Consider the following 121,896-nt stretch of genomic DNA (forward strand, 5'->3'; position numbering starts at 1 on the left):
AGTAGTCACGTGGGCTGCACGTGGGGGTCTGTTTCTACCTTCAGCTTGCCCCCTCCTTAAAATATGCCATTCTGTTCTGTGAGAATACCAGACAGGGCCCGCAGTGACTATTGTCATGTTGTCAGATCCAGAGCATGGGCTGCCCTTGTGTGTTGCCTGCTATAACTTAAATGTACTTTGGAGCCCGGGACTGGAACATGGGTTTCCCATCTCCCCGGGAGAGCCCTAACCACTGAGCTAGAGGCAGAGTCTCTCTGGCCCCAGGTATAGTTAAGTATTTATACACATGGAACAGCATCGGGGGGGGGGGTAGGTAGGGGATTGAGCACAGCCACCGGATTGAGACCCCAAAGCAATTAATGGGGGGGAAGAATGCCTAGTTTGTGAATCCCACAGAGGCGTAGAGGTGAGCGAGGCGCTGCATTGCTGGGCAGTGCCAGGATGTAGGTGGCTGTGCACACACCCAGCAGCTGAAATGTAGGTGCCTTGGGAACTTTAATGGCAGAAATGTAGGTGTTCCCAGGGCTAGGTGGCAGCTGAGCGGGGATTTTGCAAATGCCTGGGCTGCTTAAAGGTTGGACATAGGTACCTAAATATCTTTGTGAATGTAGCCCATGGTGTGATTATTAGAGGGGTGTTTGGGGCTCTTCAGTCTTCATAAAAACAATACTTTAGAAAAACTTATCCAAAGACAAACGCCAGCGCTGTTTGCAGCTACCACTTGGTGGCCAGGGGCGGCTCCAGGCACCAGCGCAGCAAGCATGTGCCTGGGGCAGCAAGCCACGGGGGGCGGCCTGCCGGTCGCAGTGAGGGCGGCCATCAGGCTGCCTTCAGCGGCATGCCTGAGGGAGGTCCACCGGTCCCGCGGCTTCGGCAGTAATTTGGTGGCAGGGACGCTGAAGGTGCGGCACCGGCGGACCTCCCGCAGGCATGCCGCCAAAAGCCGCCTGACTGCCGTGCTTGGGCCAGCAATAACCATAGAGCCGCCCCTGTTGGTGGCGAAGCCTCAAAGGGGGTGGCGGGAGAGACACGTTGATTCTTGGGCAGCAGACATCCCGACCTTGGTTCCTTCGTCTTCCCCCACCCTCAGAGCATCATCCTCCAACCAGGCTGTCTTGCTTCTGGCACTTGGTGCAGTCAATAGCTTCTGTTTGTTTATAGTGTCCCTGCATTGGCCTGGTATTCAGCACAGAGGTGTCTAGGATAAAAGTCTGTTTCTTTTAGGGCTGGCTGAGAGCCGTTTCCTGTACGCACTTGTATTGTTCATATGCAGGGGAATTAAGACAATGAACAGACTGAGTGGTCCTTATTAGCTCTCAAGTTTAGTTGTAAATGACTTATGGCTATGTCTACACTTGCAGGAAAAGGGGTGTTCTAGCCCAGGTTAAACTAGTAATGGCGTCAGACTTTTAACTTGAGTTAGCAGCTCGAGTTAAAGCCTAACGGCATTGAATGGGAGCTGCTAACCCGACAAACGCCAAGTTACTGTGTCTTCATTGCTATTTTAGCTCAGGTTAGCTAACCCGAGGTAACACCCTTTTCTTGCGGTGCAGACACGCTCAGTGGTGGGACTTCTAATGGGCCCCAATGATTGGAAGTTGTAGTTTTTGGCTTCCTGAACCCATATAGGTCAAGTAGGCCAGTCTTGTGGTTAAAACCCTGGGTTGAGGTCAGGCAGTCTAGATTCAATTCCCTGCTCTGCCCCAAACTCCCTGGGGGACCTTGAACAAGTCCCTGAATCTCTGGGCTTAAGGCCAAGGTTACACTAGAAATGTATGTTCGTCGGGCTGTGACTTTCCCTAGCATGGGATCTGCGAGTGGAGATGCAGCTTATATCACCACAAGAGTGTTTTTACCAGTAGAGCTTGTTTCATTGGCCGCATTGCTATAAGCCGTACCGGCAAAAGCACCCTATTACCCGGGATAAGCTGCATCTCCACTGTAATGGTATTAGCTACTCCGGCAAACCTTCTCTAGGCTTAAATTCCCCCTCTGTAAAATGGGGATAATGACCGTTCTCTGCCTCCCAGGGTGTTGGGAAGATAAATCCATAAACAGGCTGCGCGCTGCCCGAGTCACAGCACCCTGCGCCGCGAGTGTTTTCCACCTCCCATGGACGAGTTTCCAGAAGGCTGCGACGATCTAACCACAAAGGAATCAGGTCCCTGCTCTTCAACCTTCCAATCACTGATTGAAAACAACGAGGATGCTGCCTCTTCTATACATGTGCGGCTCTTTATCCTTGTTTGGTTGCTGCAGTGACTTGGCTTTCCAGCTAAATCGTTAAGGGGGGAAAAAGCCAACCTCTTCCAGGATAGCCAGGAAACAAACCCAGAAGAATCTCCCATCCCCCATCTCAAGCTAGGCACAGACCCTCCTCCTTCCTAATGGTTGGTTGGTCTTTCGACCTGTCTGTCTAAGTTTTAGGCACTGTTCACCCCACTCTCTGGGTGCTGCTTTCCAGGCGCTGGTGCTGCTCAGACTTGCTTTTGTGGGTCACACCTTGCTCTGTACTGAGCAGCGGCTTCCTGGAATCTTCCTACTCACCTCTGGCTCCCTACGGGCTTCGTTCCCCCCCCCCGCCCCCCAAGCCCTGCCTGTCATGTGACACAGCTTACCTCCCCAGGTGGAGAAAGTGAACAAAGAGCTTCGCAGGTGGGCCTGGACCCATCTCCCCTTAAAGGGACAGTCAGTCTGTGATAGGAGGGGAGCAGGCAACAAGCAAAGGCAAATAAAATTAGAGAGAAAGGCCCAGGTCCTTAAAGGTGTTTAGGCGCCTAACTCCCATTGGGGATCTGGGCCGAAGTTTTTCCCGGCAAGGACCCTGTCTTACAATCTGTTTTTACAGTGCTCCCACCCTGATGGGGGTTTCTGGGAGCCATCCCAATTCGAATAATTCTCTCTGACAATACCGGATCCTTTGACCCAGCCACTTCAATAGAAAATGCACCTGTTGAAGAAAGCCAGACAGTCTCTGCATTAAAGGTGACCCAGCCAAACAAACAAACAAACAAAAAAGGTTTGTGCCTTTTTTTAATGCTCCGTGAGGGTTAAGGCAGCCTGACTTCTATTTATTTATGTCAAGGAAAAATAAGTTTCTACCCGTCCCTCCCGACCCCCTTAAAAATTCAGTTTTTTGGTGGAAGACCAGAGAACGGGTAGGGTTAGGACATCAGCCGTGCTAAGGATACATAACCTGATTAACTGAGAGAGGAAATGATTCCCCCCCCCCCGCCCGACTTCTAAAAACTCTGCTTTTTGCTGTTAACAGAAAACACTTGGAAGAAACAACCTTTTTAAGTATGCACACCCCCAACCGCTGTTATTAATATTGCAGGAGAGCTTAAGGCTAGACTAAGGAGGTTAGACTAAATGACCCCTTCCAACCCGATGATTCTAAGAACCCCAATCAAGGGTTTGAATTCCCATTGTGCTAAGGGTTGTACAGATAAATAAGAAAGGAGACAGGCTGGGCCCCAGAGAGCTGCCAATCTATAGTTCATGCACACATCATGGTGCAAGGACTGGAGAAAATGCCTCACAATGAGAGACTTAAAGAGCTCGAGCTGATTGAGAGGTGGCTTAAATATGGTCTATCCGTACTTTAATGGGAGGAAGACCTTGGGTTCTAAAGGGCTCTTAAGTCTGGTGGAGGAAGGCAGAACAAAACCCGGTGGCTGGGAGCTGAAGCCAGACAAATTCAGGGTTGAAATTGGACACAAACATTTACCACTGAGGGAGGGTAACCACTGGAACAAACTCCCAAGAGAAGTGGTGGATTTTCCATCTCTTGAGCGTTTCAGATCAAGACTGGATGCATGTCTGGAAGATGCATTTGCCCAACACAGGTTGCTGAGCTCAATACAGGGATAAGTGGGCAAATTTAGTGGCCTGCACAGTACAGGAGGTCAGACTAGAAGATCTAATGATCCCTGAAACTCTATGACTAGAGCACCTGGATTCAGGGCTGGAGAACAAGGGAACAATCAAGACAACAGATCTTAGCAACCCCATGAAGTGCTGAAAAACCTCCTAGGCTGCGTGGTCACTAGAAATGGATTGCGTTAGTCTGCTAGGATTGTGTAAGTCTGCTAGACTGAAGAGACCGTGATCAAATATATGTTCCCCATGTAGGTGCTGATAGATTAGGATCAAGTCTTCTCTTTGTTTAGCTAAGTAGATTGAGGTCTTTCAGTCTATCACTGCTAGGCAGGTTTTCTAACCCCAGTGACTCTTCTCTGACCCCTCTCCGATTTATCAACATCCTTCTCGAACGGTGGGCACCAGAACCGGACGCAGGAGTCCAGCAGCGGTCGCACCAGTGCCAAATACAGTACTTGAGATTCCCTCTGCTCCTACTCGAGATTCCCCTGTTTATGGATCCAAGGATTGCCAGTCCCACCCGCTGCCCTGGATACGTACTCGGGTGCTCACCTGAGCTGCCTGGGCCACACTGCTGGTTTTAGGTGCTAGCTTGACCAGAGCTAGTGCATCTCTGTTCACCTGAGCTAAGAATTATACCTCCCAGCTGCAGTGTAGACATGGGCACCGACTTTCCAAAGAGCCGGGGAGTGCTCGACCCCTGGCTCTGTGCCAGGCCCCGCCCCTGCTCCACCCCTTCCCTAATGCCCTGCCTCTTCCTGCCCCTCTCCACTCCTGCCCCGCCTCTTCCCTCCCAGTTCCACCTCCTCCCCTGAGCGCGTGGTGTCCTCGCTCGTCTCCCCACCCCCAGTTTCCTGCATACCGCGAAACAGCTGATCACGGTGGGTGGGAGCCATGGGGAGGGAGGGGGAGGCACTGATCTGCGGGGCCTGCCAGTGGGCGGGAGGTGCTGGGAGGGTGTGGGGGGAGCTGATAGAGGGTTGCCACATTTTTTCCCTGTGGGTGCTCCAGCCCCGGAGCACCTACAGAGTCGGTGCCTATGAGTGTAGATGTACCTTATAAGGCTTGTTTTGCACTCCTTTAATCATAGTCCTAGCTCTCCTCTGGGTCCATTCCAATTCTGATTAGACTTTGGTGGCCTTTTTGTTTGCAAAATCCACAATCAGGGCCTGACGCAGGTAATGTACATGTAGCTCTGTGTGTTTAAAGAAATCCCCCGCCCCTCCGGAAGAAACGTTTCCCTGAAGCTTTTCAAACTTTCCTCGCCTGCTCTGGAATGAATCCTGAGCCGTCTCTCCGGTCTCCAGGGGAATTATGTAATTATGCGGGTGTTTTTCAGACGCGTGTTCCGTGCCCGGCAAAATGAAACTGTGCGGGTCTGTCGTGTTATGTAATTAGGATGCCCGTTATCTATATTAAGGATCTACATGAACAGGCACGACACAATTACACAGTGCACACTCGGCAGGAAGGTTTGCAGACCCCGCTGTCTCACTGGAAGGCCTGGGGCTGGAACCATGACTCCCTCCCGGTTTTTCAACCCAAGCAGGATTCTAAGTCCTGGCTCCAGGGCTGACTCTGAATAAGCAGCTAATCTAAGCTGATAACCAGCATGGGGACTTTTTTTCCTTTTGTAAGTGGGTACCTGGGTGTGAAAGCTCTGATGTTGTGCATTTCTCTGTCCCCTTTCATCCAAGAATTCCCAGGCCCTGGCCTCTAGTCTCCCCTACAACCTCCTCAGCAGGTTGAACCAGTACTCAAAGCAGCAGAGCATAGGTGCCAACTTCGTGATTGCTCCGGGGCTGAAGCGCCCATGGAAAAGAAATCGTGGGTGCTCAGCACCCATCAGCCACCCACCGATCAGCTGTTCGGCAGTGGGTGGGGAGTGCTGGGGGGAGGAGGCGGGACGGGGACGGGAAGAGGTGGAGCGAGGGTGGGGCCTTCGTGGAAGGGGCGGAGTGGGGGTGGGACACTGACCCAGAAAGAAGAAAGTCGGTGCCTGTGCACCAGAGTCTTAGCTATATTAGGACACCTAGCGGGAGCATTGGTGGGAACCATAGGTGCCAACTCTGTGGGACTGGCAGCCAGCTCCCCGCCAGTGCCTCCAGTCCACTGGTGGCCCCGCTGATCAAATCCTCCCCCTTCCTCCCAGCGCTTCCCGCCCACCACAATCAGCTGTTTCACGGCGTGCAGGAGGCACTGGGAGGGAGGGGGAGGAGTGGGGATGGGGTGCGCTCAGGGGAGGGAGGGGAAGAGGTAGGGAGGGGCCAAAGCGTGGGCAGGAAGAAGCGGGGCGGGGGTGGAGGAAGAGCCCTCAGAAGAGCTATAAAAGTTATCTTCCCGGCAACGGTGCCTAGCAGTTAGGGCCCGGGGCTAGAAGTTGGGAACTGTGGGTTTGAATGCCCTGCCACCAGTCCAGTGCGTGGCCTTCCCATCTTGGTGCCACACATTTCTATCTTTAAAATGGGGATAACACCTCGTAACTCAGAAAACAAACTGTGTGGTGGCACAGGGCCCCCAGCGACGGGGGGGCCCCCAAAATGCAGGACAAATATCTGACAACCTGCCCCCGAGTCCTGGCCGGCAGCGCAGCAGGGCTCAGGCAGGCAGGCTGCCTGCATGCCGTGGCCGGTAGCCCCACGCCGCTCCCGGAAGTGGCCGGCTGCTGGCACGTCTCTGCATGCCCCTGGCCCGGGGGGGGGAGACAGCTCTGCGGAGGCGGCTCTGTGCGCTGCCGCCACCCGGAGCGCCGACTCTGCTGCTCTCATTGGCCGGGAACTGCAGCCAATGGGAGCTGCGGGGGCGGCAGCCACACATGGAGACCCCTTGCTTCCCCCCCCCACCTAGGAGCTGCTGCCGGAGGGGTGTGTATGCCAGTTGCTTTGGGAGCTGCGCCACCCGAGGTAAGCGCCATCTCCTTGCCCCCCTCCCACACCCCAACTCCCTGCCCCAGCTCAGAGCCCACACCCAGCACCCAAACTTCCTTCCAGAGCCCACTCCCCGCACCCCCTCCCACACCCCCTGCCCCAGCCCAGAGCCCACACCCAGCACCCAAACTTCCTGCCAGAGCCCACTCCCCGCACCCTCTCCCACACCCCCTGCCCCAGCCCAGAGCCCACACCCAGCACCCAAACTTCCTTCCAGAGCCCACTCCCCTCACCCCCTCCCACACCCCCTGCTCCAACCCAGAGCCCACACCCAGCACCCAAACTTCCTTCCAGAGCCCACTCCCCTCACCCCCTCCCACACCCCCTGCCCCAACCCAGAGCCCACACCCAGCACCCAAACTTCCTGCCAGAGCCCACTCCCCTCACCCCCTCCCACACCCCCTGCCCCAACCCAGAGCCCACACCCAGCACCCAAACTTCCTGCCAGAGCCCACTCCCCTCACCCCCTCCCACACCCCCTGCCCCAACCCAGAGCCCACACCCAGCACCCAAACTTCCTGCCAGAGCCCACTCCCCTCACCCCCTCCCACACCCCCTGCCCCAGCCCAGAGCCCACACCCAGCACCCAAACTTCCTGCCAGAATCCGCTCCCCGCACCCCATCCTACCCCTCAACCCCCCGCCCCAATCAAGGTACCTCACTTTATTTTCATTTACTTCCCATTACTTATAATACAGGAGGAGGATGAAGAAAAAAAGAATGAAAAACAGGGGATGAGAGAATGTTCTTTTTCTTGGCTGGGTCCCGAGGGGGGCCCCCGAAAATGAAGCTGCGCACAGGGTCCCACTAACTCAAAATATACCACTATCTTCACTGCTATAACATGGCTTGAAATTCTCCGATGAAAGATCAAGTGTGATTACTACCTAGTATACCAGCTCCCTGCACGGGTGAGAGTCACAGCTCCACTTTTAGCATTCGCTCCGGAAACCTTTTGTTTGTAGCTTAAATAATTATTACTCCTAATATACACAAACAAGTGTTAGGACATTGTAGCTTTTTCCGGGGCCAGTTGTTTAAAGAAACCAGCTCTAGGAATGGCTTTTTCCTCTCAACTAGAATGTCTTCCACCTTGAGGGTCAGGCACTGAATAGCCGCTTGGCCCTTTTCTCCCATCAGTCTCTGCTTCCTCAACCACGCCCTCCTCCCAGATGAATGGACAAGACCTAATCTACAAAAGGCAGTGCTGTGTCGCAGGACGCATTTCTGTAAACTTGGCCATTTCTGCCGCATCTTCTTCCTGCTCATCTGGACCAGGGCTGGTGGATCTAACTCCCATTATAAATGAGGCAAATATCACGTTTATTTTCCTTTAACTAGAACGATAGAGACTTTTCCTTTCACTTTGCTCTCTGTAACCCACTCAAGTCTCCCAAACCTGAGGTCTAGCAACTTTTCTTCTCCCAGCCTGGAGAAATCATTAAGGCCCACAAAGGAGTTAGAGGTCTAAATACCTTAGAATATAAGAGTTGCCATATCATGATCCATCTTGCCCAGTTTCTTGTCTCTGACAGTGGACTGTACCAGAGTTTCAGGGGGAGTGTACAGAATGGTAATTATGGAGTGATCCACCCGTCTTCCCCTCCTGGCTTCTTGGCAGTCAGAGCTTTAGGGTCACCTTGAGCATGAAGTTGCATCCCTGACCATCTTGGCTAATAGCCACTGATGGACCTGTCCTCCATGAACTTATCCAGTTCTTTTTTTTAACACAGTTGTACTTTTGGCCAACCCAACATCCATTGGCAACGAGTTCAACAGGTTAGTTGTCCGTTATGAAAAAGTACGTCCTCTTGTTTGAATTAAACATGCTGCCTGTTCATTTCTTTGGATGACCCCTAGGTTTGGTGTTGTGGAAAAGGGTAAATATCACTTCCCTATCCACTTTCGCCACACTACGCATGATTTTATAGACCTCGATCATATCCCCCCTTAGTCGTCTCTTTTCAAAGCTGATCAGCCCTTTTTAGTCTCTCCTCATATGACCTTTGAAGATCTGGGCCCAGAGGTCCATCCAAGGGAACAACCTAAAGGCAGCATAACCTATTGGATAGGGTGATGGACCAGGAATCAAAAGTCATGTACTTTACCTCTGTTTCTTCTACCCTTTGTCTGTCTTATCTGTTTAGATCATAAGTTCTTTGAGACAGGGACTGTCTCTCACTATGGTTTGATCTACATATAGATTTTGTCCCAGTATAACTATGAGAAGAATGGAAGACGTGTTGTGATCGGCGCAATCTATACGCGGCTCGATCAAGGTGAAGGTGATAACTATGTCTATTAAGGATGTGATTTTTTTTTTTTTAAACCTTGTTGTTACGGGTTGGGCATAAGCAGCGCCATTCATTCAGGGTGAATGTAAAATGCCTGAAATACTAGTAGTCTCCAACCCAAACACAGGCATGTGTCTCCGCCCAAAACAAAAGGCAAATCCACGGCTGTCTAGAAATGTGGGTGGCTTGATATTGTTTGGTCTCCCGAGCCCCCGTCTGGTGCTCTCTTCAGTAGGCCACACTGCCTCCCTACGCCCTTCCTCTGGGGTTCTGCTCTCACTAATGTAAAACCACACACCTTCCCTGAGAGATGAGTCCGTCCTCATGTGAGCTGGGGAGGAGGTTCCCTCACCTGACAAGACTTGAAAGGGAAGGGAGAATAAGGTGTAGGGCCAGATGCAAAGGCTTAAGGGGTCTGCAGCAGGCTATTACAACCCATAGTGCTAGGGCAGGGGGTCATGACCCCTCAGAGGGTCGCGAGGTTATTATGGGCGGGGGTGTCGTGAGCTGTCAGCCCCCGCCCTTCGGAGCTGGCTGGCTGGAGAGCAGGGGCTGCTGGCTGGGCACCCAGCTCTGAAGTCAGCACTGCCCCCAGCAGCACAGCGCAGAAGTAAGGGTGGCGTGATATGGGGATGGCGTCACTTTTTTCGGGGGGTTGTCACAGTCTGACATATTTTCAAAGGGGGGCGCAGCAAAAAAAGTTTGAGACGCCCTGGAAGTTGTATTCTTTGTGTAGCACGGACTAGGGCGGTGCTGAACCATGGGCATATGGCGTTTGCTGCTGTGGCTTTGCAGTGAGATAGTAATAACTCCCTTCTGTGCCTTGAAGTGCAGTTAACGCTGCTGCTGACCATTCGGAGCCTGAGGAGATTTGCTGGAACTCCCAGCTGGATGGAGACCCTTTGGGAGCAAAGGGGCAGGGGAGCATTTAACAGCATCACACAAAGAGGGTCAGAATTAAGAAAGCCAAGGGCTCTTTCTGTGGTGGACTCAAGGAGTCTCAAGTACCCTTGGTCTATTATGGAAGAAGCTTGGGTTTGGTCCAATTTGTAGAGCCCTGAGCAGATACAAAATTTGTGTCTGCATCCGATCCATGATCTGCAAAAATGGTCCACAGATATCCGCAGGGCCCTACCAATTTGTATAGTTTACGTACAGAACGGTTGGTCGATGCGTTATCACAGGCCATTCAGATGCACAATTTCTCTACCAAATAATGCCCGGCTGGAGGGCTGTAGAAATAGAGAGGAAACTTTCCAGCTTGCTAGGGCTGGCATAAGACCGTCCTTATTCTCTGCAGACCTGAATCCTTCTAGGAGACATTCAGCACAGGGCAGAATCACCTTACTCTCTGCAAGGGGAGACTCTCTCCCCGAAGCTCATTTGCTTTGCAAAGCGAGGGACCGCACATCAGGGCACGGCTAGCTTTTCTGCACTGGTCTGTGTTAATTCCTCCCTTCTTCTGTCGGGGAGGTGCCTGCATCACCCTGTGGTCAGCAGAAATGCCAGAGGAGCAGGGAGAGGAGGATGCTATAAGGCAAAAGTGTGTATAGAGATTTCATAGGGGCAAGGGAGGTGCACAGAGATGTGTGTGGGGGGGGGGCAGAATTGCATAGGGTTATACATTGGATTCACATAAGTTTTTGTTTATTGTATAAGGATTGAATAGAGAACCAGGGGAGCGGTGTGGGGACTGTGTGGGAGAATGGGGAGGTTGTTTAGGACATGCACAGGCTTGGGGGGGGGGCTAGATGGGGGAGCGAGAGGCTCATATGAGGGAGGGAGTGCCTGGCGTGGCTCCAGGGAGTGATGGGAAGGGGTGGCGAATGGAGGCTTGTACCAAGTGTGCACAAGGTGGGATGGGATGTGCTCACAAGGCAGGGGAAATGCATGGTATGAGGGAGGGTAGGCATAGTTTCTCAAGCTGTGGGGCATGTATGGGGTTGGATGGGGTATAGGGGATGTGAACAGGATGCGGCCTGGGCATGGAGGTCTTTGCACAGACTTGCCACCTCTGAGATACAAAAGACTGGGGCATCCAGGATGAGCCTGACCCCATACAGCTGGCTGTGCGCAATGAGCACCCCAGCTACCTCGAAGAAGAGACCATCCTGGGAAAACCTGGACAAGTGGTGAACCTAGATGTGGGGGGAGTTGCCTGAGCTGGGGGTGCATGTGGTTGGATAGGGGCATGCTGGTTATGAATAGGATGTGTACTAGGAATGGGCTGTGCACAGAGTTCGTGGGGTTTGCAGAGGCTGGGGGTCTGGGATTGTATGGGCTGTGCACAAATGGGTGGCGGTACGCATGGGGCATGCACAGGAATGTAAAGTTGGATGAGGCACAGGTGGGTGGTATGAGGTGGGCACTGGGGTGTGAGGTGGGATGGGGGGTTGCATGGGGCATGCACGGAGGAGGAGGGTTGGATGGGGCATACATGGGTTTATAGGGGGCTTTGGGCAGGTCTGCAGAGTGAAGAGAAAGGAGGTTGTGTGGAGCGTGCCCAGGGATGTGGGGCCGAATCAATATGTGGCAGGGTTGCATGGGGTATGAGCGTTGCATGGGAGTTACATGTGGGGTATGCATGGGGAAGGAGAGCGGGTTGCTTGGAGATATGCATGGGAATGTGGCAATGGATGGAGTGAGGGGATTTCCATGGGGTGCAGGGGATAAGTGTAGGGCATACACAAGGGAAAGGGGAGGTATGGGAGTTGAATGGGGTGTGCCTAGGGCATGGTTTGTGCACAGGGAAGGGGAGGGGGCTGGTGTAGGGTTGGATAGTTTGCATGGGGGGCTAAGTGTGGGGCTTGCACAAGGAGAAGGGGAGGGGTGGAGTTGAGTTGCATGGGGTGTGCCTGGGTATGGGGGCATTCATGGGGTGGGGGGGTGCACAAAGGGTGTGGGGCTGGATGGGGCATGAGGTGGGCTTGGGGCATGGGAGTAAGTGTGGGCTGTGCAAAAGGGAAAGGGGAGGGACAGGAGTTGCATGGAGTGTGCATGGGGGGGTGGGGAGCATGTGTGGGGTGTGCATGGTGGTGGGGGAAGAGGGCACAGAGCATGGGGTATGTGTGGAGGGTGCATGAGAATGGGCATAGACATGGGATGTGGGGGGCATGCCTGGGGTGTGCACAGGGGTGAAGGGTAGTGGGGCTATATGTGGGGGTGTGCACAGGGGTGGAGGGTAGCCGTGGTGCATGAGGACATACGTGGAGGTGTGCACTGGGGTGGAGGTAGGCATGGGGCACATGTATAGGGTGTGTATGAGGGTGGGGAACATAAGAACGGCCACACTGGGTCAGACCAATAGTCCATCTAGCCCAGTATCGTATCTTCCAACAGTAGCCAATGGCAGGTGCTTCAGAGGGAATGAACAGAATAGGGTAATTATTGAATGATCCATCTCGTTACCCAGTGCTTGGGGGGGTCATGCCTGGGGCTGGAGGAGTGTGCGTGGCGGGAGTTTCTGGCAGTCAGAGGTTTAGGAACACCCTGAGCATGGGATTGTGTCCCTGTCCATCTTGGCTGATAGCCATCGATGGACCTATGCTCCAGGAACTTATCTTATTATTTTTTTAAAACCAATTACACTTTTGGCCTTTACAGCATCCCCTGGCAATGAGTTCCCCAGGTTTGCAGTGCATTGAGTGAAGCACTTCCTTTTGTTTGTTTTAAACCTGCTACCTGTTAATTTCACTGGGTGATTCCCCTGGTTTGTGTATTACATGAAGGAGTAAATAACCCTTCCCTAGTCACTTTCTCTCACCAGTCATGATTTTAGAGATCTGTCAAATCTCCCCTTAGTCGTCTCTTTTCTAAGTTGAACAGTCCCAGGCTTGTCAATCTCGTCTCATATGGAAGCTGTTCCATACCCCCCTAGTAATTTGTGTTGTCCTCTGCAGCTTTTTGAATTCTAATATATCTTTTTTGAGAGGGGGCTACCAGAACTGCACGCAGTAGCCATGCCGTGGGCGTACCATGGCTTTATACCGTGGCATTATGCTATTTTCTGTTTCATAATCTAGCCCTTTCCTAATGGTTCCTAACATCCTGTTAATTTTTTTGACTGCGGATGCACAGTGAGGCGAGGTTTTCAAGAGGACTGTCCGCGGTGACTCCAAGATCTCTTTCTTGAGTGGTTACAGCTAATTCAGACCCCATCGTTGTGTACGTAGAGCTGGAATGATGTTTTCTGTGGGGTTAGGGTGACCAGATAGCAAATGTGAAAAATCGGGGCGGGGGTGCGGGGAAATAGGAGCCTATATAAGAAAAAGACCCAAAATCGGGACAGTCCCTATAAAATCGGGACATCTGGTCACCCTAGGGTGGGGTGTGTGGGGTTGGGAGGCATGCCTGGGTGTGGGCAGACGTGGAGTGGGGGGGAGCCCATGGGGGTGTGCTGGGGGGTTGGGGCCAGGGTGGAGGTGGGGGAATGGGTGGGAGCCATGGGCTGTGGGGGATAGGCGGCGGTTGTGGGGGGTGGTCACGCCTGGGGGTGTGCGGGGGGGGGTCACGCCTGGGGCTGGAGGAGTGTGCGTGGGGGGGGGTCACGCCTGGGGGTGTGCGTGTGGGGGGGTTGCCCCTGGGGCTGGAGGAGTGTGCGTGGGGGGGTCACGCCTGGGGGTGTGCGTGGGGGGGGTCACCCCTGGGGCTGGAGGAGTGTGCGTGGGGGGGTCATGCCTGGGGCTGGAGGAGTGTGCGTGGGGGGGTCACGCCTGGGTGTGTGCGTGGGGGGGTCACCCCTGGGGCTGGAGGAGTGTGCGTGGGGGGGGTCACGCCTGGGGGTGTGCGTGGGGGGGGTCACCCCTGGGGCTGGAGGAGTGTGCGTGGGGGGGGTCACGCCTGGGGCTGGAGGAGTGTGCGTGGGGGGGTCACGCCTGGGGGTGTGCGTGGGGGGGTCACCTGTGGGGCTGGAGGAGTGTGCGTGGGGGGGGTCACGCCTGGGGGTGTGCGTGGGGGGGTCGCCCCTGGGGCTGGAGGAGTGTGCGTGGGGGGGGGTCACGCCTGGGGGTGTGCGTGGGGGGGGTCACCCGTGGGGCTGGAGGAGTGTGCGTGGGGGGGTCACGGCTGGGGCTGGAGGAGTGTGCGTGGGGGGGGTCACGCCTGGGGGTGTGCGTGTGTGGGGGGTCACGCCTGGGGCTGGAGGAGTGTGCATGGGGGGGTCACGCCTGGGGGTGTGCGTGGGGGGGGTCACGCCTGGGGCTGGAGGAGTGTGCGTGGGGGGGTCACGCCTGGGGGTGTGCGTGGGGGGGGTCACGCCTGGGGCTGGAGGAGTGTGCGTGGGGGGGGTCACGGCTGGGGCTGGAGGAGTGTGCGTGGGGGGGGTCACGCCTGGGGGTGTGCGTGTGGGGGGGGTCACGGCTGGGGCTGGAGGAGTGTGCATGGGGGGGTCACGCCTGGGGGTGTGCGTGGGGGGGGTCACGCCTGGGGCTGGAGGAGTGTGCGTGGGGGGGTCACGCCTGGGGGTGTGCGTGGGGGGGGTCACGCCTGGGGCTGGAGGAGTGTGCGTGGGGGGGTCACGCCTGGGGGTGTGCGTGGGGGGGGGGTCACGCCTGGGGCTGGAGGAGTGTGCGTGGGGGGGTCACGCCTGGGGGTGTGCGTGGGGGGGGTCACGCCTGGGGCTGGAGGAGTGTGCGTGGGGGGGTCACGCCTGGGGGTGTGCGTGGGGGGGGTCACGCCTGGGGCTGGAGGAGTGTGCGTGGGGGGGGTCATGCCTGGGGCTGGAGGAGTGTGCGTGGGGGGGTCACGCCTGGGTGTGTGCGTGGGGGGGTCACCCCTGGGGCTGGAGGAGTGTGCGTGGGGGGGGTCACGCCTGGGGGTGTGCGTGTGGGGGGGGTCACGCCTGGGGCTGGAGGAGTGTGCGTGGGGGGGTCACGCCTGGGTGTGTGCGTGGGGGGGTCACCCCTGGGGCTGGAGGAGTGTGCGTGGGGGGGTCACGCCTGGGGGTGTGCGTGGGGGGGGTCACGCCTGGGGCTGGAGGAGGGGTGTGGCCGCGCGTGGTGCAGCCAGCTCAGACCCGGCGGCCCCGCCCCCCCTGCCCGCGCGCGCCCCCCCCCCCCGCTCCCTCGGGTCGCGCGCACGCCGACGCGCGCTCTCCCGCCCCGCGCTGCCGGAGCCCGCGGCCCCGCCCCCTGCTGCCCCCGCGCGCGCGCGCGTTCGCTCGCTCGCTCGCTCCCGCGGCCCTCGGCGGCGGAGTCTGAGGGGAGGAGGAAGGAGTCGCGGCAGCCGCCGCCATTACAGGCCGAGCCCGCCCCGCGAGGGACTCGCCCCCCCCCGCCCCGCCCCGCACCAGCCGCCGCCGCCCGGGGAGAAACATGGCGCCGCCGCCGCCTCCCCCCCGTGCCGGAGTCCCGGGCCGGACCCGCCGCCGCCAGGGTAGGTATCGCCCCCCCCCCCCGCCGGCCCCTCCCCCTGCGCCGCCGGGAACAATGGGGCCGGGCCCCACCCCCTGCCGCGGCCTGAGGGGGGAGCCCCCCCCCGCCCGGCACGTGGGGAGCGACCCCCCCTTTCCTGGCATGTGGGGGGAGGGGAAGAGTGGGGAGCGACCCCTTCTCCCTGCCTAGGGGAGGGGGGCGGAGGACGGGAAGAGTGACCCGCCCCCCTTTGCAGCCCCTGGTCCCTGGGGCCTGAGTGGGGGGGGGTTGGAGCATGACTATCCCCCTCTCTCAGGCCCCGGGACTTGGGGGGTGTTTCTCCCCCACTCCTCTGGCATGGGGGCAGCTGGGCGGTGAGTTGCCTGCTTTGCCCCTCCACCTGGATGCCTTGTGGGGGGGGGGGGTGAGGGTGAGGAACAGCCTCCTTCAGCCCCTGCCCACCTGCTTACATAGTGGGGCAATAGGCCCTTTTTTTCTGACCCCGGGACCAGGTACCAGGAGGCAGCCTCCTATCCCTTATTGTGGCCCTCGGGGCGGGGAAATGGGGGAGCCACCTAGTGCCAGGGAACATGGGTCCTCTCACTTCCTTCTAGGTGGCTGTTGCGTCAGTCCCCACCCTTCTGCCAAGGGTTTTCTCCCATTCTTTTTCTTCTGTGTCAAGGGATAGCCCCCCTCCCTCGTGCCAGGGGGAGAATGAGGAAGTATCTGGTTGCTGCCAGGGAATGCTGTTCACTGTTCCTGGGATTTTCTCCTAACACCCTTTACCTCACTCCTCCCATGTCCTAGGGTGGTCTGCTCCACCCTCAGTGCCAGGAGATTTCAAGATATGTCCCCCTCCTTAGTCCTCAGGTACAGTGCTGCAGATTTTAGGCCTCGCCCTCTCTATCCTCTTTGCTTTGTGCTTTCTAGGGGAGGGGTCCAGAGTAAATGTACCCACTCTCTTTCTATTATAAATTCTCTGAGCTGGAGAGGTGGAGAAGAGAAGACCTCTTGTCCCCACAAAAAGAGATGTGGTTTTCCTCTCTTGGTTCCCAGTATCCCCATGCAGATAGAGAACTCTGATTTCCCAGTCGCTGTAATCTCTGGATTTTGTTACTGGTACTGTAGAGACTCCTCTCTGGTTTGCCATCTTTCCCCCCCCCCCCGTTAATGTCTCTCTCTTCACGAGTTCGCTGGAGAGCTTGGCCACCTCCGAGCTTCACCTCACAAAATAAATTCTGTGGTGGGTTAGCATATGCAGTTGAATGACAAATGATGGGCACCAGTTTATCATACCTTCTGTTCTACTAGCCACTGCCCACCATCCTATAGAACAATGGGTCTATCCAGTCCGAGGGCAAAATTTGAGGATCAGGGTGTCCCAGTTGTTTCAGGGAGCTTGTAGCATGCACAGTTAATTGGGATGCATCAGGCACTGTCTGGTAAAGTGGGGCAGTTGTCCCAAAGGGATTGGAAACTGCAGCTTTAAATGATTCTCTACATTAAAATAGAATAAATTTGCTTTCTTGGAGGGTCATCTCTCTTTACCTGTCCATTCAGTGCAGACATATATATCCATTTTAGCATATCCTTGGGGGGTATCAAGCTGCATATGTTTGTAATAACCCTTCCCATAATCAGTTACTAAGGTCCAGTCTTCCTCACATTGAAGTCAACTGGAAACTTATCGACTTCTGTGACAGCAGGATTGGACCACAGCTCTGAGGGAGCAGTTGTGTGAAGGGCTAGCAAGATTACACTGATCAACTTTGTTTTATTGTCGCTTACTTAGATTAGAAATCAAATCCTGTGTGTGTGTGTATGTATGTATCACTGATACACAGTCACCGAGTAAAAACATTCGTATGTGATGTAAATCAAAATAACTTCAGAGATCAGTAGGACAGTCATGAGTTTTTAATTGTAAATGGTGTTGAGGAACATTTAGCAAAGCCTGTGAGACAGAAAACACAGTTTCTTTTAGCCAGTTAATTATAATCAGGAAGATAGATAATATGATCTGCAGTTTCTAAAAGGCCCTTTGGTTTCATTTGCCCTACAGGGCAGAATTGTGCACCATTTTTGTCCCAGGAATTCAGGTTTATTCTCTTAAAGTGTGACTCTGTGAGGTCTGAAAATATTGCCAAGTGTGGCAGTAAATATTTTCTTAGCATGGTGAACTAAAGGTTTGGACCTAGGTTTTTTTTTACCACCATTCACATTCTTACTGGAAGAAAGAAATATTTGTGTATGTTCTTGTGCTTGGTTTACATAATAGAATGAGCAGACAGATTTACTAGGAGCTGATGTTTTTCCCTACTTGCTTGAGCTGATAACTGATTTTGTAAAGACTGTGGGATGAGCAGCTTTCCATGCTGTGAGCTGACATTGAAGGAGGGAATTCAAAGCAAAAGATATATTTATATCTGCTTTTGTTCATGTATTGATGGCTTCAAGAATCTGTGATGGTAACATTTTCTGTGATAGTTACGTGTGCCCGTTGGTGTAAGGAGGTGTGTTTTCTGCATAGATTCTGCATTTCTCATCACTGGAACCCCTTTAGTAGAGGTAAAGCTGGGTTAGTGAGGACATTCTTATCCAAGGAGTAGGTGATGAGGGTGTTCCTAACCATTATTTCTGTGAAAGGAGCTGGGAATTACCTGACCTCTTTGAAAGGAAGCAATGGCCATGTTGATACACCTCTACCTCGATATAACGCTGTGTTCGGGAGCCAAAAAATCTTACCGTGTTATAGGTGAAATCGCGTTATATTGAACTTGTTTTGATCTGCCGGAGTGCTCAGTCCCACCCCTCCGGAGCGCAGCTTTACTGCATTATATCCAAATTTGTGTTATATCGGGTCGCGTTATAATTTCTGGTTTTCCTGACTTGTAAAGCTGTTTGTTCAGTGTCACATTCTGATATAAAGTTACTTTTATTTTTTCCAGTCTAGCTTGGACCTCACTTTGTAACACCCAAAGTGCTCAAGTCCCAAAGGAGGTGTTGGATAATGAAGAGGGTGGCAGTTAATGTGCAATACTGAATGTAAAGTTCTTGTTTTTAATCGGCATTTTGGTTGCCCAGTTCTTGTTTGCATTGAACAGGTGAAATAAAGCACAAACATGCCCTGTTTCATTTTTTTGCGGTTATTCAAATGGAAATTAATTCATATTTTGGGGGGGAATCGACACTGTTTTTTGCCTTTGTAATTAAGACTACACATTTTTAAAGAAGACTTAACTTTTCATGCTGAGTCATTGTTGACCCAGTTATCCAATAGCAAAGATCTGAATGAATGGCTTGAATTACTGCAGTTTGTTTCTATATCAATATTTCTGAAAGTGCAGAGCCCTCCCTACTTTTTAATGATTATATTCATAATGTTCATTCTGGAGTTTTGCAGGGTTATTATGGAAGAGATCCTTTAGTTTTCCCTTATTCTTCTGTAAATTTAACAGCTTTCTGTTGATTATGGAGGGTGGTGGGATTATTGTCAACATTAAAGTATTCTCTTGAGCTGTGTCTTAACTGAATTATTGCTTAAAATATTGTGCTCTTCCCATTCTGTTTTCTCCACATACTACCTTTTGTTAAATTTGGATTCCTTTTCTCTAAATTATCAAGAAATGTTAAAACTACAACTGGCCCTGCTTACCCTAGGATTTTAAAATGTGTTATCTATCACATTTTGAAAACATAGCTTTTTCCTCGTGTATGTCTGGCCTTGGAGACTGCATTTGTAGTGTTGGGTGCACTCCCTTGTAGGAGCTTGTAGTATTCGTTTTTTTCTCAGTGGAAAGGGCAGTGTCTATCCAGGGGGGAAGGCATGGGGAGCTGAGTACAAGGGGAGATAATTTTTGGTAGCCAGAAGACAACACATTGGACTTCTGGTTATCTGAGCACCAACTGGAACTGCATTTTGAATACATGGCCTCTATCCCAAAACACAAGTTGCCATATTGATGCAATCTCTATCTGGACTCTTCTGCAAAGTGACTATAGTGTATTCAGCAAGCATCAGGTCTCTGTGCAACGAAGAAGAGAATGGATGTCCCGTCATGTGCTTATACCCTGTATTCTAAAAGGCCTAAATGTTTTCCTGCTACAGTTGGTGGCTTGTTTACATATAAATTTTCTGAACAGACTGTAGTAATTTTTTAAATTTAAGACCTTCCAAAATCTTTTTCTTTAGATAAGCAGTAAACCTCTCTAAACAATTGACAGTGTTCCTTTAAATATGAAGGATTATTTCTCCCTTTGGGAAAGCTGCAGTCATTTTACAGCATCAGATTTACAGAGATACGCTGTACAATCCACAACATACACCATATCCTGTGTTATGTACTTTGAAAATTAGCCTAACTGATGTATAAATTGACCATGACCAAAAGCAGTAAGTTTCTTTGTTGCATATTAAAGCAGCATGTTGGAATTGTATTGATTTTTAAATATAGTTGCAATGAACCTCTGAGGAAACCTTTAAAATCCCAGTTTTTCCTTCTCTGTGGAAGGTCAATGAGGTGCAGTTTCATAATCTATTGGCACCTCTGCATGTACTGACACACGGCAGCTGTGTGAGTGAGTGATCACACTTCACAGGAATATAACAAGAGAAAAATCACCACCATTAATTGCCATAGGCAATTAAAAAGACCTTTTTTGGTAATAAATTGTTTACAAAGGAGAGTGGATAATATGTTACATATGAGATTATTAGACTTCTGACAATGATTCCTAAATCTGGATTTTTAGACAAATAGGGGCTTTTATATCTAAATAGTGATTTTATGGGGGATAGGATACCTAAATGGACTAGTGATAATTGGCATTTTAATCTGGTCAGATAGAGCTTGGAGTGGATGCTTGCTTATTTTGTAGGTGGACTGCTGGCTGATGCCGCTATTGTGATGTAATTTTTAATGGCCTGGATTCATTGATTTATTTCTTTAGCCTGCTGACTGATGTGAGATTCAAGCACTGATTAGTCAGTAAAAGAATGCAAATGAACCCATTTGATAAATGTAAAAAAAAAAAAAATCTTCTGTGAGGACTAGCTGTGGGCCTGTGAAATTGGCATTTGCCCAGTAAACGGTCATTGAATACAAATGCTTGGAAGATGGTGGGTTTAGCTCCAGTGGCCAGTGAATTTGAGGGCTGCGAGACTGAGGTTAGTGTCTTTGTCTTGTTTATGCCAAGATCAGTTTGCAGTGTGACATGGTGATGTTTACCTTTTTCATATATAATAGTTTGGAATTTTATACAACACTGTCATCTGGGTTCTAGTTTAAGGTCTTGCTTCTAGTGGCATATGATACTGGAATGAGGAAAGTGTTGTAATAAATATGCTTACAGAACAGTATACATTATAACTTATGCTTTGATTCTTGTGTTTCTGTTTTTCTCTGTCCTGTTTTTTTTTTTTTTTTTTAATTATTTTCTCCTGATCTGGATTATCCAAATTTTTGGTTGTTTCAGTTTTTTGGGTCCATTGGAAGTTGTTGAAAATAAACTAAAATCTGATTTATTATTATTATTGCCTACCACAATCCTAAGTGCTTGTTATCAAATATGATGGTGCACATGTAGTGTCCTTGGTTATGCTATCACAGTTGCTTTTTTTTATTCCCTGAGGTGCAGTGTGGCAATATGTGCCTATGGATTTGCGAGCAAGTTTAAGACCATTATCCTATCAAATGGCTTTACTCTCTGATATTTTGGTGAAGTACTCTTTTTAACCATTGGGGTCATCCATGTTCTTGATGAAACCATGATGATTCTTCATTTCCCCTTCTTTTATTGCTGCTGTCTCTTGGCCCTGCATCTCAGCTTCCATCTTTCTGCAGATGGCTGGGCAGGACTCTCTCTCTCTCTCCCCCAACCCCCCCCATCCATCAGTGCTGCTCAATTGGCTGAAGGGGTCACAGTTTAGCAATGCTTTGCATATTCCTTTCTCTCCCTTCCCAGGGGCAGTCTGCTGCCTCTGAAGTGCTTCCAGTGTTTGTCTCTCACATAGCAGTGCAAAGCTGTTTTATTAGGTCTTTGAGCCAGCCTTACTTATTTCTGACCATTACTTGTTGCTTTTTTGCTGCTATCCTCCTATACATGATGACAAATTTTCCAAGTGTTTTCTTAGGGCTGGTCTACACTGGGGGGCGGGGTGGATCGATCTAAGATACGCAACTTCAGCTACGTGAATAGTGTAGCTGAAGTCGAAGTCTCTAAGATTGAATTACCTGGGGTCCACACGGCGCGCGATCGACGGCCGCAGCTCTCCCGTTGACTGCGCTACCGCCGCTCACTCTGGTGGAGTTCCGTTGTTGATGGTGAGCGCGTTCGTTGCATTTTAACGAGATGCGATATATCGATGCCGGATAAATCGATTGCCACCCGCCGATACGGCGGGTAGGGAAGACGTACCCTTGGAGTTTTTTTATATCCTTTTGAATCCTCATCTGATTAAGATGAAATTTTAATATCAATTTTGTCTATCGAATATTGAGTACATTGGCATTTGTTCATGGTAGTTGTAATGTGCCCTAATTTTAGTTATTTGTTAAAGGGTGTGGAGAAATGTGGTGACAGGAGATTGGAAGGAGTAAGACGGACTAATGGAGTAATGGAACGGTTCGCTGAAGATCCAACACCCTGGAATATTGCTCTTGATGCTGCTAGATCTAGTTTTTATTCTCATTTTACTGCTTTTTTTTGGGGTGGGGGGTGGGGGGTAGTGTTACATTTCTATTTGCAAAGAAAAGCCCTGCCTTCACATTCCTCTATAGTGGTTGGCTCTGATTGCAGTCTGACATTTCACTCTTGATTATTAGAGAATTTTTCTCTTTCCCAGTGAATGTATTTGATGGGCACCATGCATTCAGTAACTTGTCCCTTGGATCCCTGCTCTGTTGGATCCCTGCTCTGTTAAACTCGTTAAAGATTTTCACATTTAATTGGTACCTGGTACTCGTATTCTTCTTCTTTTTATCTTGCCTTTCAAAAGGTTGTTATACTTTTAAAGAAATTTTCCTTGCTGTCTTGGATTTCTAATTTTAGGACAGTGTCACCCAGGCTTTTCTTAGCTAATCAGTCACTGGTCCATTTATCTGAATGCCTTTGATGTCCAGTGTGATTTTAGAGCGGGCCTGTGGTAGTGAAGCTGCCTTGGTCCACAGAGTTAATGCTCTGACATGGCTGTGGTTTCAGGGTAGGCTGTAGTAATGAAGCTGCGTTCCTCCTCTCTGCTAATGCTCTTACATGCACCGATAACAGGGCTGTATCTATCATTTCTTTTGGATATTTCAGAAGCCTTTGATATGCTGCTTTGACCGTGACACCATGTCAGCTTGCCTTGAATCCTGTGTGCTGGTTACTGGGGACGCATCACTATGGTTCTAATAGATAGGGGATAACAGGCAGTCTGGTAGGAGAGTGAGATGAAGCTACTGCAGCCCTCATCATCTTGTTAAAAATAACAGACTGTTGTTTGAATTAAACAGTATATCGGGGGACAGGGGAAACTTATAAACTATGCATCTACCCAAGTATCAGGAAAACCAATAAGTTGACTACCAAAAGTTGCTGCTTGGCAGGAGATACTAGACTTTTGAGCTATAAACCTGGGATCTATTCTGCCTTATAATGTTATTTCTAACAATATTTTCAATATATTCAGCTTTTAATTGTCCTCTTACAGATAACTGATGAGGCCTTCTGCATTCTCTTTCACTTTATTTCTATGTGTTATTCTGTAACCCTTGCCTGTATTTCAGTTTACATGTTGCTGTGTGTTTAATTCAAACTTTTGGTTCCAATAATACTATGCCTGTTTTTCTGTTGTCGGCAGACATGCATAGAAATGTGAAAATTGCTCATTTCCAGTAGAGTGGTCGTGCTGTTTCAAGGTCTTGCCATTAGTTCTGGAAATACCTCTTCCTATTGAGTTTGTAGACAGTTTCATTTTGGAGTCTTGATCTCTTACAAGATTCCTGTCTTCAGTTAACCTCCTTCCCACTTTGTATCTGAGTGTACCTTTGTCTTGGAAGCAGAGCTAGAATATATTGTCCTCTGTCGAAGCTGTGACCCCGACACATGTATTGGTGTATCTTTCATTATTGATTATCAGGTCTAAAATTTGGAATGATACAGTTGTGTCCCACATATGTCAGGATGTATATTTGAACTAAAATAGCTTATTTTAGGACTTGCTTTGCTCTGCTGACCCCACTAACTTGTGACTTTTTGCTAGAGCGGAGAAACAGGTCTCTTGGGTCCCTGACTATCTTTCTGCCCTGAGATGCACAGAATAGTTACAGTTGCTAGTTAATTTTTATCATCTATCCCAGGAGTGATCTTGAACTCTTACTCCAGTCCCAGGTAGAGGGGGAGAATGTGCTTTTTTTTCTTCTATAGGGCCTGACTCATGGCAGTCAATGGAAATACTCCCGTTCACTTCAACAGAAGTTGGATCAGGCCCTAAGCTGTTAATACACACAGCCTAATTCTGCTCCCTGTATACAGCGCTTTTGTTAGAATCCAGGGAAGTTCCACTTGCTGAGGAATTGCAGAATAGGATAGGACCCGCAATAATTTGCTAAAATGTAATGCGTTTTCTTTCAAGGTGAGAGAGAGAACTGTCACTTAAGGAGATAGAGGGTGTACCTACGGGTGGATGGCCAGATCAGATGCTGGGGACACCAGATGATCTTCATGGTGACACCTTCCCCACAGTTTCCCATAGCAGAACAGTATACTTATTATGCTTTCATCTGCGCACTGACACACACTCCTTTTGAATATTAAAAGGGAAATAACCTAAATAACCCTAGATATTACATTGGAAAAAAGGAACCAGATATATCAAAATCTCTGCCTCTTCATTTGATTATTTTGTCTATTATATTTTTGAACAAATATTAAACTATTGAATGCTTTAGGACAAATTAGATTGTCAGCTTGCTACTGTCGAATCTCTAATGTTAATGTTGTAGAAGTATAAACACGTCATGGTAAACAGTAGATGTTTCAATAGTTTTTTTCAATAGATGTTGTTATAGTAAGGTATTTATCTGTTAAATTAATATTAGAGTCATGCAAGTAGTATTCTGATGTTACTTTGCGTTCTATCGAGGTAGAGGTGTAACTTAATACTAAGAGAGCCTGCAAATGTTAATGAATTCAAAGTATTTGTTAAATTAACCTCTTTCCCTCTCTCCCTTTTGGACTTCTGGGTGTAAAACAGAACAAATGTGTTCTGATAGGCAGTAGTGTCCAGTGACGCGCTCATGTTCCTGATAACATCCCTGTCTACCCAGATGCTAAACTGGATTTGAGGACATCAGTCAACTGGTGTAAACAAATTATCTACTTCTGTGTACATAGCTTGTGGGTGTCAGATTTGAAATGCCTGCACTTCTTGGAGGCATAGTTTTGAATTCCATCAGGGGTAACTTAGCCATATTAAGTTCCATTTAGCTTCCCATGTGTGTTGTGGGTTGTTTGTGTGTGTGTGTGTGTGTGAAACCTGAACAACTGTACTGGTGGACATTAAAGATACGATTGCACTTTTTTGGGGTAAGAGATGTGGTTGCCTCTGTCTTTTCTCCCGACACTTCCAAATGTTGCTTTGTGTTGTGTGCACCTACTGGCTGCTGCTCTACACCACAAGGTGACTGTTTCAGTACTGTTCATATATTTTTTAAAGCATTTGGGTGGGATCTGTCAGGTTGAAAGGTGCTATGGAGAGGTTTCTCAAACATTTACAGAGTGGCATATATTTTAATAGCATGTTTTCCTTCCCATTCATAGTCAAGCGGACCACTTCCCTTATGATTCAGGGTCACTTACGATCTCTGTAGCAAATTCAACAATTGTTTACATAAAACAATTTAGAAAAGTGATTAATGCACTTTTAGTTTTTTTAATGAGATTTAGAATTCGAAATGAGGAAGAGAGGGCAACACCAGCTGACAGCCAACTCTTCAAGGGCCACCAATGGTCTGTGTACCATACTTCGAAAATCTGTGCACTGTGGAATAATGTAGTACGGCTGTAGATGTGTTTTAAAGGCCAGTATACTACGTAGGTTCCAAAGTCTCTTTGCAGGTTCTACTGACCTTTGATTTACTTTCTGATATTCCCAAAACCTCACCCAAGATCTTACTGAATTTTTCTTGATGTCCCCACAGATATAGCCTAAAATGAACATGTGATCTGTAGTTCGTATCTCTCATGGTGACAGTGGAAAAAACAGTCAGTGTGGACAGATACATGGAGTTTTTGAAATTATCCTTCTGTTTTGGACACAGTGTAATCTCTGGTGTGGATTGGCAGGCTGTTTGTTTAATTTTGTTTTCTTGATCTTCACATGGAATTGATATGTTAGGGTAAATTTTCCTATAGGAATATATCTTCTACTAATAAAATTCTATATTTCACTACAAAGTGTTTCCAAGCCCCAAGAGCAGCTTTATTAGAAGTAAAATTTCTCTATCCTTTAAGTTTTAAGTAAGGATTCTTTTCTTGTGTATTGATCGGTGAGAATTTCAGTGACTAACCAAAACAGCCTTCTAGATTTGTAGCAAATGGTGGTTAGATGTTGAAAGTGGCAGGTATGGTTATGGAGACTTCACACTTACGGGTTGAAAATATGGAATGTGCAAAGTCAACCTTTGCTTCCATTTGAAACAAGTGTTTCTACTTTTCTTTGAGCACTGTGGACAAACAATAATCCCAAGGATTTGTATAAATGATCAGTAGGCTAGTTGAGAGAAAGGGGATTCTCTGTCACCTTCAGTGTTGAGTTCCTGGATTTATTCAGCCCCCAAGTGGGGGCAGGGACTGTAGAAGTCCTACAGGGAAACCTGTGAACATCCATGCTTAGGATGGTTACCCTGATTTTGGCTGTATACCAGTGTGCTGTGTACTGTTCAGAGCATGGTGGGAATTCCATCTGCTTACCGTCCAAGAGTTTATCACTCATGTACAACAAGAGGCCTTTCTTGGCCACATGCACTCTAGAAAGTCAAATTCTGCTGTCTTTGACTGGTAAAGATCTGGAGTTACCCATAACTTTGGTGATGTTACTCTGAATTTACATTGGACAGAATTTTGTCCTATCAGTTTAGGACCCCCCCCCATTGTATTTTCTCTTCTAAAACAAGTTTGAATTTACATAAGCTAAATTGAAGATGGAAGGAACTTAATGATTTTAGACATTTGAAAAGTAGTTGAAACACTTACCATAAATCTATATCTAAGTTTTGTGGATAGTTCATAATGTGATGTGAGATGGGGACAGGGTTAAAAGCTGTTTGTTCATCAACCATAGAGTTCTAGTGACATCCCCCCACCTCTGGAGGGAGATATATTTACAATCTTAACACCCAGATTTTTTCGTTTGGGAATTCTTTACGTAGAAATTTTTGTCTGATGTTAGTGAGGTGTTACAAAGGCCATGGCTTAAAGTAACACTTTTGTTTACGCTGTGTGATGAGTATCATCACTCTTCTTCCTTATAATTTAAGGTGAATCAGGCTAGATAAATGTATCCCTGTAAGAGATGAAGTACGGTCTTTTCATGTAGCTGGTATAATTTGAAGTTTGATTTCTACAGTGAATTTCTATCAAAAGATTAACTGGCACTGAGAGGACAGAAAGAATGACTTTGAGGGGAAGTGGGGATGACAGTAGGATTCAGAAACATCGGAGCAGAGCGGAACATAAGTTTTGCTGTACAGTGGTTTGATTAAGAGTCTATAAGCCAGTCTGGAAGTCACAACCTGGATATGGTCAGGCTGTCAACTGGTATAATGGGGCTTTCTACATTATTTTACAAGCACCTGTCTCTGGATCTTTGATGATAAAGCATAGTAACATTAGCAGATAAACTAATTTCAAGCTGCCACTTTTCAGTTTTTGTTTTGGGAAGCCCATTTTCATAAAACCTGTCATTTAAATAGATGCTGTGATTAAAGTTGAGCTAAACGAGCAAATAAACTGAGGTGAGAAATGGGTGGTAATCCCATTAAAGCTTTAATTTTCTACTGCCGCATGTTCCCTTCCCTTAAAACCTACATCTACCTTTAACATAAGCCATATCTCCACTGGGACTGAAACTTAGTTAACTATGTTTAACTCAGCTCCAACTAAATTGGTATTTAACACAGTATGACTGACCAGCATGGATGAGGCTAAATTATTAGTATGACACTGTTTTCTTTTAAAAAAAACATGATTCTAATGCAATTTGGCCTCATCCTTGCTGACTCTTGAAAGCATGTTAGGAAATAGTTTGCTGAATTTTGCTTTAAACTTGAGTCATAGGTAAGAATCTTAAATCCAGTTTAAGGGAATATAGATGGTGGGAAAGTCTCTAAGCTTAAACCAAATTAAGAAGTTTAAAATGCTTTTCTTCATTTTTGGTGAAATGGCAATACCAGAAGAGGGATACCACCCTCATAATGGAGAACTTCATGGTTAATCCTGAGAAGTTACTGGTTGGTTTCTGTTCTGAATCATTAGGTTTGAAATCCCTTATGTATTTTTATAACACCTCGCGCCTGTAGGATACTCTAGTCACCCCAAACCCAGAGTAAACAAATCTGGAGGTGAAATAGCCATTTTATTTCCTTCATCATTCAAATGCAGGTACAACTCACTTGAGTCAAAATCCTTGGAGTACATTCACTTATTCTGTGAGTCCAAGAAACAAGACTAACTTGAGCTTTCTGCTAGTCTGTAAACCTCCAGATCCCAAAGGCTTCCAAGAGGAGCTGATAGGGTGATGAGAGTCACAAGACTCATTGTCCTGAGAGACTTCAGCATCACTATGGACACACTCTCTGATATGATAAGCCCCAAAACTCCAGTCTGAACACTGCACCCTAGGTGTTTCTAAGGTACTTCTGCAAATCCCACCTGTGGCTGGCCATATTCTGGATGGGATTCTCGGGTTGCATGTGGAGCTAAGAAATGCAGTAGTAATTGTGTGTTGCTGGTCAGACCACTTTCTCTTCTATGTGGAAATAAACTCTTACTACTGCAGTGAAAGAAGAAATTACTACCACTGTCTTTCCCTGAAAACTTTTGGCTCCCCCAGTTTCAAAAACTTTCTTATGGAAAAAGAAACTTAGTGAGACAGCACAACTCCTCCCTTGCTACTTTTATAGACTTTAGCACTGAAGCCCCTTTTCCCACTCTACTGCCCATATGTATTGTCAGGGTTCTCAGGTGGCAAAGTGGGAAGGAAGAAAACTTGTGCATCAGTGTCAGAAAACATAGTCTGATATAAACACCAGACACACAGAATTTCAAGAAGTCTATGCTGTTGTCGTAAAGGAAATCTGCTTTTGAAGCAGTAAAGTCATGTCCTGCAGAGTTTTGCTGGATGATAAATTGCTTTGTAAACTCACGCTGCCGCCACTCGTACCCTAGAATGTGTCATCTGCCTTTGCGAGGAATTCTATTGTTTCACAGAGGAGATCACCCATATGTGGGATGGGCAAGAAATAAAAGTCGAAAGCAGGCCCAGAAATACAAGAATTTGACCCATTCACATGAAGTAAGCATGGAATCATTACAGCCACAATGTGTGACTCTGAGCCCTGCCTTTTCTAAACGGTAAAGCTAAAACATGTAGTTGTCTGACCAGTATTAAAGAAAACATTGCTTAGTGCTAAAGTCTTTGCAAAATACTGTCAGAGGCCGCCATCTCTTTTCTAACCAAGATAAATAAGAATCTAGTACCAAAGAATTTCCAGTGACACCTGTTAGCTGTCAGTGTCCTGGATAACTGTCCGGCTTCAGGGCAGGTCATTGTAATGAGAAAGCATTTGTTTTGGTGATTGACTTCTTTCGATTCGTAGCCAGGTGAAGTCCATTCATATTCCCCCTGCTGGGACACTGTTCTTTTTAATATTACTGTTCACCACCTGATACTGCTTGATATATCTGTCCTGTCTCCCAAGATGGTGCAGGGGTGAATAGAAATGTTGAATGCCTCAAATTAGTCCTTTCACACCAAACTTGGGTGGATGGGTGTGTGTGTGTGTGTGTGTGTGTGTTTTGGCAAAACCTTCAGAACCCCACAAGGCTCAGTCTTCTTTCCCAGATTGTTCAATGTCTGTGTAAAGCTGACAGTTGGTGAAATAACTTAGGCTGAAGTGCCAGCAGTTCACATCAAAACTAGTCTCTGCATCTTTTCTTCAAATAGTCCCATCTCCCAGACTTGTGAATGACTAGCCAAAATCTTTTCAGGGTGAAGAGCAGCTTGTTAAAGCCGACCCCTGCCAGATAGATGATGCTGGTAGGAAAAGAGAGTCACTTTGAAGAACTTGCCTCCTAACATCCCCCACTACAGATGCCTTCCGATTGATGGTAGGGAAGGTTGCTTCCCATCCTATCAGACATCAAGCTGGCCTGTAGTCCATGTGTTTGTATAACCTCCAGGGTTGATTATTACAACTCATATCTAGAAATGAAGCTGTGTACTCTTTGAGCTTTTTAAAAATGAGTACAAGACACAGTAGCCCTCCTATTGTAATGTGTTCACAATTTTCTGTAAAGTCATCATCAAGCCCTTCATGGGATTGTCCCAAGCTACTTGTGAGATCTCTTCTCCCTTCACGAGAACACTCACCAGAATGACATGCCACTGCAGTAATGAAATTGTCAGCCAATAGGAAGAGGCTTGAGGGTATGGGAGACAGAATTTTCACAGGGCTTTACCTGTGCTATGGAGCTCTTACAAGTGATAAGAATGACCACAGAACCGGCCACTCGGCCATAATTGCAAAATTCGTGTGTTCGGTTAAGCTTTCCCTCAGTTTTCTCATAAAAAAGGGGATAGAGAATAAGACTGAGAATATATTATTGCCCTTATATAAATCGATGGTACGCCCTCATTTCGAATACTGCGTACAGATGTGGTCTCCTCATCTCAAAAAAGATATACTGGCACTAGAAAAGGTTCAGAAAAGGGCAACTAAAATGATTAAGGGTTTGGAACGGGTCCCATATGAGGAGAGATTAAAGAGGCTAGGACTCTTCAGCTTGGAAAAGAGGAGACTAAGGGGGGATATGATAGAGGTATATAAAATCATGAGTGATGTGGAGAAAGTGGATAAGGAAAAGTTATTTACTTATTCCCATAATACAAGAACTAGGGGTCACCAAATGAAATTAATAGGCAGCAGGTTTAAAACAAATAAAAGGAAGAAGTTCTTCACGCAGCGCACAGTCAACTTGTGGAACTCCTTACCCGAGGAGGTTGTGAAGGCTAGGACTATAACAGAGTTTAAAAGAGAACTGGATACATTCATGGTGGTTAAGTCCATTAATGGCTATTAGCCAGGACAGGGAAGGAATGGAGTCCCTAGCCTCTATCTGTCAGAGGGTGGAGATGGATGGCAGGAGAGAGATCACTTGATCATTGCCTGTTAGATTCACTCCCTCTGGGGCACCTGGCATTGGCCACTGTCAGTAGACAGGATACTGGGCTAGATGGACCTTTGGTCTGACCCGGTACGGCCTTTCTTATGTTCTTATACATGTGCACATAGCACACTTATTCATGCAAACCTAAACAAGCAGAAAAACTCCATACGAAATCTATAAACTAATTAGCTCTTTGGGAGGTGCTTAGAGATGGGGACAATGCGTTGTTATTAACTGATACAATATAAATGTCCAAAGCTTTTGTGAATCGTGCTATATTCTTGGTCCGTGTCTTGTGGCCTGAGATTAATAAGTGTTTTTTTAAATCCTTTTATCAGTTTCAAATTTGTTACATTATACCCCTTGTTCTTGTTTTAGGAGGGTAAATGGAGTGTGTGATAAGCCTGTTAACCATTCATTATTTTTTAAGAAGTGCTAAGATACAATTTTCAAAAGCATCAAAGTTCTATGAGAGGTAAGCAAGATTTAAGCTTCTCAGTGCATAAGTCACTTTTGAAAATGGGACAAAGTCAGGCACTTTAAAAAAAAATGTTACCGCTAATCTTTATACTTTTTCCCTACAGAAGTCTTTATCTTCTGCTAATCACTTTTTGTGATCACTCTCTGGACCTGTTCAGTTTCTGCTGAATTCTTTTTGGAACAGGTTGACCATAACTGAACACAGTATGCAAGCCAAGGGAGTACCATTGATTTCTGTAATGCAGTTATATCTCAAATATTCTCCATTTCTTAACAGAACTTGTTTGTCATGTCTTGTTTGGTTTGTAACCATTGAGACTATATTGTGTCCTATTCCCTCCCTCATCCTGTAGTCTCAAGGAAACCCTGATTCTCTAAGGTGAAATGTAACCCTGATAGCTGAATACAAACTCCAGAAGTACTTGGGTGTGTTACTGTGATGGATATGTTAGCAATACCTAGCTTGGAATAAATATAATATGTGCAAAGGTCTTTCATGTTGTGTAGTTCTTAATGTGGAACGTAAGTGACAATTACATGTTGGGGGTTGACCTCTGGGAGCGGCACTGACATACTTGTTTTTTGCATTAATGCAAATCATGCACTTCTAGTGACATAAGATACTGTTGAAATGAATCTCCTGGCTGGAAGTCTTGTTAGCTTTAGTGGCGTCTACCTTAAATCTATTGCATCTAGTGGATTGTTTTCTTACAGCCTAAATGTTTGTTGCCTGTGCTGATGAAAGCTTTGGAAGATTCTTTTTGTATGAAAGAAAATGTCTCCAGCCACTTGTCAGTTGCTCGGTTCCTGTTCCTGCTCGCAGAGCTGGTAGCAGATCTTTTCTGTAGCTCAGCTATTCAATTTATGGCTGCCGGTTCAGTGGCTAAAACCTGGTCATTATCTATGTGATTATAGTTGCAGGGGTCTTAAGTAATCATTAGGAACAATAGACTTACCTGTCTCCTTGAGGAACATCTTTATCCAGTGAACAAACTGGTGGAGGTGGAGCTTCCAGATTGAGAGATACTGCTTAACTAGAGCCTGTTTTTCCCCCCTTCAGAGAGTTTTAATGACCCAGCTGGAGGAGGAGTCCAGGACGCTTGGCTATTATCCAAGTATTCCACCATCTGAGCTGTGAGATGTTACATGGCACTTAGATATCACAGTGATGGGGTCCTTAGAAATGCCTGAGATAGCTAGCTGGTAGCAGGATACCTCAAATTATTTGCCGGTGCTGTGACTTCTAAATGTTTAGGGCATGATTCTGCCACTCTTACAGTACCTCACCCTGCAATTAGTCCCATTAGAATCAATGGGACACCTTGCAGTTAAATATTACTCAAAATGAGTAAAAGTGGCAGAATGGGCCCTTCATTTTAAGTGTTCAGCTTGCTTGTTAGTGTGTTTTGAAGTAGAAATCAGGGCTTCTGTTATCTGCTGCAAATAACAGGTTCACAGAATTTTTTTTCAAAAGTCCTAGAGTAAAGACTCTGAGTCTGTTGTGCAACCTGACATTTTATTTGGCAGCCACATAGATGCACACCCTTCAATAACAAGGTCATTTCTGAAGAACATTTAGTGGCTGAAAATTTGGGACGTTCTTGTTTGGTAATGCATGTAGTTTTTTGCAGCAGCTTTGTTTAAAATGTAATTTTTGGTCTGTAATTGGAAACAAAAGTCTAATTTACTGTTGCATTAGATTGCAACACTGTACTTAGTGCAGGGGTTCTCAAACCGGGGGGTCGCGAGCTGTCAGCCTCCACCCCAAGCCCTGCTTTGCCTCGAGCATTTATAATGGTGTTAAATATATAAACAAGTGTTTTTAATTGATATGGGGGGGTCGCACCCAGAGGCTTGCTGTGTGAAAGGGGTCACCAGTACAGTAGTTTGAGAACCACGGACTTAGTGTGACTAGAGACTGGAACAGAGCAAAGCTCTAGCTATTTGTACATTTTTAAATGCTGCTCATTGGAAGGTGTTTTTTGTTTTTTGAGTTTTAGAGGGAAGGCTTGATAGTTAAATGTATTTAATCCACCTAATGACAGGCAGAAATCCTTATATCCCTCCCCCACTCATTTTCACAGCTCTGGAATGTGGACAGATGACTTCCGAAGTTCAGGTAATAATTTATAATGGTGCAGCTAGCATGACTTATCAGGGTTTAACCTTTTAAAAAAAATCCCTCAATATACGAGAATGGAAAATGAGATAGGAAGTTTCACTGTTTTCAGAGCACTTAATCAAGGTGACTTAACTGGTTCAAAAGCAGAACCAAGGTGAATTATTCATTCCTTAATGCTCGGTTAATTTTAGGGTTCTTTTCATTTAAAACAATCACTTTGTTCAAAGGCAGCTAGGTTTATAGTTAGATTTTTATATCTTTTATACAAATTAAAACAGTATTAACTGCGTAGATGTTGGGTGAAGTTCTATCTGATATTGGTGAAAGCCCCATTGCTTTGGTCAGTAAAAAATATACTGCATAAAGTATTCTAGGTAATAGTCTTGTATGGGCCAGAGAGTGTGGGGCAGACAAGAGTCAACTTAGATGACTTAACAGGTTTCTTTTATCTTTTTATTTCTATAATCCACATAACTGCCAAAAATATAATGAAGGTACAGTTCATTCATATCCGATAATGGAATCCGTCAATAGCCACTAGGAATTTGAGGGACTCTTCTTAAATTTCAGCTACGTGTTGCCCCCATAATAGCTTAATTAAGTTTTAAAGTGAAAGTAGTTCAAAGCTACACTAACATGGTTAAAGGCCTGGTTTTTGTGTTACTATTTTCATGTTATTTAGCATGTACACAAGGGTTGAAAGCAACGTGGCAGGGCTTGGTCGTAGTTGTGCCCAAATATACAAAGATAAACTGATGGCATTGTGAGATAGGAAAAATAGTTTTCTGCACTGGAGTGGGGCCATCTTTGCCTCCTGGAAGCTGAGGTCATTGTAGAGGAGTCTCCAGTGGTCTGTAGAAGTACTGTGGCCAGCCACCTCTCTATGAAGGTATTTTTTTGCTGTATAGGAAATAGCCTATTACTGTCTTGGTGTGGCTGTTGAAAGAGAAATTATATCAATAGTCATTTTTAGACTGCTGATTAATTTTGTTCCTTTAGGAATATGGTGGCTTTTGTGCAGAATTGCTTGTGTGCTTTTACTTAAAATTAGAGTGAACTCGTTATTCACTTTTGTCACTTTTTCCACTTTATATCTCCTGCAGTCTTTTAATAAAATTGGAACTAGTCAAACTCGGAGCTCAGGTTTTGGGTCCAGTAGAGACTGGGAACGCTGTGGGGGAAGCCTGGCTATGTTTTTGGGAGAAGGAAGTGCCTCCTTTGAATCTATAGGTGTACTGGGCACTGTGGGAATCAAGTACAGCCTAGTGCAGACTTTGGGGAGGTGATATTGTGTCCATTGAGCTCCCATAGATTGCAATTGCAGGCTGATCTCCAACTTTGTCTAGTCAAAATCATTGAAAAGTGGTGCGTGAGCTCCAGCATCTAACCTGCTGACATAGTAGGACCTTCACTAAGTTGTCATGGGATAAGAGGGAAGGTCCTCTCATGGATTGGTAACTGGTTAAAAGATAGGAAACACAGGGTAGGAATAAATGGTCAGTTTTCAGAACCGAGAGAGTTTAATAGCGGTATCCCCCAGGGTCTGAACTGGGACCAGTCCTATTTAACACATTCATAAATGATCTGGAAAAAGGGGTCAACAGTGAGGTGGCAAAATTTGCAGATGATACAAAATTACTCAGGATAGTTAAGTCCCAGGCAGAGTGCAAAGTGCTACAAAAGGAATTCTCAAAACTAAGTGACTGGGCAACAAAATGGCAGATGAAATTCAACACTGATAAATGCAAAGTAATGCACATTGGAAAACATAATCCCAACTATACATATAAAATGTTGGGGTCTAAATTAGCTATTACCACTCAAGCCAGGATGGGCAGGGATGGTGTCCCTGCCTCTGTTTGACAGAAGCTGGGAATGAGCGGCAGGGAATGGATCACTTGATGATTACGTGTTCTGTTCATTCCCTCTGAAGCACCTGACATTGGCCATTTTCGAAAGACAGGATACTGGGCTAGATGGACCATTGGTCTGACCCAATATGGCCGTTCTTATGTTCTTAAGCTTCAGGCAAGGGTATGACACAGTTTTGGGTGGTGGTACTGGACAACCGCTATGGATAAGATGATAAACCTTGACGAGCATACTACATTCTGTCTACTGTGGATCATAAGGAACACCTGCTTTCTGCATGACCTTGCTGGGGTGGATGGAGCAGTAGTGAACTACCTTCAGTCATTCCCTTCAGACCAATACCAAAGAACTGTGGTGGGCAGCTGTCCCTTGTTTTGAAAGGCCATTATGTGTGGAGTCCCACAGGATTGGGCCTGGGTCATTGCCCTGCCCCCACGCTCATATTCATTGGGGCCTCTGGGAGATGTGGGTGATGGCAAGGGCTCTAATGCACTAATATGCTGGTGACACCCAGCTGTACATCTCCTTTTAGTGGACACACACTGCACTGTTACCGCTTGGCTGCTGGCGGAAGAGGAACAGAGCATCTGGGCAGTGTCGCAGCTACGAGTCTGAGACTTTGCAGCAGGCAAGAAAAATTTCCCTTTTTTCCTCCTTCAAGAATCTTATCAGGGAATACAGATCTGTGACTGACTTGGGAGTGCAGATGAGTCAGAAGTTAAGGCCAGAAGGGACCCCCAGATCATCTGATCTGACCTATTGTATATCATGGGCCACCAACACCACCCAACATCTGAAATTAGTCCAAAGTATTAGAGCGCTCAGGTGACTTAAACTTCTGTGCCACAGGCAGCGAATAGGAGGGATCAAGGCACACCAATATCAAAACCTTTCTGCTGTGTGTATGTGGGATAATGAGCGAGATCTGAGGAAATAGAACAGGGCTGTTGACTGACGAGACTGCCAGTTGTGGAGGGGGATTGAGTCCCTCCCGGGAGGGACAGCCATAGGGAGCTAACTGCTTTACCTGGTGGGGGCTGCAGCACGTGTCCTTCAATTGCTCCTCCCCTACTGTCTTAACATGGGTGGGAAGGAAGCAGCCCCAGACAGTGATGCCAGCTTGGTGCTGCTTCAGATAATCAAAAAACACTCTTCCCCCCCCCCCCCCCCCCATGGTGTCCATGCACCACTGTTGAGAAGGAGTTGCCTGAGCACTCCTTCAGGCTTGTAGCCCAGTCCCTTGAGGGGGAATGTCTCCCTTCTGCTTCTCTAGAGATGGATCCCTGGAGGGAGTAATAGAACACTTGTTATCTGCTGCATGTTTGTTTGTGGTGCCCATGTAAACAAGAATGACCCTCGCCCTGCCTGCAATCAAAAACCAAGGGGTATGTGTGCAAAAATAGTTGGTTGGTTAGTTTTATTACTTTCAATTCATGTTTTATTACCTAAACCCTGTATTTTAATTGTGGCTTCGGGGTAGCATGTGGGGGAAGTTGGTAGACTTTAATTGGGTAGAAGGCTGGCTATTGAGGTTTTGCAAATGCTGCTTTCTCCTCCAATATTTCAGTTATTTTTTTTCTCACTTTCCTGTATTTAGTCTGGTGTCTGGATTAGAGCCGTAACTCTTCTTTTAACTAATGTATTATCTCTAAATGGGCTTTTCTTTGTAAAACGAAAACTTAAGAACCTTTTATTCAGGAATGTATGCAGGACAGACAGATTTGTTCCATAAACTGCCAGTACCATAATGAGCTGTTACATTCCACTGGGTTGCTAATCTGCAAACAAGATGTACCTAGTAGATGAGAAAGCAGCAGTTCTTTAAACTGTGTCTACATTAGACTTTATTTCCTTTACATTTCCCACTGGGGCAGTTTACGGGTACTAATGCTAGTGTCGACCATCTGCCATCATAACGTGTCATCCAATATTGCTCATAGTAGGTCTAGACCAGGCGTTCTCAACCTTTTTTTTTTCTGCGCCCTCCCCCCCCCAAAATGCTATAAAAACTCCACGGCCCACCAGTGTCACAACAACTGTTTTTCTGCATATAACAGCCAGGGCAAGCGTTACGGGGTAGCAAGCCGGGCAATTGTCGAGGGCCCCACGCCACAGGGGTCCCCACAAAGCTAAGTTGCTTTGGCTTCAGCCCCAGGTGGTAGGGCTGGGAGCCCTGGGCTTCAGTCCCACACTGTGAGGCTTCAGCTTTCTGCCCTGGGCCCCAGCAAGTCTAACACTGGCCCTGCTTGGCGGACCCCCGAAACCTGCTCTTGGCCCCCCTGGAGCTCCTGGTCCCCTGGTTGAGAACCACTGGGCTAGACAACAAGGTGGCAGAAATGCCAGAAATCAGCAATGCCTTGTCTATGCAAGTTTTTCCACTCTTGCTACCATTTGTGGTATTCATGGTGAGAAATCTTGAGAGGTGGAGGTGTGGCGTGGGATCCATGATTATCTGTTGCATCACAAACCCATATTTTTAGAAAAGTACATTAATGTGTATGTTATCGAAAACTGTGTGTTCTTTGAAACAGGGAATCTCTCTTCATCTACATGTTTGTGCAGCATTTAGCGCAGCAGGGACTTGATTCTGACAGGGCCTCTGAGCTACTGTAGTACAAAGTATATTAACTTTGAAATCCAGCACAGTGGTGGAGGTTGATTGAGTTTCTGTCTAAAAGCTGGGCACTCTTTTTGTTACATGCACAGAGTCATTCAAAATTAAGGGCCAGATCTTCAGCTAGTGCAGGGGTGTTCAAACTTCATTGCACCGTGACCCCCTTCTGACAACAAAATTACGACATGACCCGGGTGGAGGGAGGGGCGGCCGGAGCCTGAGCCCTGCTGCCCCAGGTGGGGGGAGTGGGAGCCTGAGTGGGGGTGGAGCTCGGGCTTCAGCCCTGGGTCCCGGCAAGTATAATGTTGGCCGTGGTGATGCCATTAAAAGGGGTCCTGATCCACAGTTTGAGACCCACTGAGCTAGTGTAATTCAGTGCAGTCTCCTTGACTTGAGTGAAGCTCAGATTTACATCAGTTGAGAATCTGGCCCTAAAACTTTTAAACCATAATTTAGGTAATTTTTTATAAATACCTTGACTAGACAGTTGTAATAAATATATGTTTAAATGAGGTTTATTCTGTATTAACTACAGCGGTTGAGAGTTCTGCGAGAAAGTGTGTTTTATAACTACATAAAGGGTTAAATATGCCATGAGGAAGTTCAGAGACCAGAAAACTGTGAAACAAATGGACAAAAGCCAGGAGTATTAGTGTTGTCTTTGAATTTCCTGTCTTTTGTAGGTTAGAATCATAACCTTGAGGTTCTTTTAAATGCAGTATATTGTCAGTGAAGTTAGTCAATGAGCAGGTTGTTAGGTATTCTTATCCGCCGTGAATAGAACCTGGCTGATGGGAAGGGCAGTTGTTGCTCTGTTTCTTAGTGACCTTTATGTGCAACATCAGGTGTATAAGATTTGTATGGTTTTCATAGCTTTTGTGAAACTGTTTAATTGTTCATATTGTTAACTCCATGGCTGCTGTAGCAATACACCACCAACATGGTGTGTTTTAGATTAGCCAATCGCATACCTTGGGTGTTCTGTGAAGCTGAAGGTTGAGTGCATCCAGACACCTAAGCACATCAGTATCCCACCATTGCATATGCTGGTTGTTCCCTAATTTCAAAATTTTTATAATACAATTCCACCCCCCCCAAATGCTGGGTGTGTGTGGGAGTTGGCTTTCTATATATCTTTCTGCTGTGAAAGTGAGTTTATAGGGAGAAGGGTTAGAAAAGCCTTTTCTCTATTTTGAGCCTGTTGTTAATTTTTTTCCCCCTCTTAAAATTCACTGAACTGAATTATTTGAGTTCCTTCTCCTGACTCCTGTTCCTCATTAGGAACATCTTGTGGCCTAAATGCTACCCATAACTTGCTTTCTTTTATAAATCAAAACCAAACAGGGAGTAATGACTAGTTTCCAACTTCGTTTTTATGGCAGAAAAGTTGTCCTCTGGCCACTTATTGCCTGCCATTTAGCTGGGGTCCTGGGGAAGGGAGAAGGGGAAATAGAAATCTGCAATCACCCCCACCCCTCTCTTTGCTAGAGGAGATAGTATCACTTGAAAATGGAAAAAGATCAGGGTGGATAAAAACCAGTGATTTTAAAAAAAAATCATTTTTTTTATTTAAATTGGATTTTTTTGATAAAAGATTTTTCCTCAAAAAGCATATCTAAAGATAGTTTTAATTAAGATATATTATAGCTCAAAGATATCTTATCATGGAAGGATTATAAATTCTAATTCTATAGTATGAGACAATATATTCATGTAATGTTTAAGAAAAATTTTGGATTCAGAGACCGTTGAAGTAATGATAATCTCACTTTTAACAGCAGTAGCTTCTTCTGCCGGTGTAGAAAGAATATTTTCTTCCTTTGGACTAATTCATTCCAAATTGAGAAATCTTTTGGGACCTGAAAAATCAGGAAAGCTTGTTTTTCTTTTCCAGATCAACAAACAGGAAAATGAAGGTGAGGACGACTGAGTTATTTGCAGAAGCCAATATTTTAAGTTTCTCATAGTTGATTTAATTAAAAAAAATTCATTTAACTATTTTAGTTAAAAACAATTTTAATAAAAACAAACCTGATTTTAAAAAACTTGAATGTTTAACTACATTCAAAAATTTGTATGCTTGTTTTATTAAAATATTATGTTTGCTGTTGAAGAAAAAAATCCATAATACATAACGTTGTTGTTTTAGTTAAATAAAACAGTTTAAATGTCTGTCTGGTGATGTTCTCCTCCTAATACAGCATGGCAAGAAAATCCTCCAAATATTATTGATTAACCTGTTGAATTGGAGATAGTTCACCTCCCAATGACTTCATAAATATCTGCTTCAGTTACCTTTGGCAAATGAAATAACCAAACAATCATTCATTTTCTGATATAGCTGTAAAACTAATATGAAAAGTTTTCAAAATAAATCACTTTAAAAATGTAGAATGTGTACCTTCTAAAAACGAAATCTACATCTATCTCTGAGTTGTGAAGAATATGTATTAAGGTTATAAGAACCAACAAGTATGCACTTTTCTGTAGAAATCCATGATTAAAGCGAGTCTTCCTGACTAGTGATTTAAATCATGATTTAAATCAAATCCACCCTGAAAAAGGTGCACTTTATCAGGCTGTGCTGTAAGCTTCAATATATGTCCTCTTCAGAGGGAGGTGATAAGGATTTTGTATTTATCTTTAAAGGCACCCTAGATTTTAGACCACAAACTAAAATACATGTATCAACAGGGGGGAGGGATAGCTCAGTGGTTTGAGCATTGGCCTGCTAAACCCAGGGTTGTGAGTTCAATCCTTGAGGGGGCCACTTAGGGATCTGGGGCAAAATTAGTACTTGGTCCTGCTAGTGAAGGCAGGGGGCTGGACTCGATGACCTTTCAAGGTCCTTTCCAGTTCTAGGAGATAGGATATCTCCATTAATTATAATTATTATTATTATTAATTATTATTATAATTATAACACAAGTTACAAATATATTTAAAACAATGTATTTGAAAATTATCTCCTCACCTGTCGAGACCCGTGTTCAGGGTTCTCTTGCTGACATCTCTAGCTTAGGGTAATAGACACAGAATCTTGCTCTGTTTTAGGTGTTAGTCATGATGTCAGCTCTTGCTACAGAGAGACCTCTGAAAGCAGATTTGGGGCAAGTAAAAGGAAAGAGGGTTGTTGTTTTTTAAATGTTATATATTTACAATTGTAAGGCTACATGTGTATGTTAATGATCTAAGATCTTAAATAGGGTTTGCATTGACTTCACATCCCCGGGAGAGTAACGTATAATTTTGTGAATGTTAGCAAAACTGTGGTATAGGTGGCTAGAAAGAATAATGACCCTGTCCTCCTTGAACCTTTTAAAATCAACTTTTATGCAACTGTGCTTCTGAAATCCATTTTTTCATCTTCAGCGTATTAAAAATCTAATTTTCAAAGAATATGAAGCAGATCTGATTTTGGGGTGGGGGGAGAGAATGGCAGAGGTATTTGCAGTTTTTTTTACCTTCATTGTAATAAAGTGTATATCTTATGATTTGTAAGCCCTTATCTTTTTTTTTTTTTTTTAATTAGAATAATATTTTATTTGGAAACACCATTTGTGACATGTTTGCCTATTTGAAAGTACTCTTCTGTATCAGAACTTGTTTATCCTCCAACTGTTTATTTTTGTAAAAGTGGCAGTATTACATTTAAGGAAGTACTTACGAAGTCACCATTGGAATTTGCTTTCACTCTCAGAATAACTTGCTTTTGGAAATGTTAATTTTATGACCAGCTTCTAAATGTCTGAATGCCTAAAAATGAGGTCTCAGTGAAAAATTAGCCCTTACTGTAGGGCAAGACAAAGGTGAATAGTGGAAGCCTGTTCTGGTTTCTGCATCTGTTAGCAGGGAACAATCCAAATGCCTGGAGATTGGGTCATGTTTGCTGTATCAGTGGGGTTGGATTTGCTATATTAAGAACTGAGCTGGTTCAGGATAAATGATGAAGGAACGCTCACAGTTGCCTGTTTTTTTTTTGCTGTTGATTAAGACTTAGTACATTCCTCCCTTTATTCATTTCAGATTTAAAACATGGCACTTAGCCAAATAATTTCTGAAATCGATCCTCACATACAGTTCTGAAGCTTAGTTGTGTTGCTGACATTCTTTTGTGCGGTGTAAGGAAGCGGACTTCTGTGCAGGCCTATAAGAGGGTACCACAGTGATTTTTGTGGGGGAGGATGGTCAGTGAGGGGGTGCTGCATAGCATGTGTGGCATGTAGGCTGCGTGCACGCCCTTTGCCTAAGAATAGCCCATCTGTTGCGTGAGATTAAGCATTTCAAATCCAGATGGTTAAAAGCTTAAATCAGTCTTTCCTAAGATACAAATGACCCATTTCAGAGACTTTCTATACTTGGGCCACTGTGATGCAGTGAGAAAATTTACAACTCTGTGAGGAAATCCTTCCACACTGATATACCTACAATATGTTCAGCATCAGTGTAATGGCATCCTTTAGTGCCATACTCAAGGGTCATTTGGAGTTTCCTTTATAAACTCTGATTTCCTACAGCATGTAATTATGCACATTCCAGCTGGCATACAAATTGTCATTCCTGTTCCCCAAAACACCCCTTAAATTGGGTTAATTTGTGATCAGTTTTAAAAAGAACTGTTTGAGGATATTTATATTAGTTTTGCATAAATACACTATCCCATATAACTTCATTTAGGATGTAGGAATACAGAATCCAGTCCTACTAGAACAGTGTGGGAGCATCACTTCAGCATTCAGTTGAAGTAACTCCTAAGATTGACAAGTACCTTGTCCTCTCAAAAAACTTGAAATGTGCCTGTACCAAAACTTGAGCCCAGGAAACTGATGGAATGCCTTTCTACTATGAGTCTCATGATATAAAAATTAATATTTAGAAGTTCTAGGTGCAGGCTAGTAAACTCTTAATTGTCCAGCAACTCAGGACAAACAAACGATCCTATCTTGACATGGTTAATGTAGTTACCATATGGGTATATAATCAATCATAAGCTGGTTCATTTATAAGCCAACCCCCCCCCCCCCCCCCCCCCCAAGATGGATAAGTAAAAATGGAAAATTTTTATGACCCATTCATAAGCCGACCCTATAATTCAGGGGTCAGCAAACTTTGGCTCCTGGGCCATCAGGATAAGCCACTGGTGGGCCGAGATGGTTTGTTTACCTCGAGCGTCCGCAGGCACGGAGGTAAACCTAAGAAAACAAAGTGTCCCAGCGCGCCAGCTGCTTACCCTGACGGGCCAGGACAGCAACTGGTGGGGTGGAAATCAGCTTATGAACGAATATATACTTGTTGCTTACCTGCACTTACAGTGTTGGGTGTGTTTACTGACTGACACATCTAACTTGGGGCTGTTATTGAGAACAAAGGCTCCACAACCTAGTTGTCGTTGTAAATTTTATTGTTCAGTATTTGATTTGCCTGTCTGACCTGCCTTTTTGCTAAATTCTTCCTCTGGCTTATACCCACGTGCCCTTTGAGGTGAGCATGCACAAAGTTGGCTATATGTTTCTCCAATCAATGTAACCAGGATTTTAAAGATCGTATCCGCTGTTCCCAGGAGGGAGTGACATATGATGTAACAATTTAAAAAAGTTACCCTCTTTGGCTACCAAATGCATGTATAGTATAAAAATACAAATTTGGACATGAATGTGTAGCTTCAGATGAAGGTTTTTCAAAAGTGACTTGTGACTTTGAGTGCCTCAATTTTTGAGTGCCCAACTTGATGCTCTAAAGGGACCTGATTTTTCAGAGGGTGAATGCTCAGCACTTTGAATATCAGGTCCTATAAGAGGTACCTGAAATCAATGGTCACTCTTGAAAATCTTAGCCCAGTATATTATTGTTTGACCTAATTTATACCAGAAGGTATATAGAAAATGCAATGTGACTGTTAACGTTGTTGGACACACTTTTGTCCTGGGTGATTTGCACAGGTATTGGACTGACGTTTCCTAGATTTCAGCAGTAACTTTAACATTTCATATTTCCCCCTGCCCCCAGAGTTAAGGCATCTGGGGTGGGACAGGGAAACCACTGAGATGCCCAGATAAAGACTTAAACTGACTGGAAGCATGCTGTTCAGAAACAAATCTGCTTGCTTATTCTGTATTTTCTAGATTTCCCTTCTCTCTTGAACCTGGGGCCTGGGCTAAATATGAAGTTGCACAGGTTTATCTAAAAGTGTGTTTTTAAACTGATTTAGTTATCCCTGTGTGGATGCGCTCTTATGTTGATCTTCCTTGCATTGGTGAATTCACAGGTGAAAGCCGAAGCAATTTTAAACAGAATATGTTCACACAGGTTAAAAACACACCTTAGATAAACTGGCATAACTTGGGATCTTTGTTAGGCAACTGGCTGAGCCAGATTTGTTCCGTACCTGGAGCTGATATTTTCAGAGACATTAATTGGTGGAAATGTCAGAAGATTGGCAAGGACTGGGAAATAAGCAGGTGTAGCAGCTAAGCTCCTAGAGAGGCTCTTTACATGCACATTTTCTCATTAATAGATGAGGATAGCCCCCTTCCCCCCTGAAAATAACATTCAAGCAAAATGTTTCTGAACCATTAATCTGCTGAGCTTTCCAGGAGGTATAAGTAGTTCTTTAAATTTAGCGTTAAGAGTAGCTGTTCAAAAGAATAATAAAAAAAAATATTGGACAGAACAGCAGCTCAGCAGAATAGCTTACTTCACACACTAGCCCCAACTTGCCCTTTCACCTATGGACTCTCGTCTTTAAGAGTGAAGTACGGTACTTACAAATATAGAGATCTTCATCCCTCAACCGTGTCTGGTCTTTGAGGAGCTAAAGATACTAAGGAGAAAATCTCCAGATTTGGACTGGAAGGATCCTGTCGTCACTCCTGGTACCTGACTACCATGGTGTACCGTCATTGCTTTTGTGGGTTTTAGATAATAGAGCCGGGTGACTCAGCTAATTTTAAGCACCTTTTAAAGAAGTTGAACGTGCTTAAGATCAAGGGTTAAGATTGCCTTCTCGAACGCAAACGCACAAGACCCATTTCAAATTTACCGCAGCCTTCGTCTATTGTGTAATTCAGCCCAACTGAAGAACTTGTAAAACTGCATTATCCAGACATCAAAGCAAAGAAAATATTTTATACTAGCTGCATATTCAATGCTTAGCAACAGACAGAGTTACTGTGAAGACCAACAGTGTTACCAGTAGACCAGTTAATTACTGTCTCGTTTTAAAAAGCTTACCACATCAACATCATTCTGAGATTTTCCTTTTAAGCAACCTCCCCTCTCCAACTTCTGCTATTTAAACATAGCACCATCTTGAAAAATAGTATAATTGGAACCATTCCTTCATTAGGCATTAGTTTAAGAGGACTTCCTTGTTTTAGTATATAAAGCTTGGTTAAGTATATGGAAATTATATTCCTTTTTATGGGGTTTACTTAGATCTTTTCACTCTCTGAACTACTACGATCCTGTTAGATTGAGTCTGTTCCCCTCCTGGTAGAAGACACATCGGATATTAGCCTAGTACCATACTTGATCTTAGCTGGAAGGCAAACAGAAGACTTTACATTCTGCTGCTCTAGGAATTATTTTCAATATGTTAAACAGGAATACATATGCAGCGTTTCGTCTCCTTCCCTCTCCTCTCCTTCCCTTGGGGGTGGATGGCCTTTCTCCTGTCTCCAGAACTGACTCTTATTTCTCCCCTTCAAGTCTCTGTCAGGCTGACTCATTTTTCCTGTGGAGTACTTACTCCCAGGCTTTCTAGGGCGGGTTGCTCCCTTCTCCAGCCCTCACCCTAAGGCCCTGTGCAAACTACAACTTTTAACTGAGTTTGTAACCTTTAGTGACATGGCTGGCTTGTGGTTTGTGCCAACACACCACAAGATATGGCAGTTATAATGATGGCTGGGTAAGTAGTGTCCATCGTGGCTAGGCTAGCCTGCGGTTAGTAACCGTGGAAGTTAAATGTTTTGTCCTTGCCAGAGGCCTAGGCTGGCACATGTTATCCTGTAATCAGTCTGTCACAGCTTTTTGAACTGGGAGCAGGACCCTCACCTGTGTCTGTGTACCTGGTTTGGGTGGTCTTCCCTCCTGCCAGCCGCTGTGGTTGCCTCTTAGGCTTATCTTTGTGCATGTTCTCCAGGCACTCAAATCCCTGTTGAGACCAGAAGGAGAACTGCCTAGTGCACTGTTACAAACTTGATTTAGGCACAGGGTAGGTGCAGATACACAAACATAAATGTTTCAGAGGAGCAGCCGTGTTAGTCTGTATCCGCAAAAAGAACAGGAGGACTTGTGGCACTTTAGAGACTAACAAATTTATTAGAGCATAAGCTTTCGTGGACTACAGCCCACTTCTTCGGATGCATAAATGTGATGAAAGAAAAATTGCTTCCTGGACACAAACTGAACTGTAACTTGTAACTGGGTGAGGTGATCTGCTTCTAACTGATTACAAAATCATGGTTGAGGTGGTAGCATGGTCAGAGTACCTCTCCTAGCCTAGTATTCCCATTTGTTTGGGTGACCAAACATATAAAACTAAGCAGTGGGACTTCTGGGAGATGGCAAATGAATGTGAAAGTCAGAATAATAAGATTGAGACACTGCATTGATAAAATATTTTAAGGAACCGTTTACAACTAGTTGCCGTTTGTGTTTGTGATTAAATGCAATGTATTAAACTGTACTGGCCGAGTCTGTCTTGAGTTCAGTTCTATTCGTACTATAATTTCAGAGCTGTAATACTGATTATTCTTTTTCTTTTTCCTAGGGGGAAATGCAGGCTATCCAATTATGAGACTCAGTGAGAACTGAGCTGCTGCTGGTGCATAAGGTATGGGAACAGCAAACTTCATTGCCCTGGCAGCCCGCCTGGATTGATAACTGTCACCCCTCCTCCAGCAAGCTTTGAAATTGCACGGAGTACTGGAAACACTAAACCTCTCGGAAGCAGTTGACTGTGGCAGGATGTGTGGATGATGATGATGGCAAGAAAGCAAGATGCTCGCACTCCCACCTACAACATTAATGTGGTGGGATTGTCCGGGACAGAGAAGGAGAAGGGGCAGTGTGGCATTGGGAAGTCTTGCCTCTGCAATCGGTTTGTGCGGCCTAGTGCAGATGACTTTCATTTGGACCACACTTCAGTTCTCAGCACCAGTGACTTTGGAGGAAGGGTTGTCAATAATGATCACTTTCTGTACTGGGGGGAAGTTGGGCGTCCCCTGGAGGATTGCGTGGACTGTAAAATGCATATTGTGGAACAGACTGAATTTATTGACGACCAGACTTTTCAGCCACATCGTAGCACGGCCCTGCAGCCCTACATCAAAAGGGCAGCTGCAACCAAACTTGCATCAGCTGAAAAGCTCATGTACTTTTGCACTGATCAGCTGGGGCTGGAACAGGACTTTGAACAAAAACAAATGCCAGATGGGAAGCTGCTGATTGATGGCTTTCTTCTCTGCATCGATGTTAGTAGAGGTATGAACAGGAATTTTGATGATCAGCTTAAGTTTATTTCAAATCTTTACAATCAACTAGCAAAAACAAAAAAGCCCATTGTGGTGGTCCTGACGAAGTGTGATGAAGGAGTGGAGCGGTACATTAGAGATGCACATACTTTTGCCTTAAGCAAAAAGAATCTCCAGGTTGTGGAGACATCTGCTAGATCCAATGTGAACGTTGACCTGGCTTTCAGCACTTTAGTGCAGCTAATTGATAAAAGTAGGGGGAAGACTAAAATTATCCCCTACTTTGAAGCTTTGAAACAGCAGAGCCAACAGATAGCTGCTTCAAAAGATAAGTATGAATGGCTGGTTAGCCGCATTGTCAAAAACCACAATGAAACATGGTCGAATGTCAGCCGGAAGATGCAGTCCTCTCCAGAATATCGGGACTACGTGTATTTGGAAGGAACACAGAAAGCCAAGAAGTTGTTCCTACAACATGTCCATCGCCTCAAGCAAGAGCATATAGAGCGCAGAAGAAAGATGTATCTTGCTGCTCTTCCTCTAGCATTTGATGCTCTTATTCCTAATCTGGATGAAATAGATCACCTGAGCTGCGTAAAAGTAGAGAAGTTATTGGAGACTAAGCCAGATTTCTTAAAATGGTTTGTTGTTCTTGATGAGACCCCTTGGGATGCTACTAGCCATATAGACAACATGGAAAATGAATGCATTCCTTTTGACCTGATGGAGACTCTGCCTGCAGAGCAACTTTATGAAGCTCACTTAGAAAAGCTGAGAAATGAGAGGAAAAGAGCAGAAATGAGAAGGGCTTTCAAAGAAAATCTGGAGACTTCCCCTTTCATAACACCTGGAAAACCATGGGAAGAGGCTCGTAGTTTTATTATGAATGAGGAGTTTTACATGTGGCTGGAGGAATCTGTCTATATGGATATCTACGGCAAACACCAAAAACAAATTATAGAAAAGGCAAAGGAGGAGTTTCAGGAACTGCTTCTGGAATATTCAGAATTGTTTTATGAGCTGGAGCTGGATGCTAAACCTAGCAAAGAGAAAATGGGGGTCATTCAAGAGGTTTTAGGTGAAGAGCAAAGATTTAAAGCTTTACAAAAGCTGCAAGCTGAGCGAGACGCCCTTATTTTGAAGCACATTCATTTTGTGTATCACCCAACTAAGGAAACTTGTCCTAGCTGCCCAGTTTGTATAGACTCTAAAATCGAGCACTTGATCAGTTCCAAGTTTATAAGACAATCCGAGCGCAATCAGAAAAACTTGCTTTCTGATTCCAATATAGATAGGATCAATCTAGTTATTCTTGGCAAAGATGGCCTCGCACGTGAACTAGCAAATGAGATTCGAGCTCTGTGTACAAATGATGACAAGTATGTGATAGATGGTAAAATGTATGAACTTTCCTTGAGACCAATTGAGGGTAATGTCCGACTTCCTGTTAATTCTTTTCAGACACCAACATTTCAGCCACACGGTTGTCTCTGCCTTTATAATTCGAAGGAATCTCTATCTTACGTTGTGGAAAGTATTGAAAAGAGTAGAGAGTCCACCCTTGGCAGAAGGGACAATCACTTGGTTCATCTTCCTCTGACACTAATACTGGTTAACAAGAGAGGGGACACCAGTGGAGAAACACTGCATAGCTTAATACAGCAAGGTCAACAGATCGCCAGTAAACTACAGTGTGTCTTTCTTGACCCCGCTTCTGCTGGCATTGGATATGGACGTAACATTAATGAAAAGCAAATCAGTCAAGTTTTGAAAGGATTACTGGACTCGAAGCGTAACTTAAATCTTGTAAGTTCTACATCTAGCATCAAAGATTTAGCAGATGTTGACCTTCGAATTGTTATGTGTTTGTTGTGTGGAGATCCTTTTAATGCAGATGACATCCTTCTACCTATCCTTCAGTCCCAAACCTACAGACCTTCCCAGTGTGGCAGTAGTAACTCAGTTCTACTTGAACTACCAATAGGATCACACAAAAGACGGATAGAACTGTCCATCCTTTCATACCATTCCTCATTCAGCATTAGGAAAAGCCGGTTAGTCCATGGGTACATTGTGTTTTTTTCAGCAAAACGTAAGGCGTCCTTGGCTATGTTACGTGCCTTTCTTTGTGAAGTGCAGGATATTATCCCTATTCAAATTGTGGCACTCACAGATGGCTCAATAGACATTTTAGACAATGACTTAAGTCGAGAACAGCTGACTGAGGGACAGGAGATTGCCCAAGAAATTGATGGAAAGTTTACGACAATATCCTGTAGCCCGCCTCAACATAAACTCGAGATCTTTCACTCATTCTTTAAAGATGTGGTGGAGAAAAAAAATATAATTGAAGCCACTCATATGTATGATAATGCTGCTGAAGCATGCAGCACGACGGAAGAAGTGTTTAATTCACCTCGGGCTGGCTCACCTCATTGTAATTCAAACCTTCACGATTCAGAAGAAGACACTGAGCCATTTAGAGAGGACACATCCATGCCCACTTTGCCCAAAGATCATTCTAAACTGTCAATGGAACTGCTGGAGGGGAATGATGGTCTGTCTGTCTTTTCTGTTATGAGCACTTTCGAAAGCAAGCTGAACAACAAAGTACCTCCTCCAGTGAAACCAAAGCCCCCTGTACACTTTGACATTACAAAGGGGGATCTGCCTTATTTGGAACAAGGGCATAGAGACGGACAGAGGAAGTCTGTGTCATCTAGTAATTGGCTGCCTACAGATGGTTTTGACCCTTCTGATTATGCAGAACCTATGGATGCTGTGGTCAAACCAAGGAATGAGGAGGAAAATATATACTCTGTGCCTCATGACAGCACCCAAGGCAAAATCATCACCATTCGTAATATTAACAAAACTCAGTCTAATGGCAGTGGTAATGGTTCAGACAGTGAAATGGACACAAGCTCTCTGGAACGTGGTCGAAAGGTGTCTATTGTTAGTAAACCTGTGTTGTATCGGACAAGATGTGCAAGACTTGGGAGATTTGCCAGTTACAGAACCAGTTTCAGTGTAGGAAGCGATGATGAGTTGGGGCCCATTAGGAAGAAAGAAGAAGACCAGACATCCCAAGGATATAAGGGGGATAATGCTGTTATTCCGTATGAAAGTGCAGATGGAGAAGATCCAAGGAGAAGGAACATTTTACGAAGCTTGAGAAGGACAACAAAGGTAAGATGCTAATTTCTGGCTTTAGAGTTTGAGCCTTAAAATATACCTTGGATTGTAGAAGTCTTTTTCCTCCATGAGAAAAAAGCATACACTTTCTAAGAACAGAGTAGTAGGGGAACGGTTGACTTAACTGGCATCAACCTCACAGATTAGACAACCCAATTAGTATGAGCATTAAAAACTGGGCTCAGAATGACTCTCTAATGGTCATTTGTATACTTCATATATTTTAAAATTGTCCCTACACGTGTTCTTAATTTCTAATTTCTGACTAGATCTCTGTGAACTGTGTGTGGAGGAAGGTGGTAGAGAGTGGGGAAGGAAGATGATAGTAAATAGTTCACCATCAAGGAACATCTCTCTTGTGTAGAGAGATCCTTGTATTGCACCTAAGTAAAAAATATTGTTCCTAATAAGTGTTATTTTATTTAGTCTTAATAAAGTTTTTTGCAGAATACTGTTGGGTTACTTCCTTAAGTTGAATGTTACAATCTAATGTGATTGAAGCAAGAAATTGTTTAATAGTAAGACTGATGCTGTGCCAAAGAAAACCTAAAGTGTTTGTTTTACTGTAGTGAAAGTGGTTGTCTAACATGATTGCCCATACTTATTCCGTACAGTTCTTGGGATAAGTGTGCCCCCTTCTCCTCCCCGGCCCCCGAATCTTTGAGAGCAGTGTCACTTGTAACCATTTTTCACCTTAACCCTCCCCCCACATAGCTTGTTCTCATGTAGGTTTCTGAGGGTGTAGAAGGGTGAGTGGCCCCAGCTGCCCATTAGTTACTTTTGTCCACTGAAAACAGAGCGAGCTCAGAGCATGCTGTTTCTTGGTGCTTCCCTCACCTTGTGTGTAGTTTTGCGGGGGTTGGGGTGTATAATTGACTGGTCTGAAGATTCAGAGCTTGGGTACCAGAGGCCCACTTTTCCCAGGAGTGTGGGGCTTGTTGCGGGCACCTCTGTAAAGAGAAGGGATGAACACCTTATGTTATGTTGCACGGTGGTCCTTCTCCTTGAACTTACTGTGGGGAAATGCCAAAGAGTACAGAATCAATAATGATGGAAGATGTAATCTTTGGCTTGAATACATCTTTATATATAGAATAAATGGCAACGATAGATTTTATGGAGCATGAAAAGGAGGCAGGAGACTTTGATGACTACATAACAATTGGTGTCAAAATTGAGTTCTTAAAAGCACCTTGCTAGCAACTTTTACAGCCTTGTTTTTAACTTAATTTAGTCATACAGGAATAAAAATTTAAATTCTAACTCCCTCCTTTGTCCATTTGTCTCCATACCTGAAAGTATCCTTATCCGTGGATATAATCCTACAATCATGAGATGATATCACATGTATACTTTGAGATTATTTTTTTTACACAATAGCGATGTTAAACAGGTTTATCAGTATATTTCTTCGCTAAAAAAGGAATGCTGACGAGCTTAACATATATAGTAACGAGAAGTTAACATGAAACAACTATATTTTGATCCATTGCCAACAATTTTGTGCAAATATATTGGTATTAGTATAGTATGTCCTGGTTAGAACTAGCTGCACCTGTTTCCCCCCTTCTGTTCTCTTTCAGTGAACCCCTTCAGGTGTCAAGTCTCATGCCTTTACCTATCCCAGGGTGGAATTCTGCAATTCTTCTACTCTTAGACTGGGCCCTAGGCTACAGTATCCTGCGTAACCTGTGGTTCTTCATTTTGGGAGTCTGTGACCAATGGTATACAATGATTAGATAGGCTTCATAGAACCAAATAATTGTTTATTTTAACATTTCCCAGAACATTTAGACAAAAAGGATTTTAAAATAGTCTGCATGCATGTCTAGCTTAGCTAAAGGCATACCCTTCCCTGACAGTAACTTAGGCCTCCTAGCTTCTTCAAACACCCTTAATGGGGTGTCGTCCCAGTTGGGTTTCCCTGAACAACTACTTGCCTCTTGAGAGAGAATTCCTTTTTAAACCTGCCAGAGTTCTTTTGATCTCATGTGTTCTCAGGCCTTTTCCTGTCGTGATTAATACTAGTTTTGTAGGCTAGCTGGAGAAGAGGCAAAATCTTCAAAGATAATAATCCTGCCATTGTTCCTTTACCACCCTCAAGTGTTTGCGAAGAGGTGGCTTATCTTGAGCAATTCTTCCCCATCCTGCCGTTTTTTTCAGAAAGTCTCCTGTTGCAGTAAATCAGGATACTCAAACAGTCCTAAATTATTATGCAGCAGCTCTGAATGCGTCACAAAATACACTTAGCTAAAATCAAGAAGGAACCCCTCTGTGGCTCAGAACCTGAAACGGGAGAATAAACAAATGCAGAGGAAGATAAAAAGGCTTGAACCCAGGGAGACCCTAGAACTGAGGGTATCTAGATTAGGCAAGTAGATGCTGTAGGAATGGTTCTTCAACATTCCTTTTTTAAAAAATAGCCTAAGGTGCTTTACTTATCTCTGTTATACTGATAACGCTAGCTAGGCGCGGCCATTGCAATCAGATTTACTCTTTTCCAGGGCGTCTCCCCATTGAGAGACTGACAGTCACAGTGTTTGGTGCCAAACTCCTTTGGCAGTGAACATCGATCTCTTTTCCACCAACTGTCATGTTTTGGCAGTCAAAATTCCTCCCCCATATTTTTATCCATATAGGTGGGGATGTTGGGAGTATCGAGTAGTGAGTGTAGTTCTCCATTGCCCCACGACCGATGTCTTTGATTTTGCTGTGCTGTATGTCTCAGGCAAATTAGCAGGAAGTTGAGAGACTGGAAAACGAATACTTCAAAGTTCTTGAACCTACTAACAGAAAATATCACGGAAGCAGCATGGCTGTACACCTGTTCCAGGGGTTCTCAAACTGGAGGTCGGGACCCCTCAGGGGCTCGCGAGCTGTCAGCCTCCAACCCAAACCCTGCTTTGCCTTCAGCATTTATAATGGTGTTAAATAGATAAAAAAGTGTTTTTAATTTATAAGGGGGGGTCGCACTCAGAGGCTTGCTGTGTGAAAAGGGGTCACCAGTACAAAAGTTTGAGAACCACTGAATTCAGTTGAAACCAGTTTGCACAATTGCCAAATTCCTTTACTGAATTAGACAATAAACAGGACTTTTGGCTTGCTGGAGCACAGGTTTCTTGAAATGGCCCTATGACTAGATATTAAATCGACATATTAAAAACTACCTTATTCAAAAGGAACTTCAGGTGGGATTTTCTGAAGTACCTTGTTTGTGGTAAGGTATTTAATTGTCAGCATTGGGAACTGAAATATTTTATCAATAGAACAGGTAGAACTGAAATAATTGAGGAGTGCCACATAGCCTTGTATGTCCACTTTACCTCAACCCTGGTATGGAGGGGGTTACCTGTGAGGGCATTAGTGGAGTTTAGTCTCTTCTGCACTCTCCTTTTGAGTCTGAAACCATCTCACTTGTGACAGAGGTTTACGGAGATTCCTGTCTACTAGGAATTCGGCTGAGACCCACAAACTCACTTTGCCTATTTTGGAAAGGCATTGTGTTCCTATGAGGTGAACGGTGCTGTAACCGATTTTGTAAACTTTTATATGCAATTATAGGGTTTTTTGTTACAGAGGTGCTTGTTGCAACTCCATAGTTAAGGCTGAGTTCCAATTTGCACTTAAAGTAGGATTTCCGCTGCTTTGATTTGTAAGTAAAATGTGTTGGCTTTCCCTTCACCCTCCCACTTTCCTGGTTCTTATCACGCAGACAGCAAGCAGCAAAAGACTAGAAGTCCGAAGCGCAGACAATGCGATGTTTTTTGGGGTTAGTTTCTAAGCAAGCATATTCCGAAGCCCTTCACACCAGTTGGGCGTATCTCTATACGCCGGTAGTCTATTCCTCAGTGTTCTGCTCCCAGCTCTGACGCCGCAGAGCGTTTACCCGTGTCCCCCTTCCCACCTCTGATGCCGCAGAGTCTTGTCTGTGTCCTTGTTCCCTATTCCTGTCCCCCCCCTTAGCAAGCATGATTCCAATTTTGCAATATCTTCCCCAAGCTAGCAGCACTAACTCTGAATACGCTATGAATTTTCTGAGAATTTACAAGTAGATCCATTGATTAATTTTGAGCTACAGTTAGTTAATTTGAGTCCATTAAGAAATGTAACATCTGTAAGTCATCTTTGTTTCAAATGATCTTAACAATGAAATAACACACTTCAAACTTCCCATGTAGTTAAAATTAATTGAAATCATGGACATAGGCTATATTTGAAGAAATTAAATTGTAATTAAGATGAGTTGTATCAGGCTCGGGTAACCGTAAATGGGGTCATTGTGATGTTAGATTACTCAACCAATGGCCACCCTTCCTCCACAGCTGATTTTTGTACAGCAGTTCTATTGCATATATTGACTCATTGATTTGAGGCTCTGTGGTCTCTAGTCAGGAGTTCTCATCAGTAGATTGTGGTCCAACCAGCACTGCTCTTTAACGATTCCATGATGGCATACTAGCTTGAGCCATCAGAGTTTGTAAGGCTCCCCATGCACTGCTTTCTCAACTCCACTGTGCATTCAGGAAGTACTGATGAACTGAGGCGGGAGTGCAGGGGAAGCTCTTAAAGCACAGACATGTTGGGTTTTACGGACGGGGCTCTCCTTGTTCTCCCTTTACACAGCACTGATCTCTGCAACACAATCTGCAATGCCCTTTTTGGTTTACAAGGCTAAGGGATAGATTCAGCAGAACACTTTGGCAGCTTTGTGTTACGCAAAGCTGTTGTTAAACCCATATCCATTGGCTTGTGAACTCTGGCTACATTGCACTGTTTTCGTACACCAATGAATCTGCCCTTTAAAAGTCAAAATTAAAACAAAGTAAGGTTGATACTACATATCTTGAAATAAATAGAAATCTTGCATGGTAGAATTCTCTTTGGGCTTCTTTTTTAGTGTTTGTGTATGACATTTTAAAATTTAAAACTAAGGAAATTCCTGGAAACGCGAACTACATTGAGGCAAAGATTTATAGTGTGTATCAGTAATTTAAGTGTAAGAAATGTTGTTGTAATACTGTTGTAAATATCCAAAAATAAAGTATTGCAAACCCAGGAAATTAAAAATTAAAGTAATATTTAAAGGAAGTCAAAACATGTTAAAGAAAGAAATGCATAATTAAGACACCTAAACAGCCTTAGCTCTGCTCTGTAGTAATGCTATGATAGGTAAGAAATATGAAAAAACAAACAAACTGAATTTAATCTGGGACCACACACCCTAAAATGCCTTAATCATAATCAGAGACAAGGTGGATGAGGTAATATTTTATTGGACCACCTTCTATTGGTAAGAGACAATCTTTCAAGTTTACACAGAGTTGCTCTTTTTTTCCACAAAGGTCAATTATAGACTGATCACTATCAGTCCTCATCCTCAAAGGAAACCTGCACAATACTTTCAAAAGACAAGCCTGGGAGCTTACATTTATAACTTTGCAAGACACTAAAAATCATGGTCTTAATAATGACACTGGATTTATGTTGTTTTATAACAATCTGTAATCCACTTACTCCCCTTTTTGTCCTGTGTCTGTAGGGATGTTAAAGGGTCGCTTCACCTTGAATGGTCCTTTAGAATGTGGTGTTTACTTATGCTACGCTATCTGTTCAACCTTGTATTTAGCTGTGACACTCTGAGTACCTTTCCCAGACCCGAGGAAGAGCTGGTTGGTCCAATTAAAGATATTACCTCCCCCACTTTGTCTCTCTAATATCCTGGGACTGACATGGCTACAACAATACTGCATACAAAGATAGAAATGTATCCTATAAAGCTAAATTGCTACTTTTAATAATACGTAGATCCCAAAATTGAGACTTAACCCTTTATCTTCCTCCTTCAGGCTTCCACTTTCCTCATAATTCATGAGTAACCTATCATTTACTAATTAGATATGTAGGATAATGTATCCAGGAGCTGAGACTTTTGTCTGTGCATTTCAGCTTTACAGGTTTAACATTGGCAGTATGATATCCTATTAAAACAAATGACTGTACGATCAGTGTAAAAAGCACAGAACTTTATAAGCACAGCAGAAAGCAGTGGATTACTTTTTTAGAGTCTGGAACACCTTAGGGACAAATAATTTGCAATTAAAATTTCTCAGACTTAAACTTCCTCGTCCCAGGAGTGTTACCAGCGAGCACGCAATGATTTAAAACTAATCAGTTTTCAGTTGATTGTCCCGCATCTTTGAGAAAAATTAAATATAAGCGTGGTCCAGATCTGGTATTGTGCCATAAATCAATAGGCCCTTGAATAGTACGGTATAGAAATGCCTGTAAATAAATGGTGGAGTATCTTTTGAGGGCATGTATGTGGAGGGAGGGGAAGAATAGAGACAGAGACCATGTATTTAAAATGCCGATTTGAAGGAGTAGTGTAAGCGTAAGTGATGAAAGTCCACTGTGTGTATCTAAAAGAGTTGGTATTTCCCAGCGCCCACGTCAAGAGGTCAAAGGGCTTGGTGTAAGAATAGCAGATCTAGCAGGAGAGCACAGTGTGCAGAATGCTAATGGGGGAAAGGGCAGGAAATTCTCTGACTTCTCAGCTAATTGGCTAGTTGCTATGAAGCTGTGAAATTTACATACCAGGTAATGGTTTCACTGCGGACGTAAATGAAATATCTTAATTGCATTTCTAATACATCTATCATGGTAGTCATAGCTGGGTGTGTTTGTCATGATTTCATTTCATTCTTTCTGAGCTATTTTGAAATCAGCCTGTTGTCTGCTATATCTACTTGATTTCAAAATGAATTGTGTACATTTCAGGACTGCTCATGAGGGCAATGCTACCGAAAGTCTCTCCATGCACCGCCCTCTCCCTCCCCCCAGTGTGTTTTAAAGATAGTTCATCAGAGGAGCTGTGCAATTGATTTTCAGAAAATACTGGTGAGCTAGAGAAACCGTTCTCCCAATATTCCTTTGGAAATCCAGATGCATAGCCGTGCTTGTATGGCCTTGCCAGTAGTACCTCATCTTTAGTACGCTCTTCTTTGAGTGAGAAAGTATACGTCTTACTTGCTGCCTACCTATGTGTTCCTTATCCTGTAAGGATGGAAAACGTGGAGTTAGTCCTGAAATAAGAGAATCCCCCCCCCCCCAATTTTCATATTTTCATTTGGAGAGTTGTGTGAATTATGAATAAACAGTAGCTGGTGAACACTCAGGTTTCTCTGCCCTTCAAAAGATGGTGAATTTTGACAGACAAGTTGAATGGTATGAAATTTGAACCTTGTGTAATCTTACAGCATGGAAAAAAAAAATTTGTTGTTGTAAGGAACTATAGTGGTTTGCAGTGTAAACACTCTCTCGCACCAATAGGACTACAGCTTTGTTCCTGTAACGTGAAATTATTGAGAAGGCTATTCTTCAGTGATTATGTAAGGTCAGTGCTGCTCCTTGTTTCAAATTGAACTTTCCACACAGGTTTTGCCAACTTGGGCTGTAGAAGATTGTTCCTTACAATGAACAATAATAATAGCTACTAAATGGAAGGGTATTCTCATTCTTTCATCCTTAAACTCTTGTCTTCTTAAACAATGTTGCTACTGCTTTGCAAAACAGTGGTGATTTCATACTTGCAGCAGCTGTCCCTTGGCAAGCAGGGTAGGGTGGTATACTTCTTTTCATTGGCATTGGAGCACTGTTCCTAAAAACAAAGGAGGGCTGAATTGGTAGAAGTCTTGTACAGTCTGAGGAACTGTTTTGAAGTGGAGAGGTTTTTGCAATTTTTAAACCTTTTTTTGTATTGTGCGCTTGCTTTGAATTATAAAAATAGAATATCTTTAAAAAAATCTGTCAGCGCTTAACACCGTTGGGAATTAAATTAGAATAAGAAAAAGCCTATTTTTAGAAAACTATATTCTCTATTCTAAGACCCTCAATAGCATGCAGACCTCTGACAGGAAACCAAGTTTTAATTAAAAAGGAGGTGAACTTCCTCAGTTCTTGACCTATAAGGTGAGAGACAGTCTTACCTGGGTGGGAACAATCTCTGAGGTGCATGAGAAGTGCTGATACGGAGAGCTCCTTTCTGTAGGAAAAACATATATTCATAGACCTGCTAAACTGTGCATTGGTTTAAATGGACACATTTTAGTAATTTAGGTGCAGAACTCAGTGCTTAAATATTGTGCAATAAGTCCTGTAAAAATCGATCACAGATGAAAATTTGAAGTATTTTTTAACTAAAAGATCACAGGACGGGAAATCTCCTCCAAAACCCATTGCTTATAGAATACCTGGATTAAAAAAATGTTTTGTGCTTGGCTATCTCAGAGCCAGCAGAGGGAGCACAAGTTAATTGCCAAACATAATTACTAGCTCTTGATGTTGATGCACAAACAATTAAGTAAATTGAAAGGCTTTGTTAATTTCAAGCTCCATTGGAAACACATGGAGAGAACCTCAAATATTTGCCAAATAGAAAATGGCAAAATTAATAATTTTTATAATAATGACAAATAATCTTTCAAGCTTCTCAGAGGGAATAAATAATGGAGTAAAAATACTTGTTCTGGTGTCCCTTTTTTAGTAACTTACCCATTACATTGAAAGTGTTAAACTGCAATAGCATGTTACCCTGAGGAATTCCTGAGCTGACCCCAGTCAGTGATCTGATTCTTTGAGTCAAAATAAAAACTTACCTCAACTCATCATTCTTTGTCAGATAAGGACTGTATTCTGGCAGTTATTTTCCTGAGGTAAGCTCATCTGCATTAGATAGATACACTTGGCTGTAGCAAGTATGTGCATAGATTTTTATGGGCAGAAGGGCCCATTGTGTTCATCTAGTCTGACCTCTCGCATAACACATGCCATAGAATTTCATCCTGTGCTTCCTGCATCCAGTGGTAAATTGTTCCAGTGGCTAACTACTCTGGTTTTTTTTAAAAAATGTGCCTCATTTTCTGGTTTGGATTTATCTAGCCTCAACTTTCAGCCATTAGTTCTTGTTATGCTTTTGCTTGTCTAAAGAGCCTTCTACTCAGATATTATCTGACTGTGGAAGTGCTTATAGAACATGACACAGGTGCTTCTTAGCTTTCTCAATAAGCTAACTAAAGCTTATTAAATCTCTCTGTAAGGCTTGTTTTCATGTGGTTCTCTGGTCCATTGTTTATGCAGTTAGTAACGGTGTTATTCTCCTTTTACAGATGGTGTAAATTAGGCCCAGAGGTTATGGCTTGTCCAAGGTCACATAGCTAGTTGTCATTTTGTTTTCCTGGTCTTAAAACGAACATAGTAACACTTACACACTTATTGCTTGGTATAGATCTAAAATGAAGGTTAATACTCCACATTTTCTAATCTGCTGAAAGATTTGTATAGCGATGTTACAAAATCCATTAGCTATCCCTGAAGAACTGATTGAATCTGGCAAATAGAAAATAGGAAGACTTCAGTTAAGGCATTGTGACCTCCATCTTCAAAGATCAAGCTGCTAATAAGAGGATCAAATTCCCTCTAATCTTTTTTTAGTGACTCATCTGATACTAGAGTTTGTTGCAGGGCAGATTTTGTTCATTTCTTTGGGCTAAAATGATATAATAGAGCAAAATATACACTGGCACGAAATCCAAGACAGGGATGGATAGAGGAGAGTGTGTTCATCAGCTTTTAGAATTTAAGTTTGGTAAGAGGCAAATTGTGCTTGGCATTTTAATTAGTTCTGCAAGTTTTGTGCTGTTTTAACATATTCCTGTTTTGTCCTGCCAGCTTTTTAGTTAGTAGCCTTCCTCACTCTGCCTTTTCCAGGAACAAGCAGATAACATTGAACAAAGATCCCTCCAGGTATGTGGGAGAAAACAGTTGGTTCATGAAATCCAAGCTTCAGGCATCACAAGGGGCTTGATCATACCATTTCAATTCTATCTTTTCATGAGTGTTCACAGAGGCCTTTGAGACAGTATAACCTAATATAATCCATGCAATAGTGCATTACTTAAAGCATACAGCATCTGCACCTTTGAGGCCAACTGTCAGAGTAACATGTCCAGTGTTGGCTTCTTTAAAAGAGAACTGGATAAATTCATGGAGGTTAAGTCCATTAATGGCTATTAGCCAGGATGGGTAAGGAATGGTGTGCCTAGCCTCTGTTTGTCAGAGGGTGGAGATGGACGGCAGGAGAGAGATCACTTGATCATTACCTGTTAAGTTCACTCCCTCTGGGGCACCTGGCGTTGGCCACTGTCGGTAGACAGGATACTGGGCTAGATGGACCTTTGGTCTGACCCAGTACGGCCGTTCTTATGTTTTACTAGCCTTTCAGTCACTTCGATTTTCATGATACATTTCTTCTTTCTTAGCATCTTCCATAGTCTGCAAGTTTTCTGTAGCTGATTCAGTACTTGGTGTGATCACAGTTGGTAAGAGATGATGTAATTTAGTTCTAGCTACCTTGTTTTAATGCAACAGAACTTTAACTCTGTAGATTTTAACAATGGATTATGATGCTTTTCACCTCTAGGTTACTGGTTTGAATCCAGCCCAGGATGATAGGAAATTTAGCATATTCCAACTTCAGTGGTCCATATGAAACAAACAAATGGACCTTTGGTCCAGCCCCAAGCAAGGATGTGTTTCCATATTTCACAAATCATCATCACTATTGTCACTAATTGGCCTGCAAATTGGCAGTCTCATTGGAAGCGAATAATCGAATGACACACTGAAGCTGAACAATCTTTCTGAATGCGAGAAATAGTTTATTCAAATCAGGTTTGAGACATTCTCGGGAGTCAGCTTGTGTTACTGCTGTCTGTACTGTAAGTAGAAAACATCAGTCTCCAATATTACCAAACCAACACCTTTCACCAGCATTAAATTCACTTTAAAAATACAATTATTTATTATTTGTATTATTGTTGTGCCTAGAAATCCCAGTCATGGATCAGGACCCCAGTGGGCTAGACACTGTACAAACATAGAACAAAAAGACGGCCACTGACTTTTTTGCTTAGTAAGAAAGTATTACTGTGCTTTTTCCTCCTCTTTCAGTTTCAGGCTGGCATATGTGGAGTTGAGTAGCCCCATTTGCCCACACTGGAAGAGTGCCTAGATTGATTAGGATTGCAGGGTGCCAATTTTATTCTCATTTGGTGTATCAGGTAAAGCATATCAGCATTGGAGAGTGGTACTGGTAACTAGATTCCAGCATCAGTTCCTCACAGATGTCTAGTGGGAAAAGGTAGCTCTGCTTGTGACCTCCTTACAAGTTGGTTGTGATTGCAAGTTGAAAAAAGCTGCCAGCATACTTGTAGTCATTGCTTAACCCACCCTTCAGTCCTCATTTACATTTGTATCTGTTTTCTTTCGCCTTTAATCTTGTCGAGTAATTAAGTAGCTAAAACCTCATCCCAGAATGTAAGTCTTGCCCAAGTGAATTGCCTGAAGTTTTGCCTGATGTGGTTTAGATGCAGAGATGCCATCATCTGTGTGATGCTTCTTGGCACTTAACCATCATTCCCCTTTGTTACAGGGAGAATGGGCAGCTTTTCCCTTAACCATCAGGCTGTTCTGGGCTGCTGTTAGAATTCTCTCCATATTCCTGCCATCAAAGCGATGCCATTGTGTCAGTGTATCACTCTGTGCAATCTGATCAAATCCTTCAGCACGCTGGGGCTGTGCCCTTGCAGTTCAGCTCAGTTGAGCAGAAACACTATTTTTTGCCAAGTTCCAACAGATCAATGAGCTACTTCAAGAATGCAAAGATCCAAATAGTTCTGGCTCTCAAGGTAATTCTGTTCTCTGAACAGCTACCAGACTCTGCTTTATTGCTTTTTTAAAAAACAAACACAACCTCATATACCATTTTGTCAGCTATGTACCATACTGTTGTCCAAAGCATAATACATTAGCATTTATTCAGCACTTTGTGTTTTCGTGTTCTGCACAGCCATTAATTAATCCATCCTCACTCCTCTGAGATAGCTAAATATTATCCCCATTTTACAGATGATTAAATATTTTTAAAATAAAGACAGCTGTGCTTTTAAGTCTGTGGAGAACTCTCAGCAGGATCATGATATAATTGCTTCATTAATAGGGAGTACAAAGCATAACCTTTGAAGCTTTTTGTCAATTACCCACTTCTAGTTCCTGGTCCTTTGTCTGCTTTCCACTTTCTCTCACTCTAAAGCCGTTCTCTACTTTACCTGTTATGGCAACTTCCAGAGCTTCTGTTTTGAGAGGGGAAGGACACTGAAGAATGTGCTGCTTCATTAGGTGCTAATAAGTGGGTTCTCAAGCCCTTCCTTGGAAAGCAGGAGTATTGTCATTGCTGCTGCTTGCCACAAGTACTCCTGTTCTTCTTTTTGCGGATACAGACTAACACGGCTGCTACTCTGAAACCTTTATTCCTTGTCTCCCACCCTTTCCTGGTCTCCGTCAGACAAGAAGTTGGAGTCCTGGAGCAGATTCCAAGTGAGTCTCCTACATAGCAATGCAGGCATAAATTATAAATATCCCTGTATGCAGGCCTTTGTTTCTGGCAAGGTTCTTAATGCTGAGACCCAGCCAAGACACCTGCTGTTTTTATAGAAACTGTCAGCGGGCCTGAAGTGCTGTGAAGAGCCCTTACCCTTTTAAAGACCAAACAATTATATTCTCTCTGAGCAGGAGATGTGTGGGGCAGGCAGTTCTATTGTATGAACTGGACATGCTTTTTTGTAAGTACAATTCTTGGTGGTTTTTTTTTAGTGAATTCTAAAAAATAGGTAGCACTGACATGCGTCTGTCTTTCTAAAGACTTAATTTATCTCCTTTGTAGAGGCTTTGTCTGATTTGCTAACTGAGAATTAGCTGCTGTAAATGAAGATGGATGTTGGGATGATGTTGCTTTCTTCTTGCTGAGTGCCTGCTGCTGCTCTCTAACCCTTTTAATGGTTCCCTAATGAGTGACACATGCCCAGCTAAGGGCAGGGGACTGTCCATTAGACATCTGGCAGGTGGCACCGAAGGGTGACGTTTCCAGCTGAAATTTACAAAGTAACCCTTTTATTGCCTGAAGTTCTAGAAGGGTTTCTACATATGTTGTAGCCTCAAATTTCCTTGATGCCCTGACTTTGGTGCACACTGCATCTAGTCACAGGCAGCTAGAGATAGAGCTACAGGTTACACCATTCTGTTGCCTTTCGGCTGAGTCTAAGGCCTTGTCTACACTGCCATTTTATAGCGCTGCGACTTTTTTTCTCAGGGATGTGAAAAAACACACCCCTGAGTGCTGCAAGTTTCAGCGCTGGAAAGTGGCAGTGTAGACTGTGCACCAGCTGGGAGTGCTGGTACTACTCCCCTCGTGGAAGTGGGTTTTTTACAGCGCTCTCTCCCAGCGCTGGTGTTGCGTTTAACCACGTTTAACATTGCTAGTGAAGACGTACCCTCACAAACTTCTTTAGAAATCTGCTAGGTCATCAGAATTTGCTTCCTGTAAACGTTTATCAGCAGTTCCTTTCCCCTTTATAGTTCATCCAGCTACTACTACTGAGGAAGGAAGGGGGAGAGATTCATAGTTCTAGTATTTGTATTCTGCCATCATTCTGCTGTGCTATAGATCAGTGGTTCTCAGTGAGGGCCCAGGGCCCACAGGGGCCTGCAAGCAGGTTTCAGGGGGTCCGCCAAGCAGGGCTGGCATTAGACCTGCTGAGGCCTAGGGCAGAAAGCAAAAGCCCCCACCACCTGGGGCTGAAGCCCAGGGCTCCAAGTCCTGTCACCTGGGGCTGAAGCCGAAGCCTGAGCAACTTAGTTTTGCCGGACCCCCTATGGCATGGGGCACCAGGGAATTGCCTTGTTTCCTATCCCCTAATGCTGGCCCTGGCTTTTATATGCAGAAAAACAGTTGTGGCACAGGTGGGCCATGGAGTTTTTATAGCATGTTGGGGGGGCCTTGAAAAGAAAAAGGTTGAGAACCCCTGCTATAGATGATTAAAATGATCTACAATTTGAAAGCTTTCTAGTGATTGGAATCATCCCAATTACAGCTTCCTGTCGTCTCATTGTTGGATCTCTGACTGAAACACCGATTGCAAACTTCTTCTGCATTGAAGAGGTCTCTCTTGTTTGTTAGCCCTGTCCAAGCATAGTGTACCGTACTTCATAGGGTTATTTGGGAAAGATGAGGATCTTGTCATCTTGGCAGTTGTACGTAATGAAATTTGTATTGAATTTCAGTAGATCTGTGAGCTAGAGTATGGCAGCATTATTTTAGACAGCTTCCCAAAAGGGGTGTGCTGAGGTTTTTCATCTGATCTTGGAGCCAAATCTGAGAGGGCAGTGTCTCTTTTTCACCTGTTAATTTATTGCACAGAGCAAGCATGCACATAGCAAAGGGGCATGTGACAAACTGCACATCACAGACATAGTAGATGTGGCAAGGGATTGACATTAGGATTGAGAACTGTAAAGTACATATATTAGAAAGGTGTCTCCCTGTACTGATCTGCTCACTTTTTCCTCACTTTCTGTACACAGGACCAGCACACAGAGGTACATGGAGTAGGTTACATTACAATTGTTGTGTGGGGTTAGCTTTAAGTATGGACAAGGTTTTCATTCCTTTTTTCACCACTTTTTTGCTGCTAAATTTGTCACGTGATACCTGTTCTAAATTTGCTGTTTGCTTTTATTGGCACAAACAAGATGCTGTGCCTGTTGCACAAAAATAAACGTTTCTCTCATTATTGCAAACTCAGTATTGTTCTAATGTGTCCATGTGTGTCACCACTGCTATGCAGGAGGAAGTTTTATAGAAACACAGACTAAACAGGAAGTGATCTGTTCCAGCGGGGCGGGGATATAGACAATGGGGTGTGTGTGAGTTTCTTGGAGTCACATGGCCCAGCATCTGGATAGCAGTGCTCTCTAGGGAGGTTTGTTCATGCAGCCGCATGCAGTTATTGGGCTTCTAGAATTACAGTTCTATGATATTGCAAGTCAGGAGTTTGAGTAAGAATAATCAACGCACCAGGGCTCAAAATAAATCTGGACACCTGCTCTCATAAGTTATTTTTGTCAAACTAGAAACTGTATGGAAATTGAGCCACCACTGATAGATTTTTTTTTCCAGCACTTCAACATCTGTGTCTTCCGCTAGATCTCCTACCATCTACCTCATCTGGAGAGAATGTTAATGCTTGTTTTATGAATCAGTACCTATTGAAAAGCATTTGACTAGCCAGCTTGCCTACTGAAAAGTGTTTGACTAGCCAACTTTTATTCTTTAGATGTACAAGCATTTCAAAAACAATTAAATGCACATAGTGCCCAAAATAAGTTGCAGGGAGTGTCTTCACTCAACCAAAACCATCCTCTCTCAATCCACCCTGCTTAAGAAAAAGACTGAATAAATGTGTAGTGGTGGGGAGGGAGGGACAAAAAATTGATAGGGATGGAAAAAATTCCGATGGCTAAAGGGCTCTTCATTGAGAGTGTCCTTCCTGTGGTCCCCTGATCTATAAATCTATGGACAGTAAACTCAGATAGCCCTGTTGATCTCAGCTATTGCAGCATCACTCAAAGAATGGAGATAGTTTCCTAGATAACTATAGCTCAAACCATAAAGATGGGACCTAGTAGTTTGAATGTATCTAGAAACTGGTTGGAAGCCTGTGCAGTTCTAGAGCACAGATGTAATGTGCTACCTACGCAGAACAACACTAAATAAATGTATCAGAGGGGTAGCATGTTAGTCTGGATCTGTAAAAAGCAACGGAGAGTCCTGTGGCACCTTTAAGACTAACAGATGTATTGGAGCATAAGCTTTCATGGGTGAATGCATCCGACGAAGTGGGCATTCACCCACGAAAGCTTATGCTCCAATACGTCTGTTAGTCTTAAAGGGGCCACAGGAGACTCTGTTGTTTTTTACTAAATAAATGGGCAGCCCGCAGTCTGAACTAGCTGAAGTTTCCAAGTGGTTTTAGGGTGTGTACACACTGCAATTAGATACCATTGCTGGCCTATGCCAGCTGACTAGGACTTTCAGAGCTCAAGCTTACGGGCCTGTTTAATTGCAACCCATAGATATTTGGGCTTGGGCGTGACCCTCTCACCTCTCAGGATCCTAGAGTTTATAATCCTATGTATGTTGTGGTATTTTTCTTGTTATATTAATTCAAGGACATTCTCTTCTACAGAAACCAAAGCCAAAGCCTCGGGCATCCATCACAAAGACTCCGTGGGAAAGTAATTATTTTGGGGTGCCTTTGTCCACTGTAGTGACTCCAGAAAAGCCTATTCCCATCTTTATCGAGCGATGTATTGAGTACATTGAAGCAACAGGTAAGAATTTCTCTTGGGGCAAGCATCAATGAGTAAACTGTCCACTGGGAGCTTGGTACAAAAGTCCTATAGTTTGTTAGGAAGTCCAGGATCATATTACCCTTGAGGGAGAGAGGGTTATGAAAATGTTTGTATGCAGAAACCTTTGTACATATTGGAAGACTGGGAATTACATTTTCCTTAAGTTTCCTGCATTTAACCCTTTAAGTAAGCCAGGTTACACTGCACGCTTTTGGAAATAAAATAAAATAGGTATTATCCTAAAATCTGTATTACAAGCAATCTGATAGGTTAAATTGAAATGATTGTCTTTACAATACAGTATTAGGCTGTGAACCTGAATTCCCATTCCTTGCAATTTCAGCGTCCCTGATTTGTGTAAGTAATTGACAAATCATTTGTATTTCATGAGATTAGAAAATGAGACAATTTGCTCTGTTGGGATAAAGCTGAACTTTATTTTGGTGCCAATGTGGGCTTGGGTTTGTGCCTCAATCATACTACACTGAAATTGCATGCAGATACTCTAGGACCGTGCACTTTGCTGTTTTGTGTCAACAAAAAATAGCTCCTTTAATTTCATTTTGTTTGGCAAATGTATTAAGGTTTGTAATGCACTGAAGATGTAAAGTGCCATTCTTGTGATTTCAGAAATTTGCCAGATATTTACTAGCCACAGAACTAAATGTGGTAGCCAGAGAGTAATATGAAAATACCGCTCCCCCCCAGTCAACAATGTCAAGGAGTGGTGTCCCAATGAGAAACCCAAACCCAACATCCCCAGGGTTGTCATTTTCTTCATAACATTGGCCCTTAACTTGATGTGCGTGGCTAGGAAAATCTGATTATATACTGAGTTTAATTTTCTGTCTGGCTCCTGGAGAGAGAAGGATGGGGTGTTCTTCCTTCCCCCTTACAGATCCAGAGTGGAAGGGCATCAGGAAGGTTGTGTCTTTTTTACTTTGTTCATCCTCTCCCTGGATCACACCCCTACTGTTGCTGCTGGTCTCTGCCTTATAGCAGAGTGAAAACGACATTACTTTGGCCTGCTTCACTCCGCTACTGTGAATTGCTGTGAGCAGCCGCAGCATAGATTAAGGGTATACCTGCACTACAGCTGCTGCAGTTGTGCTGCCGTAGCGCCATAGTGTAGACATTTCCTACATCAAAGAAAGGGGGTTTTCCATCAATGTACTTAATCCACCTCACCGTGAGGCAGTAGCTAGATCGACAGAAGAATCCGTCCATTGACCTAGTCGCATCTACACTGGAGGTTAAGTTGACCTAACTGTGGTGCTCAGGGCATGAAATTTTTCACATCCCTTAGATATGTACTAGGTCAACCTACGTTTTAGGTGCAGACCGAACCTCAAGCCTCTACTGTTCTTGGACTGTTTTTCAGGGTGGTAGGTGGGGAATCAGTGAGAAGGGAGGAAGAGAAAACATTCACCTTTTACAACTCTGAGTCTGCCATAGGCATGAGCAGCCAGTTAGCAACCTGTTGTTATGTCAACTGAACACTCATGTGCGTGATAAAGAAGACAGAACAGTAGAGGGGCAGTAGTGGAAGGAACTATTGTTCAAGCATAACTTAAAATTGATTTAAAAATAACTCCATTTCCTATCCTTCAGTATTAGTGAGTGTTCTTATTTGGCTTTTCCCTTCCCTGTGTTAATACAATAGGCCCCGAGATTATTCCTGATTCTAACACTTGATATCAATCTGTTTTCTTGGGATAGAGAGTTCCCATACCTAGTTCTAGTTCCATGTCTGGGGGAGTGACTTCTAAACCTTTCAACACTGCAGTAGGGCTGCATGGAAACATGCATTATTTTGGGCCTACTTGTAAATTTCCCCGTTTGCTTGTTCTGCCCCTGAAGTTGCGATGCAAGGATTTAATTTTGGAAGTTTGTTTAGTGGTTAGAGATTATCCTTGAATTCTGCAGCTAGGGTTGAATTGTACTGAAAGTCATCACAAGATTCAGTTCTACCATAACTTCTGTCAAAATTCCTTAAGTGGCAAAGAATTCTAGATGCCCTAACTCAGGGGTAGGCAACCTATGGCATGCATGCCGAAGGCGGCGCGCGAGCTCATTTTCAGTGGCACTCACACTGCCCAGGTCCTGGCCACCGGTCCGGGGGGCTCTGCATTTTAATTTAATTTTAAATGAAGCTTCTTAAACATTTTAAAAACCTTATTTACTTTACATACAACAAGAGTTTAGTTATATATTGTAGACTTATAGAAAGAGACCTTCTAAAAACATTAAAATGTATGACCGGCACGCAAAACCTTAAATTAGGGTGAATAAATGAAGACTCAGCACACCACTTCTGAAAGGTTGCTGACCCCTGCCCTAACTATATCTGGATGGTTTACTTGATTCTGTTTGAAATAGACTTTTGTGTGTGTGTGTCAGTATTTTTGATCCATTTTTCCCCCTCCTCTGGTTTTTACTTGCTACTTTCAAAGCCTTGATAGCATTTGAGGTGGGAGGTGCTCTGAGTCTCTAGTAATGCAAATTCTTCTGCAGTAATAGCTATGCTCAAGATTACAGGCTTACACTAATGTGTTAGTAGCCCAACACAGTCAGGCTGTGGATTACAGTCTCTTTCCGTCTGGATTTATTCCCTCTAATCCAAGTGTAATCAGTAATGATTAAGTATCATTAAGTGTGGACGAACTGCCTCAGCCTGCTATTAACCCTGATAGCAACATCTGGAGTTGAGTGATGGCGTTAACACTCTCACTATTTGAAACTTCATGACAAGGGGGAAAAGGCACGGACTTTTAATCATTCAAGGTCTGGGTCAAATGAAGCCTTGACAACAATCCAAAAAGTCAATTTTAAAGTGTGATAGACTGACTTAGTTCCAATTGAATAACTCTTCAGTGTACGTCTGTATGCTATATTTGAAAATGCTTCTTTAGACAAATACTTTCTTCTGTTTGATCTGGTTGTTAAATGCCAGCAAAGCTTTGCTGGAGTGCTAAAGAAAGTAAATCTTTGGTGTCCTATCCCCACCTTCTCAAAAGTCATACAACAGGGTAATGTGTACAGACAAAATAAAGCTAGTGACATGTATATCAGGTTTCCGACTTCATTTAAAATTAAGATCTCAAGTATACAGCACCTGCTTTTAGAATAGAGTTGTAGGTAGCACCCCTATAACTTTTACTGGTCCTTTCCATTATGCTGTTCCTTTGTTAACGGTCTTGGGGTTTGACATAATGTGTAGTTGGAACTTAATATTCAGCTATCCTTCTGTATCCTCTTTGGACACTGAGTTTGTAATGCTCTGATGAACTGGAAGGTGAAGACCCGACATAGATATTGAAAATCCAGTCACTGATACTTCATTTTCACTGATTTTTCTCCAGTAGGTTTGATTTATGAGCTTATCCCTTAATCCATATTGGGCTTCAGAGATGTCCTAATACCTAAACTACCTTCTCTGAAGAGCAACTTTTTGCTAGACACAATTGCATTTTGGTCCCCATCTGTTCTAATTTTTTTCACAGTGGTGATATGGCTCCTCAGATCTGTGTGGTATTTAAATTGCTGTCAGGATTCATCTGTTGGAGTCTTTGCTTTGACCAATGGAAGCTTTTCTCTTGCTTGGTGATATGTCCGTTTAGCTTGAGGGAATTGCCATTTTCTCCTGAAGATCTTTGATCCTACAGCTGTGGCCTTGAATGGCCATTTTCTCTTGGGGGCTCTAAATTTTTCTACATATGTTTCAGCTTTGTTCCCTTATGGCTTATATGAGGGAAGAAAGGGGCAGCATCTTTGTTGCTTTGATGGTATAATTCAGGTATTTGCAACACTGGTGACCAAGACATCTGTAAAGACACAAGAATTTATTTTTCTAGACAGAGCTAAATTCACATAGTTCTGTTTCCTGCTCAACACCCAAAAGAGCAGGACATTCCTGAAGAGATTCTCCAGTCTGAAACCTGAAGTATTCTGCATGATCAGAATGTCCTAGGTTGCAGCTTATCTGTGTGTTTGTATGGGGAAACATCTTTGGCATTGCAGTCCAGCTCTGTCCACTTAAAGTTCATGAGGGAAAAGATATTCTCTTCTTGAAACACTTTATAAAACATGGTTTCTGTCTGTTGCATGTGCCTATTAATTTCCCTATCAGTGATACAAGTTCTAACATTTTTTATTTATTCACCATACCATATCTCTGACAGTTTGTTTATACTGCAGAGGAATGCAGAAATTAAAAGGAAAAATGTACCTGTGGAGAAGTGGTCAGTCATTTCAATTACAAATGTTTGAGTTCTTTTGTTGTTTGTTGTCGTTGTTCTTACTATAGTATTGCAGTAGTGCCTACGAGTTCCAAATAGCAATCAAGGTCCCATTGTGCTTGGCACTGTACAAATGTATAACAGAGAGGGTCCTTGTCCCCAAAAGCTTAAAATCTAAATCCTTTAGTGTAGGCAGATTTTAAAAGTTGCTACACAATCTGCTTTGGCTTGGCTGGAAAATTAAACTTGTTGCTTTCTGGGCAGGGGTAACTGCTCTTGACCTATCTGACTATTTTGATCGACCAGAGTAGCTGAAAAACCCAGGCTCCATCTCTTCCCAGTCACCATATACCTGTGATCAGAGAGCTAAGTCAACACATTCAAACTAATGTTCATCACCTCCCCATCTGCCTTCTCTCACCAGAATAGCAACTCAGTTGTGTTCTGTTTAGCCTCTTCTCTCCTGACCCCAGAGGCAGCTCAGTTCAATTTGCTTCCATTCCATGTGGCCCCTCTCTTTCACCGTCCCCTCTGAGTGATGTCACTCATTCTGCCCCAGCCTCATCCATGGCCTCTTTTTGGCAGGTAGGAAACCTGACACATTTATTTGCCCAGATATTACTTCTACTTTTCCTGAGCTTCTGGGTACTGGTTTAGTTAAATTGGTGCAAGCTTCTGTGCACACGTTCTGGTTTCAGTGTAAGACTGTCTACACACAAACAACTGTCGGGAATGGTACAGGTAAACTTAGTCCTGCCTCAGTGCAGGGGGCTGGACTTGATGACCTTCATTTGTGATTCTAAACTTGCACTGTCTACACACAAACTTGCACTAGCAAACTAAATCCGTTAAAAAACACACCTTTAGTTAAACTGGTGCAACCCTGTGTGTGTAGACAAAACTTAGAGTATTTTACTCCTTGGGTATGTTGGACTGGGTTTTTATGTGCACAGCTACACTGATGTATCTGAGTATAAATTGGTTTAATTTTTGTATATTTGCTTTAAGGCTAATCAATATGTCATATTTGCTGGCAGTTATGGCTTATTTTCATGTGTGTTTAAATATGTGCATTACTTTAATTGTAATGCAAGTTTCTTTTGGAAAAGCCAGTAGCTTTAATTTCCTGAATAGTGGTCTGAAGTTGGCTTGATATAAAAGGAAATGCCTTGCTTAAGGAGTTATAGCTGCCCTGTTTGCTAATCACTTAATACACTGGAGGAATGGGTTATACTGTTCTCTCAACTGGCAGTTCAAGCACGTGCAGTCAGTTGTCTCAGCACGTACAGATTCCTGTAGACGAGTCTGAGATTTTTTTGACCATCAAAATACAAAGCCTGTTACCTGGTCTTTCTCCATGGGCTAACGTAAACTAAGTGCGCTGCAGAGGCTTGTAAGAGATCTCGAGTTGTAAAATTAAAGATATGCACTTAAAGGGGAAGTTGGCTTTGCACGGTAAGAGAGATAGTGGGGGTGAGTAGAACTCCACTAAATGATTGATAATCGCCATATATACTCGATCATAAGCCGGTTCGTTTATAAGCCGACTCTCTCCCCCTTCCCTTCCGCCCCCCCCCCCCCCCCCCCCCCCAGATGGATAAGTAAAAATTGAAAATTTTTATGACTTGTTCATAAGCCAACCCTATAATTCAGGGGTCAGCCAATTTTGGCTCCCGCGCCAGGAGGATAAGCTGCTGGTGGGCCGAGATGGTTTGTTTACCTCGAGTGTCTGCAGGCACGAAGGTAAACCTAAGTAAACAAAGTGTCCTGGTGTGCCAGCTGCTTGACCTGATGGGCCGGGACAGCAACTGGTGAGGACATTTTTTGGGGGGGTGGGGGGGAGGGAGAAGCTGGGGGTCAGGGGAGTAACCTCTGTGACCACCCCCCACATGACCCCACCCCTAGCCTGGGACCCCCACACTCTCCCCTTCCCATCCCTTCCCACCTTATCTGGGGAGAGCCAGGGTAGGATGTCTCTGGCCTGGCTGCAGCCTGCTCCGGCAGGCCAGGCAGCGCGGCGCGGCTGCAGCCTGCCAGCCCTGGAGCTGCAGCTGCTTCAGAGGCTGGGGGGAGAGCAGCGTGGCCAGAAGCGGAGAGAGACTGGCCCCTTCTCTTCCCTTCTGGCTGTGCTGCCTCTCCTTGCTCCCCCTGTTGAGGGGAGGGGCTGTGTCCCACCTCTCCCTCTCTATACCCGTTCATAAGCCGACCCCCTTCTCTGGTGCTTCCCTTTTTTACTAAAAAAAATTCGGCTTATGAACGAGTATATACGGTATCTCAATATCAGGTCTCATAAATGTGTTCTAATATGTGAAGGAAGGAGGACAACCCCAAGTTCTTGGTTTTCTGAGAAATATGGCAGTGAGCTTGTAATAACTGTATGTAACTAGTTCTCACCAAACTCAGAAGAGCCCAAAAGGTATAGTTCTCTTTTCCCTGTTTACACCTCTCTTTGTGGTATGTACAAGAAATATGCAGTAGTCATTGATTTACTAAACATTAAAGATCCAAAGAAGATTCTCTTTTATAGACTTGATAGGAAGGGCCCTTAATGTTTTGGTAAGAGTTTGGAAAGGTGATTCTTTGTTCTGCTTGAATTAGCCAAAAGTGAGGGTGAAGGCCAATAGGTTGTTGCTAGTAGAGGTCAAGGGTGGCATGAGGAAGGCAAGCGGGGACTAAATGGTGTAGGGGGTTGGTAATAGGGTACAGAGTCTTTCCCCTCTGGGTCACTAGTTCAAATCTAACCAGTATCAGTAGGGACTGAAAGTTAGCCTCTGACAGCTGTTCATTAGCCTGCCTGAAAGGAGCTCTGGTGGTCCTAGAAAATAGAATATCCCCTTTTGTGACTGAGTGCCACAGTCGAAACTGACAGACAGCCACTAACTAACATTATTTGGACTCAAAACAGGTGGTTTTTTGTTTGTTTGTTTTAAAGAACTGAAGTTAACATTCACAAGAGAAGTTCTGAACATTAATACAGATCTTTTAAGCCTAAACAATTAGACAGTGTTGACTTTTTAAAAAAAAAGTAAACATGGTATTCTGCTAGCAGATTAGTGCTTACAATAGAGAAATATTTTAGTGCTTCAAAAGTATTTTTAAGGCTGTAATTGCTGTGCTAGGTTTTTATCTTAAAGCCGTCTTTGCTTCAGGAGCCTAAGATGAATAAAATGCAAAGTGGTGTGGTGGTTTTTCTTCCTAATATCATGCCAGAGGTTCTGAATGCCGATTCTTCTACTTACATTTTGCACATCTTCTTTTGGCTGCTGCCAAAACATAAATTATTTTCTTTTGAACATGTAACTAAAGTGTAATATTCCGCAAGAAGTAGCATTTTCAGGCACAGAACATCCAGCAATTTTGTAATACAATCTTGTCGAGCTTCCGTTTTGTCAGAAGTAATCCTGTTCTAGAATTTAGGACTGCCTTCAGATTAACTCTAATCTCTGGCTGTTGCATTCTGGTAGAACTGCATAATATAAGGCCATTTTTCTCTGGAGCACTTTGAGCGTAACTTCTGTTTATGCTGTTCAGTGGGAAGGAAGAGCTTTGAATGAGACCTTTTTCAGAATAGGGACTAGAAAATTCTTCCTTCCAGGAATGTTGGAATATAGCAATAGGAAGCCAGATCTTGTTCCTGCTATCATTGTACTATGCTTCTTTATGAATAGATTGCTTCTTATATACGCTTGCTCTTTTCTCTGAGCCTTTTGATTAATCCATTTGCAGCCATTCTGTGAGAGAGATTGGTTTGTACTCTGAAATGGCCGGTGCGTAGAAAACAGTCCTCTAGGATTCTGTCTGCAGACATTTTTAATATTGCGAAAACACAATAGTCTGTCCCTCACAATAGAAAAACCTCTTTTTCTTTAGTGTACTAATGAGATATTAGGCTTTCAGTCTGTCAGTGCAAATCGCTCACTATCAGACAGAGCAGGTTCGTTGGCATAGCTGAAATGAGGTATCCCATTAGCACCGCTTGCTGTAGCATCAGCGGGTCAGGGAAGGTTTAACCACCAGTTAACACACACATCCACTTCTCAGATTCCCGCACAAAGGAAATTGGCTGACAAGGATCTACATGTCAGGGCTGCTGCCTAACCAGTAGGTAGTTCCATGCCTTGCATGAATATCTGACTTCCTTGGTGAAAGGAGAGATGAGTATCTTCAATTAGAGCTGTTGCATATTGCAGCATTGGTATTAGAAAAACCATCTGTAATGATGTCCACCCTAGCACGGATTTGCAAAACACTTTTCACAACTATTAGAACTTCCACATTACCTTTCTAGGAATCAGGTCAGATGTACTGTGTGAAGTGTGGAATCATGCTAACGCTGTGCTGCGCTTGTAATAGACACAGAGGTGTGTGTATCTACTTGTTGGTTTGGATCTTTGTGATATTAGATTACCTTGTATGGCTTTGTGTACAGTTCCACAGCAAGCTCTGAAGCCCTGTTCACACTGCAAGTAAACCAGCTTAAGCTAAAACGTCCAGTGGTGCTGTCTCAGGCTATTTCTCTAACAGGGTTTGAACGCAGGTACAAAAGGTTTTTTTATTTAAAAAAATAAATATGGTAAGGTGACATGATCTAATCATGTTGACCATTCAGTGATAAATCATGTGGTTTTTCTTGTAGCATGTTCAAAGTTCATAATGCATCAGAACTGCAGTTAGTCCTCACTGGGTCCTCCCCCTGTGTTACAGATAGCTAGTGGAATGATTTTACGGGCAAGGCTGCTTCTATCAGATGAATGCACCTGCTTTACATCTTTAGCTATAATGTATTCAGACAGTACTGTATAAATAGCTATCAGGGCAAGGTTTTTGTTAGTGTATCTGTAGCTCATTCTGCCCCAGTGGGATGAATAATACCCTGCAGTTAGCAGTCAGGATTCTCCCTCAAATAATGGAGAGCTCTGAGTAGTCTTAATCTTTTTCTTAGTTTGGTAGATCAGTTAGAGGCTGAGAGCCCTTTAGGCAGACCAAGTACTGGTTGGTTGGTTGTGCAGTGCCCGTTGTCATATTGCTGACACCCTTTATGATGGATATGCTGAGAGTGCAGGTCTAACCTGCTCCAAAACAGGCAGAATCAGCACATACAATAGATCTCTAGCTGGTGTGTTAGAAGAGGGATTTTGTTCTATATGGGAAGTGGAATGGCAGTGATCAGCCATTGATAATCTCCATAGTGAAACCTAAATGGTGTCAGCTCACCTGAAGATGCTTTAAATCAGTGGGGTTGACAATTTAGTTTTTTCCTTTGCTATGAAAAGCTGTTTTTACCTTTCATGGTACAACACTAAACACCATTTGAAAGATTAGCTTGCTTCAGGGTATTTCTCTGGCCCTGATTTGGCAGGGATTTGAGTACATAAATATATATATTTTATATTGGACATTGATGTATGCTTCCAGCGGATCTTGAACTCATTCTCCTGGTGATCACATGCTTCTGTTTTGATTAACTCTATAGCATGAGCAGGGGAATCCATGTTTTATCAGTTTCTACCAACTAGTGTAATTGAAGGTTTTGGGTTTTTTTTGTTTGAGGGCTTACAACTTTTTCATCAATGTTTGCTCTGAGTTTTAACTTCATGTACAAGAGGCTTTTCCTAGAGGAGCTTTAATCTGTATAGAGGAAAAAGTAATTGTAATGAGGAAAATAGTTAGCAAGTTAGCCAAAAGGGGGAAAAAAAACTTGTAAATGTAGGGAGGCAGGAAGGCCAATGGTTCAATTCTGTTAATGTTTGGCAACTTACTTGGCCACTCTGTGCCTTTATTAGCTCAGCTTTAACACTGTTTATTTAACAAAAAAAAAAACCCAAAACAAACCCACAGAAAGCAAAACAAAACCCTAGAACTTAATTGAAAACCAGAAGTAATGCAGTTAGCCCTGATATCCTGGAAGATAGGCTGTATTGCTTTTTTTAATCTAACAGCCATGAGCTCTTGACAAATGAAACTGCATTATGTTGGTTTCTCTCAGTCAAAAGACTAAATCCAATTCACTAGTTACAAGCTTGCCCTGTGTACGTGTTGGTCCTCCAAACAACACTCTTCATCAGTTCATCTCTGCAGCATTAATAATTGAAGGAATGTGACTAACTGTGGAAGTTCAAACAGAATATGGATTCTTTTTATCCCTTACAGCAATGATGGGTGAAACTGGATAACACGTGAACTATTTTAATATTTAATTTTAGCCAGGTTGATCTTGATGCCTTAAAATAAATCCTTGCATGTTTGTCCCCCTAGGAAAACTAGTCTGTGAACCTTGGATCTAAAACTGAAGATCGGATTTTCTAAGTGAAGTAACTTCTCTCTTACGTACAGTAAAAAGAGTAAAGCTTCCAGGTTGCTTGCTATGAGGGCTAAAGTAATCACTTCTGCTATCCCACCTCCTGCATGAGGGTTATACTGTCTGGAGTTTCACCTTGGGGTATTTCACATGTGGCAATCAGTGATTTACTTGTTGAAACAATTAATTTCCCAGCGGTTAGCTCAGTGTTTAATAACACAAAGGTCTTAACAGCAATGCTGCTGATGTAGCTTTGATATTTTTAAATACAAGAGGTTCTTGGGGGGGAGGGAATATCAGTAGGCGTTCTTGTTAGTGCAACATTGCAAGAGGGTGAGTCTTCAGCATAACTCCCTGGATGAAAGATCCATGAGCATTACCTATCTCTAAAGGAAAAACTGCCTCAAGCTATAGAATTGGGACTAGAGAGAGATGAAGAGTATCTCCATTACCTGGAAATATTCTTTCTGGGAGAACATTAAAACCCACAGCTGTGGATTCGTGGCTGCGTTAGATCAGATTGTGTGCGTCATTGAAAGTTCACATGTCAGCCTCAGCTCTTTGGTTGCAATTGAAAGCTCTAAATAAAAACGGACTTTTGATTTTGTATGGATGGTTGTGACCTCCATCACTGTTCGCTAGGCTGACTGAATAAATGAGCAGAGTGCTTTGTGTGGAAGAACACATTTAAATTTTAACATTTAATTTGTGATGATGTCTTCAGGAAGGCAACTTCTTGTTAGATCAAGAGACCTTTAGAAAACAGATTCTCAGTGATTATTCTGGGAGACAGATATGTATTTTATGATGAGCAGAACTGCAGAAAAATGTCTTTCAAAAGTGGGGAATCTTACAATAGATCCCTTTGGAATTTGTATATGTTATCCTAGCCCTGATGACTATTTATTGCTGGGTGTAACGAAGTGGGAATTTTCTGTAATATTTTTATAACACCTGTCTATGCCTCAGTTTCCCTTATCTTTTGCATGTTACCGGGAGAGGGAGAGGCAGGACTGTTTGCTCTCAAGGCAGCCTGCTCTCAGGGCAGCCTGGGAGACAGATATGAATGTTACTTAGCTCTCTGAGCCTGAATAGGTTGTTAAAAAGGACTGGCCGAGGCTGACCCCATATCAGTGGAAAATCTGAGAAGATGGCAAATCCGGTCACCAGGACATTGATGCCTAGCAACCAAGGACCAAGAGAAAGCTGGAGTTCCTCACCTTTCAGCAGAAAAGCTGAGCAAAATCTCCCAGCTCGAGAATAAAAGACCAGGGAAGATGTGAGGTGGGGGGACAAGAGTTGTCTGCTACAAGGAGTCTTGGGCTCTCACCTAGGAACTGACAAGGAAGTGAAACGGAGAGAGATGGAGTATGAACGTGAGGGTTTCACTACAGCTTGGCTGGGGGCTCTTGGCTAACCAGAATGGTCTATGCCTTAACCTTCATTTCTCTATGCTAACATAAGGAACTTCCTATGTTGTGTGCCAGTTGATTAATAAACCCTACTGTTTTGACAACATTTGAGTGTCACTGCAAATGCTTGGTGAGGTGCATTGATCCCTGAAGAATGTATAAGTCTCCACCAGGAGCATGTCTCAGGTGGACTTACTGAACAGAGCTTGTGGTATGAAGGAGGAGTGCTGAAGCGGCAGAGGTCAGTCTCAGGAGACAATGAGGCCTATCCTGTAGGAAGAGAGAATCCCCTTGGGGGTTTGGCATACTGAAGGGGTTCCTCTAAGAGACTGTTCCAGAGCTGGGGGTCTAGCACCGATACTGTGGATCTGTGACCTTGATGTGTTAAAGATAGTCTCCACTTTGAGACCCAGCTGGTCACATCTCATCCTCTATGGTTTGATTTGCAGGTAGGTTTCAGAATTAGATAATTGAATCATATTTAGCTAAGCAGATGTGGCATGTTTTAGTGCGGTATTTCTAGTCTCTAAAGCTCACTTCTCCCTTCCTTTCCCCAGGTGTAGGTGGAATTTTGGAATTTGTCCTTGTATGTTGTAATACCTGTGTGGGGAATAAGACTATGTTATAACTTCAGAGCCGTATCTTTTCCGGTTATTGTCCTGTGACACTTCAGCTTTTTTCTATACCAAGGTTAGATTTGCAAGCTCTTCGGGGCATTGTCTGTCTATAAGGTACCATGTGCATTTATACCACTACTGAAATGACAGCCCTCTCCACCTTTTTATTTTCCTCTTGGGAGCCTGTATTTTGTACTGTAGTCAGAAGGAGTGAGATCCTTATAAACATAACAAATCTTCTTTTCTGCTGGAGTCCTTCTTGGGTTGAGAGTACCGTGGTTCTGGTACTAGAAGGGGTACTTACAACAGCATATATTTATTTATAACTTAGAGAGCAGAGAGTTATTTTAGATAAAATTCACCTAAAATTTATGACTTTAACAGCTGTTTGGTGCCCTATTATCGTATTTTAGTAGGTGGAATTAAATAACAGCAGACAGGGATCAGGGACTGGATTATTTTTTGCTGAATGGCAAACTTGTGCCTGGCAGTATCAACATGGAGGAAGATTTAGTCCCTGCCCCAAGGAGTTTATAACTTACTTTATTAACTAAGATTGTATCTAACATTGTAAAGACTTGGACTCTAGTACTTGAACATTTGCCATTTACATCTGTTACCCATCATCTTTTATTTGCATTCAGTTGACCCATAAAATTAGAGGGAACGCTGCACTATAGACATAGCAATCAACTGGGTGCACCTGAACCTGTGTTGGAGTTTGAGCTGCTTCAAAACCGATTGTGGGATCCTGAGGAGCCTAAACCATTGCAAAATGTCCGTAATAAATGGGAGGTGGTGGGCACTGTCGAGGTCTTATTCTAGGAGAGTGGTGGTGGCATCTGAAAAAGTTAGAAACTGCTGTTTTAAGCTACCAGTCATCAATTTTAGGGAACTTTCTTCTGACATTTGTCTCCCCCCCGAACCCTATGTCCTGCAAGAAGTGTTTGCTTGCCTCTGACAACAAGCAGAGCCTCTCCTGGCTCTGAAATTCTAGCAGCCATTTAAAGAGCTTGCTAGTCAATGAAGCAGTTTGAACAATGATTTGAAAGTGGTTTTGTGTGAATAAGAAATACATGGTAAATGAATGATTCATGGCAATCCAGACAAAACCTCTCCTCTAATGATAGTGTTGGGCTGGGTTTGGCAGCAGACTGCCAAATCAACTGTATTGTTTTAGATCAAAACACTGAGATCTATCATTTGTAGAGATGAGAAATTTACATATCTGGTTTGCTCTGTGCAGTCCTTTATTTCACTAAACAGATCTCTTTCGGCCTCTGGAGAGCTCAGTGAATGAAACTTGCACTTGAGGGCTCAATAATATGTCATTCGTTTGACAGGTAATTGGGTTAAATCTCAATGGCTCTGTGGCCATGGGACAGTCACCATGCTAATATCCTACTGCGGTTACCACTGTTTTCCCACATAGAGGGCTTTTTGACTTTGCACAGCTACAGAATGAAATATTTCAAATGAGTGACAATTTTTTGATTTCCTCCCCCTACATCAGTGATTCTCAAACTTTTTTACAGGTGACCCCTTTCACATAGCAAGCCTCTGAGTGCGACCCCCCCCCCAATTAAAAATGCTTTTTTATATATTTAGCACCATTATAAATGTTGGAGGCAAAGTGGGGTTTGGGTGCAAACTGACAGCTCGCAACCCCCTATGTAAGAACCTTGTGACACCCTAAGGGGTCCCGACCCCCAGTTTGAGAACCCCTGCTCTACATTTAAAATGTTTCCTCCATTTCTGGATGATGGAAACATGATTTTGCTTAAATGTGAAGACTGATGCATTAATTTAAATGTTTCAGAGGGGTAGCCATGTTAGTCTCCTCTATAAGTAAAAACAACGAGGAGTCCTTGTGGCACCTTAGAGACTAACAAATTTGGGCGTAAGCTTTTGTAGGCTATAACCCACTTCATCAGAAGCATGGAGTGAAAAATACAGTAAGCAGGTATAAATATACAGCACATGAAAAGATGGGAATTGCCTTACCAAGTGGGGGGTCAGTGCAAACGAGGCCAATTCAGTTAGGGTGGATGTCAACTGTTGGGAATGGGCTACAAGAAGGCGTGAATGGAAGCCTGCTCCCAAGTTTGAGGTTTGTGGTGTCCTAGGCAGCTAGGAAAGCATGGAGCCGGGAGAGGGGAGGTTGACGAAGGGAGGGAAGTATACAGATGGCTTTGTCTTCCCAGGAAAGGCCCAACAACCAGAAGCAAGTTTGCATAAAGAAAGATGCAAATTTCTTTTGTAGGTTTTATTAACTGATTCTACAGACATATAAACTGTGGCCTAATGGAGCCTGAATAGATGACTAGTTCTGAGGAAAGGTGTGCGTACTTCTAGGTCGATGACAGATGGCCGTTGTAACTGTCTGTTAGAGATTCTACTCAGTTTACTGTACAGTGATTATTCAGGAAGTTTAAAATCAAGACTATTGCTTGATCAGAGTGACAATGGCAGTTCAGGAAGTATAAAGTTAAATACCAAACAAGGCAAGGCTTTGAGCCAGTAAATGTTTCAGTGAATACTCTCACAGTGGGGGTCTTGTGATAACATCAGGGCTACAGAGATTTGTCTTCAGTGTTGTTCAGTGTCAGAGCTTATTCTGAAAGACTTCTAATTCATTACCGTCCTGTTGATACTGGCCAGGAAAAAAGTTAACCCTTCTAGTGAGCAGTGGCTTTTTAAAACATTGTTCTTACTTGAAAATTGCTAACAGGTTTTGACAATCAGTGCACCCAAGCAATGTTAATTCCTTCTTGTAGTGATTCTGTGAGAGGAAAAATATGAAAAGAAATTCTTTAAAAATCACTGACACTAAAATGACTCCTTAATTATGCATGACAATTACTACAGGACAGAGTTAAGGTTGTTTGGATATCTTAACTGCATTTCTTGTACCTTACAGTAACATGTTCGGATTTCTTTTAAGTATAACCTTAACTTTGAATTTCCTGGGTTTATAATGCCTGATTCTAGGATAATTACAGCAGCTTTCTCATGTTTTTTACCTTTAAATTATTGATAATACTCTCTGCCTTAATGTATAATTGGAAATTATATACAGTTTAAAATCTCTGCTTTTATTCCAAGCAATGAAAGTTGTTTTTAGTGTATTTAATGTAGCCAAAACCTGCTGCAGTTCTTCTCAAACGGATTAAAAATAATTTCCACTTCCATATATAGGGAGTGAAGTGTTCGATGAACCATCTAGGAGAGTGCTAGCTAGTACAATTCCTCTGTCTATGTGCTGGAAGTGAAGAGGGAATTAAACAAGCTGATAACTTCCTCAGACATTTCTTAACACGAGAGCCTTTATCCAGCACGGTCCTTTTCAAATGCATGAAAACGTAGAAAGATTAATGTAAATTCTAAGGAGATCTTTACACAGAGCTCAAAAAGATGTTACCTTACCGTCACTGACACATCATGAAAAAACGTTGCTAAATCCATTTAGAGACAATTCTGCAGATTATAGCGTTGCAGCAGCAAATTGGGGTGTAGGTAGAACTTTCATTCTAAACCTCCATTTACAGGAACTCGGTGTGTTTTTTGCTGTTTGTTTGTTTTTTTAAACTGACTCGTCAGACTGATATTTCCCATGTTAGTTCTCTGTTTAACACATGGATTTTTTCAAGTGTGTGTAGAATGTTTGCTGAAATGCCCCCCTGTTTTCTTTGTGTTCAGGTAATTCAAAATGTTCATTAAAACTTCAGATTTGCTATGAGCATAGTCCTCCATGAGGAAAAGTGCCTATAACATCCTTGAAGAATTGTCATTTATAAACCAAATTGTGGATTAGAGTAATGGATATTCTCTTTGTAACTTTTTATAAGTAAGTGTGTGTGTATAAATCTTCTGTATATAGAGGTTTTTTTAACCCTATATACCTTGGATCATACAAAGAGCTCATAACTTGGCTAGGAAATGCCTGTATGAAACGGCAGTTGTGCATATCTGTATCTGCATTTTGTTTTAAATTCAGGAGAACCGATTTAAGGGTCTCCTCTGTGTATATCCATGTCTCAGTTAAACAAGCATCCCATGTAAACAGTTTATACAGTACTGAATTTTACCTCTTATTTCATTTGGCTGAAGCCTGATTACAATTAATGTACATTTTATTAGTGCATAAAACAGATTAACTTGTAATTTAAAATATAAAATTAGTAAAATGAACATAGCCAGTGCATTCCTGGCCCTTTCCTGATTCACTATGAGACATGCAGAAAATAAAGCCGCAAGCAAATTGTGACTTTTAACTGCCACGTTAACACTTGTAATTGTAATTGGCAGTGTTTTAGGCTGAAAATCACCACAACAAAGTGATTGGATTGAGCAATTAGTCGTCCTGTAAAGTGACAAAACACTTATTCTGTTCAGTGAGAGAAAAATCGGTTATTTGAGGATTGGCATATTAAAATTGGCTTTCTTGTTATCCATGCCTTGTTAGGAAAATAGGAATTGCCAGATTGGATCAGACCCATGATCTGTCTAGTCCAGTGTCCTGTTTCTGACAGTGCTTACCACCACATGTTCAGAAAATAGTGCAAGAATCCACACAGTAGGCAGCTAGTGGGTAATCTGCACCCCATTAAGGTCCCATCCTAATCCCTAATTGTCAAATTGGTTTAATCTCTAAAGCATGAGATTTTATATCCCTTCCAATACTTCTTGTTACCATTAACTATGGATATTCTTGTTACCCATATAAGTGTTCAATTCACCTTTTGATCTTGCTAATTCTTGACCTTAGCGATGCCCTTTGGCAATGAGTTCCACAGCCTAATCATGCATTATTTTTAATATTAATTATGCATTTTTGTTTGTTTTCATCAAAAAGGTTAGCAGTGATTGGGCAACTAATATAGTGAACATCGGTGTCAGTGGCATGAGATCTGAGGCTAAAATAGGGAAAGAATGAGTTAAGAATTATGTAGGTCTCGCCTACACTAGAAAACTAGGTCAACCCAGCTAAGTTGCTCAGGGGTTTGAAAAATCCACAACTCTGGGTGACATAGTTAAGCTGACCTAAATCCCCTTGTAGACAATGGCAGTTCAATGGACGAATTCTTCTTTCGACCTAGCTATCCCCTCTTAGGGATGTGGATTACCTCTGCTGATGGAAGAACTACCTGGCATAGGTAGCGTCTACGCCGAGGCTACGTCTACACTACCCCCTATGTTGGCAAAATTTATGTTGCTTGGGGCATAAATATTCCACCCCCCTGAAGTTACACCGACATAAGCGCTAGTGTGCACAGTGCTATGTTGGCGGTAGAGCTTCTCCCACTGACATAGCTTATGCTGCTCATGGGGGTGGTTTTTTATGCTGCTGGGAGAGCTCTCTCCATTCCGCAAAGTGTCTTCACCACACAAGCTGCACCGGTGCCACTGCAGCATTGTAAGTCAAGACATGCCCTGAGTGTTACAGTGGTGCACCTGTGCCGCTGAAGCATTGCAAGTGAAGACAAGCCCTTAGACAAATTAGATGTCTTCAAGTTGGCACCTTAAAATACCTAAGGAATTGGCTGAAGAGATCTTTGAGGCATTAGTGATTATCTTTGAGAACTCATGGAGGACAGGAGAGATCTTAGAGGACTGGAAAAGGGCAAATATAATACTTACCTATAAAAAGGGGAATAAGGACAACGCACCTAGAAGATAGTAAGTTGATAAGTAACAATCAGCATGGATTTGTCAAGAACAAATCAAGTCAAACTAACCCAGTTGTCCCCAAACTGGGACGCCCTTCCCTAGGGGAGTACAGAGGAACGTCTGGAGGGGCGCAGCGGGGCCTGGGCCAGCCCCCATGAGGGGGCGGGGTAGGAGCGTCACCCAACTCTGCTTTGGCTCCGGCCCCAGTTGTGGCTATGGCCTGACTCTTGCTTTTGGCCTCCGGCCCGGCTGCAACTCCACTTGGGGGTGGGGCAGTGAGTGGGAGAGGAGGCGTCGACACATTCTATTACTGGTAATGGGGGCTTGAGGGGAAAAGTTTGAGGACCATTGAACTAACCTAATATCCTTCTTTGACAGGGTAACAAGCCTTGTGGATGGGGGGAAGCAGCAGCAATGAGATTGGAACCCCATAATATATATTAGTACATTGCCAGGCATGGTGGGATCCAACCTGGTACTTGTCTTTAGATGTACTCACAATGTAAATAACAATTGTGGCAGTAATTGTACTGTAATGATGATCCATCATTAGTAATCTTTATCCTTCCTTAATGCATACAAAGGAAAAGGTAGTTTGGGGTATTGGCAAGTTTAAAAATTTGATGCATCCGTATCTTGTATTGTGCCAAAGATGACCAGGATTTTCAGACAGTATTTCACACTGTCAGCATTGGTAACTTTTTAAGAAACCATTTTCTGAAATTTTCCTGTAATTGCCAAAACCTTATAAACGTAAAATGGCTGTCAGGTTTTGGAATAATAGAACTGAATTTGGAATCATGGAGCTGTGACCTGGTAAGAAGGTAACAGAAACCAAAAGACCAAACTGTGCACTAAGACAGGCAGATGATTTTATACATCTGTCTTCAAATTTCAGGATTGCATAATCCAGTTCGTTCTCTTAAAACAGGACCAAATTAATCCTTTGTGTAACTCCATTTATTTTAGTGGAGTTACAGCAGGAATGAATTTAGTCTATAGTCTCTGTTCACAGCAATGTCCTTTCTATGAGTGTACAAAATTCTGGGATGAATAACAGAAGAAATGGTAGGAAGGCTCACAGTTGTGTTGTCACTAGCCAGATTACACGTTTTAATACAATGACCATGTCTTGGCAACATTGTACTGCCTATGATTGCTCAGTCTGTGCTAGAATTCAACAGAAACTTATTAACGGAATCCTAAAATACTACTTCACACCCTTCCAAGAGAGTGCTACTTAGAGAGAGTACAGTAACTTTCATGCCATAGTCTCAATTTTTTTGCTACGCTTAATCTAATTTTTAGTGGTCACCACTCTAGAGATCAAAGTGTATTAGAAGGAGTCCTATTTTTTAAATTTAGAAGAAAATGGTCTTGTGGTAAAGCCACTTGATTGGGACTTGGCAGACCTATGTTCAGTATGAAACTCTACCAGACTTCCTGTGTGATCTGAAGAAAATCACTTAATCTCTCTGGGGTCAGATCCCAATTTGTAAAATGGGGATAATAGCTCCTTTGTTTGTAAGCTCTTGGGGGCAGGGACTGCCTCGTACTTTGTACAGCACTCATCACAACAAGCCCTTGGTCTCAGTTGGGGCTTCTAAGTTAGTACCATAATACAAATAAATAAAATTTAGGATAGTTCCACTCTGGCAGTTAGTTTGCCTTTTAATAGATAATGTATAAGTGATTGAACTAGCAAAACTTATAAACTGTTGTTGCATTATTTCTAATGGTGGTGAAAAAAGGGGTATTAAAATACATACAATACAAAACAAGTTCCTTTCAGTATTCTGCATTTTAATGAGCTTTTTAGTGTTGGTACCTCTTTTGAAAAAATAGTGAAATATAATTTGGGATAAAACATGGGATTAAGCTGAGTTGAAAAACTTCAGTAATGTTGACATAACGTAGCGTTTTTTCTGTGGTTTTAAGGTATGATTTAAATGATACTTTGAGATATGCTTGGGTGTAATTAAGAAAAGATCAAATTAGCTTTAATGTAATATTAGGAAAGATTCCTAACAGTGAAATCTAATAATTTGTGGAATGTTCTCCCATGAGATATGATCGAGGTCCCATCACTTGTGGAAACCTCACTTTAGACAGGAGCAATCCTGCTTTGGTCTCAGAGCATTGCACTGTATGCAACTATGAAATCCTTGATGTGATAAGCCAGTTTCTATGGAGACCAGTATCTGGAATAGATCAGAGGGTCTCAAACTGTGGTCCGCAGATCACCAGCGGTCCACAAGCTCTATTCAGGTGGTCCGCGGATAGTTCCCTCTAAGGTGTGTGCCTGGGCGGCCGCAAACAAGAGAATGAAGGGTCACCCACCTAATTAGTGGAGCTGCTCAGGCATGGCTCCACTAATTAGGTGCCTGGACCCTGGAGAAGATGCACATGTAAGGTGAGGTGGTGGCCTTGGGGGGTAGGTTGGAGGGGGCAGTGGGGTGAGAAGAGGAGGTGGGGGGAATTTGGAACATGCAGGGCTGCGGTGGCCAGAGAAAGAGGCGACTTTCCCCAGCTCCAGGGCTGCGGCTGCCGGGGAGAGACCCCCTCTCCTTCCCAGCCTCAGCTCTGTGGCTGCTGTGGTGGGGGAGAGACACCCCCTCCTTCCCAGCCCTAGCTCGGGGGTTGCCGCAGCAGGGGAGAGAGGGCACATCCGTTGCATTAGAAAGGTAAGACTACTGATATTAAAATGTGAGTTGTGTGCTTTTATTTGTAGAACAAAAAAAGTTTGGTTTTTTTACATAGCGCTTTTATCCAAAGCACTTTACAATAGTTAGCTAACTGTACAAACAACATTTGGGAAGATCATTAAGTGGTCCGCCGAGACCCTCAGCAATTTTCAAGTGGTCCGTGGAAAAAAAAGTTTGAGAACCACTGGAATAGATAATTCCTTGAGTAGATGCAGCTGCGTATTCCACTTAGGCGTGTGTGGAGAATTTTGCCTAGCAGGGGGCGGCGTTCCCACCTCATGGCCATAGTCCTAGTACCCGTTTAGTGTTAGCGTTAGTTAAGTATTGACCTGGTGATGCTCTCACTGGGATTTTTAAACATTGTCTGTAATGTGGAGGGGCAATTCCTAACAGCGGTCCACACCTGCGGTGCTTGCTCTGCTTGGGCAAGGCTGAGAGTGCTGGAGTTTCACCCTCTGGAGCCGACGCCTCTCTGAAGAGAGGGAGGAGCCATTCTCCATTGAGTGCACTGAGGAAAAGATCACATGAAACCAATCCAGACTGTGATAAGCCAGTGTCTATGGAGACGAGTATTTGGAATACATAATACTACAGTAGAACCTCAAAGATACGAACACCAGAGTTACAGACCGGTCAACCGGACACCATGTGAACCCGGAAGTAACCAATCAGGCAGCAGCAGAAATTAAAAAAAAAAATAAAAAATCAAGTACTGTATTGTGCCTGTATTGCCTCTTAAAGGTAGGCACATCTGGGCTGCCTGTGCCCACCCGACCCCCAGCCCCACTCGCAGGGCAGCCACTTACTACAAGAAACTGGGCCCAGCAGCCCAAGGCGTCTGGTGCTGAATCAACGAGGAGTACGGTGGCACCTTAAAGACTAACCGATTTATTTGGGCGTAAGCTTTCATGGATAAAAAACCCACTTCTTCAGATGCCCCCTGGTACTTGTTCATGAACTGTTGTTAGTGTGTTAAACTTTGGTTCATTAATGCCGCTGATTGTGTCTGGATGAGAACACTGCAGAGGTGAACCTCCTTGAAACAGGAAGGGTCTTGCAGCACACGCTTGCATCTCTAGTGATTTGGTGTGGAGACAGAATAGCAGTCAGCCCTCTCTTTCAGAGGGTGAATAGAGTGTTGTAGGGAAAGGGAGAAGAGTACTGACGAGGAAAGAAAATCTTCATGGGCATTCTAACAAGTTCACACTTTAGGATTCAGAGTGTCTCACATACTTGGCAGACTGTTTACTCCCAGCTGCTTTTACACTTCGTCACTCAGGGCTTGTCTTCGTTTGAAACGCAACAGTGGTGCAGCTGCATCACTATAGCACTTCAGTGTAGACACTACCTATCATGGACTACCCATCCCCCTGCTGGAGCCCAGATCCCACCCACCACGGCCACCAGCCCCAGGCTAGTGCCCCGGAGTGCCGGGAGGGCAGGTGGTGCGGCCCCAGCCTTCCCAATCCTGGAGCGCTGGGAGGCCGAGTGGTGCGGCCCCAGCCTGAGCTGGGGCCGTTACGCAGGAGGAGCTGCAGAGGAATCCTGGTGGTGGAGCGTGGGCAGGGCCATGCCTGGCTGTTTTGGGAGGCACAGCCTCCCCTAGCCTATGGTACCCGCCACCTATGCTACCTATATGCCAACAGGAGGGATTCTTCTGTTGGCATAAATAATCCACTTCCCCTGCAGGTGGTAGCTATTCTTCTGTTGACCTTCCACTGTCAACCCAGGGATTGGGTTAGCTTAACGATATCGCTCAGGGGTGTGGATTTTTCACACCCCAGAGCAATGTAGCTGGGTCAGCCTAACTTTTTGGTGTAGGCCTTGTTCTCTTTTATTATTTTGATATCTGTACCTGTTGTTTCAAATACTTTAATTCTTGAATCAACAGACCCATAACCAATGGTGTTGAAATAGAAGAGACTATAGTCCAAGAGAAATGTTCTCTCCCAGGGAAAAGTGCAAAGCAGAAATACTCAGGACATCATGGTTTACCTAGGGCATACTTATGGCTTATCTATACTTGGAAGCTTACCAAAATAGCTATTCTCGAATGTATATTCCAGAATAACGATTTCAGTAAATTTTGTAAGTGTAGACAAGTTTGGTGCTATAGAAACGGATGCTGAGATTTGGTAATGTAGGTATTTTATAGATGTCTGAAGATGTGCATTTCCGTACTAACTGCCGAGATCACTGAAACGGTTTCTGGTTTAGATCAGGACATGCGTTCAGAAACTCCCCAGCATTTATTATCTGTAATGGGAGGCACAGAAAGAACCAACCAGATGTCAAATCCATATGATGCCACAGCCATGGTGTGATGTTTGCACCTCTCCTTTTCCTAACCTAGGGATTTATGACACAGCTGGCTGTGTACACAATGCCTTCTCTAATTTATAGAGTGACAGCATCTGGTCGCCTGGCTGGCAGTCATCAAGATTGTCATAACAGACTGAGTAGATATCGCAAGTCCATGTTTCAGTGAAAGAAGGCGGCGTATTGCCAGAAGTTGACACACTTACTCTTTAGAGAGATCTTTGCTGCCAAGGAGAAATACCCAGTAAAAATGCAGGGCTAAAGTCTCCTGAGCTGTCTGTCTGACACCTTTCTCTAGCGCTAGGTCCACTCAGAATTCAAAGGAGAAATATGGATTGTGTGCAGAATTTCTGCCTGAGTAAAGGGTGAGGGGTGAAAATCCTTTAAATAAGGACACTGGCAAACTTACTTGATGCAGCCAGTTATGAAGCACCAACTAATGTAAATAAAAATGACAAAAGATAATGAATGGCGAGGAGAATAAATCTGGCCTGCTCTGGATGACTCTTTGGAGGATGATTTAATACCAGAGCAGAATATTTTTCTTGTCAGCTCCTAATATTCTATATTTAAAACCACTTTGCTAATAAAAGTTTAGATTGGGATAAGTCATGTTAGTGTCTACTTGTAAACTTAAGAATGTGTCCTACATTATATTTTTTGTTTTGTTTTGTTGTGGCTTATATATCGAATGTGTATAAATATGGACAGAGAGTCATAATGGTTTAAAAAAGAAACCACAGATTTTCACAGAAAATAGTGGAGTTAAAATTGAGAAAGTATGAATACCTTACGGGAAAAATATAAGTATTCCCTTTGTTCTTCTCTTAGGCATCTAATTCAAACCAGGTGTAACTCCATTGGTTCTCATGACCTCTTTCCCAAGGACTGAATTTAGCCTGTATTTCTAAAACTCTGGTCTTTTCTAGAGAGTTTCATCTGTACTGTATCGAGTTTATTCCTTGTTCTGTTTGTCTTTGAGTATTGTATTTTGCTTAGTTACTTCAGGAGACATAGTCAACACACAATCTAAACAATTTCAGCAAATGAGTTTCAGGTGGTCCACCATGTTCTAAACCCTGTACCAATTTTATTTTATGGTTTTGTAATCACATTTTTTTTTTTTTAACTCCCTGGTTGTTGTGTAATGGACCCATACAAACATGGGAAACGGGAAGTGACTGTTCAAATTGCTATCAAATACATTAAGTATATTTAAAATCATAGAACAATATGTTCTTTTAGAAATGAGATGAATGCTTGTGTGAAATTTGTAGGAAGGCTATTAGTTTGTGGGCTTAAAATCATGGAAGTTTTATTTTTTTAAAGCAGATTATAAAAATATTTTTAAAACTAAAAGGAAATATTGCTTTCACACTTTATATCCTGGAGATTTTGAATGTAAGTTTATGATTTAAAGAAGAGCTCTGTGTAAGCCCAAAACTTCTCTCTCAGCAACTGAAGTTGGTCCAGTAAAAGATATTACCTCACTGACCTTGTCTCTCTAATATTCTGGGACTGCCATGGCTAGGACAACACAGCTTATGAGAAAAAAAAAAAAACCCATTGTTAATGCACAGAACTAGATATCTGCAAATAGCTAGATCTTAATTCAGGTGACTTGCCTTTTCAGTATAAGTCTTTTAATGTTTTATAAAACCAACATTTCAGAAAAGAAACTAATGTAGAATATGGTGGTGAAATAACATTACAGGTTTGGATTTAATCGCAAAAACAAGGAAATCCCTTGAGACACAAGCTTTAGTGTTTATGGTGATTACAACTTGCCTGGCAGAAAGAATGAGGCGTGTGATATTCCTCAAGTGATTGTCTGTATGGATTCCACTCTTGGTTTGCATGAGCCTAAGACTGGATTATTTTGGCCAGCAGTGTCTGTGCCAGTGCCCTTGATGACCTCATGCCCCACCACGCGAGGACATAAACTAGGGAGAAAGTCCTTGTTTCCTTTTTATCACTCTTGAAAGAATCCCTGCAGTGTCTGCCTGCTTCTCTGCACACTGTGCTAGTGTTGGTTATTGGTATTGTTAATTAGTTAGTCTTAGTCTCTCTGCCCTTTGGCACAAAAAATCTTTAGTCGGTTTATAGTCTAAGCTCCCTGACCCCTACGATAGGGGCTCGAGCAATGCAGAAGTGAAATCCCTGGAGTTCAAACCCCGCACCTCAAATGAAACTGCAATCATGCTTAATGTCAGGTGCTCCAGGTGCCTCTTTTTGTTCAGAAATATGACCTCTCCTAAGCAATGTTTTGTATGTCACTCCTTTTCTAAGTGGACTCAAAGCTAGAGGTTCATCTAAAATTGTTCCTCATGGAGCGCTTTTTGCTCTATCACAGGAACAAGTGAAATTTAAAATGGCTACCGAGGGACAGATAATAGCCCACGTTTCCCTACATACGGCACTGGAGGCATCGGACACAGCGGTGTGTACTATGGCCACATCTGTGGAAGAACATCCTCCTAGCTTCAGTCCTCTGGGATTCCCAGGGAAGTCCAAACCACAACTGAGGACCTTCCCATTAAGGGTAATGAACTTAATTCCAAAATAGATCAGATTCTCCATTTGCTGAAGGTACTTCAAGAAAACTTGGCATTCTTTGGGACTGTGTGATCCAGCCCCAAGAAGAAACCCACTAAGACCACAGTGTTCCTTCTGCCTGTTACTATCATCAACCTCAGAAGACTTCGGAGCCACTGAGAGAAGCAGAGTTTCTTCCAACAGTAACTCTTCTGCCTCTTCACAGTCTGCTTCTTCTGCCAGGCAGCAGGTTTGATGCCAGTGTCAGAGCCTGACAGAACCTCTTGATCTCTTTCTTTCCACCCCTCTTTGGCTTTTTATTTTTGGGAAGCCTGGACTCTGATCACTTCAGACCAGTGTGTCTTGGAAATTGTCAACAAGGAGTATTCTCTCCAATTCCAGTCCCTTCCTACTCTCCTTCCTTGTCCCCTTCAGGGATCTCATGAGATACTGTTGAAAGAAATGGACTTCTGTCTACAACTTGGATCTCTAGAGGAGGTACTGTTAGAGTTCAGGGGTTTTATACCCATTATTTTCTCATCCCAAAGAAGAAAGGGAGTTGTTGGCATCCCATTCTGGACCTTCAACATCTTGGCAAATTCCATCCATCGATTCAAGTTCAGGATGGTGACTTTGGTCTCTCTAATTCCTTTGGTAGATCCTCAAGACTGGCTCATGACTCTTGACCTTCAGCATACCGTTTTCATATGTCCATTCGTCCAACCCACAGGAAATACTTCAGATTCCTGATAGGAACATCTCACTGCTGGTACAGGATCCTTCCCACTTTGGTCTTTCCACAGCATTGAAGGTATTTCATCATGTGCCTGGCAGTTATGGCAGCTTGTCCAAGGAAGCATGGGAACCAGGTCTGTCTATGTCCCAACTTCTGGCTGATCTGAGGAAGCTCACGCCAGCAGGTGACCAACTTGATTCACATGACTGTAAGGCTCTTCAGTGCATTGGGTCTCAAAGTCAACAGTGAAAAATATATTTATTTCAACTCAGAACATAGTTTTATAGGAGCTGAGTTAGATTCCATGTCAGTGCAAGTTTACCTTACATAAGAGAGGGTCCAAACTACAGTGAACCTCATCAACCAACTTCTGTCTCTCACAGACATTGTAAGAGCATGCCTTAGACTTCTGGACGAAAGGCCTCATGCACCTATGTGAAGCAGTTTGCTAGGCTTCACCTACATTCCTTACAAAGGTGGTTAAAATCAATGTATCTATCCAGCAGGCACCGCATGGATATATGATGGTCACAGTCCTGCAAGAAGTCATCTCCTTGCTAAACTGGTGGAAATACCCTCTTCAGGTGTGCAAGGGAGTACCCTTCTCTGCAGTTCTTCCAATCAAGACACTGGTGACGATGCCTCCACTGAGGAATAGGGGGATGTGCTCCTTCAAATGCAGGGGATGTGATCCTTCAGGAAGCTAGTCTGCACGTAAATGTCCTGGATCTCAGAGCCATCCACTTGGTATGCAAAATCATTTCAGCCTTTACTCCAGGGATCCACAATCCAGGTGCTCACAGGCAACACCACAGCTGTGTGTTATGTCTACAGGCAGGGCGTAGCCAGGTCACCAGCTCTCTGTCTGGAGGCCATTCAGCTCTGAACTTGGTGTATTTATCATGCTGAAGGCACTGCATCTTCCAGGCTTTCAGACTCACTAACAGATTGTCAGCAGACAATTCCCAGATAACCGTAAGCGGCTGAATAAGGACCCAGTGTTGCAGACCATCTTGGTTGGTTGGGCCTGCTCCATCCTTCGGATGAGGGATGTGAGGATGTCTAGAGCGCAGGTTTGTCCCAACAGACTCTGTTGACTAAAACATCTGATCTTGTGCGAGTGGGGCACACACATACCAAGAGTGGAGTCTGTGTGGACAATGCATGTTGAAGAGCTGTAGTTACTGTAAGGTAAGTAATAGTTCTTTTATCTTTATGGTGTTTTTACTGCTTTTTGGTGAATTTTAAACCTAGAAATTGTCAATCCCTGAAGCTGCTCTAGCAATCTGTTTCTAACTGCTCACAGGCCCTAGTTGGGTTAGATCAGTGTCATCGTAGGTCATTCTTTGTAGCTCAGAAAATTACTCAACAGGTGCATTTTGTGTTTTGTTCTCATTTGTTGTTTCATGCTGCTATATTTTTTCATAACTAATTTAACTTGATTTTTCTCTCCAAGGCTGGATTAAGGGCTCTAGAGACCCTAAATGTCATGAACCTTGCCCTGATGCTATCCTTCATATGTAGTATGTGTTTTCCCCCTCAAACTGTATTATGTATATAATTGTTCTCTGGTTTTTTTTCCCTTCTTTTCATGACTCTACAAACACATCTGTACTAGTGCTTCTTGTATGGGCGCAACTCAGAAAATTGACTTTGCTATCATTTTTCTAGTCGCTAACTAATATGCCAAATGCCCCCCCCCCCCCTTTTTTTTTTTTTTTTCCCTTTTCGAGTGATGATCCGGAAAAGGAGAGGTTCTGTCACAGGGATAAAGGCCTAAACATCTGGGAAGCCTTCCCTGATTGAAAAACCAGATTTATTTCTAGTTATCTGGATTATTAAAGGGTTCTTTCATATCTAAATGTCCTGCTAAAAAACTTTTTAAGATTGTCATGGACTATTATCGCCGTGGATGTCTCAACATTTATGAAGGTCTCCAGTGAGTCATTTGATTCTTGGTAGCTAGTGTATGTGAATCTTACTTTCTGGTTGTAGAAATGTCAGCTGGAAGAATGAAGTGCTTTAGAAAGGCAAGGTATATTTGCATGTTTATCCAAAATTCTTTTCTGAAACAGATTAAGGTTCTACCTTCATTAACTTTTCCCACCACTTGATTCTAAGATTTGGCTCATGTAATAAAGGTCGTTTATTGAGAATGAACAAATCTCTTTGGATAGTCCAACCAGCTTTTTTCTTTAGATTCTAATTCATTAACTGGGCCTCTGATTAAGGACTATGTTGAAAATAACTGCTGTCTTTCTTTTCTTGTTCTTGCTGATGGGAATGCCACTTAGGCAATGTTAAAGTCCTTTCTACTGGAGAAAGAACAGGAGTACTTGTGGCACCTTAGACACTAACAAATTTATTAGAGCATAAGCTTTCGTGGACTACTGGAGGACTCTCAGCAGCCAGTTTTTGGTTGGTGTAACCACACAAGATATCCCAGGGTAGCCACATTGGGCTCATTCTATATCTTTGTCAGATGTTACTGCTGAGAATCTGACAGCAAGAGTGAGAAACCCAGCCGTTCCTACTTCTTAGTATCTTTCAGGATGTTGGTCATTTTGTATTCTCACCTTACTTCCATTATCCGTGAACTTTCTTACAGCTATTGACAAAAACTAATGGGGAGCAAGCATACAAGTGAGGTTATACATGAATTGCGCTGTTGAAAACACTGCAGCACATATCTTTTAATCTTGTCATTTACTGCCCTGACTAGATATTAACCAGTGAAAGTCATGTGTTGACACTTACATGAATTACCAGATGTAACCAGTTGGTGCTGCTGGAGCATACCTTGGGCACTGTTTGGAGCAATAAGGTGGGTCACCCAGAGACTGATAGTTGAGAAGAAAAGAGCAGAAGGCAGGGATCATTAGAAACCTTTGATGAACATAGACCCTGTAATGAGCATGACCCTTATATAAATGATCATGTTGGTTATGGTGCTGTTCTACCTTTTCTGGTGATCTCCCTTTAAAAAGTTTTACCTTTTTATCATAGAAACCCCCATGCTGGATTTGTATCCCCATTATTCAGGTACCCATTCATTCTGTGTGTTTCATTTCAAAATGAATGGATTGATCCTCTCCTCATGCACTGGATACATACATATCTTGGGAAATCTATTGCCTTTGTGTGCAGACAGGTTATCTTGATTCTTCACAAAATTCATGTCCGTATGTCTGAGGATAAATCTTACTGCTTTTTTGCACATTTAGGTTCCAGTAATTCTCTCAAATGCAAGCCCTGTCTTACACTGCTGTAGCGCAGCTACTTGGGGGATTTGCATGGATATGGGGCAAAAATTCCCTTCTATGCTGGGGCTCCCAACATTGCCAAAACTGATGGAGCTGGACCCATGTTAGCAATGGTGTAGACAGGGCTTTGTGTTTCAAAGTCAAGTTACTCCTTTGCAGCTTCTTCCCAGGTTTTATTTCTGTTTATATGAAATTAGTGGTTGATATTAATAGTTCAGTTCAGGTCAAATGATGTTTAGCCTGTCTTGATGCTACAGCTTTGCAATGTCTGTGTGGCTGGTGTAAAACAGGATTTCATAAAATAAACATGGAAGTGGATTGCAGGAAATATTAAGTCAGTTAATAAATACTGATGAGACATGATGGGTGAGGTTATATCTTTTATTGGACCAACTTCTTTTGGTGAGAGAGAAGCTTTTGAGCTTACCCAGAGCTTTTCTTCAGGTCTGGGAAATGTACTCATGCCATATCGAAGTACAGGTGCAACAGATTGTTTAGCATAAGCCATGAATCCAATGTCTCTATTGAGTCCATGTCTTTTAGTATCTAGCAAAGTTATGAATTTAAGCTCCCAAGCTCATCTTTTGCAGGTGTCGTGCAGGTTTCCATTGACTGATGTCAGCTATAGAGTGATCGCTTTGTCAAAAGTGTTCACCCACAAATGATATGGTGTTTTTATCGTCTATTAATTTTTTTGTGAGAGTTAATCAAGAGCGTAGTAGCAGTGGAGGTATGACTACAGGTTTTACATGTGGTGTTTTGGCAAGATCTGGTGCTGCTTTGAGTTGGTGGGTCCTGGTCTCTGGGGCGTTTGCTTCTGATAACGAGCTTGGAGAATATGGAGGGTTGTTTGAAAACCAAAAGAATCCTCATCCTCAAAGGAAACCCGCATAATACCTTCAAAAGATAATCCTGTGAGCTTAAATTCATGACTTGGCTAGATACTAAATATCATGGACTGAATAGAGACACTGGATTTATTGCTTATTACAACAATCTATAACTTAACCCCCCCCCCCCCCCCTCAGCTTTTCCACCTCTCCTATGGCTGGGAGTTAATGTTCATGGGTCACTTCACCTTGAATGGTGACTTGAAATATGTTAACTACTTATGCTAAACAATCTGTTCCGCTTTACATTTAGCTATGACAATGAAACTGACTCTATACTAGAAGCATAACATCAGCGGAGCTGCACCGCTGTAGAGCGTCTGGTGAAAACGCTCTGCGCTGACGGGAGAGAGCTCTTGCATTGGTATAATAAATCCACCTCCACAAGAAGCAGTAGTTATGTCGGCATGATAGTGCTATCCGTACTGGTGCTTAGGTCGGTGTGACTTACTCACACCCCTGAATGACATAAATTATTCTTGCATGGTGTCAAGTATGAGGCGGTAGCAGTGTTAGTCTATAGCCACAAAAACAACAAGGAATCCGGTGGCCACTGGACTCCTTGTTGTTTTTCTAAATTATTCTGAAGTAAGTGGGAGTGTAGTGTAGATCTGGCCTGAGTATATTTCCCAGACCTGAAGAAAAGCTCCGTGTAAGCTCAAAGCGCTTCTCTCTCCAACAGAAGTTGGTCCAATAAAAGATATTGCCTCACCCACCTTGTGTCTCTCATATCCTGGGACTAACATGGCTACACCAATGCATATATTAAATATTGCTGTTGCTCAGTCATGAAAGGGGATGGTTTGAATTTACAAGTTACGTTTGTTTCAATTTTTCATTATATATGTTGTCAGCATTATGCCTCTCGTTTAAGCTACTGGTAATTAATTTGTCATTTACTCTTATTAGCGGCTATGGTGGACGGTCAATAAGAGAAGGAATTACTCATCTTACTTTGTGCTGAGTGGTAATGTTCTGTCAGAAAAAATTAATTGGGGAACAAATGTGGAGCCATCTGCAGTCTTCGCAGTCCCATAGTGTCTAATCCCTTTCCATCTACATGTCTGAGCAACGAGTCTTTGGGGAAAAAAGAAAGAAATTGCCAGAATGTCTGTGACTCTGATGTTCCTTTTGTTTCATGCATTCATTGCTTAGTATTGCTGTAAGGTTCAACAGTGCCAGTGTTACTTAAGGCAAGAACGATGCTGGCTTTGTTATGTGTGAGTTTGGTGTGACAGAAATGATTGAGGTCAGATTTGCTAACAGGAGTTAGGGAGCATGTAGACTTTTAATGACCATACTAGGCTTTTAAACAGCTCTTTGTATTTTCACGGCTTTCTTTTTCCAGTTTGCACATCCCTGCTTTGATTTCTCTGTGGCTCTCCCATTTTATATGAAAATGGAACTAGCCCTGGGGTCCATGACTAGGTTGCTTCTTTCTTGGGAATGTGGTGCTGTAGCTGTAATGGTTCACCATGGGCTGGGGGTTGTAACAAAACCCGAGAAGCAGAGCACAATAATCTTTGGGGAAAGTGCAACTCCTGGGGAACACTTAATATGAACAGTATTTTATAGCACGGCAAAAGCCAGAAACAAATCTTAAGAACTAGTTACTGTCAATTTAAAGTCATCTTTGGACAGTTTGAGTATGTCCATCAGTAGTGAGTCAAACTGAGGCTATGTCTACACTACCGCGGGATCGATGCTCCAGTGATCGATGCACCGGGATCGATTTAGTGGGTCTAGTGAAGACCCATTAAATTGGTGGCAGAGCGCTCTCCAGTCGACCCTGGTACTCCACCAGGAACGAGAGGAGTAAGGTAAGACTCTCCTGTCGACCCAGCGTGGTGTAGATCCCGTAATAAGTCAACCTAAGCTACATTGTTATTCACGTAGCTGGAGTTGCGTAACCCAGGTTGATGTACCCTGGTAGTGTAGACATAGCCTGAGACAAGTGTGAGCAAGGACCAGAAAGCCAGAGCTTCAGATTAAAGGCAAAGAGATGGGGCTCTCTTTTCTTGCTCTATGTGTACATTAAACAGGTACTTGCCTTAATAAGCCCTGTTGTCTAATGGCAAGCTTGTTTTGAATTTGGGCCGCAGGGAGACAAATGGTGGCAGCTGCTCCTGTTTTTCTTTCCAAGTGCACAAACACTGATTCTTTTCTGTCCAGCCCTGAATTTTATGATCCTCTGGGTTGGTCCATTAACCCATTTTTTTTTTTTCCCCCTGATGAGGTGAGTTTCTTTCTGTGAAATGAGACCCTGATACAGACCACTTCTTTAGCAATTAAAAGCTTTTAAACTGTACAGTTGATGACCTGTATATTGAATAAATCCTTTGCCCTTCAGATTCAAATACCATTAATGTACTGCGCATCATAAGACAGGTTCTCTGCTTTTATCTCACTGAACGTGGGCTTCTCAGAAAGCATCAATTAAAATGATGGCTAAATTGAGACATTTGTTCTCCCTGCTTATAGATTGACTGCAAGAGTTGCATATCCTTCTAGTTGCACTGCAAGTTATCACCCTCGCCCTCTTGTGTCCAATCGTTTCTGTCTATGCTGTGGTTACTGCAACAGAGCTGTATGAGCGGCTGTATGTACAGGCATTTGTCCTTGGGATAGTAATAAGGAAAGGAGCAGTGAGGGGTAGCTTCTTCCTTTAGCCAGATTCCAAATACCCATGGACGTCAGCAGTCACTTGCCTTATTTCTTCCATCTGTTGCACAGATGTGTGGAAAACAGAAGCACCTTTCTAAATCTAATTTTATGCCCCAAAAAGTTATTTAGTGAAATAGTGTTATTTGTTCAGTATATTCATTTAACAGGTTAATGTCCTATAGAAGCTATTTTTGCAGTTGCCACAACGTTTATTTTAGGTAAGAACCAGTATTGTCCTCTGCTTAGAGTAGAGGGGGAGTCAGAGACCCAGGGTATGTCTACACTACAAAATTAGGTCGAATTTATAGAAGCCGGTTTTATAGATATCGGTTTTATACAGTCGATTGTGTGTGTCCCTACATAAAATGCTCTAAGTGTATGAAGCCGGCGGACCGCGTCCACAGTACTGAGGCTAGCGTCGACTTCCGGAGTGTTGCACTGTGGGTAGCTATCCCACAGTTCCCGCAGTCTCCACCGCCCATTGGAATTTTGGGTTGAGATCCCAATGCCTGATGATGCAAAACAGTGTCGTGGGGGGTTCTGGGTACCTGCCGTCAGGCCCCTCCCCCTCCGTCAGAGCAACAGCAGACAATCGATTCGCGCCTTTTTACCTGGGTTACCTGGGCAGACAACATACCACGGCAAGCATGGAGCCCGCTCAGCTCACCATCACCATATGTCATCTGGGTGCCAGCCGATGTGGTACTGCATTGCTACACAGCAGCAGCTAATTGCCTTTTGGCAGTAGACGGTGCAGTATGACTGGTAGCCTTCATCGGCTATCTGGGTGCTGGCAGACGTGGGGCTGCATTGCTGCACAGCAGCAGCCCCTTGCCTTTTGGCAGTAGATGGTGGATTACGATTGGTATCCATCGTCGTCATATTCCAGTTCAATCAGAGGCACCTGGGCAGACATGCTTTGTCTCCTGGAGACTCAGTCCTGCCGACAGTCCGATTGAACTGTCTTGACGATGATGGCTAGTAGTCGTAGTACAGTATCTTCTGCCAAGCACCCAGAAGATGCCGAGGGCTATCAGTCATGCTGCACCGTCTGCTGCCAGCTTAAGATGTAAAAAAATAGATGTATTCATTTGCTTCCCCCTCCCGCCGTGAAATCAAAGGCCTGCAAAACCCAGGGTTTTGAGTTCAGTCTTTGGTGGGGCCATTCTATGTGACAGTTGTTTGTGTTTCTCCCTGATGCACAGCCACCTTCGTTGATTTTAATTCCCTGTACCTGTATGCCATGTCGTCAGTCGCCCCTCCCTCCCTCCGTCAGTTTCGCGCCTTTTTTCAGACCAGATGCCATAGCACTGGGATCATGGAGCCCACTCAGATCACCGCGGCAATTATGAGCACTATGAACACCACGCGCATTGTCCTGGAGTATATGCAGAGCCAGGACATGCCAAAGCAAAACCAGGACCAGCCGATGAGGCGATTGCAGTGCGGTGATGAGGAAATTGACATGGACACAGCCCTCATACAAGGTACGGGTCCCAGCAATGTGCAAATCATGGTGTTACTGGGGCAGGTTTATGCCGTGGAACGCTGATTCTGGGCCCGGGAAACAAGCGCAGACTGGTGGGACCGCATCGTGTTGCAGGTCTGGAACGATTTCCAGTGGCTGCAAAACTTTCGCATGCGTAAGGGCACTTTCATGGAACTTCGTGACTTGCTTTCCCCTGCCCTGAAGCGCCAGAATACCAGGATGAGAGCAGCCCTCATAGTTGAGAAGCGAGTGGAGATAGCCCTGTGGAAGCTTGCAACGCCAGACAGCTACCAGTCAGTCGGGAATCAATTTGGAGTGGGCAAATCTACTGTGGGGGCTGCTGTGATCCAAGTTGCCAGGGCAATCAAAGACCTACTGATATCAAGGGTAGTGACTCTGGGAAACGTGCAGGCCATAGTGGATGGCTTTGCTGCAATGGGATTCCCAAACTGTGGTGGGGCGATAGACGGAACCCATATCCCTATCTTGTCACCGGAGCACCAAACCACCGAGTACATAAACCGCAAGGGGTACTTTTCAATGCTGCTGCAAGCCCTGGTGGATCACAAGGGACGTTTCACCAACATCAACGTGGGATGGCCGGGAAAGGTATATGATGCTTGCGTCTTCAGGCACTCTGGTCTGTTTCGAAAGCTGGAGGAAGGGGCTTTCTTCCAGGACCAGAAAATAACCGTTGGGGATGTTGAAATGCCTATCGTGATCCTTGGGGACCCAGCCTACCCCTTAATGCCATGGCTCATGAAGCCGTACATAGGCAGCCTGGACAGTAGTCAGGACCTGTTCAACTACAGGCTGAGCAAGTGCTGGTGGTGGAATGTGCATTTGGACGTTTAAAAGCGCGCTGGCGCAGCTTACTAACTCACTCAGACCTCAGCGAAAAGAATATCCCCATTGTTATTGCTGCTTGCTGTGCGCTCCACAATATTTGTGAGAGTAAGGGAGAGACATTTATGGCGGGGTGGGAGGTTAAGGCAAATCGCCTGGCCGCTGATTACGTGCAGCCAGATACCAGGGCGGTTAGAAGAGTACAGCAGGGCGCGGTGCTCATCAGAGAAGCTTTGAAAACGAGTTTTGTGACTTGCCAGGCTACGGTGTGAAACTTCTGTTTGTTTGTTTCTCCTTGATGAACCCTCCGCCCCCACCCCCCAGTTCACTCTACTTCCCTGTAAACCAACCACCCCACCCTCCCCTCTCCCCTTCGAGCACTGCTTGCAGAGGCAATAAAGTCATTGTTACTTCACATTCATGCATTCTTTATTAATTCATCACACGATTAGGGGGATAATTGCCAAGGTAGCCCGAGAGGAGTGGGGGAGGAGGGAAGGAAAAGGACACACTGCAGTTTAAAACTTTAAAACTTTAACACTTATTGAAGGCCCGCCTTCCGATGCTCGGGCAATCATCTGGGGTGGCGTGACTGGGTGGCCGGAGGCCCCCCCACTATGTTCTTGGGCATCTGGGTGAGGAGGCAATGGGACTTGGGGAGGAGGGCTGTTGGTTACACAGGGGCTGTAGCGGCGGTCTCTGCTCCTGCTGCCTTTCCTGCAGCTCAACCATATGCTGGAGCATATCAGTTTGATGCTCCAGCAGCCGGAGCATCAACTCTTGCCTTCTGTCTGTAAGCTGACGCCACCTATCATCTTCAGCCCGCCACTTGCTCTGTTCATCCCGCGATTCAGCCCGCCACCTCTCCTCTCGTTCATATTGTGCTTTTCTGTAGTCTGACATTGACTGCCTCCACGCATTCTGCTGTGCTCTTTCAGCGTGGGAGAACATCTGGAGCTCCATGAACATATCATCCCGAGTCCGCCGCTTTCTTCTTCCAATCTTTGCTAGCCTCTGCGAAGGAGAAACATTTGCAGCTGGTGGAGGACAAGGGAGAGGTGGTTAAAAAAGACACATTTTAGAGAACAATGGGTACACTCTTTCACGTTAAATTTTGCTGTTCCCATTACACAGCACGTGTGCTTTCGTTACAAGGTCGCATTTTTCCTCTTATATTGAGGGCCTGCCGGTTTGGTGTGTGAGATCACTCACGCGGTGCCAGGCAACAGAATTCGGCTTGCAGGCAGCCATGGTAAGCCACAGTCTTTTGGCTTTTTTAATCCTCATAACGTGGGAATGGTTTCAAACAGTAGCGCCCTCATTTCCCATACCAAGGGTCCATTGGGTTGGCCATTTAAAATGGGTTTGCAGTGTAAAAGGAGGGGCTGGGGTTTCCGAGTTAACATGCAGCACAAACCCAACTACCCCCACATACACACACACAATTCTCTGGGATGATCCCTTCACCCCTCCCCTCGCCCCACCGCGTGGCTAACAGCGGGGAACATTTCTGTTCAGCCGAGCAGGAACGGGCACCTCTGAATGCCCCCTTAATAAAATCACCCCATTTCAACCAGGTGACCGTGAATGATATCACTGTCCTGAGGATAACAAAGAGAGATAAGGAATGGATGTTGTCTGCATGCCAGCAAACACTGAGACCGTACGCTGCCATGCTTTGTTATGCAATGATTCCAGACTACGTGCTACTGGCCTGGCGTGGTAAAGTGTCCTACCATGGCGGACCGGATAAGGCAGCCCTCCCCAGAAACCTTTTGCAAAGGCTTTGGGAGTACATGAAGGAGAGCTTTCTGGAGATGTCCCTGGAGGATTTCCGCTCCATCCCCATACACGTTAACAGACTTTTCCAGTAGTTGTACTGGCCGCGATTGCCAGGGCAAATTAATCATTAAACACACTTGCTTTTAAACCATGTGTAATATTTACAAAGGTACACTCACCAGAGGTCCCTTGTGTGCCCTCAGGGTCTGGGAGCATGCCTTGGGTGAGTTGGGGGGTTACTGGTTCCATGTCCAGGGTGATAAACATATCCTGGCTGTTGGGGAAACCGGTTTCTCCGCTTCCTTGCTGTGAGCTATCTTCATTGTCTTCTTCTTCATCATCATCATCATCATCATCATCTTCCGCGTACCCCGAACCCGCTTCCCTGTTGCATGTTTCTCCATTGATGGAGTCAAAGCACACGGTTGGGGTAGTGGTGGCTGCACCCCCGAGAATGGCATGCAGCTCCGTGTAGAAGCGGCACATTTGCGGCTCTGCCCCAGACCTTCCATTTGCCTCTCTGGCTTTGTGGTAGGCTTTCCTTAGCTCCTTAATTTTCACGCAGCACTGCTGTGCGTCCCTGTTATGGCCTCTGTCCTTCATGGCCTTTGAGACCTTTTCTAATATTTTGCCATTTCGTTTACTGCTACGGAGTTCAGCTAGCACTGATTCATCTCCCCATATGGCGAGCACATCCCGTACCTCCCATTCTGTCCATGCTGGAGCTCTTTTGCGATCCTGGGACTCCATCATGGTTACCCGTGCCGATGAGCTCCGCGTGATCACCTGTGCTCTCCCCGTTGGGCAAACAGGAAATGAAATTCAAAAGTTCGCGGGGCTTTTCCTGTCTACCTGGTCATTGCATCTGAGTTGAGAGTGCTGTCCAGAGCGGTCACAATGAAGCACTGTGGGATAGCTCCTGGAGGCCAATAACGTCGAAATGCATCCACACTACCCCAAATCCGACCCGCAAAGGCCAATTTTATCTCTAATCCCCTCGTCGGAGGTGGAGTAAAGAAACCAGTTTAAAGGGCCCTTTAAGTCGAAAGAAAGGACTTCGTCGTGTGCACGTGTCCAGGCTTAATTCGATTTAACCCTGCTAAAGTCGACCTAAACTCGTAGTGTAGACCAGGGCTCAGATTCTAAACCTGATTCTGCCACTGGCTTGCAGTGTGACCTCTGTGTTTCTTTCCCCATCTATGAAATGGTGACTCAGGCCATGTCTGTGCTACAGTGGCACGGTGACATCACCATAACTATGTCACTATAGCACCGTACTGTAGACATTTCCTACAGCAACAGAAGGATTTTTTTTTTTCCTGTTGCTGTAGGTAATTTACCTCTCCGGCACCTACACTGCGGGTTAGGTCGGCTTAGCTGCATGCTCAGGGGTGTGAACTTCTCACATCCCTGAGTGCTGTAACTATGTTGACCCAACTTTTAAGTGTAGACTAGAGCTAATTATATTTCTCTCTCAGTATATGCTTAACTACTGTTTGTTTATAAAGTAGTCTGAAATCCTCTGAGGAAAACTGGTAGAGAAGCACAAGTCTTTTTTTTCCCTCTGGGTATTTTTGCAAAGCATATTGCTTGTTCTAAGGAATAAAAGTTGTGCACCACTTTCCAGTTCTTGTGACATGGTAGGCTTTGCACTGATTCATTTTTTTTCTCCTTGTAGACAGAGAATTCTGTTCCATCCAGATAACACTTCCACAAAGTTGCACCCTTCTGATTCCAGTCCTTGCATTGACTTCTTGTGTCCTTGTTGTTTCACTAGGGTTGAATACTGAAGGAATCTATCGTGTGAGTGGAAACAAGTCTGAAATGGAGAGTCTGCAGAGACAGTTTGATCAAGGTAATGTCTGTTCCTATTGGGCAAAGGGGTTAGGATGTGGCAGTAGCATAGGAAATAGTTTTTTAAATTTACTTAGGATCGTCTAGTCTAGTCTAGATCAAAGTGATTTGTTTTTGTGCAATCTGTTTTGATTCCAGGTGCGGGCCTCTGTAATCACCTTTTAAACTATTACTGGTATTCAGACTGAAAGCTGAGAAGTCTGAATGTGACCCTGAGATTAGTTGTGGGCACAGCTTTCTTTAATATTTGTTCATTGACTGATTGAGAATTTGCTCTAATTTCTCAAACCTGACCAATCAGATTGTGCTAATGAGCCAAATTATCAGCCAGTACTGCTGTAACGGTGGTTGTGCTGTGTTGGTACTCTGTTCTTCGCAAAATATTTAGGCTATGTCTGCTCTGCTGAAATAATCAGGATCCTATGTGTGCTGCGCTTCCCCAGCTGTAGAACTTGCAACACAATCCACCCCTTAAAGCAGACTTGTGCTCTAGAATAAAAGGGATGGTGGTACTCTAGAATACAAGGGCTAGAGATGGTGGCCCTAGCCCCTGTTTGCCAGAAGCTGGGGATGGGTGACAGGGGATGGATCACTTGATGATCACCTGTTCTGTTCATTCCCTCTGAAGCACCTGGCATTGGCCACTATCAGAAGACCTTTGTTCTGACCCAGTATGGCCATTCTTATATTTTATTTCATTTTTTAAAAAGATGTTTCTAGAGCTTGTGGATGTGAAAATAACTTTAAAAATGTGAAACAAGTGTGAATCAATGCAAGGTTTTATTTTCTGGCTTTGCAAACTGGCCTTGTCTAGTCTGCAGGTAAAAGGTGTATTTTAAATTGTCTGCTAACATGATTTGAAATACCATTTTGTACCCAGTGTAGAAATAGTTTTAATGCTGTTAACACCCTAGAGTTAGTTAGGTACCAGCTGACATGGTTTTAAAGGTATTAAACTATATCTAGGCTATGTGGTAAGTGATCTCAAACTCTAATAATTAATTTAGTTTTAAAAACACTTTTTCATAGAGTACAATCTGGAACTGGAATAACCAATCTGTTTTAATTCACACCCTCATTTATTTTGACTTGAGTCTGTGGCTGCACACTTCTTTTGGATTTATCAAAATAGCACATTCTTAATCTGAAATGAATGTGTCCACATGCAGATTTGCACCAAAATAGATGAGGGTGTGAGTTAAGAGACTGATATTTTGGTTCCAGGTTGTGTAAACAAACCTATAATCTAGACAAGACCTCAGAGGTGTGAGCTGCTCCATTATCTTAATGGGGTTAACTCTGAAACACAAAACAAAATAATTTTAAACTACAGTTTCTCTGCTTGAGGCTGATAATTTTAGTAGAAACATGCAGCTGTTGTGTTTAGTCCACAATCCCAAACTGCGTCCCATGTCTTCCCAGATGCCAGAAGCCCCACCTGTTGTTTACCCAACTCCCATCGGTCCCAGACACCTATTGCGATCCAGTTTTGTATTGTCAATGCACAAATTTTCAGCACATTCAAAACTTAAACTGTTGATACCACATAAAATAAATGTATAATCAAAACAAATACCATGGTGACTAGCGTACTGATTGTTTGTGTTCATATTTAACTAAATGTCCGTGTTTAAATTTAGATGGGGGTGCCAGAGTACCACACAGACATTAGGTCCTTGAAAATAACCATATTTAATCACGGTCTTGTGCACTTTGGACCGTGTAAAGTAACCTGTTATAAGGCTTCTAGATTCCTAGGCTAAAGCAGCATGAGTCCTTAAAGGATTCACACAACTTAAGAACTGGACAGGTTAGAAAATGAGTTAAATTAGTTTAAGGTACCCTGAGCCTCTTGCCAATTTTTGTTCTGTTACAGTTAAGCTCCCCCCCCCCCCTCTTTTTTTTTTTTTTTTCTCTCTCTCTCTCTCTCTTCTGTTGCTATGTGGGAAATCCACTGATAGTGGGAAACTAACTGCAGGGGAAACAGTGAAACTGAATAGAAGCAATGTGCTGTCAAATGCGCAAAGTAAGCAAAGCGAAAACACAATGAGAAATATCTTTTCTCTGATCTTTCAATTACAATAATCATAGGTATTACTTGGAACAATTGTAGGGGAAAGGTTGTCAGTAATATGAGTTTTAAGTTAGCTATGTCCCTTCAAACAGAGCAAGTCTTTTCTGATGACACAAGTGAGGTGAAAACGTGTTATAACATGTTTGGGTGACAACCAAATTTAACTGCAGCTATTTTTGTAGCATAGGCAGAACTGATATTCGTGACCTTGCTTGGTTTTTAAATTCCTGGCATCACAATATGTACCATAACGCTTGCAAATAGGATTTTCTGGCTCTGGGACATCAAAAGCTTGTACGTTTGGCAGTTTTTGTGTGTCTTTGTTGCTCCTGGCCTCTGTAGACCATCTTATCTGACACTTTCCCTTTGCCCTTATCTAAGTCTCTCCCTTTCCTTCCACACTTTTCTGTGAGTGGTTCAGTTGTTTGTAATTAATGTATTCACATGAGGTTTTGCCACTTTGTGTAGGAGTTCTTGTTTGACATGTTCCTTCAATAAAGTGTTTAAGAGATTTATTTAGTGCAGATAAATGAAACTACTAATTCCCGTGTACCAGTGTTTAAACTTCCAGTGTTTTTGTAACTCCTAATGTTTTGTTCTTCCAGGGCCCTCGCTGACCACTGGGATTTTGATTATTTCCTGGTCTGAAAAAGCAAATTTAGGACTTCAAACATGATAAAGTGACTTAAAACTGAATAAATGTAGCTCTAGTCATATGAAAAGTTTAGGGATTCAAACTAGCTTTACTATGATGTCTACTATAGGGTGACATGATAGAGCAAAACTCTTATAATATCACTTTACATGATTAACATTTTAAAGGTGCCTATAGACATTAACTGCAATGATGCCACATTTGAGTTTCTTCATCAGTAGCTGCTTTGGGGGAGGGATCTGTAAGAAGATAGATAAATTAGCAGAAAAGTATTTACAAACTGCAGGTGGCTTTGAAAAATAGGACAAGGCAGGAATATTCGTAATCTCATTAGCCAGATCCAAAAGGTTCATGGCAGGCAGTATTACTTACTGGGTAGGGTAAGGATGGAAGTCAGGACTCCTTTATCCCTTTTCTGGACCTGTCAAATTAACTGCCCCCTCAGAGCTTCTGTTTAGCTATCAGTCAAATGGGCGTCATCTTACAGGATTGGAGTTTCGCACAAGACCGGGGGATGGTTACTCTGTGTTCTGTGCAAGACGTGTTTTTTAGCTGTTTGTCACATAGAGAAAGTGCTGAATGTAGAGGGGCATAAGTCTCATTTGTAGCCCGCCAAGTGATTTCTATCTCTTCCCTGTCAGGATCTCACGCGTGTCATTTGCTTCACTGCAGCAGCTGCATGTCTTGTGTTTGGTGAGTTTTAACTGTTAAATGCTTTCATTGTAGATCACAATCTAGACCTGGCAGAGAAGGACTTTACAGTGAATACTGTGGCTGGTGCCATGAAAAGCTTCTTCTCAGAACTGCCCGATCCCCTGGTACCGTACAATATGCAGATTGAACTGGTGGAGGCCCACAGTGAGTATGCACAAGGCAATGGGTGACACCATTGTTTCAGAGCATAAAGAATCCAAATTCTTCTGTCCATCTGGCATTATAGGAAACTGCTTTCTCCTGTCTGAAATACATCAACATAATGGCAGAGCACGTTGTGCTGGCAGCGTGTTGGCTTTAATTGCAAATTTCCTAGCTTTAATTGACTTAGTCCGTATTGTGTGTTGTCATCATGACAACAGTAATAACTGTCTCCGCTTGTAGAGCTTAGAGCAAGAACTGAGCTGAGACATTTGTGGTGCTTTCCTAATCATACCGTTCTATCCTCTGCCTCTAACATCACGTTCTTTAGGACGTGGATTGCGAGACACACATGCAGGACTTGGGTGCATCTGGAAATTTGCTTGTTCCAATATATTGCCCTGGGATGCAATGGGTCCTGAATCACCGTTGTTTGGGCAGGTATAAATCCAAAATTGCAGCCAGTTTCCTTGCACCTCAGTGGGGTGAATCCTTAGTCTCGGTTTGGAGCTTAGCCCCTGCACAAGTTTTTCCTTCCCTTTTTTATTTCTTTTTCTAGCTGCTCGGCGGGGGCATTGACCCACTGCTTTCATATCCTGTGATGAACTGGGACTGTTCTTACTGTGGTCTTTGAATGCTGACAGGGGAGTGTGGCTAGGATAGTCTGCATTGGGGGATGGGAGACTGGCCGAGGGAGAATACCTGAGCATGTAACATGAGGACCCAGGAAGGAGTTAGAGGCCAGGTGACACCTTTGCCCGGGAAACTGAACAAAGGGTGGGGGGAGAGTTTCAGAGCTGGCTGGTGACATGGCTGGGAGGCAGACGGGGCTCTGACCTCCCAAGGGGGCTGGGGTGCCCGGGGACCCCAAGATGGACCTAACTGAGGGGGTCCTGTTGTCTGTGCCTGCAAGACCTGTCTTGGGCTGTATTCCTGTCGTCTAAATAAACCTGCTATTGTACTGGCTGGCTGAGAGTCATGGTGAATCGCAGGAAGCCGGGGGTGCAGGGCCTTGTGTCCCCCCACTCTCCGTGACACATTCCAAAAAGGCAGCTGCTACCTTTTAGGGCTGAGCAAGACTTTGTCTAGCTGCTCGGTCAGTACATGATCTCTATCAGCAGGCAAGCCCTGATCTATCCAAAGTAGTCTTCTCACAGCAGAACCTAGGCTGCCACAATGAATACATTATAGTGGGTGGTATCTCCTTATGTGCCCAGCCTGCAACCCAACCCAGTGACTCTATATCTAGTTGCCCTGTATGAGCTGGGTCCGACGATACACACTCCTAAAGGATGGTTCTTGACAGTCAGTTGGGTCTCTAGCGCATGCTGCTGTTTGCCACAAATAGAGGGAGACAGTGTAATACACAGCGTTGCCTGTTAATGTCTCAGTGTTCCATAGATAGCTTTTCTTCCGGGATCAGCTGGCGTTTATAAATGCTTTCAATGCTGAACTTGGGTTTCCAGACAGTAGTTGACAGTCCAGTGGGCCGAAAGTTTCCGAGAATGGGTTAATGTCAGGGAAGAGAACTCCATCACCAGTAGTTTGAGGGCATCTAATGCCAGCAGTAGACATCATGCTGAGGAAAGGATTAAAGACCCAGTGAGTCTGTGTACGTACACACACACACACGTACACACACACCTTCCTTCAGTACACTTCTTTTCCCCTCCCCTATCCTTAAGAGAAAGCTGTGAAGGGCTGTTAACGTGACCAGCGCCCTTAGAGAAAGAGCTGTTGGAATAATGCATATTACTTAGGTTAGGAAAGCCATAGATTCAGCTGGAAAAATGGATCTCTCCTGGCAGTTATGTTTAGGGGCTCACAGCCTGCTGGAAGCAAATAGGTTTGTTGGTGATAGCCTTGCCATGGTGCCATCTAGAGGTGGAAAAGATAAAGGCATGCTAAAAATTCCATTGTGTGAGAAAATTGCTGACATAGCATCTTTTGTTTGCATTTTTTTTTTTTTTTTGACTTAAGAAATCTTGGCAAGAAAAATCAAGTGATTCTAGTGCAACAGCCTTTCTAAAACACGCATATCGTCCCAGTTGATTCTGCTGTGAAGACAGCACATTAAAACAGTGAGAGCCTGGTGTGGATTTAATTTCCCTTTTCATGAAGTGTCCTCTTTGTTGCTACTGCCCTTTCGCGGATATTCACAGCATCTTTAAGTGCGGTAGAGGCACAGCCTTGCGCATTTTTACTTGTGGCACATCTACCCAAGGGCTAAGCGGAGCAATGAAATGAGGTATGCAAGACAAACGTACACATTCAAGCAGGAATTTAGATATACCATTCAATGGCGGGGAAAATGCAAATAAAATATTAAGGCTGAGAATTTAAATGAATAACATAGATTCTCGTTAACTCAGTTCCCTTCTGCATATTTCATATTTATTTTAATTACAATCTCCATATCCAGGCACCTGACAGTATTAATGGATTATCCTGATAGTTCCCGTGAAGGGTAGAGGACTTTTACCTGGTACTGCTGAATCACTTTTAACAGCAGTGTGGGATACTTTTGTTCCAAAACCTCAGTACACAGACAGCCACCGTTGGAATGGTAAATACATAACCAGAACAATGTTTGACATGCCTCTTTGGCTTCAAGGAAGGCACCAGGTACATCCAAAAGTTACCCTGGGCTTGATGGGGGAGTCCAGGGAACACCATTGTCAGTTGACAGTTCAGTGTAGTGGAAGATCATATTTTCCTTCCATTTAGTTCTTTCTGAAAGAGACTTTTTTAGCGAAGGCCGATGGTTTGGAGAGACGTCTCCAAATCACCAAGAGCTTGTGTACATGCAGAGTAGCACTGGTTTTACAGGTGTGATGCTAAAGCAATTTAGTTAAACTGGTGCAAAAGGTGTGGACATGTTTATTTCAGTTTAAGTCTCTCTCCACCAACCTTTGCTCCCGAGGACCAGTTCTTTCCCTCTGCCAGCCTAATGCTCAGCTAATGCCCATTCTGGTTTCATTGGTTTTCAACCAACCTGCTTTCCAGTAGTGGTTCCCAGTCCCACAAAGGTTGGCTGGGTTGGAATCATATGCTAGAGATCAGGGACAGTTACGGGCAATGAGGAGCACAACTTGCTTCTGTCTAGAGTCCTGCCTGTCTCCTTGCTGCAGGGACTAGTACTAGTGCCCCTAACCCTCCCTTAAAGCCAGCCAGTTCCTAGGTAAGCTATCCATCTGGGAACTAACCAGGTTCAAAGAGTTAGGCCACATCATCTGGCTCATTGTTAGGTGCCTCTGCTCTTCAGCACCAGAGCAGGATCTTCTGAAACAGGTGGAAAAGACTGATGATTTGTAGCAGCAATAGGTTATTGCTCATATCTGAAACATCAGGTTGATTGTAGAGGATGAGGTTATACCTAGAGTGGGATAAATGTGGGTCATCTTCCTGTAAATCCTCTCTTCCCCTTGATTGGGTTGTATAATGGCGAGGGGTGTATAAGGGGAGGAAGACTCATAGATTCTAGGACTGGAAGGGATCTCGAGAGGTCATCGAGTCCAGTCCCCTGTCCTCATGGCAGGACCAAATAATGTCTAGACCATCTTTGGTAGACATTTATCTAACCTACTCTTAGATAGCTCTAGAGATGGAGATTCCACAACCTCCCTAGGCAATTTATGCCAGTGAATTTATTCTCCTTTATTCTGGAGAGCTGCATGTACTTTATGGATGATAGAATATGGTGGAGGTACCAATATCCGCCCTGTCCTTGAAGGAGAGAGAGCGAGCGCTGGAGACCTGTTGTTCAGGATGCTAGGAGCAGGATAGGGAAGTATATAGTACCAATGCTGCTTCATAATTTTCCCTCCCCACCTCAGAATGAGGGCCTTGAGCCAGTAGGATACAAGGCCAGATTTTGATACCTTCAAAAGATGGAGATCATTGCCTGTGTTGTCAGCCTCCAGGCTTATTCCAACTTGCAGCACCCTCCCCTCCCTAGTGGCCTCTCTGGGCATGTCTAAGTTAGACACACAGAGCAGCCTTCTATATCAAACTATGGTCTGATGTGCAGGAGGAGACTTACTCAGATGTAACAAGGAATTCTCTTCTTACGTGTGCTGGATATCAAAAATACCAGCCTGGTGCTCCAGCTTTCATCCCTCTTCATCCAGTGTTGGGATGCCAGTCTTATCTGATTGTGCCCAGTGTTTGTCTTTGATAATGCTTTACTCGAAGGTACGTACACCGCTCTATTCGACTGCTTTTCTAGGCCATGTACTGGATGGAAAAGGAAGATACGAAGGTGGTAATTATGTTCCCCAAAAGCAATACAGCAGTACACCAAGGATGATGTGTTCTTTGTAGGGAAGACTTATTAATTGAGCTATGAATCTGCTCCCTCACCGTTGCACCCTGGAGGTCATGCAACCAAGTAGGATGTAGCACTTCTCCGTATGCGGCGATTTGTGCGTTTAAAGGGTGAATCTATCCTACACCACCTGTGGCACAACAATTAAGTGCATGTGGCTTTAGGGTTAGCTGCTGATAGTAAACTTTTGGATTGAACAGTAGGATGACACTTGTCTGAACAGATTCCCTGAGGTGCTTGGCTTCTCTTTGGAGAAGACCCAGTGGGATTCACATCCATATGTTTGAGCAGGTTCTCTTTGCTGCTGGCGGCCTTTGAGTTGTATTTAATCAGCTCATCAAAGGCTCATGAGCATTTCACTTCCTCAGAAATTTCTGATTCTCATCGCTTTTTTCTTTTGACAGAAATTAATGACCGAGAGCAGAAGCTACATGCGCTCAAAGAAGTGCTGAAGAAATTTCCCAAGGAGAACTATGAGGTCTTCAAATATGTCATCTTGCATTTGAACAAGTATGTACAAGATCTCTTACTTCTGTATGACCATGGGTGGCGGTTGGATACATAGACTGTCCCCTTTATTCCATGAGCAGCTTCTTAACATAAGCTGTGTACAAAGCATTGGAACAATATTAAGCTAATGTTGACTTATTTAGCAGCTGTAATAGAGTAGGGAAGCAGCCTGGAGTGAATTTGTTCCTTGGCAGTTGTCCCAATTAAGCGGGCATGTCATTTATCAGGGGGACTAATTAAGTTCCATAAACGTTGCTACATCAGAAATAGCAGATTTCTATGGGGAAAACTTACATTAGACCCACATCTCTCCAACTCCATTAGTTTCTGCTTAGGATGTCACTTGCTTCTGGAGGTATAAGATCACTTCTGATGCTGCAGAGTTTAGAAGTCAGCAGGGAGCCTGCATTCATCATTCTGCACGGCCCATGGGAGGGAAGCGGGAGAGCTCTCCCAGAAGGCACATGATGATAGCTTGGGTGTGGTTTTGAGCATGGTTTCCTAGTCCACCGGAATTTGGATAATGCTGTCAAGGGGACGAGTTGGATGCCAACTGATTACTCCCTGTACCCGTCACGTCCTAGATATGTGAGCGTTCTTCCTGTTGTGAACAGACTGTGCTCACGGCCTCTCTCTCTTGTCTGTTGCAGGGTCAGTCACAACAACAGAGTGAATCTGATGACGAGCGAGAACCTCTCCATCTGCTTCTGGCCCACCTTGATGAGACCTGACTTCAGCACTATGGACGCTCTCACTGCAACTCGCACCTATCAGACAATCATTGAACTCTTCATCCAGCAGTGCCCCTTCTTTTTCTACAATCGACCAATTATTGAGCCCCCCAGTGCTACACCCAGTTCTCCGTCAGCGGTTCCTGCCAGCACACCTGTCTTATCCAGCACACCTGTGATGACTCAGCCGTCCCCACCACAGACTCCTCCTCCATCACCACAGTCTCCTCTCCAGCCTCTTCTCCCATCCCAGCTTCAAGCGGAGCAGCACACACTGTGAACTGGTGTGGGAGAAAGGAGGTTTGGTCTTTTCTCACACAGCGTGGAGATTGGAAAGAAAACCCAGGGTTCTGCTGTCCCCCCCTCTCTACCATCCTGTTGCAAGCTACAGCTGTGTTGGCAGTCTGAGAAAGCAGGAACAAGTTGGGCCATTGGGTGCACATTTTGAGCGTTCCAGACTGGTGCCTGGGACTGGGTTGAAGAGGACATTGGACCTTTCTCTTGTTTGTGGGAGTTGTGGGGGGGGGACTTTTGAGTACTGAATCTGTTCAAGTGTGATTGGTTCTGATCCAAGCCAACCTACGTTCATGACAACACTACCGAGTTCAGTCTAGGGCTCTGAGATCTATTGCTTCTGTCCACTTGGCTGCTTGTACAGAACATGTCCTTTGACTGACTCTTCGCAACACCCTCAGCCTGTGCATGGGAAAGATCCTGCCAGAGCGCAGAGCCGCAGAAACACCCAAACACGTTCCACAGGATATGGTTGAGGCTCATCAAACACTAAAAAAAAGACACTAATCATGGGGACCAGAACTCAGAGCAATCTCACTGCTAGCAGATCAGCGTAGCTACTCCGAAAGCTGCATCGCCACAGGTCTGGACCCGGTATCTCTCTAACAAGTACAGCTTTGTGTGTGGACAAAGCTAGAATGTAACTTTCTCTGACTTAACTGATGACCAGGGTGGGAAGTGAGAGGAATCTCCCTTCAGAACAAAGGAACACTGGAAAACTAACATGTTCCCACCATCCACTGGTTTTAATCAAGAGACGAGAGACGTGGCACAGACCATGGCCCCTTTTCCTTGGAAGCAGAACTACTGTGCAGCAGGTTCCTTAGGAGAGTTCAGGCTTGTTGGGCTGCCCTTGATTTGGCTTAGCCTTGCCTTTTCCTTGACAAATCACTACATCTCTCTCACCCTGGTAGAATTTGGCATTAGCACTTACAGGACGAGAGGTTTGGAAACACAGTAGATGTTTACTATCAGACAAGCTGGATTTTGATTCCTTTAGAACGCTATTGTTACTGAAACACTTTTGTTAAACTGCGTCTGGGGAGGGTGGTGGGCAGGTGGTGGGACTAGAACACTTTTTTCTTTTGTCGGTGGAAAGGTTTTTCAGTCCAGCACTTCTTGTGCAATGAGGTTGTGAGGGAAGCGTGTGTCTGCAGTGTGTCACAGGGCTCTGAAGGCATAGACAGTATTGCAGCTAACTTGTCCATGGCAGGGACTGCGGTAGTAAGGGTAGTAGCCCTCAATTGGGTGGTTGCTGAAGCCTCTGTAAACCTTGAGGACATTCTGGCTTTGTGGGTAAGACTTGGTGCAAGTATCCCCGCTAGACGGGGAGGGTGGAGTACGTTACTGGTGTCCCCTCAAGGCTCTGATTTTGTTTGCTTAAAAAAAATTGTAGCCAACCTGATGGAAGAGGGACCCATCATGGAAGAGGGACCCACCTTCCAGGCCCTCTTTGTATCTCCAGCTGGTAGAAGTTAGGTGACACACTTTGGCTTTTTGACAAAGGGTGGTGGCCGTTCACTGCATTCTCACCTGCTGCTGGTTGATACCACAAAATTAGCAAGAAAGGTAGGGAGTGAATGTTGAAGGGGAGTGGGTGGAAAAAAAGCTGTACATGAGTAAAAAGGATGGTAGGTTCTCAAGGCTCCATCTTGGACCGGCCTTCAGGATCCATACTTGGATCCCTGGTATGGTGCCACCACAGAAGAGCGTGTGCAAGTTTAAGTAGTGCTACATGACATGCAAAGTGCTAATTTGGCACCTGAACTGCTGTACCTGCTGTCTTCTCACTCACCTCCGTGTGTGTGTGGTCCAGTCCTGCCATCCTGGCCCTGGCCCCTCTAGACTGTCTTGCGCGCATGTCACCTTCCTCCTCCCTCTCTCCCCACACGTAAGCTGCTGTGTGTGCGAATCATATCTTAAACCTGTGTTGTCTCCCCATCTCCTCTCTGTGTGTGGCCTCCCTATCCTCAGTAATATAGGGCAGTTTTTAACTGGAGTTTCTATGGTACCAATGGGAGAAATCCCTACAAAGACCCTCCTGTGTCTCCTCGCACTTTAATATGGGATCTGTGATTTATCACTATTTTTTATCTTTCAAGGATGTTTGAGTCCCTATATCTAGGCAGTTTAAAAAAAAAATTAAAAACAAAAATAGCCTCAAAGCACGCCCTGCCCTCCTTACGCCCTTCGGCACGCAGAGCCAGCTCTCAATGAACTGAATCCCTCCTATAAATAAGCTGGGTTATTTATGTACTGACAAAACTGCATTTAAAGTTATACCTATGACAGAATAATGTGCTTGAAAGTACTTCTTATAGCATTCCTCCGAGTTTTATATTCTCATGCTTTAAAACAAAAGCTTTTATGTAAATATTGGATGATGTTTTTTTAGAACTTAAACCTCCTCCCTCCCCACAAAAGCCCTTAGGTTGTGCATGTGTGATGCTAACGTTCTGAGTGGAGAAGGAGAGTTGAAGCCCAAGGTTGATTCCTTTCAAACCTTTCACCATAAAATAAGGACCCATCTGTGCTCCATTGGACTTTCTTGCTTCTCTGTAGGCAGTGAGGATGGGAAAGGGGTTTTTTTTTGTGTTCTTCCTTTGGATTCTTTGGGGTCATTTTGCTTTGTGTAAAAAGGTTTGTTTCCGTGCCTTTCTTATAGGTCTGATGCTAAACTTCTCTCTAGACAGCTCTTTGGTACCTCTTTCCAAAACCTGCTCAGAACAGAGCCGTCCTGTCTGAGGATGTTGGGAGGACGGGACCTCTTCCTTCACACAAAAAAACAAAAACAAAATCCCATTCCCTGCAGAGCAGTAGTGCATTCTTCCCCCGAGGCACTGATCAGTTCCTGTTGTTCTGCCTGAGAACTAAAGCAATCAGTCTCCAGAACTCCCATCCTGGATTCCTCTACTGTGCAGAGGCTGGTTCTGCCCAGTTACCCATCTGTGGCCTTGAGATTTTGTCCTCAATTTGTGTATATTGCTGACTGAAGCAGCAAGGCATGGCGCATGGGGAGTGGGGTGTGTAGGAAGGGCGCAGCCATTGTAATTGTACTGATCTAGTCTGAGGTTCTAGATGCAGCAGGGGAGCCTGCTTTTGCCCATAGGATGGAAATAATGTACCTCATTTTAAAAAACAAAAACACTGCTGATTGATTTCCTACGGGATTTGCTCACTAATTCTGTTCTACCCTGAAAGACCCTGGAGATGCCTGCTGTGAAGATAGACTAGCAGGCCCATCCTAAGGGAAAGAGGTGTATGTTACAGAACGTACTGTCTCCAATCAGCTGGCACATACCTGGTTGCAAAGCACCTGATTGGTTGCTCCTCCCTGACAGGCGTTAACCGTCTGTCCCTCCTTGAGCAGTAACGTTCTGCCCATACCTCAAACACTAAGTTTTTCACATACCTTTCATGCCACCTGTGCTTTACAAATGGTCAAGACTTTTCTGTGTTCTGGGGAATGTGGTTTTTCTGTACAGGGGAGGTAACGGCTCTAGAGCAGACAAGAAATGCATGTTTGGTTTCATCATGCATGTGGTACTCCTGGGGGAATTCTGCGCCAAAAAATTTAAAAATTATGCTCACAATAGTTTAAAATTCTACATATTTTATTTGTTGAAATAACAATATAATCACATCAGTTTCAATAATTTTAGTAATTTATTTCAAAATACCTATCAGCAGGTATGTCTCTAACAATACAGATAACAGAAAGATCAAGGAAATGTTTTTTGACAAATTGATTCCTTACTAGGCATATAAATACAGACCGTTGAGTAATCATTCATTTACACTACAATACAAAAACATATTTCCTGAACCCCTCAGAAGCAGTGCAGAGGCTTGCGGGAGTCCAGGGAAACAGAGGAGCTGAGGGAGAGGGAAGTAATTGCTGGGAAGAAGCCTGGATATGAACTCGGGGAATTGTTGGGTGTAGGTGGGAAAAGTATGGAACGGGGTTTGTGTTTTTTTGTGCGGGGAGGGGGATTGTTGAGGAGCCTCCCACATGCAGACGCTGGCTGACCACTAGCCTCTCTCATTCAGTCAGGTACATCTGGCCCTGGCCTCATATGTTCCTGAACCCCCATTCAGCCACCTCTTCTCCCCCATGTGTCCCTGTACCCCTATCACCCCTCCCCATCTCCGCGCCCCCTCCTCGTCTCCACGTGTCACTGCATTCCTCCTCCCATTCATCCTCTGCCCCAGTCTGTCTCCCCCCACCAGCCCTTTTGAACCCCAGTCTGACCCCCCCAGCAGCCCCATGTGCCCCACACTGTCCGTCCCCCTATATCCCATGCCTCTTGACCTGGCCCCATGGGCAGGGCACTGCGAAGAATGCAGCCTCTTCTCTTCCTTAGCAGGAGCTGAGGCTGTTCCTGCCCAGAAGTGGCACGGCCACAGTGACCCCTGGTGCGCAAAAGGCATAACTGCAGAACTTGTATTTTCTGCTGAGAAAAAACATTCTGCGTGGCACATGAATTCTGCGTGTGCACAGTGGTGCAGAATTCCCCCTCCCCCCCCCCGGAGTAATGTGGTTATGTTCCACTAACAGCACTGTTCTTACTGCAGGCGGGAAGGGTGGGGAGGAAAAGTAGGCACCGAAGGGTGGAAATTTGAGTAGTCTTTAGCTTCTAGTTGCATTTTGAAAACTGTCTTGGCTGTGTGCTCACCATGTGGCTAAATCAGCTATCCAGTGTGCAGCTTATCTCCCTAGGAGAGTATTCTGCTAGAGGCTGGAAATGTGTCTGCTTCCTTGCCCATGTAGTCTATGGTACCTATCATAGAGATAGCGGTAAAATTCTTCCAAAGTATTCATTTGTTTTGTCGGGCAAATGGATGTTTTCTTCATGTGTTTTTTGGACGCGCTTAGAACCTGCTTCATTAATCCAGCGCGCTCCAGCTTTTCTGTGATTCTGTTCTTCCTTTCTTGTGCAACTCCGAGCGTCCATGATCCTTGCTATTCTGTGTTATTTTAAAGTAAAATTTAACCCTTTTAAATAGATTACAGGCAGCTGAGGTTTAAGCCACTTGTTTAAAAGAACCTGATTGAAGAGGATTGGCGACGGATGCTTATTGGACACTAGGCAGCGTTTCTGGACATGTAGCCAGCACTTCCTTTCAGCTGTGCTCGGCTCTTATACTTGGCGATTACATTTCATCAGTGATTATACCTGTGACATTTCATAGTTCTTAAACAGTCATCGGAGTGGGGAAATAAATCTTTTAACCACTTCCACTTTAACTGCTGTGCTGATTATTCGTCTTCAATTTCAGTGACTCAGCAACTGTGGTCGAGAGTCTGATTTTCTTTTTTTGTATAGCCACGTACGGTTTTAGTTTCCCTAAATCATTTCCTCATTCAAGTATGTGTCATTCAGTCTGTCTGTCACTCTAACCCAGAGCGCTGCATAGATTTGCAGAGTTCCCACTGTTATTTTCTCTCCCTACTTCTTGTGTAATAGGTCCTAGTTTTTCTAGGTTTAAAAACCCTTTTTGTAAAATTGAAATACAATAGGAATATTGTATTTTAAATTTAGTTTAAAGCAGGACATAAGTTATTGTTTAAATAAAAAAAAATCCTTAATTTTTTCCCTGTGTACATTTTAAAAACAAAAATCTGTCTCTTAAATTGTATGGGAATAAAACTTGTCCTGAAAAGTTGGATTAGTACGGCACCCAGCTTATTTTTCTGGTACTTGTATTTTCACATGTAAAATGATCTCTATATATGTTGAATTAACAAATATTTTGAGTTCAAGAAGAAGGAAAAAAAAAAACATATTAATGGTATTAAAATGTGTTAGTAGTTCCAGCTAAGTATGTGCCCGAAACAAGTTTTTTGCAGGAAAAAAAAAGTGAAGATCTGTATGTAAAGAACAGTATAACGGTTATTTCTTTGTATTTTTAGGGGCCTAACAGCTACATCCTTTAGTTATTGGTGATAGAATATATTTCCTTTTACGCTTCTTTTAAGGACATTTTTAACAATTTGTGGTATTTTCCAGGGCCAATCCAATTAGTGCATGATAATGTTTCAAGCTCGGGGCCAAGGAGCCCATTTTCTGCTGAGTTTAAAAAAAAAAAAAAAAAATCATGTATTTGCTACAGAGTATTGTAATTGTCTCAATGGGAATGGTGTAAAAACTTAAAGGCCTTACGTGATATGTATCATAGTTAATAAAT

At 43.9% G+C, this 121,896-nt stretch overlaps 1 protein-coding gene and 1 long non-coding RNA gene across 3 annotated transcripts; one reads left to right on the plus strand and one right to left on the minus strand.

Moving 5' to 3' along the window:
* Positions 1-15,375: 15,375 nt before the first annotated feature.
* ARHGAP35 (Rho GTPase activating protein 35) lies at positions 15,376-121,375 on the plus strand. Its single transcript, XM_054009973.1, has 7 exons — positions 15,376-15,475; positions 46,741-50,632; positions 66,778-66,922; positions 106,185-106,262; positions 109,717-109,848; positions 114,577-114,682; positions 115,333-121,375. The coding sequence occupies exons 2-7, from the start codon at positions 46,946-46,948 to the stop codon at positions 115,691-115,693; spliced, it is 4,509 nt and encodes a 1,502-aa protein (XP_053865948.1). The 5' UTR covers positions 15,376-15,475; positions 46,741-46,945; the 3' UTR covers positions 115,694-121,375.
* On the minus strand, positions 56,928-63,131 carry LOC128826608 (uncharacterized). Of its 2 annotated transcripts, XR_008442864.1 has the most exons (4): positions 62,803-63,131; positions 58,624-58,679; positions 58,225-58,295; positions 56,928-57,691 (listed from the first exon to the last, which is right to left on the minus strand). It is a non-coding gene; the product is annotated as an uncharacterized LOC128826608 (long non-coding RNA). The 2 variants fall into 2 exon arrangements; XR_008442863.1 differs by lacking the exon at positions 56,928-57,691 and having other exon boundaries at positions 57,789-58,295.
* Positions 121,376-121,896: the final 521 nt, after the last annotated feature.

This window comes from Malaclemys terrapin, chromosome 20, assembly GCF_027887155.1.
Source record: "Malaclemys terrapin pileata isolate rMalTer1 chromosome 20, rMalTer1.hap1, whole genome shotgun sequence".
NCBI lineage: Eukaryota > Metazoa > Chordata > Testudines > Emydidae > Malaclemys > Malaclemys terrapin.

Bases quoted from the DNA above. Each gene is read 5' to 3' on its own strand.
- ARHGAP35 (XM_054009973.1), top strand. From the start codon at position 46,946: ATGATGATGATGGCAAGAAAGCAAGATGCTCGCACTCCCACCTACAAC. The intron at 106,263-109,716 runs GTAATGTCTGTT...CTTTCATTGTAG, and splicing joins GCAGAGACAGTTTGATCAAG to ATCACAATCTAGACCTGGCA. The intron at 109,849-114,576 runs GTGAGTATGCAC...TTCTTTTGACAG, and splicing joins TGAACTGGTGGAGGCCCACA to AAATTAATGACCGAGAGCAG.